The 114,678-nt window shown below is 38.4% G+C and overlaps 1 protein-coding gene across 1 annotated transcript; it reads right to left on the bottom strand.

The window, feature by feature from the left end:
• Positions 1-10,002: 10,002 nt before the first annotated feature.
• Positions 10,003-79,653, bottom strand: CPXM2 (carboxypeptidase X, M14 family member 2). The gene is made up of 13 exons (XM_082764774.1): positions 79,205-79,653; positions 56,015-56,124; positions 51,151-51,290; positions 37,573-37,657; positions 36,879-37,029; positions 29,502-29,590; positions 24,215-24,338; positions 22,655-22,851; positions 21,614-21,793; positions 20,415-20,712; positions 16,839-16,978; positions 15,752-15,851; positions 10,003-10,419 (listed from the first exon to the last, which is right to left on the bottom strand). Exons 1-13 carry the CDS (start codon positions 79,530-79,532, stop codon positions 10,166-10,168), a joined length of 2,196 nt encoding a protein of 731 aa, XP_082620900.1. The 5' UTR covers positions 79,533-79,653; the 3' UTR covers positions 10,003-10,165.
• Positions 79,654-114,678: the final 35,025 nt, after the last annotated feature.

The raw sequence follows: 114,678 nt of genomic DNA, 5'->3' as shown, positions 1-114,678 counted from the left end.
TTTAAATATCTTGCTTACCCAGACACAGTGGGTAGATGTGAAAGTGCTTCTCCTGCCTCAGAGCAAGAGGAAGAAGATGACAGCCTCAGATATCTTCTAGTACTTCTTCAGAATCCGTGACTTAAAAAAAAAATTATAAAAATGCTAGCTACCACATTGACCATGAAGACCTCTCCTGCTCTGTTGTTTGTTTTTAAATTGTTTAGCTGATGGAGGCATTTACAGCTGAATTTTGTGGAGTTTCTAGAAAATCCATAATAAATGTACAGTTTTGGATATGCAATCCACATCACTCCCCACATTTCCTTACAGTGCCACCTACCTCTATTGGGACCCCATGGCTGGTCTCCATTTCTCCCTCTTGCAGCAGTACAGCATCACAAAACCTTATTTCACCAAAACATGGTGATTTTCAGCAGTGACTTGGACTATGGGTCTGTCTCTGGGAGGCTAATGCTTCCTCCTTAAAGTATTGGTCATACAGTTTAGAGAGCACAGAAAAGAAAGAAGGGGCAAAGGAGCAAAGGCACTGTTGGTTAATTAAAGAGCTTATTAAAGTGATTTCCTGGGTACAGAAAATGCACTTATAAGCTCAATGTTAATGGTGATCACAGAACTCTTATAAAAAATGCAACCTTAGGAAGAAACAAATGAAAAAAACAAAATATCTTCACAATAATATCAAGTCATCATCTTCAAATTTTTATTCTGGCTCATGCAAAGTCGTGAGTTCAGCTTAAAAATGAGGAGAAAATATAACTGAGGATGTTGTTATTTGGCTATGGCTTCTCCAGATGCTTGTAAACATCTGATATGGGGCTCTCCTTTACAACTCTGAAGGCTAGAAATTTCTTCTAACAAAAGAAAAGCTGAGCTTCTTCAGTGAGATCTCCAACATAACTACAAGAGTTGGCAGTATTTTATCAGAACTCAAATTACAAGTCATTTTTTAGTAGTGTGTTTACGGCAGCACCCATGATGTGCTGGACCTTTTACAAGCATTCAAGTGGCAATGGGTCACAAATTCTTGTGCAGAAAATCATCGTAGTTTCACAGCAGTAATCAGATAAAAAATAACTCTTGGTGAGCCATGACACTGTTTTAAATGTTTGATAAGGAAGTCTACCAAATGCAGTGACAAAGTGTCTGGGCAATTTTATCTTGATATCAGTAGATTTGGTTTGGCTTCAACAGGTAAACATTTGTTCTTGTTACCTCCCTAAAGCCTCTTTATAACCTGGCTAAAATAAAAACCTGGCAAAGGTATTTCACTTCAATATAGCATTTTCAGATGCAGAATTCACATGAGACATTGGGTTTTTCTTTAGCAGTTTTTTGTTGTTGTTGTTTTGTTTTGTTTTGTTTCTATTTTTTTCTCCTTACTTTTTTTGGAGGGTTGGAGGGATATTGAAACAAGTATATTCCATCTCAAGTTCTTAGGCTACAGCTAGATCACTGAAACAAATTCAACAACATATAATCAGGAAAGCTGATAAATACTATAGACTCCTACACTCTGCTCTGATTGTTACTATAATAAGGCTACATCTGTACAGTTTGGTTTTCCTAATGTCAAACAATTGGCAGCTCTGTAGCCCTGATGCCCCCTGAGGGCTGCCTGTTCTTGTGATTGCTTCTGTCTACTGCAAGTAAGCATGGGAAGTGTACACTATATGCCCACACAGAAGCATATAAACACACACACACTTGTATTGTCATGGGTCATAATAACTCATTTCTACTCTACCAACTTCAGCATCCTTATTTGCTCCTTCGTCCCCCTCCAGAGTATATTTTATCCCTACAATAATAATACACATTTATTTTATTTTAATTTGTGAATGGATCATTTCAGCATCCTCAACAGTTCTATAACATCTTTCTAGAAACTCAGCACCCCTCCCCAGATTCTCTGATGTGGGACTGTGGTAATTCAGAGCTGTGCCTGTGCCAGGTATGGGCCAAAAAATCTGGAAAACAATTGGTGAATGGAGTCCCGTCTTGGCTTATTTCACGTTTGCTCCACTGGCTGTCCATCTTCCTGCCATTATAAGAATATTACACCATTTTCTCTTTCACAACAAATAAGAATTTCATGTCAAATGATTAACTCATTGGTAGAATGCTTCCTTGACCATCTGATTTCCTATCCTGAGCTTTTACCAGCTCTCTTCCAGTTCCCTTGGTGTGAAAAGTACCCCTACTTCTCCTCCTACCAGATCTGAAAATTCAGAGTCATTTTCTGTTATTTGAAAAATTGCAGTTATCAGTGTTCAGGGAGAAATGATTTGTGAGCATCTGCTTCTGAACTCTCTCATTTGGGCCAGAAATCTTGAAATGCCATCACTATGGCTGTTCTTTGTTGGACATCTCACTGAATGCTTCAAAAGAAAAGACTATTTGAAAAGTCAGGAAAAGGCAAGTTCAGGGAAGATTTTTTTCTGGACAAATAGGTGAAAAGAAGCTTTTGACTGTAATCTTCTTTTCCATGTTTTGGCTTTGCCCTGAAAATCTGTTCTCTCTCTCTCGTTTTTCTTTGTGCTGCTCTCATGCTTTTTCTGTTCTCATTACCCAAACATTAGACCTAAGAAGTTAACATGTTCCCTGCAGATTACAAAGATGAGAGTCTGTGAAGTTCTATTGATTTATACTTTGTGCAGATCTTGTCCACAGTATTTCTTTTCAACCAGTATTTTCAGAAATGGGGAAAGGTTGCACTTCTTCATTGTCCCTGGAGTTTGTGCCAGTAAGCCACAAAACAAGTGGCCAGATGAAACTCCATCATTTTCAAGTGCTTATTACGTTTGATTTTCAGTCCAACAGCAAATCATCCAGCAGTCAAAGAATTAATAATACATTTGAAGAGTGTGATAAGCTGAAAAGCACTCTCTGGAGACCCATACTGCTTTAAGAATGATAAATTTCTTCTGAAGCCAAGATGGAAATTCATCGGTTAATTTTACAGACACTTTCATTAGTGAGAAACTGATTTTCTTATGCTGGATTTTCTCCAAATCATGTATGTTTTGCACATCACCTAATGCTGAAGGTGGCATAGTTATTGACAATACAGTGCCATCAGTATTTGAATTTAGAGTGACTCAGACTCATTAAAATGGTCCCTGGTGACCTTTTTAGGGCAACAGTGCTACAAACTGCAATGAAACATAACTGCAAAAATTCAATAAAACCACATGCCAAATATCTCTCAAGAATACCTCAAGTTTTAACATTTAAGCAACATAGTGTAGGATTTTAAAGTGGCATAGAAACAGAGGCAACACGTGAAAGCAGAATATTTAGAATTAAACTAAATAAGTAGATTTAACAGTTTACACATAGTTTCTGGTGTAGCTGTTGACTTGATTGCCTTGGTCCTTCAACGCAAACATAGGGGGGCTGAAATGTTGCCAGAAAGCATTATGTTATCAGAGCAGCTCTAGATGTGATTCATTACCAAAAGTAGAAGAATAAGCTTTTGCATTTGGGAAGATACAGGGTAGATAATAGACACAGAGCCTGTTTTCCCATTCACTTCCCACTCTTTTCCTGGTTTTACTATAAATCTATCAGTTTTGTTTCTGAAGATCTGATCTGAACTTGAGGCCACCAGGAGCTGATCAGTGAGCTGGCATAGAGCTATGTCATGCTTCTGGAAGACAACCAAGGTAATAAGTAATGACTCAATTTGCCTTAAAATTAGACATCTCAGGAAACTGTAATAAACAGGAATGTAGGAATGTGATTTTAAAGCCCTTTACATTAAAAAAAAAAAAAAAAAAAAAAAAGGAAAGAAAATCACAACAAACCACAAACAAAACACCTGAGGCTATGTAATCAGATTCGGGTCCTTGTGGTAAGAAATAGATCTCAAATTTAAATCCCTCTGGTCTATTCAAGTGAGATTATGCTGTCATTGATCCTTATTAACCTAGGTATTGAATTTCTGTCACATCTAAAACATGAAAAGTAATTCCATTTTTCATACCTTACTTGCTGACAATAATGCTGGCTGAATTTTGTTAGATCTTTAAATGATGGTTTACCCTGAATGCTCTTTTCTGTTGCTCTTGGGAGAGTACTGAGTTAATAAGAATGACTGTTGTGTTGACATAAGTGGTGTATTGAATTCTAGACAGCAGCTGCTGCAAATTAAGTGAGAGTTAATGATTAGAATAATTAAAATATCAGGTGGTTGATGTAACTGAATATGATAATAGGTGGAAATTGTTGTTAACATTTTTCTCTAAACAACACCAGTATTTCAGAATACACCACAGAGATTTGGAATGGAAATTAATTTAAAAGAAAAGAGAAAGCTTTCTTTCCACAGCCATGTTTTGGTATTAATATTGATAAATATTATTCAAAAATGCAGAGAAAGACTTTTGCTTGTTTATTTTGCTTGCTGAAAAAAATATATACATTTTTTCTCATCTCATTCTCATGGAACTGCCCATTCTTAATAAGTATTTTTAAACTGATGTTATCACAAGCCTATCTGGGATCCTACTGTCTGGACACTTAGCAAGCTGCCATCCTTGAAACTACATACTGGCTCACTCCATTTATGTATTTCTTTAGGTCTGGATATGCCCTCTTCCATATACCGTTTTCTGGCTTTGGAATTCACTCTGTGAACATTGAAGCTTTATCTTATGAGACACCATCTTTCAGATGCTATCAGGCTCAGTCTACATGAAACATCACAGTTCCTCAGTGCAGAGCAAAGGGCAGGATGGTTTGTTATTTAACCCACTGGAGACAAGTGATCATTTTGGTACAGAACTCAACTTTAAATAAATTATATTTTTTTCAAAAAGTCTTGCAGAAATTATAAAAATCTGAATGAGCCTGGCTGATGAGGAGAGGTAAGTGCCTGAAAGGTCTCTGAAGATCAATTTTGTAGAGAGAGTCAAGCAAAGAGGCCTGAGCAGAAAACTGCAGGGGATATTATTTAACCTAGCCCATACAAACCACCAGACACAAGGGAGGTGAAGGTGGGTGTATAACCTCTTAGAGCCTGGCTCTCTGTATCAGATTATTGAAGGTGTTCATATGAATAAAAAGGCAGATAGCATGGAAAAACAGATATAATGTACCTTTATATTCATTACCTGAGGTTTTTTTTTTTTTTTTTTGTTTTGTTTTGTTTTGTTTTAATTGATAAATGTTTTATTTTCAGCTAGTAATGAGTTAAAATGGTATACCAAAAACCATCCAATAAACTTAGCCCCTCTGAAATTTAAAGGCATAAACCCATCCTTTTGCTGCCTAATGAGCAAAGAGCATACAATGAACGGAAGAACACTGTTTAAAATATTCAATGTAGAGAAATAATCCAAATCTCCATTAAAGAAAAAAAATATATAAATAAAAAGGTAATTTGCCAGGTTAAGAAGACAGAGGAGCTACCTGTCTTTCAAATTGTCCTGCAAACCTGAATGTGGAGTTGGTGGATTTGTAAATCTCACCTAGACTTACTCTGGCAATATACACTGCACAATGATGACTACATCAGTGGAGGTTAGCAGACAATAGTTATTTACTGACTTACTGTTCCAGGCACAAGATTGCATTCACCATGATGGCTTCATTGACCATAAATTTTGCTGCTCAAAAATCTTATTAAAGTGTCACAGTGAAATACAAAAATGTCATCTCAAGCTAAATGACCTTTAAAAAGAAATTAAAGATTAGTAAGCACATCCGACTATGTATAAATGTGATTTAAGCTTGGCAAAATGAGGAAATACCTTAAACATCTACAAGTTAATCTCCTGAAGCTTAAAAACATTCATAGCTTTTTATTAAGGACTGGTTCACCTATTATACATATTAATGGAGAGGACTGAAAAAAGTGCTTGCCATTGTGGTAGCACAGATAAGCACAGGCAAAAGCGGTACTAAAATTACCCATGAAATCAACTGTAAAAAAGCAGTGCCCCTCTCTCTGTGTGTGCAACAGCTACAGTAAGAAAGAAAGAAAGAAAAAAAAAAAGCATTTGAAAGGTATGTGCTCTTATTGATAAGAAATAGAGCTTCTTTGCACTCTTGTTGGATAGTTGGTCGGTGTATACATAGCTGCTTATCCTGCGGTGTTCCCATGCCAGCCTAGCATCATACCACAGCAGGACATGATACTGCTCCAATCCATACCATTGGCATAGGCTTGTATATTTCCTCATGCCAGGCTGGTGGCTGCAACCTGGCTGAATTCACATGGGTACCCTACAAAGTTAAATGAGGCACTTCTGCCTCCAAACTTGGATATTTTACATACCAACTTTAAAGGTTAACTAATGAAAGGTGTTGGTGCGACACCAATTGTACTCTGTTTCAAGTTAACTCATCTTTCTTCAGGCGTTTCTCAGAAAGGTCCAGCACCCACTGTAGAATGATGAGAGGCAAGTAAATCTGGTCGTATAACTGTCACTGACAGTTAAAATCCACGCTTTGTGAAGATATCCCAAATTCATTGAAAATAATGAGCTAAATTTAGAGGGAAAAAGCCTCCACAACTGTACATGGATAAGGGAAGGAAAAGTATTTGGTAAAAGAAGTTGAAAATACACAACAGGCTTAAAACATTCAATGAAACATTGCATTTCCTCTTCAGTGTAGTCAATAACTTAATCTGCATTCATTTTTATCAGTGTATTTTACCCACAATGAGTTCAGCATCACAATACTCAGATAATCCTACTTGTCTTCTGGTGCCAGCAGATTAAATTTGAGTTAGAGATTACCAAGATTCAGTACACTCATACCAACATGTGTAAGTAGATATCGTTTTAGTAGATACAGTATTATTGGCTTCAGAATTCTCAAGCCAATTTGCAGATACTAAGACCTGTCTTCCAGTGGTCAGCATACCTGTAGTAACTAAAAAGGATGACAAACACTGCGAGGTGGTTATAGAAATTATGATAATTAAACAGAGAAAAAATGAATAACTAGATGGCATGACATGGGGACTCAAGGAGAAGCCAGCCAGCTCGTGCTGTATTTTATGACTGTCAGCACTCTGGATGGGAGCAGAAGACTGATGGCTGGTATTATCAAAGAGAGTGGAATACATCCTGTTACAACCTTTTATTTGTTCAGCCTTTACTGCGTGGGTGAGATTGTGGAGCTGAATTTCTTATTACTTGAAATAATTGTATTTTTTTCCTTTATATCAGGAATGATCAAAGCTTGGCAAAATCCTCATATATGTAGCTGTTAAAATGAAACTGTAATTATAAAAGGAGTGTATCTATCTTAAGATTTATTTCCTTTCTTTTCTTTAGGGTTACAAATTTTCCTACAACAATAAAATGAAAGGAGATAAAAAGCACAGAATTTAGAATAAAATACTATTTTAAAGATGGGGAAAAAGTAGATAACTAGAAAATACTGGCATCTGAATTTATTGGTTTGTGGCGTGGATATATGTGGAGATTAAATAGCAGTACCGTGTATTTAAAAAGAAAAAAAAAAGAAAAAAAAAGAAAAAAGGAAAGAACATTTTAACTCCCAAGTGCATTACTATAGTAGCAAATAGGGCACGCTTCATTCTGCTATTATTGTATTCAGGGCAGGCAAAAGCATCTTATCTCAGCATGAGATATTCACGTATCTGAAGTTACTAGTAAAATTCCTTTGAACTTGAGCGTTCAGTTTAAAGGTGCTGAACAAACACAAAATAATTGCAGTGATGACTATACTTGATGTCTATTAGGCCATTTATTTAGTAATGCCTGGACCAAAACAGACTAAGATCACCTACATTAGTCATAGTTCTGCTGCACTCAAGTACATGCAAGCACTAGCCACTGCCAGCAGAGAACACCAGGGCCACTGTCATCAGCATTTATGTTAGTGAGGTCTGCAGCAATCAGAATCCACTTTATTTTTGCTAACAGACATCAAATGCATTCCCATGAGGTCCACTTCTCACTCCTGAACAAAAAATGTCTTGTTTGTTGAGATAACCTGATACCTGGGAACTGAGCATAGGGACAGTTAGCTTTGTAAAGTTAATCTCAGAACAGCCTGAAAAGATATTGCAAGGTAGAAAGAACTGACCTGTCAGGACTGACTGTGCAGCTAGTGATTTCCACCTTCAATCTGAATATTAGTGAATTAAATGTGCCTCCTCATTTCCCTGTTTGCATCTTTGTGCAAACCCTCCAGCAAAATGACTGGGACTTCATAGGATTCAAGAAAGAATCTACCTAAGGAACTTCATCAGTTCATAACAAAAAAAAAAATAATAATCAGGCATGCTGGCAAATTAGCAGGAAAATTTTTATGCTGTCACTGATCAAAAAAAAAAAAAAAAAAAAAAAAAAAGTTTCTCATCATTACCTGAAAAAAAAAAAGATATCATTTGTCCTTTCTCAGATGCTAAAAAAAAAACTTCTTGACAACTTTGCTGTTAAGTTTGTAGCTCAAAATAAAAATATGGAACACAGAATGTTGTAAAGGTGGTAAATAGAGTGAAAAAAGTAAAATATCATTCAAAATGCTAATGTGATGATTGGATTATTTGTTTACATCTATTATTTAATTTAAATGATGCTGACTAGGAGCTGGAGTTCCATAATTTCAGTTATAGAAAATTATGTGTGCACCCTGTTATTTTCTTTGTGCCTTTGCTGTCAAATACATTGCTGTTATTTAATGGAATTTGCAGAACAAGCATAGGCTGGAATTGCCTATGAAATTTAATAATAGGACTATTTATTATGCAAGGGTTCATGATTATATTATTCATTCTGAAATCTTTTGCCTTTTGTGTTTACAAGATTCTTTGCTGACAAGAAAAAAGATTTAGTACAGATGGCAAGCAATATTTTTACAGTAAGTTTTCTATTTAGTTTATTTCTCCTGTTTTGAGTGATAGTTGGGTGAACGTCTTTTCCAAGAATCATATCAAGATAGGCAAGAACTGTAATAGCAATTAAAAAGTTTTAAACAAACTCTATTTGAAAGTGTACATTGCAGCCTCACTACCATGCATATTAAAAATGTTTGTTTATCCACAGACTTTTGACTGGCTAAAAAGGTACAGCTGGCCCTTCTTTTGGTATAACTAAGGTCATGACATTGAAGCTGACAGAGCAAAGTTGATTTTCACCAGCTGATGGTTTGATGAGTGTTTATTTAGTTCATTCTTTCCTAGATCTGATCTGCATCTTTACCAAACCTCAATCCTATTCTGCTGTACAACTTTGTTACTTAATAGGCAATAAAAAAGCAGAAATCCAGCACTAAGAGTAGTGAGGCCAGAAAAGCAGTAGCTGTAGTGGTAAGATGAAGAGACCATGTAGAGGAACATGGAATCTTTTGCATGTTATGAAAGACAGGGACACAAGGTGTGCGTGAGCACAAAAGGCACTTATAGGCAGGCCAGAATCAAGAAAAAAGATGCTGCCAGGGGATTTGTGAACTATATACATGCCCATGACCAAGCCTGCATCTATGATGAAAGCTTCATTTTGAGTCCTTCTCCTGGATTAGAGAGGATGTGCTATGGCACAGTGCTGCAGTGATGTTTATCAAGCAACTTTTTTTTAGAGGTTTAGAAAATACAGCTTTTTAAACCAGAAGAGAAAATGTTCTGGGCATTAAGTTCAGCAATCAGATTATGATGCTTGTCCAAAAGTCTCTTTCAGGGAAAGAGACTGAAATCTGACACATTTTAATAATGTTCAGCAGAAACTGTGCCCTCTCAGCTTTCCTCCCATATGTGGATAAAATGTAAAGAGTGTCATAACTTTTTTGAATTGCAAAAATATATCAATTTTATACTTTAGAAACACCATTTTTCATTTTTTTCTTTCAAAACAACATTTCTCATGTACAAGTATCTCTTTTTTTTTTTTTTCTATATTTAAAGAAAACAGATTTACAAAGGATTAAATAATCCACAGGCAAAAAAAAAAAATCAGTTTAACTCAAAACATCTTTTTACATTCCTTCCGCCTCTCCCCCCACTCACTGGGGCTTATTTCTCTTCAACTCAAACTGAATTTTGTTTCCAATTTTTCTCCAAAATGACAAACCCACATCCAGCTCCCCTAACAGAAAGGCCTCGTGCAGGAAAATGCGTATGAAGAGATGGGCTACATAACTCTCACTACTGCTACAGCTGGGCTGATCGAGGCAGAGCCGAGGCCTATCTCCGCTGCCGCCACTGCCGAGCCCGCTGCCGGAGCCGCCGCAGGGACAGGCTGATCGGCTGCTTCCCAAACTTCCTCATAATTTCCTTGATCCTCGCCATGTTGGTTTTGGAGATGGTGAAGTCGCACTGGGTGGCTCCCATGTCATAGCCCACCTCACAGGTCTTGGTGGCGCCGGTGTAGCCCTCTGCTTTCACGCCGACCACATACTCCCCTGGGTTGAGAAGCCGCCAGTAATCCCCATCAGCTCCTGTTTGGAAAAAGGAAAGTTTTAGGACAGGGCTCCTTTCTTAAGCAGGGACCTACTTGCATCACATGAGGTCCTGGACAGACCACCTGTACACACATAGGTTGGTGGTGGGGCTATGTGAGAGTGTGTACCATATAGACTCTGAGATCTAAGCATCCCCTTCCATAAAATATTATATTGAGTTTTATTATGCTAATTTTCCTACAAACTATAATTCATCAGGACACTTCACCACTTTCTTACCTGTAAATGCATGAACAGAGTCACTGTGATCAACTAAATCACTTGTGCATAAAACATTGTATTTTAACACCTCATTGAATCAGGGCTTTCCTTTCCGTTCATCTTGGTTTACCCATATATACACTAGGATGGTTTTAGACTTCTTTTAAAATAATATTTTAACTAGAAAGTATGCATTGCTGAGGACTAGAAACAACGAAATATCAATACCTGAAATTAATTTTTCAGCCTATCCGGGGAAAACCCACTGTGCATATTCAAATATGCAATTATATATATATAAATAGAAATAAAACATCTTGCATACAAAGTTTTTGTTTGTTTTTAGTACTAACATTTACTGACAGCCCTACTATCACTAGCCTTGGGTTGCTTACAATGTAGTGTTGCAAAAACTAAAGACAATTTGTATGAAAATATTATATTTGGGAAAAAAATCAGTCTAGCTGGCTTCTGTTTAAAAAAATGATTTTAATTTAGGCTTTTGTAAAATAGAAATAATATATAATATTAATTGTATTATATACTTATTTAATATTTATTAATTTATAAGTAAAATAGTGTTTACAAGCAGCAAGCATTAGCAAAACAGCAATATGTACTATACCCTGATATTGCAGCCTTTGACTGCAAGCATGAAATTGTGTGCAAGCACACCTGATACTGTTATCTTTTGCATACCATCTTGCCCAGGTGTTTCTTTCAGCCACTTTAGCCTTACTTGGTGATGGCCAAGGTCTAGATTTGCTCTTTCTTAAGACCTTAGGAATGGCACTCTTAGAAAGGATCCTCTGAGGAACGCTTTATTTAGTTATTTAGTTTATTTAGTTCTCCTTTATTGTTAGGTCCACTGACACCCTAGTGAAGGCTGCATGCCCCCAACTTGTGGCTGTGAATTCATCCCTGCTCAGATGTTGCCTTTAGCCCCTGGGATTCAAGTCTGACCCATAATTTTTTGACAAGTTTAGCAGGCAGTTCATCACAACCCTGCACAAAGCCAGGAAAAAATCTGCAGGTTCACACACCACAAGGAAACCATTACACATTTGGATATTAAGCTGTTAAGCATGATGCATTTTACCTCCTTTTCATTCACAAGTAACTAGACATTAGTGCTTCTGTCAGCTGTCATCACCCAGAATTTAATACCAGACTAAAAGGGTAAGGTTGTTTTCTTTTTTTTTTTTTTTTTTTTTTATTTTAAATTAGGTTAAATGATGCAGAAGGTAAAAAATAAATAAAAAAAAATCAGAGCAGATGGCAAGAGAAACAATTAAAAATACAGACACTTTTATCAAATATTAAGACTACTAAAATAACAGTCTCCAATGGAAGAAGGCTGAAGGAAGGCTATGTCCATATCCAATAGCTGGGTCTAGAAAGAAATTTTCATGTCCACTCAGATAAAATAAAAATGTAGCATATATACACAATATACATATTAGAAATTAAATGTGTCAGACAACTCCAGAAACACTCTAGTTAAGAGGGGTGCTCTTTGAGCCTGATAGGATCAATCAACCTTTTACAACTAAATGACTTTAACTAAATATTATGAATTTAAAGACATTATAAAAATTATCCTAATACGCTGTTATCTACAGAGGTCCCAGGAAATCTAGTCATGGCGATGCATGGCCAGTGCATACAATAACTAAAACTTAACTTTTCTCTGCTGAAGAGGCAGTCAGCAAGGAGAAAAAACCTGGAGAATTATAACATTGGAAATATACTTAGCTGAGACTAATGCTATTAAATATTAACTAAATGGTACTTCAAAATCTTTCAGTTTGGTTACATAATGTATGCTGAAAGCATATCAAGTTTACCAAAATACTCATAAATCTTTCTCTGAACACTGTGTGAAATTAAATTAATTATGCTTAATTGCAAAAATCATACAGATATGTGCATCTGTTTTTGAATTCTGAAGGCTCCAGTACAGAAAAGCTTCACTAGAAGGGAACTGTACATTTCTTGATCAAGACACTAAATACTCCAGGTTTAGCATTGTCTGAATTGTTTACTGCAAGCAGTCAGAGGCTGCCACAGGTTGGGTGCCTTCTGTTTCTGTGGGCACATGCATGTGTGCACACAGGCAGTGATGGGAGGTGTCACAAGAGAGATCTCTAGGCAATGGTGCTTTTGGAAGGTGGTTTCTTCTGTAATGACATTTGGCTTGCTTGTTTACCTCCTGCTAGTATATACAAGCAGTTAAAACACTAGAAATTACACCTTCCAGTTACTTTTTATTGCAGCAATTATTGGAGCTGCCCAGTGGGTGCGGGAGGAGAGGTTCTGTACTATCATGAAAAGGTTGCAGTGGGCTAATTTCTGTATTGAGAGGTCCTTTCCTCAAGTCTGCTTCCTACTCTGGTAACAGGGCACATTCGACCTACCCATCCAAAAAAAATAATGAGCTAAAACAGCGCAAAAACAAGCAGGTGATATAAAAAAAATATAACCTTTTGCCAGATACTTGGGAAGATGCCACTGGCATATGATTTGATATGCCCAGAGGCCATAGTAAGTCACAAACATTTTACAAATTCCTTTCCCTCTTGGTAATGGAAAGTCCACTGACCTCTGCTAGTGGGATCGAGAAGGCACCCCAAATAATTGCCTGCACTTGCAATGTGGGGAAAAAAGGGTGTCTAGTACATTTATCCATCCAATCGATGAACTCTTTTCTGAAGGTTATCTCATAGAGCATAGTCCACATCTAACTGTAACACCATGCAATCAGAGTGAAGCAATAATTACACCTACATCAAAAGAAAATGGAATAATTTTCCATAAAGCTCTTGCTCTCTAAATCAATAATTTCAATTAGCCTGTTAATATTATCAGCTTAGTGCCACCAGTATCCTTTTTCAATAAGATATATTGTACTTTCAAGAGAAAATAAAGGACTTTTTGTGCACTTTTTTTTTTTTTTGTCCACAGAAAAGAGCAGAGAAATGTTCTCAAACAAATAAATATTATTAAAAGGCCTTTTCACACAATTTTATCTGCTGTACAGGGTAGTCAACAACATCAGTGTACCAAAGAAAAAGCAGGTACCTTACAGCCTAGATCACTTTAAACAAAATTTACATGAATAAATATAGCGGCCACAATTTTTCTTCCACTTGAACTATTTTTATATCAAGGCAACTCAGACTTTTAAATTGATTCATTTTTCATTTAAAATGTATAAATGAGGGGCAAATTCTGACAACTTGCCTTCTTTCTCTGAAGCTGTGTGTCGCTTTAGCTTTTTTTTCCCTGCACCATAAATTCTGCTGTTTCAAAACCAACATGTACATTATCTGTGTAATATAAAACAAGATAGAACTCTCATGTTCCCATTTATAAAGTGATTCCCAAACAGTGTCAAATTCAGTATTTCTCATTAGATAAATAAATAAAAATTATGAACCAATTACATTTGCTTGTACCAAGAAGTTCAGATTGACCTTAACCACAGAAGTTCAGCTCAACACCTAATCCAAAGAGCTGTAAGCTTCCCAAGTGCTACAAACTGCATTCTGGAACCTTGCACAGTTATTACCATGCTACCAGGACTTCTTTCCATATGCTTGTCCACTGTTTTTAAACAGTTGATCTTTCTTTCATGTAGAAATCCAGCATACAGAGAGTTGGAGATTAATTTCCTCTTGCATTTGTTTGGTCTCAGGCAGAGTAATATGTTAATTCCATTACCAGAGCGGTGCAACCTACCGTTTATGGCAGTCTTCCAAGACAGGGAAGACCAGCTGATTACTTTCATTCCCACTATCATTTCCCACTGGTCCCATTTTGAAATATTTAAGGAAGAGTCATTATTGCCTAATTAAGTATCTGCCATCCAGTGTTTTCTTTAATAACAGAGACATGGTAGCACTGAAGTAAAATTAATTGTAAACTAAGTTAGATATTTCAAAATTATTATCTGCTCAGATAAAACATTGAAGAGTTGGAAGTCTCTTATCTTAGCTCTGTGATGCTCCATAACCTGGAATCAGCCAACAGATCAGTGTGCCATCCTGTACCTCAGCGGCAAGCAATCAGACAGACTTTTGCTAACGACAGGTCTTGCTTGGCCATCTCCTTCCCCATGCTCCTCTCCCTGCTCCATACTCTCTCTGGTTCCTCTAACAACAGAGCTCACAAGCACAGCGATGACCATTTCATAAAGGACTGTATAGGACCTATAGAAACACAGCAGCCAACGGACACTGTCCAGCCCCCAACCTGCCAACAACAGTTTTTGGGTATTACCATTAATCCTGTCATTGCTGGTATCTATTTAAAGCAGTACTTTATTTAGAACCATGACTCCTTGCCAGGCCATTAAATAGGCCTGGAATTTACTCTGAATATAAACATCTGTGTCTCGGTATAGACCAAGGCTGTACAAACAAGGCATCTGTCCATTTGTCCATTTATTTATTTTTTTAAATACATATAGAACAGTAATTCTCCAGGCTGCAATCCACCCATTCAAGTCCTTGTTTCAGCTGAGCCCCATCAGGCTATCTTTTATGACGCTTTGCAGAAGACTCTGAAGCGTGTGAAACTCCCCTTCCCTGTAGCAGCTGTTCCTCCTCTGGACACAGCTCTGGATCACATCTTCAACACATTCCCATAACCAGAGAAGCACTCTGTGCAACGAGCTACTACTACAGCCTTGTTTAGCTGTGCTGCAGTTACTCTGGGTTAGAGCTGCATTATCTTTTCATGAGAAAAGGAAGAATGACTTCTCTTTTAACACAGCCTTACTCTGGCTATAGATTTTGGGTAGATACAGGGATATTTGCTCAGTACTTCAAAAGAGGTGGGAAGAGGAACAGGGTCCAAAAGGAAACCATAGTTCTATTCTCACCTATGCAGCTATGCCATGGAGAGAAAGAGCCCCCCAAATACCATCCCTTCTGCAATGCACTCCTTGGATTATCTCTCTGCTGGTTTTCCTCAGGAAAAAAAAAAAAAAGACTTCAAAGTTGCAGTGAAGTTATTATTTTTTTCTGTTTGTTTTTTAACCATAAATTTATTAATTTGCGTTGACTTTTTATTTTAAAACTATTTTTAATTTTATTATTATTACCTGTGCGAATATCATGGTTAACACCTTCTACCGAAATAATGGCATTTGGGATTCCCCTTCCATGTACATCTTTCACTATGCCTTTGATGCCCCGATGGACCTATTAGGAGAAATAAATAAATAAACATTACACAGCAATGAGCAGTGCCATCATTAGGAAGATACAGCAATTCATTAAGTCCTCATGTCAATTACGTGCGTCTTATTCCTGTTTTGGGGTTCACGCTTGTGAATCAATTTACAATGTCTATTGGGATCCTAGAAACATCAAATTCAAGAAACAGATTAAAATAGCAGATAAAGCAAACATAAAGGGTTTTTAGGTGCTCTTTTCTGGCAAGCTCTATGGCACATTTACCAAATTTTAACAAGCTTTGTTATTTTGTCCTCTGAAATTAAGACAGTCTGGCAGAAATTATATGCCAGCTTTGCTTACAGTTAAACTTTCTTTAATAAATATCAATAATCATGCAATTTCTATCACTTGAAGCACAAAGTGTTAGTGAAACCTTACTTTGAAATAGCCTATGAAGTTGAAGGGATGATGTTATCCAAGTAAAAATGCAGGGACTGTATGGCACAGACTTCACATTATAGTGAGCATTTCTGTTTTTCACATAAGCACAGTTACAGCTGAAATATTTGCACAATGCAGACAGCTTCTCCTTCATGGTGATACAATGTGAGCATGAAGCCTAAAAACTACATTTGACTTCCTAAAGCTACCTAGCAGCTTGTGTAGAAACTTCTGCCAGAGCAGGACATTAATTACAGCCATGTAAGAAATATATCAGAAACCCCAGACTGCTTTGAAAACCTCAGCGACAGCATTGGTACAGCATGAGGGGCAAGGGCTGAGAGATGCTGAAGGCAGCAGCAGGTGACTCAGCTCCTGCTCATGGCAACATCACTGCTCCACTGGGCCTCAGCCCCAATAAAGCTCAACATAAATGGTCACAGCAACCAGTCATGTCACAATGGTCACAATCAATGGTCACAGTCAGGGAAAGCCAGAGCTGTTTCTTAAACTCTCTTTCAGTCTGAAAGGAGTCATCAAGTTACTCAGGGGTTTTCTTCTGTCAAATACCTGCTCCATAAAAACGATCAGGGATTCCCGGTTGTTCTCCCATTCTTCAGGCAACTCGCTCTCATGGGGATACTTGTCACAGCCCACGTAGATGGACAGCTCAAAGCAGTTTGTGTGCAGGTAGCTGAAGTCATTTATGCCTGTCAGAGAGGAGGGATAAAAAAAAAGAAACAATTTTATTTATTTATTTATTTAAATCTATTATTCAGATCTGGCGATTTTATGTGCAGTAAACAACTTTTTCAAGCAAAAACTGAGATTTTTATCTAGCTGGCTTAGTCTGCAGATCTGGCAAGGAAAATCTTTTTTTCAGGAATGCCTTGTCTCCTGTAACAAAGCACCAGAGTAATGGCAGAGCAAAGACAGCATCTCCTCTATATGCTTAAAACAGAGGGCACGAGACCACAGTGTCATTGGTCAGTGCCAGGGTCATTGGTTCGCCCCAGCACTGCATCCTCAATTCCTTTGATGCATAGAGCTGTGTCCTTTTGCCATCATAAAACTTAAAGGAGTTAGATATTTAGCAGAAAACAGTACAAAATAAAATAAAATAGAAACCTTATCTGGAATAAGTTTACAAGATACTGGTGAAGATTGGAGCACACTAGAAAGATGTTAGGAAAGTAGGTCTTTCTCTACAGCAAGAAGATTACATTTAATAATAAAAATATTTAAATAACTGTTTATTAATGACATTAGGTGTTATCCTTTACAATGCCAAAGATTAGCAGGAAATGCTTTCACCAAGCAGTTTTGAGTGGAAAGAGTTAAAGAAAATAAAAATTCCTGTCCTGTCCAATTACCACATAGCAGTAGCCAAGTATTTAACGAGCCCTCAGTGCCTTCTGGGTGCAGAGCAGGAGGATTATGTAATACAGATGTTACACTTTTTGCATTTGTTGATGGAAAAAGCCTAAATATCAGACAGTGGCATATGCTACTCTGCATAAATGTGCTTCCCTTCCATTTGAGAAACAGTCACAGTTATTTTCCCCTCACATACTATATCGCACCCTGATTAGTCTATTGCGAGATGTTTTGCAACCCACAGTAATTGATCAGTTTTAATACACATATTTTAGAAAATGGCATAATGTTGCCAAGAGCAATTTTCCATGTAATGTCTGAACAGGCAAATCCAGCCTCAAAAACACTGGAAATAAATAAATAAATAAATAAATGTTCATCTGTTTTGTGTCTTTGTGCAGTTCATCCACTGCAGAAATATTATAATGTCAAGCTGCTGAAAAATTTGAATTCATTGCCATCCAGAATACGTGCAGGAAATGGTATGGTTGGCTTTCAAAGGCACTGGGATATGTTTGATATCTGTGGTGTACCAACTGCTCTAGGGACTCTCTAGTGCTGAAAAGGAATCAGAAGAATCCCTTACAAATTTTTCCCATGGTATGAGCAGCAAAAGGTTTATGTGCATGGCCACTGCAAGGCCACGCAACACAGTGGGTGAGGAAGGAGAGGAAGGGCAGCTTCAAGCTCAGCAAACCTATGGGGGCAGCCCACTGCCAGCAATATGCAGGTGTGTCACCTTGACATCAGGCATTAAGCAAGCAGCTCTTTGGAGAAGAAACTGCTATGCATTGAACTAAAGGGTAAATAAACAGAAAGCTGAGTGACCTACATAACTACATATATAGAGTCATGGAAAAACAGAGGAAATGGAATGAAAAACGTCCATGAGAAATTTGTGTACAAACCTGGAATCATATTTGAATAACCTTTTACATTGCAAGGTACTGTTGAATAACTGTTGTAAAACATGTTTATATATATGTGCACATGTATGTATATGTATGTGTGTAAATATTTATATAAGTGCCATACAAATTGTTCTCTTCCATTTCTCTATGTAGAGAAAACATCCAAAACCATCCTGCAGGTTGTAGGGTGAGCTTGCATAGAAATATTATGAGGTTTAGTCTAGAATCCAAGGTGTAAAGAACAAAGGTAAAAGCAATATTCAAGCATTTTTCTCAAAGACAATCTTGGAAGACTTATTATAATGGCATAAAGCAGGATGTACGATATAATGAGAAACATCCTAACTCAATAAAACAGAACAGATGAACCAAATCCAATATGCAATTGTTACTAAGAAATCAAGATACTATTCACCATCTATATTGCACACCATTACTTAATGTTACTTAATGCAATATCTGTCAGTGACATGGCCAGTGCCATCTTTTCTGTATTGATTCATAATTATGTTTCTGTAGCACTTAGGAAAATTAAGCTCATAAATTAGATAATTAAGCAGTCAAGTTGGCATTAAGAGTTTGGAGGGTTTTTTTTGTTTCTTTTTAGAATTTGCAGAAATGCATAGAAATGTATCATTGGACACTGGCCTTATGATCTGAGCAGTTCAATCTTTCTTCCCCCCAACTTCACCCAGCACTTTTTAACCTCCTGAAAAAATATTTGAAAAGTTAATTCTTGGCTCTAGCCATCAATGGCTGGCCAGCATTAACTGTACACAGGCCAATGTAAAAGATACGTCCAAAACCGAGAAATGTTTATGCAGTGAAACTACCTGCAAGTTACAAACAAGAGCCAGCTCCAACAAAAACATGTCCACACAGCTGCTTTCTTGCATCTGTTTGCCATTAGGTCTGCAGTGGCTCCTATTGTTATTCAAGTGGTGGCAGGTACGCTGCTTGCTTCTTAATTTCATAGAAAATGTTGTCACTTAGAAGCAGTTTTTGAGTAGAACTGTGATATTCAGCAGAGTGCCTGTTCAGAGACAGTTTGAGTGTACACCCATAGATAACTGTACCTATTGGGGATAATAATGTGCATTTAATTGGGCTTCCCTGGAAATAGATGCTCTGTCTGCACTACAGGACACAGTTTCCCCTTTGCACTCTTTGACAGGGAGACAGGCTTGGGCACACAGCAAATGATGCAGTCTGTAATTTATTCTGGCAGCAAAAATGCTTGTGGAGCCTGGTCAAAGTTTAATCACAAGTGGTCCAAGTCTTTTACAGATAGGAGGGTCACGGGGAAGCAGTAGCTTTCTGTGGCACGTCATTACAACTCAAATGAACATCACTGGGGGCCAGTCTGCAACTGAATGCAGTGAACAGAGGCTGAAATCATAGTTTTCCTGTCTGAGGATTACCAAGGGGGCCCAGGCCCCTCTGGGAGTCTCTACCTCGGCTGTAACACTGACTACCTCTGCAGTTTGGCAGCAGATTTCTGATGACACCTTCTGAGATGGCAAAATGCTGAGAGGTTTCACCTGCTAAAGGGTTTGGGCTGTGTTGTTATTTCCCCAGTTAAATATATAGAACATATAGAAAACAGAAATTAACATAATAAACAAAATAAATTGCTCATGAACTTTTGGAAACCTGGGTAGTAAATGAAATTGTCACTGGGTATTTAGCGACACAGTCTCTGTCAATTTGCTAATACCTCATGACAGGCTTTCAGATGAGGAAATATTCCTCTTGGAGCACATTCCACCACTTTTACCCCCGCTGTGAATAGCGGGCAGTGATGGCATTATCACGTTCAACAGGGTAACACCACAAGGGAGTTTCCACAGACACCTACTTCCAGCCACGGTATGCCACGATGCCCCGTTAACCGTGCCGTCCTCCTTCTGGAAGTCCTCTGTATGACACGCTCTCCTCCTCGCGTCTGTCATCAGTCGGTGTGTGGAGGCATAGGAGTATGCAAGCCAGCGAAAGACGTGGTCATCTGGGGTGGGTGTGTAGTCCTGGGTTTTCCACAGGGACCGCACCATGTCGTAGGGGTATGCCACCACCAGCTCTCCTCCCTGCAGATTGCCACCCAGCACAAAAGGAATTTTTTCCATCCATGCGATTATTGCTCGTGTCTCAACTGCCACCTGTGAGAAAGAGCTTTGTTTTAACCTGTGCGTTTTGATAATCTTCTTTCAAAGGTAGACAGGGAGTTGCTAAACATGGAGTGAGCAGCCAGCACAAGACATGTGGCCAAGAAGAAAAGCTTCAGTTAATTATGGTGCCTGCCAGATTCATCTTCAATTCCAGTGACAATCTACAAAAACTAACACAACCTTAACATTTGTAATTTGTGCAAAAGAAACAATCTAAAGCACCAACCAAGAAAGATATCAGACTGTGCCCACTGGCATCAGGGGAAACAAGTGCTCAAAATGAGTGATTTTAAGCATGGAAATAATTCTAAGGCCCATGGAACTGTCACAGTTAAGTGCCTTCCCACAAAACAGGAGAAGCTCAGCCACTATAAACAGTTACTTAAAATGCCATGCAAAAGTAAGTTAAATTTAAACATGGCTAACATAAGCCACTGCAGTAGTTTTGCATTATGTTATTTTAAACAACATCAAGAAAAAAAAAAATAGGAGAAACCTTCATGGTGACTAAGCTGGTAAAGAGCTCATCCATGCAGCAAAGATATGGAGAAGCCTGGTTCACAGATCTGGGCCCTGCTGCGTGTTTCCCTTACTTTGCTTCAGCCTCAAATTTGGCTATCACATCCTCCAGGCTCTTCAAATAGCCCAGGGAAAAGATGATGTTCCAGGAAGACCCTCCCTTCCCTTCCCAAGCAGCTTCTGCATGGGACCTAATTATACTTTAAAGTATAATTTTATTTCCATTGACTATCAAGGAAGCCTAAGCAATTAGCTTGGAGTAGGTATGCAACCTCACCTACGAGCTGCTCATGGTCCTGAGAAGCATAAAGTTCAGTCTTTCAACCTGCCCTGGACTTTGCATTCCCCTCTCTCCAAAACCAGCTTTACTTACAGTGGCATTTTCAGACAGGTACCAGTCAGGAATGGGAATGTGATGGTTTGGAACTTTTCTTTTGCTCTTCTTCTGATCTTCAGACTCCCAAAGCAAAGAGTTTAAATCAGGGAAATTATTGTTGATGTCAATGCCATCCTGAGTCCATCGTCCTAAAGACCAGCCCCCTAATTCTGAACCCTTAGAATGAAAAAAAAAAAAAAAAAAAAAAAAAAAAAAAAGGAGAAAAATTCATTGAGAACATGACAACATGTGGTCCCCCAGAAAAGAGTTTGGGGATGTGGCAGAGGTAATTCCATACAGAGAACTAGAAAGACAAATTAATTTTTAACTGATTTTTTTTTTTTTTCCTATTTTACATGAAACCTTGAATAAGATAAAACAAAAGCCAGGAAAAATTACCTGGGGCTAGACAAAACATTCTGTTTTGTTTTCAAGGTTTCTACTGAAGACAGGTTTTCCAGAGTTGCACTAGAGATGATAACATATCCCTTTATGGCTGTGAGTGCAGCTTTTGTATTCTAGTCTGCAGCTATAGACTGTCCTGGAAGATTTTCCAGTACATTTGAATAGAGCCCCTGAATTTTTTCCTTCTGCTGTCTGTCTTCTTCCAGACTGAATTATTACAACGCCTGACACACCGTGCACTTCTTAAAGGTACACTATTAATTTTTAGCTGCAGAGATACACAAATTTTCATAGGCTTAAGTTTGGTGTCCCATGAGAAACAGGCTGCATGAATTTTCTGTTTTCCATAATGGTGTTCCACTGATCTGTACACCTCAGTATGGTTTGTTCTGGCAGTCTTAGTGCCCCTCCTTTCCATGTACTTCCTCATACTAGCCCACATCACATAAAAAAATTGTTTCATGCTTTTTCCCCAGGTAAGTTCCAGTGGTTTATTTTTGCTTGCATGATTTTGGTTTTATCTTTTGAGCTTATTTCTTCTGATTGCTTGTAAAATTTGATCCCTGGAAAAAAAATAAGAATAAATTGCTTGTTTCATTAACTTAACTGAACTAATTAATTCCTCCATATTACCGCTTTATATGCCTTGTCATATCCATCTGGGTTGACTGAGGGAAGAAGGTGAATTCTTGTATCCTCAATGAGGTGGACAATGCGTGGGTTCCCAGCAAGGTATTCCTGACACATGAACTGCATCAGCAAAAGGATTAGCTCACGTCCAAGCACTTCGTTCCCATGAGCTCCTGCAATGTACCGAAATTCTGGTTCACCTGTCAAACACATGGGCCAGAATTGTAGTCAGAACAGCAGATCAAGGATCTACTCAAAACTCATTGATGTCGATCAGCAATTATTCACTTAAGACAGGTTAGAGAAATGCCTTAACTGAACAAATGATAGGTGAAAATATATAAGAAAAAAATAATTACTTTCTGTACACTTTCTACAACAGGCTCATCAGTATCAGTAATGTCTAAAAGCCACTGTGTAAAAATCTCAACATTTTCTACTAAAAAAAAAATTTTAATTACCTGCTGAAAGTTGAAAACGTAGATCTTAGACATTCTGATAGTGTAAAAATAACATGAAAAATACCTTGCTGGTAATTCATTTGGACAGATGTTAAGGCTCTGAAAAGATAATCAGCCAGTAACATTATCTGATTGATCTCTGACTTCACACACTCCTTTTCCTTCACTAATCACAAAATAGGTTCACATATATTTTTCAAGATTATATTGAATTCTACAATACTTGCACTCAACAGCAAAATATGTCAGAAATGATTAGGAAAAGCACTAGCTATTCAAAAAAGCATAATTCAATTGTCCTTTGTAAGAATAACACTTGCAAACATCAAATACAATAGATCCAAAATGCACAATCTATAATTTGTGCCTAGGTTCACCTTCCCAGCAGCCTGACTGAAGATGCAGTCCCTGTCCCTACCCTCAGTAACAGGGCATGAGATATTCAGGGGTTAAGATCAGCCCCAAGTTTAGGGAGAGATGTCATCTGCTCAGCTCCATACACTACAGCAGAGCAGAGAGATGTCTTAGGAGCATGTTGCAGCACTCTTCCTAGCATGGGGTGGGCACCTACTGAGGCATTCACAGGTAAGGTAGAGCACTGTCACCTTTATACCAACAGCTGTCCTAAACAGATCACAGTGAGTTCTTTATTCATCTCCACAGAATGACTGAAGACTGAAGGACTATATTACTGTAGGACATTATACCCCAACACTCACCGGTGAAATAACACTGAAAAATCTCACCTGTCTTTGCTTTGCAATGCAAACACTCCCATATAAAAAAGCAAATTCTCATTCAAAACTAAATAAATTCCTAGCACTAAAATTCACTTTTTTTTTTTTTTTTAATTGTAAAGAATAAAATTCATTATCATTAAAGAATTTGATCCCACATTCAAAATGCTTTCTCTTTGTGCTCTACCTCCTCTTCCAAATTTAGAAATTTAGCACTGAAGTTCCTCCCACATACATTTGAAGTCATTGCTGCCATGAATATAATTCCATCAGGGATAATTACTGCAGATACAGAGAATGAGAAGGGAAAAAAAAAAAAAAAAGCCCGACACCCTTCAACAGATTTAGTTTTACTAAATCCTAACCAACTTCGTGTTCTCCTGGGTTGTCAGAAATCTCAACAGCATACAGCTTTAGTCCTTGGTGGCTTTTTCCAATATTGTAAATTCTTGTGATATTTGGGCACATTTTATTCACTGTTTTCATCAACTGCCAAAAAAAAAAGACATAGAATTAGACAATACATCATCAACAGATTGACTATTAATTATTTTATTCCAAATTGCTTTTTATCAGAAACTCTTCATTTTCTTTTTTATTTCTTAGTTGTAAATGCTTCATATTTAATTTACAAATTATGGCTTTGCTATTACACAACATAATGCTTGTTCAGCTGGAACAAGTTGAATACTGTCTGCTGAAACAGCAGAGTGTAGATGGGGTTCCAGCTTTTTCTTATGCATATCCAATATTATCACAAAATTAACTAAAATGGGTAAGTCTAACAGGAATAACAATAAAGCAAAATAAAAATCATCCTGCATTACTCCTATACTACCAAGAGGTAATAAAACACATGTTCTCAAAACATTACATGCTGGGGGCTGATTAGACACCCCAACACTTCTTCCTACATGCTCTGTGATCAATACAGCTAAATTGACTCAAGATGACCCAAGCGTGTTAATGGCATGACAATGTGCATACATCACAGGTTCCCACAGACACACTGCCCAGTAAAGATTTCTCTCCCCTTCACCCTATGTAGTGATGATTTCATTCAAAATAAAGAATACCGTCCATTTAAACAGCACTGTCCCAGAGAATTCTCATTACAGCTGCCACCACCACTGAGACAGAAATCAAGCTCACCCCTGTATTACAATATGAAATTTCATAGGTGCAAAATTGTTACTGCAGGCAGTGTTGTTGTGGCCAAAATAGCAAGATAGGTGTTATCTGAATATCTCCTATAAACATAGCACAGTATACTCCAGGCAAAACTGGTATATCAGATTTCTCTGAATTGATTTACCAGGTTTCTGAAAAAAATAATGACAATACCAACAACCAGTCTGAAGGCATATCTATAGACAAAATCTTTTCATCATTTCTACAGATATTGCATGACATAATCAAAACATAATCAAATAGCCATACTGCTTAATAAAGTGCATAAGGAAGGTCACGGTAAGGGGTGTAGTTATGTTTAAATCAATGGAGGTACACAGATGTCATCCAGATAACGATAACTGCTGTCTAAATCATCCCACAAATAAACAAAACCAATTTTCACTGTGACATTTCAAGTGAACATTAAAATTCACAAACGAGACTGAAAAGATGTGTTCTTACTAAGAAGTTATTGCAAGTAGCTTTAAATGACAAAATTTATCTGTTTTGATTTTTTTTAATGGAAGGGATTAAAGAAAGAAATAAGGACTTTACCGTAAATTGGAACCCGAGGCACTATTAATTAGACAATGTTTCCGTAAACAAGGGTGAATATATTATTGAAGAAGAATTGCAGGAGGATAAAAAAACCTCTGCTCAAACAATGTTAATATAGAGACAATACTGGATGATAACAAAGCAGATGATTTTAAAAAAATACATTAATTACATGTGTCCAATTCCCATGCCATCATTTAGCAAATCAAAGTGGAAACACAATTCACATTGGAATGAACATCATTAAAATTCCTCTCATAAAAAACTTCACTTCTATTTATAATCATGCAGAGACCAAAGAGATTTTTTTTCAGGTTTGTTCATCTTGTACATTAGTTTTATACACATGAGAAAGAATTTCTTTTGTAAACTTAAGCTCAGCACTCATCTGAAAAATGTACCCAGATATTGTTATCATTAATGTACTGGTATTATGAATACCCAGCTATTTCCACTGGTTATTATTATTATTTGTTAATGATTTTGGTGTATGTAAATGTGTATACCTTCATTTGCTGTTCCAGCTAAAACACACATAAGAATAGGAGAACATTGTTATACATCTTCTAGCACAATGTTTAACAAGTTAAAACCTATTTTTTTTGAGACAGACCACTTTAAATCTCCATGGTCAAGAACTACTGCACCTGAACCTGCTCACAATGAACCAAAAATACTATCAATGGATATGGAGCCATGGAGCTCTTACTAGGGCCTCACAGACCATCATTAATCCAAGTTCTACTGTGTGTGGATTATTAGTAGTCATCCTGACAGTAGGATGAAAAGGATCATTGTTGGACAAGATACCATCTTTTTCTCCACACAGATATTATTTTTTTCCTCACACTTTGCCAGTGAGTACAAATATTGAATTTAAAATAGATCCTCTATTTTAAGATCCTCTTCCTCTAATGTGTAAATTATGTAATTGTCTCAGTTCTGTGCCTAACCATTCCTCTCCTTACTCTTGAGACTGCAGGAAGCTTCCCTCTGGCTGATGCATTCCTGCAACCATGCAGCTCTCTAAGTTTGAAATAGGGAAGTTAAGCTTGTCCTTGCAGAGATCTCTGTGAAATCATTCTACAGTGCAGAAGCTTTTTTTGTGCCTGGCACTACATGGGCATAGGATATCCATGGCATCAATTAAGGAAAGTGGTTAAGAATATGTTAAATTTCATTCCTAGCGAGAAAAGTGCCTAGAACCAAGTTCGAAACACACTATAATCAGTGAAAATATTTGTATTGGCCTCAGTAAACTCCCAACCATCTGTTTAATTTCAAGCGTGACTAATTTCCTAAGTTGAATGAAGAACTTTCCTGAATCAGGGCCTCTGCAGTAAGCTATATGTCAGCCCTTTTTTTTTTTGACAGTGCAGATATGGTAAGGTAGCTACGTGTTAATATACAAATACAAAATGGGAAACAAACATATTTCATGTTTGCTTTTCTCGTGCCTATTTCCTACAAGCAGCACAATAGGTCACCTGAAATGTTAGTGTTTTCTTTTCACATATGCAAACTGTCAAAGACAATTGAAGACTATAGTCCATCAGGGCTTTATTAACAGCCAGCAGGATTGTAAAACATTTCCAGAGTTATGCTCACTGGCAGCTCTTATTTGACAGCTCCTGTTTGTTTGTCATTACCTATTATTTATCCTATTAGCACTTTAGGAAGACTGCAAGCATTCTTTGAAGCAGCCCTGAAAAACTGATGTCTGAAGATCTAATTGTTCAGTTTTGAATAAAAGGCTTATTGAATGTAAGTCTGAGTGCTATCTAAACTTAGAGGAGGCAAAATGGCTCTCCTATCAATGACTTTCTGTTTAGGGCTATTTTTTATCCTGTATAGAGAACTTTTGTCTGAGTCCTGCAACTAAGTACAAAAAACTCTGCATTCTTTGTTCTGCTTAGGGTCAAACCAGAAATTGCCTCCTCTTTGAGCTCAGAGTTAGAGAGTCAATCTGGCCTTGCATGCAACCCAAGATGCTTCCTGGGTTTTGCTCTAGTTATCTAGATTTCATTGTTTCACCCTCTGATAAATATGTTCATAAAGTAACATATACAGCTCAAGATAGAAGAACTTTCTGCATTACCATTGCATCACTTCCATAAACAACTCTTGCCATGAAGACCAACAGGACTTCAGGAGTGCTTGTAGCCTGACTTTTCCCAAAGGTAAGAATCATGTCCAGTTAACTGGATTCAAAAATTAGCACTCATTTCCTAAGGCAGATATGATAGGAATTAGATATTTCATTCTGTTACAAAGACAAAGTTGAAGCTTCGGACAAGATTCAGATTCACCTTCTTCTGTAGTTCAAAGCTATTTTAGAATAGGTACTCCTAATACAGAAAAATATATTTGTTTCAGATACTTTCGCAGGATTCCCTCATACCTTTAATTTAATCAGGTGTTTCATTTTATTAGAAGGGATGGGTTTTCCATTCTTTCATACAACTGATTTGAGTATACACAGGCAAAAGATGTACTCAAATGTCCATTTCAAATTATTTCCAGGGATATCTGTCAGCCATTTTAAAACCTTGCTATACAGTATAAATACATTGTGTATATACTTCTTGGAATACAAAATAATCCCTACTTCTGACTACAGGATACAGTGAGTTTTCCTATTGACTAGAAGGAGATTCCTGAGGGCTCTTTCGAGAGAAAAAATTGGTACTATAAATTTCATCTTCCTAAAGAGAGAGTTGTATTAAAATAACCTGACGCTGAGAAAATTCCTCCCTCCCACAAATACTCAGCACATTGTAATGTAATGCTTCCAAAACATGGCCCAGGGAACACTCTTCTCCTCCTCCTTTCTCAGTGTTTATGATAAATAACTTCAAAGAACTGTGCTTTTCTGAGATGATTGGCAGTGAAGCAGCTCATAAAACTGATAACAACGCTGCGTTACAAAAAAATATAGTAATAATATGGAGTTAACTCTGAAATTGACAGATACTGTTCTATTTTATACTCAGGAAAGAAATTAGTTATCACTAAAGAGCAGTTTAGAGGATATAAGACTTGTTGCAACCCAGCCCACAATCTTCTACCTACAAGCAGCAGAACTCAATTAGAATCCAATCGGTTCTAAATACACTGTTTTGACCCACAGAAATACAAACCATGGGAGAACACAATGATAGGTCACAACTGACCAGCTCTTGACCACAGCTGAAAATTTTCTAATTGCATGAAAACTGGAAAAACATCCTGTTTTAAAGCTGCTTTTTTTTTTTTTTTTTTTAAATATCTTTCTAACCTGACCAACCTGTCTTTCTGCAAAGAGAATCTAAAATACCCTTTACTTTATTGTTCTTGACAGTAATTATGCCAATTGAGTTTCTACTTGTCTAATCTTTGTGCTAAGAAATATAGGCCATGAAATCTCTACTGAAATAAGTGTGTGACTCAGTACACAATTGCTCAATAAAAATGAACGGTGATTCACGCAGCATAAATATAGTGAAAATTCAGCATACAGCAAATGATTCACACACTTCAAGTCCAAACATATTATCTTTATATTTGGAGAGAAAGCAGGCAGAAACATTTCCTTAGTGCAACCCACACCTATTTCTGTGGTGATATGAACCAAGATTAAAAAAAACCAACACCACCACAACAAAAACAAGAACAAAGATTGCTTATTTGAAGTTAAAGAAACAAGATTAACAGTGCTGGTAGATTTAAAATCATACCAACAGGATTTTATTATTTTTTTTCTCCTTAAGATTTCTGGTCAACAAAAGATTTCCAATGGAGAATTTCCAATTCCAGAAAAGAAAAATTTCCAATTTCCATTGGAGATTTTCACTATTCTGAACACAGAATTTTACTTTTACACATTGAAGCAAAATGATGGAACATATTTTGGAAGTTATCAAGTAGGTAGACTCTGCCTACCTGCCTCATTTCCTTGTAGTTGTGATGCTTGAAGTCAAGATTATCTGTGGTTGTCATTTCATTTCTTCTGTGGTAATAATTATTTGGGTCTAAGAAGAAAAATAAAAGAATTTTCATGTACTTTTTAGCTATTTCAGATATAAAGATTCTTAACCATAACATATGCATGGAACATGGAAATCTGAGTTCCACAGTTGTATACAGGATTTCAAAAACAAAGCTCAAAGAAACAACACACTTGAAATAATTCTTGTTTCAGCACAAATCAATTCATATTGATTCAAACAGAAGCAAGGAGGCAACAGGCATCAGCTTGCTAGACAGCTACTCTGCTAAACTTCAACAGAAAAGCAAAAGGGCATCCTCAGGCTACAGAGAAGGGCAAAAGACAGGCAAATCATGAGTCAGATGCAAGATAAGAGTGGGGGAAAAAAAATCACATCAGAGGAGAAAGCACCAGTAAATGTTTTGTGTCCACTTGATTAATTTTCTATTATGGAGAATGGAATTGCTTGATGAGTAGTTTCTGTCTATGCATCTCTTAGAGAGAGAAACCGCTGCACAAATTACATATTTCTAATTGTTTTCCTAAAAAATTTTTATGGTAGTTTAAGTTCTTTTTTACTTTAAAATGAGCACAATTGTTTCTGTTTTGATATAATTTATAATTCATATGTTTTGTAACATCGAAGGTGTATACATGGCTTGAACAAAACCAATTTTTTGTCCTTGACTTTTCAGGTGAGTGCTTTGGCCATTCACCTGGAAAAAACAAAAACAAAATACAGGCTAAGACTGTCGAGGCTTAGCTTTATATTTCCTGATATATGTTCCAGGTAAATTTATTATGATTTTAGAGATAAACTAAGCTTTTTGGAAAACAAAATCATTCCTTATTTTGTTCTATTCAGAATGTCTGGAAACGTGTAATTTTTTTTATCAAATCAGTGGTTGTCAGACTGATATGATAAATCATTTTCCTTCCCACAGTCATCTCGATTTCATTTAAAATTATTGGAAAAGCCAAATATTAAAAGCTAAATATCATTCTATCTTGTTTCAAGACAGCCAAAAGACACCACCTCTAGAGAAAAGTATTTTTTTTCCTTTTTTCTTTTAAAAAATCAGTACCTAGAGTTGTGATTTTGGGGGAGGGGAAAGGGAGAACATAAGTATTAGTAGGAGGAATAATAGTGTTTATTTTCTGCAACAACTAATGCTTCATGAAATTATGGAAAACTACCTATAATACATTACAGTTTAACATATTTAAGTTTCATGTTTCTGATGTTAAAATGCCTAAATTCTCAAAACTCTTCTCTCCATATAATTCTAAGTGGATTTATTCTGCATTTTTCTTATGTGTAAAGAAAGCAAAATTTGAAATATTTTAGTTATTTATGGAATAAATATTAAGTTTTAACCTTGCCAATGTTTCCTACCACATATTTATTTTCCATTTCCTTGACTCTTTCCTTCTATTCCCAGTCTACAGCAGAGACACTAGAGGATCAATTGAATGCTGATCTACAAATAGGACTGAAAAAAGGCAAAAAAATTAACCTTTTTTTTCCATATGCTCTGTTATTTTCAGTGAGAAAGTACTATATAGCAAAACCAACAGGAAAATAATTTAAATTAGAGCCTAACCAGATGAGTAAACAAGATTCCTTTGCATGTGAAGACAAAGTTTTGAAGAATCAAGAGGGTGAAGTTTCAGGTAACGCACCTGCAACTTTAAGTCTTCTTTCCAACCTAACTGCATGCCAAATTCATGCAAGTCCACCCACAACAGCAATGCTGCTGTAACCCTGCAGATAACTCTTAAAGGTTAGCCCATGGTAATTCACAGAAATTACTTATTAATGTATCAATGACCAAATAATAGAGTATTAAAACACCTCTTCTAGAAAAATACAATGTACTGAATGCTGCATGGAATATCTTCATTATTGTAAAAGTCACTGTTGTAAAAATATAGTAAGAAACATCAAAAAATTGCCAGGACATTGAAAGCTTTCTCTATCACCACAAGCCAAAGTATACAGCAGCTGATTTTTTCCTAATACTTTAATCCCATTCCTTCAAAGTCTGGCACTTTTTCCATACATCAAAAATTAATATCATGGGAATGACTGTGAATAGAGAACAGTTGGTGAAAAGTCAAGAAATTGAAAAAAATATACATTGAAAATGATTGCATCTCTAGACCTTCCTCAAAAAACTTGCACAATTTGACAGCTCCCTAGAGAGTTAACACTCATATTTTGCCAGGTTCTACTCTGAGTTGGCTTGGATTACTGGATTTCTGCTGCAGCAGGAATACAGATCAGAAAATTAGAGGCTAAAATGTAGAAATGCATAAAATCTCATGCACAGTTTCCTAGGCCCAACTTGGCAAAATTATATTTTGTAAAACAAAAGACCAAGAACCTCAAACCACAGAAGAATTTGAATTGAAATATGCTCATTTATTCATGACACCACCTCAGACAGCCTCTCTTTCTTCCAAGGAAGAAAGATTTTGCAAAACGGAAGCACCCCTGTTTATACAGAGGAATATATTAGTATTTTCTTCCACTAGTCTATCTTTATATTACCAAGAGAATTAATAAAGTTTGCAGGTAAAGGTAGCTTGATTCTTTTACACCTTAATTCTTTGTAAATATGGACAATTAACTCAGAAGATTTTTCAATCTGCATTTACATGAAAGCAAGAGGTCAGCTCAGAAATTCCAGCATGTCAGCTCTGGGCCTTGCCCATGAATTTAACCCAGTACCAGAGCGGACTGATTCCTCAGAAGCTTGACATACAGATGGGATTTTCTGTTGTATTTTAGTTCTCCACAGAACCTCACAATTTTATATTACATATAGTGTGAGGTATAGTCAAATACCTCAAAACTAATTCCAGTTAAACATATTGCATGATGACAATATGAAAGGTAAAAACCAAATCCTTAACCTGTTGTAGATGTTTGTTAAAAGCTTTCTAGCATCATTTAATCTTTCTAATAAGTTCCTACGGTTTTATTCTAATAATAAGGGAAATTGAGCATTGACAATACTTTTCTAAAATAGTAAATATTTTAGAAATTAAATACAAAATATCCTTTTAAAGATGACCACTACCGACTGGGAGGTATTACATACCTGTCACGATGAGTATGGAGAAACATAATACATCAGCCTTCCCCAGTAACATTATTTAATTTGGTCTCATTTTTATTCATTCTTTGCTGAGGAAAACTTCAAAAAAAGTTTTAAATTGTACAGTATTAAGTGTTATCTTTATAACTATAAAAGCAGAACACAAGGACAGACTGGCATTCTAAGCAAAACTTTACTCTCAAAAGTAATGCACTGAGTTTAGCAGTGCTGAATGAACAATCACTTATAACCGAAGAAAACTGAAGAGTTTTACATGGTGGGCTCATGCCTAGACTTAACCAGGTAGCTTGGCAGAAAGAGGCAAGCAATGAAAATAGGACTGAATGATGCATCCACTGCAAAACACAGTACTCCATTACAGAGTTAAAGCTGGTCTTTTATCTTGGGTTGAAAGTGATGGCATAATCATATCAATGACAGTTTTCCATATAAGAATTATTAAAAATTAAATTTTATCACAAATTTATTCCATTAAAAGAATTGCCTATTGCCTTGAATACTCTACAGTATAAATAAATGCATGAAGAGTTCAGCTAATTTTCTTTCTCCTATCTTCTGGGTACTTTTGATCATATGCATTTTCTTTTTGATTCTTAGGTTTGAAAAAGAGCAGGCAAGGAAAGTACATCCATCCCTCTGAGGCAATTGCAGAACATTTTGTGTGTCAGTCTACATCTGTGTAAACACTACCATCTTTGGAAACTGGAGAGAGAATTTAATGTGGGTGCTTTTGTCCACCTTTTTTCCCCAACAAGTAACGGCAGCACTGATCCTTTACCACAGGTAGGATTTGCTGGCATCTTTCCTCTGAAGCTAAATGCTTTTCCATTGGTGAAACAGCAAATCACTTCTGTTGCCTGAAAGATGGTACTGACAGATTTCAATAACATAGCTTTTGTTTTTGTACAGCTACTGTATTAGTCCAGAAAAGGCTGTTTGTCAAAACCAGCCTACAGTTCAGCAAAAATGTATTATGAATAATATATAAGCTTTTCACTAATAAAAATGACTATCTTAGAAATACAGATTATCCAATCAGTAGTATCTCTGTACAGATTGTATAAAGGTTTCTCACTTTTTTTCCAATGTTTGGGTTATCTAGCACATACTGTCCTACTACAGCAACAGGTCCTAGCTGGCTCTAACCACTTTCATGGCCTTCTGCCAATGCTAACAAGCTTTCCTAGAATATTAATATCTTATTCAGGTTTCTTTTTTGTCTGTTATTCCTTTCTTCCTTTCCCCCTTGAGCATGCATGATGGAAAGCTGATACACAGTACAGGCTGAATGCAAACCACTTAATGTATTCAGGAATTAATAAAGACATAAAGCCTTACACTACAAGTTAAAAAGACCTGAAATGAGATTCAATCATGAAAGATTTCCAGAACACTCTTCTTTCTTTACAACCCACTTTTTTTTCCTTGATGCATTCCCCTATGCCCTTTCTGTCCTCGCTGCCATTGCCTCAGGAGGGCACAGTGCAGAGCAGCGCTAAAATCTGACCAAGCTGCTCTTCTTGACAACTTGTTTTCTTGCATGGCCACATTCAGGTACAGATCTGGTCACAAATATACCAGGTATTCAAGAAAACTAAGTATAGCATAACTTCTTTCATGGATCATTGGGCTTTTGAAAGAATAGGGTTGTGAGAACTCACTGTTTTTAATTAATTTAATTTTGCTCAATTTTGTGTGGGAAGCCTCTGTCAGAAAAAAAACATTTCTTTTGAAAACTGACTTGTAGTTGTACAATCAGTGTATGATCAAAGAAGGTGGACCCATGGCCAAACCATCTGGTGATCTAACTGGAAACAAGTAAAGTGACTCCTATAAAGAGTGAGGAAGTTCAGTTATAGGGAACTGCAAAAAAAAATGTCCCACAGGAGGAAAGTATACATGGAAAGGCCTCTGCAACCTGGGTAATTTTGTTTTGAGAGCTTTTTGTGTGACGAATAAAATAAGCTAGAAGAAAATATCCATCCTTTCTTAACTTAAAGGATGGCTCAGCAGCTTATCAAAGCATATTAGTTCTTTCAGTCCAATTACATTTTGAATAAACACACCTCCAATCCCATTGTGTTTCTCAATGAATGATTATGGTATTTTCTTTCAAGAATAAACGGAATCAGTCACTGCAGACAATTAACTCAATAAATGACTACCAGGAGGAAACACTGATGCTGTTTCCATGCTAATCCGAGGTCTGCAACAAGCTGTAACACTACTCATTTCAACAGTGGAGTAAGTGCAGATATATTCGAATCTCAGTAACACCTTCACCACCACTGGTAGCTGAAGGGTGACAAATGTTAATGTTGGAAAGCAGAATTTGACCCTGATAAGATGTATAAGCAATAATAGAGGGTAAAACTACTGCATTTACAAAGCAAACAACAACAACAACAAAACTTAAAATATCTACATATTTTCTATTTCTTTAAGTACTGTTCTATGGAACTGAAAAGGATTATGAGTAATTCTCTATAAATTGCTCTTTAAAATAGTTTGAGTGTCATGTCCATTATTCTCTGGAGACCTCAGTGCGTGTCCTGTAGTAGAGTTATGGTGACAATGAAACCTCTTTTCCTTCAGTCTCACACCATTTTATACAGAATGGAGCTGATTCAGAATGGAGCTCTGCAACCACATATGGGAATCTGGGGCAATTTCAGCTGTCCTACCAAAAGCTGAGAGGAAATGCTGGCTCTGGAATTGCTCCTCCATGGTAAGAGGTATAGTGGGAAACAAACAACATGTGGAGGTGGAGTTCTGAACCCATGGTTGAAATAAGTCAGAATCCTACCAAAAAAGTGAACAGTCCCTTACACGAGATTCCTCTGATCATTGCTATTCAGGTCCAGGATGGATTTGTTACCAACAGAAAAGCAGTTGCCTAAGTGCTGCTAACTCACACTGCTTCATTTTAAGATACCAATTTAGTTTTATGACAAGAGTTGTTACATACTTTTCTTTAGAGAATTACCCCTTCCATGACCCACACTGGTTTTATTCTCCCATGAGTATTTAAACATCTAAAGGACAAAAATCAGGCTACCTCTGCTTGGTATGTGAAGACCCTACATCAACAGTGGAATTGGATGCAGCAAGTCTCTGAACAGCAGCAGTCACAGTTAAAGTAGCAATGATAGGCACTGGAAAGGCAGTTTTCTTTCTGGTTCTAGTATTTCTGAAAATATTATTCATAGCCCCCTGCAAAAAAAAGAGAGAGCTATCCCCAAGGTGCCAGAATTTAAGAGCAAAGAAAAAAAGCAGACGAAAGATCTGGAATGAGTAGCGAACAACTTAAAAAAAGGTTTGAATGAACAGTTCTACAAATATCTATGTAGATACAGATAAGTCAATGTGAATCGACCACGAGACTATTTATGATATGCTTAGCAGAAACGTGGGTTCACCATAATTTGCTATACTGAATGCCTCTTTTTAAAGTGACTTTGTATAAGTTTGTAATCTGTATACACTAACAAAGTCGTAATTGTATTTTGAGCTTATATAGTAAAAGAAACACGTAATGCTTAACATTTCTGCTAAACATCTTGTTGTGTTGTTTCAGTCTCTATCAAGAACAAAACCATTTACCGTCATCTGAAACTTACCAGGAGTCACGTTGGATTCAACAACACTTTAAATATGCTAGATGTTTTTTTGTTTTTTTAAATGTATCCCCAATACCTCCCTCCTCTTTCCCCAAAATAAGCACTAGTTCAGTCACAGTTTCTGACTTCAAATTAATTCAAGGAAGTCCTATAGCTTTTGAAACAAAATTAAAATAAATAAATAAAAAAGAAATCAGATGACATAATTATAATGGTTCTTTCTTGCCTTAAAAGCTTAAGACATCTGCAAGTGACTGCCTTGATATATAATTCTATTGCCTCTCTAGTACACATGTACTCAGTAAGATTAATTGCACTGCACTTCAGCCCAAACAACAGAGAAAATCTTGTTAGATCATCCATGCCAACTTATTCTTATTAATATATCCACTTATATATCCTATGCAGTTGCATTTGAAATGACCTATCTTAATATTGCCCATGTGTCTGGACAGATATTTTTCATTTCTTTTTGCATAGAGCTGTCCATTAAAGAGAGGTATTATATCAAGATATCCAATGGAAATAAAATTTCTGTGTCTTGGCACAGCCAGCCATGTCAACACCAACCAAGCAAGACTCTTACCTGGCAAAGGACACCCTAAGATTTCTAATCTCATACAGATGCTACCTTCTTCGTACCAGGACCGAGGGTTTATGCGGATGTAGCGTGCAACCAGTGGCACTGGCAGCATATTGAGAACTGGGATCTCCTTCTCACTATTTCCTTCAAAAATCTGCGTAGGCAACAAACATATGAAAATAGTAAGATCATTTCTTCAAAAAGGCTTTCTACACCTTTGGTAACAGAATCGGATAAAGTCATCTGGTACAGGCCCAGGTCAATGGTGGCTCAGGCCAGAACTGCTCTTCAAAGAGCACAGTCCCTCCGTGCTCCCCAGAGCAGGGGCAGAAGAGCCAAAGCTCCACACCCTCCCTCTAGTAATGGGCACCTCATGTACATGAGATGTCCCCAGGTATCAATGGAGAGATGCTAACCCTTGTGCAGGACATGTAATTAGAGACATTTCTCATCTCAGGTAAGACTACTACCAGGGTGCTATCCACATCCATAGGCAGACTCATGCAGATTTGCCATACAGAATATTCTGAGTCCCTCTCCATATTATATGATGTGCTCTTAAAGTAACATCAGGCTAGTGGGACTACAGAGATATTGCCTTTTACCCTTATACTTATTAATCTGGCAAGTCAAAATCCCACATAGGCAGCCCCCCCCCCCCTCTCTTTTCACAGAACAATTGTTTTGTGATACTCACCACATCTCCAGATTCATTTTTGACAGCTGTCCATGCATGACTGTCATTGCTCACCAGTACTCTGTAAGAAGTCACCCAGTTACTCCTTGAAAAAGACAAAGCAGCAAGTTATTTTTTCCATAGATAACAGCGACTGCAAATTGCATTGTAATAAAGCTTCTAAGGTTGGAAACCCCACTTGGCACAGTCATGCCAACACTTGGATTAAAAGAGTTACATGTGGATCTAGATTTAACAGATAATTAAGAAATGCTAGTGCACAGACAAAAAAAAATAAAAAAATATTCTAGGATTCCAGGGTGCGAGGGAATACTGCTCTCCTTTCCTTTTCAGGTTAAATGGCTTGTCTAGAACAGATGTATTCACTCCAGCATTCAGAACTCTTATCTGTTCAGGCACAGAACACATTATTTCTACGATTGTTATCAGAGAAGATAGAAAAAAATAAAACCTCCCCAATAAGAAGTCTGTGAATTTTAAGCATCAGTTTTTTCATTCACTTGTTTTCTATTTACAAGCTGGTTCCATTCCTCTGTACAAGCATTAGTCTTTCACCTGGCACCAATATTGAATAGCCCATAGCTTGTGAACCAGAGCCTGCCGTCATTCCCAGTTTTATTAGCAGTAGGTTGGAATGCAGACATAATTCTGCCTCTTCACAGCAGTCTAATTGATCACAGTACTTGTGCATTACTGCAATATAACAAGATCAGTCTTTGATAGTTTGATCTTTCTAGTAGTCTATTTCCTTGATTTACAGGAAAATCCCCTTTAATCTCAAAAGTAAAATCTTCATTCATACAAAGGTAATACCTTGTCTGTATTAATCCAAAGATGAGTTAGAAGAGAAATAAGTTCCTACTTCCCCTATTCTGAGAGGAGATTCATCAATGTAGGTCATACACTGTCTAGGCATTTCCCATGGTAATGCGTATACATCTATGGGGAAGGTAACACCCTGACTCTTCCATCATGAGGTGTTTTTTTTTTTTTTTTTCCCCCTGCATAAAAGCTGGTTTCAATAGGCAGTAGCTTGGAGGAGAGTCATGCCTCAGAGATATCTTTGTACTGTAATGATAGGCCAGGATGTTTAAATCCAGTTTTCATGTATGAAAACAAATCACATGCAACTACCTGTCCTCTAGAGCAGTCATTCTTGAAACCAGGCTCTTAACTAAGCTACATATTAAAGTTACTGAGAGTGAAACCAGAGTAAGGAAAGCTCTTCGGATTAGAAAGAACAGGGGCAATAGGAGTTGTGGGAGAAACAACAGATCATATGGATCAGAGATACAGGAAGACCTGGAGGGACAGACACACCTAAGAAGAACTTCTTGTGCTACCATACACATGCAACTATATGTATATGTATATTTCTTTTAAAGAAGAAAAACATTAACAAGCTACTTATGAATGTTCACATATTGACTTAACTGTCAATATGTGAACATTCAAAGGGGCAAATTAGCCTTCATGTGTTCTATAGAAAGTATTCAGGTTTCCAGTGGATATATAAGGGCAAATTCAGCAGCCCCAGGATCAACACAATTTCACCCAGCTTTGTAAGAAAATACATTGATCCCTTAACCTCCTTTTTCAAAAAAAGAATGACCTCCAAATAACATTCAAGTCAAGGTATGGAAGCAAGAAATTTATAGCTTTAGATGTCCAACTCTTTCATTTTCTATCCCATTTGTATGAATGATTCAAACTGAGGTCTAGACTTGAAATGACAGAAAACCAAAGTGCTTAGTAGGATGTACTTCTGCATGCAACCTATAAGTACCCCGAAAAAGTAAGAGGGTAAATATGTGCTTTTGAAAGAACTGACTGAAATAATCCAACTGTTATACACTGGTATCTGTAGTTTGCAAACCTTTGACCATCCTTTTTAGATGAAAAGGTTTTGCACTTCATGTTATTTTAAATGGAAAAATGTTGGCTACTGCCGTGCAGATTGAACTTTTTTTTATTGTACATAGCTTGTAATGAACACATTACTTCAACATTTGTTGAAAGACTTTAACAAGTTATCAGCCCTTGAAAATACTTATTTTCTGCCTGTCAACAGAAGATCTCCTGGGGTAGAGGCTCCTCCTGAGGTAGCAGATCTGTGAAGTGCCATGCTGGCATCTCAAGTCTTTGTGGCTGTGAAAGAATATACAATAAGGTAGACAGTGACTCCAGTGCCCTACACAAGTTCCCAGCAACTCTTGAAAAGAACTCTTCCCTCAACTTTGGCAATAACGTGGTAGTTGCATCAAAATATTTCACTTTCACTCATACATGTAAGCTGAAGGAAGGCAGATTTACATCTATCAAAGATAAAAAGGAAGAATTTCAGAAATGGGCAACATCAAACCTCCATGAAGAAAAAACAACTTTTTCAAATGAAAAATAAAGCAAGCTTAAGAGCAAGACTTACAAGTTTAAATGGGTGAGGAGGAAGGGGCACACATATTCAGTGCACAACTGAATTATAGCCGTTTTTTAAAATCAGGATTAACCAAAGAGTCTACGTTAAAGACCGGAAGATACCATTTACTGCTGAATGCAGAACAACAAAAAAACAACCACACAACTAGCTGCATAATTAAAATCAGGACAAACAATGCATCCATATTCATTACCCTACCGCTGGGAAAAAAAAATTCCAAGAGAATACTGAGACCACACAAAAACAAGATAAAAACAGGCATTCTTTATAATTGAGAACGTTGTAAGAAAGTCACAGCACTTATACAATTTTTTATTTTTATTTTTAAAGAACCAGGTCAATTTACTGGCACAAGAAAATATGTTGTTGTTATACTAATGTTTCCCAGCTAGGACTTATTTACCATATTTTAATTTTCTCATTCCATATACTCACAAAAGTTCAAACTTCTCCTGAAGGAAAATGTATACTAATCAGTAGTACACATAATCCATCTTGAGTGATAACAAGTAACATGCTTTTCAGAGGCAGTCTGCCAATTAAAACACAAATGGGACTTCATCCAATCTTGTATGGTTGCAGTATCGAAGGACTACAGAGGGTCGTGGGAGGAGATAAATCAGTGTGATGTATTAGGTCACACACCACAGACTTAACTGGGCTTGCCTGTAAGGAATAAACATCCCTTTTGCATCTGTTGAGCTGCAGAATAAACAAATCACAGGTGACCAGCTCTTTCTCCCACTAACACTAAATAGCCAAAGAGCCTCTACGGGTCTAAGTTCCTCCTCCTTTTTTCCCCCCTACATGTCATAAGAAGGAAATAAAAAGCTTCTGCCACTATTAAGGAGGTTGCTGTAAATTCAATCTCCCCTCAAAAAAAAAAAAAAAAGCTGTCTTCTGCCTTGAAATCACATTCCCAACTGAGTGTCTTTAAACCCCAGGCACTTCTACAGATCCAGATCAGCAAGCAACATTTACATGTTAAATCTTCCTGAAAGCTGCAGGCTTTCCATATTAATTCCATATAAATTCCCATCCATGTGCAGCAAGGGAGGTCTGATACTTCCAGGGAGCGGATCAATGCATTGCACATGCTCGAATCAACAGCCAGCCTGTTTACAGCAAGCACAGTGCTTCCTGGAATCGAAGAGTTTAATTCTTACAGGCTGTCTGGTTTGTTCATGTGTACACGGAAATGTAAAGCTTTCAGGGAAACCCATCACAAAGAAAAGCCTTGTGCCAGAAGTAGTACTGGGGAATGTCATCTGCTTTCTTTTGTTAGTGACAAAAAGATTCATCTCATTGGGTTTTGGAGTTGCAGACAATTTCTGCAGCACATCACATGAAATCCTTTTTGGGCCCCATCAGCACTGAACAATAAAGCCATCTAAGGAAACTTGAAAGAAAAGTATAAAGTTTTACAGTACTTAGGATGTCCCTACACTTACTATAGAGAAGCTCTTCTGAATTCAGTCTATAAAACTTCCCTGGACATTACTATTATATCTCTGAGACAAAATACACAGGCATTTGTTACACAGTCAAGGAGACAGAACTCAGGGAAGAGTTGTACATAAGCATTCAAAAAGGAACAAATTAATTATTGAGGTTTTCTTGGTAGGAAGCTAGGCAATACAGAAGGTATAGGTTAACAGTATCTTTTCAAGTACTAAGAGTTCATCGCACTCTAGCACAAAGATGAGCCTAAGTGCTACCTACATGATTTCCTCAGAATTTCGTCTATGCTATAAAAAGATCACAAGATGTAGATTTGACAGGAATAGTTTGGATCCAGGTGTTTCCCATTAACAATCCTTTTTAAAAATTACACCAGCTTCATCTCTTCAAGAAATCTATTTGAAAAATCTCTTTATCTTTTGCCAAGATTAATCAACTTGTTTCAAAGAAAGTAAATATAAAAATCAAAACACAATTCTAATTCACTTACTGTAATGAAATTCTTAAAGTTATTTTCTATAATTAGTTTATTTTCATCTGTGATGAATTGTCTTTAGATTATGCTTATTTAAACATTTTCAATTCAGTTTCCCGTGATGTATGGAAGTGTCCAACTTATCCATTTCCATCCAAAAAAGGCAAGCTGAGGGAAGCTTAAGCAACTTGCCTATGGACAGAGGTAAAACCTGAATTGAAGCAGAAGCTTGAGAGCAGATCTCCTACAGCTTTGGCAGATATTGAGCTTAGATAAGGACATCAAGACAGACAACAACAGAACATCTTTCTGCCTTACCTTCCTCAACATAATTCTCTTACTTCTTTATGTAAGAAACACTGATATCATAATGCAGCATAGCACACAGACACTGCTGAATGAGAAGCAGTAAAGAGATGCCAGGCAGTTTGGCTGCCTGACCTCCGGCAGGTGAGTACATTAATTGAGACTTCTGACTATTTGGATATGGTTTTATTTCATTTGAGCAGGATCTGCTACATGACCTATTTTAAGGCCAGGCTCCTCAAATATGGGAAGCTGAATAAGGAACAAGTAAAATTATCTCAGTCTCCAAGTGTGCTTGTACACATCACCAAATTGCCCCATGACTTAAGACAAATGAGGAAGGTTGGCAGGTGCCTGTCAGTAGAAACTGGACACCACAGCAGCTGAGATGCTGGAGATGAGACTAGCAAGCACTGGCAGAGTTCAGGCTAGCACTGTCTACAGTGGACCTGGCTCCAGCTGACCATATTATTTTTGCTACTGTCAGGATAACCTAATTTACCTGCATTATAAAACCTCAGAAATAATAGAAAATAGAAACAGGCAAGCAAACAGATTTGTATCCTCCAATAATGTATAAACTGACATTCCAAAGTGGTTGAAACAGAAATATCTCTAGAAAAAAAAAGTTAGGCAAATTTTAGATTAATCTCTAACGATGCAACAGAATCAGCATGCTGGCAATTAAATGACTTTCTGCTTGAAAAAGCAATCTGTAGTCTCTTGCAAATAAATATAAAACCATTAATATAATCTAATAACATTTATGCAGATAACATTTTAAATCACCTACTGCCCAACAGTTTCCAGAACAAACCAAGTCAGAAAATGCTCTGGCTAACCACAGGTAGCCCATCAAGTTTTACAAACTAATTAAAATAAATATGATTTAAGAGATGGAGCTTGAATAGCAAGCAAGGGTGTTTTTTTTTTTTTAATAATTGAAATCTTTTAATATTTAATTTTTTAAATTGCTTCTAGCTGACTTAAATGAATATACTGCTGTGAAATCTGCTCTTCAGAGGCCTTGTGAAAAAAAGCTCAGGGCCAGAATTTCACTTGCTATGGATGAATTAAGCAGGATTTTTTTCAAAGCTCCCTTCTCAAGTGAGTAGGAACTGGGAACATTTCACACTCAATGTTTGCTACTTACTGCTGTGTTTTTATGATTATTTTTTTTTCTCTGATTTTCTAACCTTCCTTGAAAATCCAGTTTCCTGTTGTTGTTTCACATTCAGACTGTAACAAAACCTGAGGGTCCCAGGCCTCTTGTGTAGAGTCAAAAACATCCTCTGCCTCTAAGATGTTAATCTTAACACCTACCATTCACAAGGCAACCTTGCAAAGGGTCTGAAATTCTTGCATGCATTTGAAATCCTTCCTACATCAGACCTTCCCCTTTCATATCTTTTATACCTGCTGAACACAATCAAGGTGTTTTTCTTTTTATTTTAAACCTTCCTTTGTGATATTTCACATTGTCCCTTTCTTTTCTGTGCCCACCACACCTTTTCATATTGGTTACATACTACAGATAAATCCAAACTATACAGCCACTGCCACATCATGCATTGTCTCCTGCTCGTGAATATTAAATTAATGGAAAATAAAAAGCTCCAACAGTAACCAGCAAATATTGCCATTTGTGTGCACAGCTGTGAGCATATTTAAAGCAATGCTGATAGGGCTCATGCCTACCAAGTTCACACAATACCACAACCAAGTGCAGTTGTGTGTGTGCAAAAGGGACACTAGCTTGGGAAGGATGCTCAGGTAGAGGGAAAAGCAGCAGCTGCCAGACAGCCTTTCAGTAACCCCCCTGTGGTCACTCTCATTGCAACGAGTCATAATTCACATTCAAAGATATAAAAATCAAAGCTGTGAATGATAAACAGGTTTAAGCAGTTGCCTGCGTCCTATCTGATGTATCCTTTTCCTAACAGTTTCAGCTCATTTGATTTAAAGTTTCCCAGTCTGGTTCCTTACATGGGAGTTAACAAGCTTTCCTTCACCTTCTGAACACCCCTAACAGCCTCACTGCAGAGCAGGTTCTCTCCACACAATGTTGCCCTTTCCAAGAGCTGAGTTGTGGCTAACCAGCCAGGAGCACTCCTCGTGGGGATGGCAGTGACCCAGCCTCTGCACCATGAGTCACTAAGTACCCAGCAAAACAGTCCTAACTGGAGCGCGAACACCGTGACAAATCCTACCCACAGCAAAATGTCAGCGGTCCTGACATTCTTGTCAAGCAGAGTAGCAAAAGCACAAGCACATTTCTGGGTGCACTGCTGCAAAACTCCACCCACGCAGGATCACTAGAGGTGGTCACAGAGTAGCTCCCGAACCTCAGGAGCAGGCAGCAAGCATCCATAAGAAGCGCTGGGCTGCATGCCACACCATGCACAGGGCACAAAGACCAAGGTGAACCTAGCAAAGGGAGTGAAGATAAGTAGATAAATAGAGAGCACTTGAGGCTGAAGATGCTAAAAGCTGCCCGGGTACCACAACACAAAACCCAAGATACAGTTCCACCAAGCCAGAATTACTGAAAAATATAGCTTACTAACAAAGCCAGTGATAAACACCAGTATAGTAGGTAACTAGTGACATCGATGTATTGAGAGAGCTTTTTCCACACTGAATCCAGATTGTTGCATAACTCCCATCGTATATTTGATATGATTTCAGTGGATTTGGAGCAATTCACTGAGTGAGAGTGACTTCAGCGAGGCTGTAACAATCTCTGCAGTCCTCACCCAGTCAGGGCAAATAACAGCTCACACTGATTTAATGCACTGTAACGGTTCGTGTCAGTACACAGCAGCTGCTTGTTTTATTACAGGACTTGGATAAAACATTGAGATATTTTCATTGAATTTGCTGAAGTCTTTAATGAGGGTCTGTTTTAGCAACCTCTGCATGGTGACAACATATTGCTTTGAAAGACAATGCCAGCCATGGCAGTTGTTCTTGTGAACTGGGCTGTATTTACAATTATCCCATGATGCTTTCAAAAGCAGCATTGTGCCTTTTTGTGCATGTTTTGTCCCTTCTTTCCATATACGGTGCAAAATTGTTTTCTTAGACATCTGTAGCAACAAGTCAAATACCAGTGACTATCCACTATGCTGACCCAAATGCCCCTGTGGCTCCACTGGGATATCACTGCTTAATTCCTGATTAAGGGAGTACCAAAGACATGGATGTTACTTTCTCCTCATGAAGATAAAGTTGCTATTTCTAAGACCATGATACGCTGCTAAACTGGGAACAAAGCAAGAAATTCCACCTTCCTGTAAGCAAGGAAGTTTATTAACTTGAAACCCTCTCATAATGACTGCCTATAAAAGTAAACCTCAGTTCATGAGGAAATGTCAGTGAATACAGAAGTTAGAAAGTGGGACAGCACATTTCGCTTGTTAGCAAAGAAAAAGCAGAATGGTGAACCACCCAAATTAGAAGTAAACTGTACTGACCTGAGTTTATCCTCAAGTACATATCTAGAAAATACTGTTTGCTACAGACCTACCTACTCTTCCCTAGGGACAATTTGTCAGAAGAGATACTGGGGATCACAGTGGATTGCATTCCATGCAGAGCAGCCTGAGAACATGCTATAGGAAACTGCAAAATTGTTCTCTTATCAAAAGATAAAGTATTTGTAGTTAGCAAGAAAGTGATCTGATACAAAAAGATCAAAATAAAAATCAGTTCTGCTGGATATTTGCTATCCTTATACTGTATCACAAGGATAACAAATGGCTCAGTAGGGTCAGTGTAATGGTGTCTACACTACCTTCTAGTTAAAGCATAGCTCCAACAGCAGTGAACAAATAGTGGGCAGTCTAGAGGTGGGTCAGAGCTATGATCAGACCAGGTCTCCCAGGATACATCAGCCAAAAGACAGCTCTAAAAATCTAGCCAGGGTGGTTAAACAGAAGTTATGATATTGTCAAGTGTGGTCATAAATAAATTCAGGAAGTGTTGGAAAGAAATTTGTCCATTTAAGTGACTTTCTTATTCTACTGAAAAATTGTATGCAAAGATATCAAACTAATAAGGACTATGTTTTGCCCTGAAGAAATTATATAATGGATGAGGTCCACAGTCTGAGGTTTAAATCTATTTATAAGATTCATGTCTGTGAGACTATCATGTTTTACAGGAGCAATTGGATGGCATGCCAGGTCTTCAGGAGAGATATCAGATAAAGTATGTAAACTAGGAATCATCCCAGTCTCACACCCCCATTTGTTTCCTTAAATTTAAAAGGAAAGGATTTTGTTATTGTTGCTTTTCAAAACATTTTCAATATTTTCATAAGGCTCAAGTTCTTAAGCTTTTTTGGAAAAAAAGTGTTTTGAATTTCACCTGCAAAATACCAGAAATTTGCTTTAGAACTTGAGCATTTTACAGATTATTTCACCCATAATCTTTCAAAATCTCATTGTATTTCATGACATGTAGTGCTTAGTGCTTAACATAACGTGTTTGAAAGATTAATTTTAATAAAATGCACCATCACAGATACAACTTGATAACTGAAATATTGCATCAACTTCTCTAATATCAAAACATCCTCTGCATTGAAAGCCTGAAGCATTCTATTAAAAGTACACATTGAGTCTATTTAGACATATGTTTTTTTTTCTTGATACAAGAGATGGTGTTGAGTTATCAAGATTGTTTGGGTTGTGGGAAACATGTTTCCTATGTTTTTTAGATTCTTGCCAAACTGCTAAGAGTGATTAATATTTTCTTTCCCTCTGTCAAAAGAGTACATATTTTAAACTATCACATCATTGTTTTAAACATGGCACAATTCCACAATGATGGTTCCAGTGTCCCACTCAGCCTTGAACAGTTGTTTAAAGATACATAGTTCATTAAAGTCAAAGATGTATTGGCAGAACTGGAGAATTATACACTATATTTATCCCCAAAATATTCAGCCGTAAATCCTCTGGTAGCCCAGGTCAATCTTTTCTGCTGGCATTGTCAGTCTCTAAGAGGAGGACATCCCAGGCATTTAATCACTCACACAACTTCTCTGAAGGCAAACAAAACTGTTCTGCATAGAGATATCAATAACATCCTTTTATTAACTACGGGATAGTCATAGTGAAACAGCATGGTAATGGCCAAGAGACTGAATTCCAAATATACTCAGTTCATAGGAAGGAATTGATGTTCTGCTCAGTTTCAAGGTGTTAGATCTTATTTATACTGGACCACATTAGTTAGTTTCAGATGTCATCAGGATGAAGTCAGAAAGGAGCCCTGTTTCTTGTAGCTGTTCCCCATTACCTCAGAAATACAACATCTGCAGATCTGGACAGTCTAGCCAGTGTTTGCTATTTACAACATTAAAATTGTGCTTCACCATTTTGGGTCTCTCAAGAATGACTGAGGTGCCTGAATAGCTCTAGCTATCGAGTCCACATGGTTGCTTTGACTGGTAAAAGGAAAGACTCCTCAAATTCAGTTTTCATTCAAAGGCTGTTTCTGCTCATTACAGGAGGGAAAGAGAAAAGCAGAAAGATTTGTTTCCAAGTTACTGTCACGGAATTTGCAGCCACACAGTTCAAGTACAACATTTGACTTCAAGAAGTGTTTTTCTCTGTAAAGGAAGTGATTAAACAATTCAAATATTCATTACTAACCAAGCATGGTTTCCTTCTTTCTCTAGTCAGGTCACATGTGCTTTCAAGAGCTGTTTCCACACCTTGGCCTCTTTCTCCTCAAGGCTCTCATGTCTCAAGCCCAGGCCCAGGAGCCCTGGGAAAGTAAGCAGAGCCACAGCCCACAGGGGAATGTGGACAATAAAAAACAACTGTCCAAGTGAGACTGAGAGAGAAACAACTCACAGAATCACAGAACTGAGGTGAAGCAGTTCCTGCCTGCATAGAAATAGTGACAACCCCATGCATTTGTGTTCTTTGCATTGTATCAGGTATAACCTTTATTTCATCAATACCCTCTGCAGTTTTAAAACCAAGAAGCAAGGCTGATGCAAAGAAACCATCATTCTTCTGGTGGAGTGGGCAAGAAGTAAAGCCCGACAGCAGTTGCCAGAGCTTATATAAAAGTAGAGGGTTGTTCCCACCACCAGTACACTAACTTTGGCTACAGCATCAGAAACAGCAGCAGAATCAAAGGCCATACTCCTAGTAACTACAATGGTACTGCCTGTACAGCCTTACGATGAAAAGCAGTCACTTGCTGCAGCATTCAGCTGGGTGTCCTCAGCTGTCTTTCCTTGTCATTTTACATGTCCTCATTAAGTCAGCAGCAGGAAGCTAAAGGGACCAGGAAAGGTATGAATCTGATCTAGGTGGAAGCTCAGAGAGAATTTTAAGTAAAATTTTCCATTTTGTTAAAGTTTCCTTGTTCAATATGAAGAGAGAAAAATTGCTTTTCTGATTCTTTATCACATAATAGCATTGGTGAACCTAAGACGTACCCCAGTGCCTTGACTTTTATATAATGCTGGGAAAGTCTCCAAGGCTTAAATAAAATCTTACCTTGGCTCCCAAGCTTGGCAGGCTTTTGTTTGTAATACAACACAGAAGAGAGGGCTTTTTTCTAGCTCTTCTACCTGAAATAAGCTTATTTTCCAATATATGTTTCTATTAGCTACAAATGCACTATATTCCTTTCATGTAACTTCATGAAGTTGGGAAGGTGCCTCAGGCAACATAATGGAATCTTTTTGTACTCTATCATAAATACTCTTTTTTGATACCATCACAGCCAGTAGCTAAATGTAAGAGAAAGACAATAATGAATCTCCTTCATATCTAGTGCCCACTGTAGCAGAACAGCCACAAAAGATCTTGCCTACATCAGTAGAAGCCCCACCAGCCTGCTTCTACTCAATTGGCTTACAAAAGAAATTCACAGTGTACACCCCAATAGCCACAGGTACCAAAGCTATCAGCAATGCCCCTGAACTCCTCTCTAAGATGAGCTCTGCTCTATGCTCTCTAGGGTCTCTACTGACATCCAGTTTCTTTGTTCAACTTCTGCCCAAACCAGGAAGGACTTCATGTTTTTTTCTTTCTACTCAGTTCCTTGACTGCTGGAGGAGTTGAGGAAGGAAGTTATACTGTTATGCCTTGTTATACAAGTTATTTTTAAAATCTAAGGTCTTATACACATAAAGAACATACATACATAAACTAAACTGGTTTCATATGTTTTATCTAGCAAAAGGAAAGAGAACATGAGTTGGACTCCAGGGAGGCCACTCCCACAGCCAAGGCTACACCAACAGAAACCAAGTTAGATGGAGGCCATCAGATCCTGACAAGAGAAGCCCTGTTTTCCAGGAAGCCTTGCTCCTACAAGGTAGAAGTGCACTTTTTTCACTGTGACCTGAGTAACAACCCAGGAGGAGCCTGGACCTGGTACCCCAGCACCAACACCTCTCCTCCTGCCCTCCAAATCTTCACGAAGGAGAGGATGAAAGCAAGAAGGAAAAAAAAAAAAAAAAAAAAAAAAAAAAACACCACTTCCCTCCCAAACAAAAACAGATAGGCAGTGAATAACAACTATAAATAGAGCATCAAGTCCAGCTGTAAACTGACAATACAGCTGAACTGAAAATAGCAATACAATACGATGAAGCAGTGCAACAGTGGCGTTGATGGGAACAGCAATGTCAAGAGTATGAATATCGAAAAGAATAAGACTCTTCTACAGTAATTATTTAACACAGAACAATGTGGAATAAATATAGAAACCCTATTGCCAAAAAGGCTCCCACACCAATGCTAAAAGAAATAAAACCAGAAGATTAAACTGCAGAAGAAAAAAAATGCATATTTCTTAACTAAAGTGATTTTTGTTTTTTTTGCCTTTCATTATATAGCACACCAATTTTCTTAATGTGAGAGTTGACCAGAACCGGACTAATGCAATGCATCTCTTGCATACTTAGTCAAAAAGATCTTGCAGCATGAGCAGGGTTATTTACTCACATAATGTTGTTAAACCAAACAAGAAGTTAATTGAAACTGAATTGAAGAAAATAAGCCTTCACCTTCAGTTCCTGTGTATGCAAGCTGATTGCTATATTCCAATGCCAAGAATAATTTTCACCTCATTCACATTAGTTATAGAGTGACCTGGGTGCCTATACTCAGAAGCAGACCACAAAGGACTGCACACAGCTCTGAGCTAAACAGTTTTTTCCTTGTGCAATATATTCAGTACATAACAGGAGAAATAGCCAGAAAGCTCATAAATGTTTTCAGCATTGGAAATGGACAACATTATGGGACCAAATGTGTAAGACCAGGCTACAGGTAACTGCATTCCTCCTTGCAACAAGGGAACAAGACAGCTGACATACACATGGCAAGCACTCTTTCCTAAAACCTTCTTAGCAAGCAGGCTCAAATTGCATGGAGTCATCTGACCATCCATAAACTCAGCCCTGCATGATTGCTACAAAAATACTGCAGTCCTCATCACCACATTGTGCGGGTTTTGGTTATATTATAATTCCTCCTTAGAGCAAAAATGTAGGATATAGATTATTGTTTTAACTGTTCATTTAAGAGTCATGTTTTAGAGTTGCACCAATTATTCCTTAGTATGATAAGCTGATCAAGCTAAATACTGGTGAAGAACTAGAAAGGTAAACACAAGCAAATTCAACAAGGTGAGTATAAAGGCATATAACTGGAGGGAATCATGTTGCTTCCTTGGCCAGATATGAATAATGACTATAGACCTTTAAATTTGTTTTATGCCATACATAAACACTTTGCCTTTCCTCTATTCAGTACTTGACTTCATACATCATCTTCACTCATTCTTTTTATTAAGAAAACACCTCAACTCCTTGGTTTGGAAGCTCAGATCTCAGTGAGGAAAAGCAGAATGTACTTACGACCAGAGAGAATTTCTTCCTTGTGTGATGACTCCAGTGAATTTTGTTAACCTTCGAGCATCTACTTCAATCCACTGAAACGGGTCATTTCTTCCTGCACACCAAGCACCATCATAAAAATCATTTTCGTTAACACCTGCCTGAAAAGAAGGCAAAACTGTCTTCATAAATCAGAACCAAGAAACAAAAGGTCTTTCACATGAAAGAGAAAAGAAAACATGAAGTCATCATTCATTTCATTTTCTCCTTTGGCTCCATTTTAAGACCCCTGAGACTGTCGTTCTCCACAGCTACATGGAGAGACCAAAATATTTTCTTACTCAAAGGCAGGGAGAAAGAATTTTGCAAGTCCCTTCAAAAACTAAGAACCATTAAATATAAATTTAACTTATAAAGCACAAACAGAACTTCAGTCCACCTGTCTGTGCCTGTGACATAATAGATCCTTTATCCAGAAGGAATTATCCACATGGTCTTCAGAGTTATGAAATTCTGAAAAACAACAACAACAACAACAAAAAACTCCAGTCCATTTCAATAGTGGTGAGTGAAGGAGCAACCTCTTTGTTCCACAGAAGCAGCAATGGAGTGTGCAGGGCATATGAAAACTGTAATACTGTTTTCCACCAGTTATCATTCCAAGAATTATTTCATTTTTCATCAAAGATTTTTCAGGCCTTACAGCAAATTAATGTTAAAGGTTAAGGATTCAGGAATACCCACTTCCCTGCTGTACTCCAACTTGCATACCAATTTCTACTGGCAATAAACACCTCAAACACACCCCTTCTCAACATTTTCATAGAAGAAATAGCTGAAAGATATTTTGTGTATTCTAAACACACAAGAAATAAAACTCAAAGAAACATGTCATCTGAGGTTTTCAGATATTTATCTTGTTGCTAAAGGCCAGGAAATGTTCTGCACTAAGCTGGTTACTGTCAGAGAAAGCACAGAAGCTTCTCCATATGGTTCTCAGAGACTACACTTATTTTTGTTATATCATCTGTGTTTAACATGGATTTATCATTGCCATCCATGTAACTCCAAGAAAGGATATACTTAAATATTTCCCAAAGAGAAATGAAGAAAATGGAAAACTTTGTAAATTTTTATAGACACTTTTAAGCTCTGTTGTACAGCTATTTTATATGGCTAATTCAATTACATTCAAAGCTGGTTTACAGTGGCAGAAGCTGACAAGTCTATTTCCATTTTTACATACAGTTTCTACCTAAATGGGTGTTGGAGTAGTCTAATTTGCAAAAAGGGGATGCAGATGTCAACCCTTCTTTCCCTAGTCTGAGCCTGGTAGCATCTGAAGGAAGTAATGCAAAACAGGTAATTTAAGAACTGAATCTTTCTCACTTTCTCAGCATTCAAACCTGAGATAGGGCAGCTTCAAATTTATTAGTTTTCCTGCGTTTTCCAAATTTGCACGAAGCAACCTGATTTTATACTCAAATTTCAATATTTTAAATGTGAAGCTCACATACAGTGAGCACACACTTCCACACACAGTAAATGTGCAAGTTACAGGGAGGAACACTATTAACAGTGGAATACAAACTCTTCAAGGAGACATGAATAATGGGAAATGGGAATAAATATGGTAACAGCCTTAGTTCTAACCTTTATCAAGAAAATATTTCAAGGCATTTTAAAGTAAGATGGAATTTGATGTAGCCTTAGGGTTTAAGACCAACACTTGCCAGGAAGCATTAAAATCCTGCAGAGCACCTTGAACCAGCATCATGCTAATCCCTGATGAAGTTCCACTAATTTCTGCAGAACAAAAGCCCATATCTCCCAGTGCTTCAGCTGGGAATCTCAGTCCTCATTCAGATTGAGGTTGCTGTCCATTAATTAGCATGATGCTCATCAGGGCATAAACCTCTCCACTGCATTACAGAGAGAAGGAAAGAGAGGAGAAAGAACAGCTTATTTACAAAGAAAACAAGCCAAAATAAACAAAAACAAAAAACAAAACAAAAAAACAAGAACATCACAGCAACAAGAAACACTAAATTGAAACACTAAATTACATATTCATGTCTTTACTCTTTCAACTGGACTTAATCAAAAGCTACTCACATACTTAAGTTGTAAACATAACCTTTAGACTCTCCAGATTTGATTTACAATTATGCACATCTTAAGAAGCCCTACCTTAAATTGGGGGCAAATATTAAGAATTAAAAAAAAATAATAATAAAATAAATGAATAAACACTGTTGCTTTTCCTTCCTGCACTTGTTTCCTAATGCTAGCTTCTCCAAAGCTAAAAAAATAAATATTTTTACTAGGTTAAAAAGAAGCAGGTGTCTTTGCATATCTATCACTAAGTAATACTTGAAATAGGATTTAATCAATAATAAGTATATTTCCAAATATATTTCCAAAGGGAAATAATCCTAAGGAATTTGTGTTAAGGTTTCTTTTAGAATTGTATTTCTTTTTTTCTTCCCCTCAAGGGGAAGGAAAATTTGAATTTGTCCTATAAACACTTCAAAATATTTTTGAGGTTATAAGGTTTTCATAGCAATCAAATATTTAGTTTAAATTGCTGTTAAATTTAATTGGAAACCTTTCATTCCTGAAAGATAAGAACAATTATCATCAAATATTAATCAAAGCATATAGATCAAGCTACCTTGTCTCAGTGAGATGTTTACTTGAATTTATAAATCATGCATTAAATTAACAAAGTGAATGAATTCAACTTATGACAACTTAAAAAAAAAAAAAAAAAAAAAAGCTATGCATTTTTAATGCTTCGTCATAAACAGGAGAGTGAAGAAGCTAATGGAAACAAACAAACACCACACACAAAGAAACAAAACACAAAAATACCCCCACGATCTTTCTAAATAAAAATCTCAGACCAAAAAACAAATAGTAAAAACCATATTTAAACTGGCACTGGACTGAAGGTCCTTTAACCCAAGGCTCTGCAGGGAGGACACAGAGCTGTAGCAGTACAGAGGTGGAGGCCTTTTTCTGCACAATAAAGGAAAAAGAAACCTCTGTCACAGAACAGGCAGAAGCATTGTTCTAAGCAGCAGGTGAATGTAGGAGGAGACAAGTACAGCCACAAGATCCTGGAAGACAGGACACCAAAAGAATGAAACCAAGCCTGAGCCAAGCATCTCATATTTTTGGGAAAGAAGAACCGACTGTTCCTTCAGCTCCCACTGGAGGCTCTGGGCAGTAGGAAGAGCATTACTCAAAGGTCAAATGCTCTCCTCTGTTTTCTTTTAGGTGGTGTTATTGATGACAACAGGACACTGGGCTCCCAGTCTGAGCTAGTATAGCTGTTCTTGTATTTAAATAAACTGGACTTTAGTGTCAGCATGGAAAATGAGAAACCACACCCAACAAAGAATTAACAATGCAAATTTGGATCACAGTCCTTGATATATATTACCGATTTTATATCACCATGTGGACACTATAATAAAGTAATTAAGCATTCCTATAGGATCAATCCGAATATCATATTAAGTATATATATATTTTTGGATTCATTAGTGTCTTTCTTCCTTTTTTTTTCCCCCTATTTACATTAAATATGAAGTGAAGAAACAAAATACCCCACTCATCTCTCAACAGGAATTCAACCCAAAGCCTGCAAGTGAGACTTTGCACATACCCAACCTGCCATACCTGCACGCTGGCTTGGAAAGGAAGAGCTCCTTCTCAGCTCCACACTGCCCGCAGGCCCATACCTCTCACCTTGAGCTGCCTTTACTGCTTCTGTGGTTGCAAACTGCTTTACTAAGCATGCTGACAAAAATTAACCCATTAAAACACACAAGGGAAGGGAAGGAAACATTCTTCCCCTAGAGAAATTCACAGAGAGATTTCTGCAGAAGCACTACAAGGAGCTGAAGGAAAGGAAGGCTGTTGCAGAGGGGAATTTTATCCAAGAGTGGTGCCACCTCCCAGCAGCTGCCCACCGTTACCCTGCAGTGGGCAGCAGGTGAAATTACACCGCTGATTAGAGCCCATCCTTCCCAGTCTTAGTCTTACTTCATTAGCAGACAGCTCCCTTTAGCTAGAGAAAAAAATCTACTGAGGGGTCTAGTAATAAAAAATAACTAATAAGTGAAATAATCTTTAGGCATTTTTATTGCTGACTTGGTGATAGTATCCTCTTTATGAGTTTGAGCTTTAAACGTTGTGCTTTCTCATGCAAAAGCACACTTTTTACATTGGAAAGTATTGTAATTCAGAAAGTAGCACTCCTGAAGTTGAAAACATAAACACAAGAAGTAGGAAAACAGAATTTGGTCCTACAAAGCACTTAAGCACATCTCTAATGTTAAATAAAAGCAGCTAAACAATTCTGAAGCTAGTAGCTTATGAATTGCAGAATTTTTTGCAGCATAATCATTGCTTTAGAAAAGCTGCCTCAGGGCAAGTGCTTCACTTAGAACTACACACTTTCAATTAACTGCTGTCATTAACTACAGGCAAATGACAAAAAAAGAAAAAAAATAATAAAATGTAGCTTGCTCTGGGAGCTTCCTTATAGGTGTATTGCTGAGAACCTGCGGTGATTTTCTACAGCTGGGAAGGGAGCAACTCTGGGGTGCTGCCACCTCTGCTTACACATTGAGGTCTGTGTGGATTTGTACCCTCACCACACAAAGTTTGGAGCATTTTGTAACCCAGGAAACAAGCCCCACAACTTTAAGGGTTATCCATCAACCTTATTCACTGCTCTAATTCTAGCATTTCCCCTTCATTTGAATTACATGAGCTGACAAAGAAGTCAGAACCAATAACCATCCATTGGCTCGCTTTATACAGCCGTACAACCTGAAGCCGTTCTCCCACTTAGGAGCAAAATTGATGTTACCTGAATATTAAGCCTTCCTCTGTGGGCCCCAAGGCCATATCGCTTTGCTGTAGAGGCATGGAGCTGGAAGTCAGTAATTTTTAATGTCTCTAAACCAAGTGGAGGACAATCTACAAAACAAAAGATTTATAAAAATTAATTTTATTTTTTTTTAATAAAAAAAAAGCAAACCATAAAAGTATTCCAAGTTTCTTGATTTCACTTGTGCCAAACTGGCCAGGGCTCTCAGCTGGTGTAAACAAGCACAGCACCAGTGAAGTTGATGAGAAATAGCAGCTCTTAAGAAATCAACGAAGCAATGCTGATTTACACCAGTTGAGGATCTGGCTTTTTTTGGTTCTTAAAAAGTTATTATTGCTTGCTATATGCTTTTGTTTTTCACAGATATGCAGCGTATTTCCTGTCAAGTGCCTCTCAGTATAAAATGCCAGTAAAATGGCCTTTTATTTTTCTGTCTTTTGGCATTTTCTTTTTCATCTCTTGTTTTGATTTTCCCCCTGTACTCATTCCAAGCTACTGTATGAAGTTCTGGTTCTAATTAAAATCTATTCTGGAAACTTCAGTCACAGTCACTCACATTGCACAATAGCATCTGTTACAGAGGGCTGGGAGGCTGGATTGCTGAACTCTGCAGAGGTAATAACTGAGTACTGTCCAGGTTTCAGCTGGGATAGAGTTAATCTTCCTCCTAGTAGCTGGCATGGTGCTGTGTTTCGGATTTAGGATGAGAGTAATGCTGATAATACACCAGTGTTGTAGTTGCAGATCAGTGCTTGCACAATGCCAAGGACTTCTCTGCTTCTGCTGCCTTGCCAGTGAGGGGACTGGGGGTCCACCAGGAACTGGGAGGGGACACAGCGAGGACAGCTGGCCCAGGCTGACATCTGATAACACGTGGTGACATGCTGAACAATAAATATGGGAAAATTGATTGGGTTGGGGGCTGCTGCTTGGGAATGGGATGGACATCAGTCCATGGGTGGTGAGCTGTTGCCCTGTGCATCACTTGTTTTGTATACTTCTTTATCATAATTACTATTATTATTTCCCCTTTCCTTTCTGCTCTATTAAACTGTCTATATCTCAACCCACAAGTTTTACCTATTTTTTTTTTTCCCAAATCTCTCCCCCATCCCACTGGGTGGGCTGAGGCAGTGAATGAGCATCTGTGTGGGTCTTAGTTGCCTGCCAGGTTAAAGCACAAAAAGCACAAAGAGGGCAAATCTGAAACAAGGGGACATCTCTCGAAGCTCCAAATTTCACAGTCTTAAAGAACGAAAAGCAGATATTACTTCAACCGTGAGCAAGTTACAGCCTGGAGCTCTAGCTTTGGCAGAGAAGACATTGGAAAAAGTCACAGAATCACAGAATTTTCTAGGTTGGAAGAGACCTCAAGGTCATCGAGTCCAACCTCTGACCTAACGCTAACAGTCCCCACTAAACCATTTCCCTAAGCTCTACATCTAAACGTCTTTTAAAGACCTCCAGGGATGGTGACTCTACTTCATTATTATCATAAAAAACTTTGTGGTCTAAGATGAGTCCAGCCACCAGTTTTTGAGTCCCTCACATTCCTCAGTCCTAGAAATACAATGGCCATTTTTGAAAGAAAATCTATTAGTGTTTCACAGAAGGTGAACAAACCACAGAGTATCACTTGGGGAGCATATAAATTGTACAAGAGAGCACAATTTAGAGACCCCCAAAGTCAGCACCAACTGGGATTGGAAAGCCTATGTAGGGCAGAAGCAGCAAACTGTGCCACACTTAGTATTTCACTGTGTCTGACTCTCACGTGTAGTTTTGTATTGCTGCGCACAAACTGACAAAACATATATGAGATACCCTATGCTCCTCGTCAGCTCATAACAACCTAAAATCCCTCAGGAAAAATATTACATGCTGTTTATTTGTGCTAGCTCTTCTTTGCTTATCCTTAGAAAAGTTCTCACAGAAATCCAAGGCCTAAGTTTTATGTCTTTATCAGAGGCAGTAAAGACAAATGTTAAGTACTAATGTATTTTCTGAACTACCAACTGTGATCTTAGTATTACACAAGAGACAAGATGTAGACAGCTCCTCATTCTGAAGAGCTTTCAATCTAATTATCCAAAACAGAGAAGAGACAGGATTTATAAGGAAATCCAGAGGACAAAGCAGCTCAGAGGATTTTTGTTTCATTGGCAGATTGTTTTAATTGCATTTCCTTACAGAGTGCTTCATCTTTCATTGTGCTCTGACTGGAAGAAGTCTCAAACTCTGACAGATCTCCACCAGCAGTAGAGTACTTAGCTGGGAACTGCTTACCCCCTTTAACAAGTTCAGTCTTCAAGACAGGTTTGGAAATCAATCTCATAGGGTAATCCAACATACTCTTTTCCATTTCAGTGTCTTTTTGTCTGCAAACACTCTCTAAAGGCACTGAACCACTATGAAGAAGTATCAAAAGCAAGACACTTTGTCATACTCAGTTCATAAAAGATCATTTAACTCTATGTTTATAGAGTTAAACCTAACTCAAGGCTAGGAGGACAATATGTAGGTACAGCTAGAAGTTAATAGTCAAAAATTTCCCACAAAGCAAATAGTCAGTTCCATCAGCAGAGGATCCAATGAAGCTTGGCCTCTTCCAGATTGTGTTTCACAGCCCAGTTCTGTTATCAAATATCTCCCTATCACTCATAACCACACAATCTGCAGCCTCGTTTTCCTCAGCAGGGCTATTAGCACAATTGCTGTCTTCCATACAAAGACCTATTTTCATTAAAACCATAGGAAACTTGTTATTTTTGAGCCTGGCAGCTGCCTGCCAGAGCTGGATGAAGTTACCCAGCCCACTGAGACGTTGCTGGAGTGACGTGCACTTGCCAGTGTACGTACAAAGAACCGGATTTGGTTTTATTCAGCAGACTGAAATGTTCCTAATTTATTACGAAACTGCAATATTCTGGCATTGCCTATGGATTTCAAGCAATGTTTCTTAAAACTCCAGGATGGGCTAGTTACAGGCTGCAAAAAACCTGCCTGCATATATTTGTGTGTATTATCTCCATTTCTAGAGAAACGGAAGCCCAATAATAGTTTGTATGGATCAAGAATGTTCATATGGATCTCAGTTAAACGTCTGACTGCTCTATATTTTTAAAGTATGTGTTATTTGTATTGTCTGTGAATGCCTCAGATTAACTGGCCAATATTATGAAATGCTCAATTTAACAGGAGTTATCAATGGAAAAAAGACTGGCTCTAAGAGCTGGCAGGAGCTATCTATGGTATGCAGTGTAGATAATTTTGATGAAAACGAATTATTACAAAATACAGAAAATTTATCTGTGGCTATGGAAGACACTTAAATCCACATATTATTTACATAAAAACTTAGTAATAAACTCCAGCAACACATTTATGTTCTACAGTGACATAAAAGCAAGCCTTAATACTGCAGGTTTGGGGAAGAATCCGAGGTATGGGCATTTCTCTTTTTCTGGCCTGTATCCAACCGTGATTTCATTTGTAATTTTCAACCATGAGTAGGTATTCACTTTAGAAAAAATTCATTAACAAGATGTCTGGATCAAATTAATTAATTCCAAGACCTAAAAAGAGACAGGGCATGGGTACAGATTTAATAACATTTGCATCTTGAAAAAGGGCTATATCTACATGTCTATGGTTTTCAATTTTGCTTGGGCTAGCCAGGTGGAAGTTTGTATCCCAGCTAAGGGCAGAAAGACTTTTCTCATAGTTTGACAGTTAGCCATCACCTGTCCCTTGAAATCAGGAGGGGGAAACCCTTTACAAATACCTCAGACTCCACCTCACCTCTTGGAATCTGAACCTTACAGTTATAATTTAGGGCTTACCTATAACAAGAGGACTACCCGAAGGAGCTACTGAGCTCCCTTCTCCAGCCAGCACCAACTCAGGTTGCAGTCTCAGTTTTTACAGAGAGTACAGAGATATTAGCCCAGGTTCAAAAGTAGTTTTAGCCTCATGATTGCATGCCCTAATGATGCAACATCTTCCACCAAAACTCTTATCAAAAACAAAACAAACAAAAAGACAAACAACTCTGCAGAGTCAGCTTGTTTGTCTTTATATGTGCAGTATAATTATAGTTGTTCTGCTGCAACATTAGCTGTTCTTTATGGTAAAACTTTTTGCAGACATTCTTAAAAACACAAATTAATGTCATGAGCAGAAGATATATATATGAACAGGGCAAGAAAAACACTCCTGTTTATCTTTATTGCCTAAATTGTTCATTTATTTTATTTACTTTTTATTTTTATTTTTTGTATCTAAATAAAGATTGTCAGGTAAGCACAGATTATCTTTATAGCTCTTGTATCTAATAAGGATGCATTTAGTAAATCATTCTGTATTGTCCTTTTGGAGACAAAGTGGAGAAATGATTGTTTTATTTAAAGAACATTTTCCATCAATTTAAGTATTTGTTCAGTTTTTCAAATGGCAAGAAAACAGAAGCAGCAGTTTTCTTTTTACTTATTTTTTAGGAGCCATACCTATAATCCTTTTCAATCCCCACAAGTCTGTGCTTGTCTAACTCATCACACTCAGATCTGGAAATGGAGAAATATCATCATCGTGCAGTGTGACAGTCTCCCTAACATTTGGAGACAGAGTGTATTCAATTTATTTTTTATGATTCCAAATGTGTTTTAGCTCTAAGATTTTTCTCATTTTAAAATATGTAAGAGCCCCTTTGCACTTGCAAACATTTGTCTGGGGAGAAAGGATGTTACACTATCCAGACACAGCAGTTCAGAGAAGACAGGAGGAAGTCAAGGCAGCACTGCTGATGAGTTTACACAGAGTTTTCTCTATACAAATAATTTTTTAGAGCCAGGATATTTTTTCGTTACTGTTAATATTTCTGTCTTTGCACTTGAGGCAAAGTCAATGGAAGAACTCCTTTTGACTCAAGTGGAAGTTGGATCAGGTTTTCACCTCATCAACCTCCCAGCATATCTTTAAGCTTTTCATTTTCCATCAGATCACACTACCACTGTGATCTCCAGTAACGCAGCACAGTCCAAGTTCTCTCTGTCATCAACAGCAACAATGGACAAATGAACTATCTTTTAAAATGATTCTGCTCAGTTTAGAAGGTCAAAAGCCCATATTGCATATCTTGGCCCTCACGTGGCCAGAGTTTGCTCATGTAGGGGGATAACAGAGACCAGCAGGCACCCACCAAACAGAGAAGGTCTATCATTGCTTGGAAGGAAAGCAGTATGGTGCCAGTGTGATGTGCTTTAGGATGCTATTTCTATTTCTAATTAGCAACCTATTGCTATAATCAAAACCGGTTTCTTATTTCTGCACACGTTTGCCTATTAGATTCAACTACAGTCTTGTCTCTTCTCTAGAGATCTTGTTCTCTGGGGACCCAAAACATACCCTTGCTAACACAGCATGCTCAGGCATCTCATGGCAAAGTCACATCTCATAAGGTAGATGTACTTTTAATTTCTGATTCCCTATTTCTTTTTCTGGGCCATCCCAAAGTAGATGCAGAATTTAGGCTTCATTTAAGCAAAACACTTAAACATAATTAAAGAAGAAACTGCTAATCTATGAAGCTACTGATATTGGTACAATAAGCACACAAACATATATCTGGGGAGGATGAAAACTTTAACACTTACATTATTCACACTATTTTGACCTAAATCTTAGATCTTTGTAGTCTTAGACAAAAGTTCTTAATGAAGTCGATACAATAAATTTAAACCTATCATCAAACTTTAGAGCTTTTCCTATGAAACATGTGGTTGATAATTCATTCCAATAGTGGAAACTTAATGGAAATTCTGGCAGTCTAACACCTGTGTCTCAGATACTTAGGTCACGGATATGCCAAGTATTTTAAAAATGTAATGCACCTGAAAGGTGAAATAACAGTAAAAGCACATTTCTGCTGGCCTGCTACTTGCTGAAAATATCTTTTGATTGCTTTACTGTGACAGACAGCCTTTGTGGGGGCTGAATTAAACAGAACAATGTTCTTCATTTTCTAAAAAATTTGTTATATTTACAGTCTTAAGCCATTTGTAGGGGGAACATGGTTTAGCTAAATTTTGCTGTTTTGAAGATGTGATTGTGGAAGTGTGAAATTTTCACAGATGTTCATGAGTCACACTCTATACTTGGTATGTCCCAGCTTTTCCCTGGAAGCAGCTCCATGGATTTCAGTCTGAGCAGTTTTCTGACTTCTTTCACATACAAAATATTGCTAGCAATGCATGCTAGTTTGTTTACTGGCCTGAATTCTGACCACTAGCCCCCATGTGCCCCAGATTAATTGAAGCAGTATAGGCAGATGAAAGTTCTTCAAGAAACACATTTCGCTTTTATTTGCTTTTTGTTATAAACCCATTCCCAGGGCACTAAAAGAATAAAATGAGCAATGTACACTTACAACAAATCCCCTATATATAAGCTAAAATACTGAATTATAGTCCCAGATCAAAGATCAGTTAAAGGATTAAATAGATGCCAAATTTTATGTCCTAAGATGACATTACTTATGTTAAACGTGTTCTAATATTGCATCAAAGCTGTATAATTTTTCTAGCACAATCAGAAAACACTGCACAGAAGTTTAAGATGTCAGTGACTTATATGAGAAGGAGAGAGCAGTATTTATCACAGCACTGCAACATACACTTCCCTTTGTGGTTGCTGTTGAAGATTAAAACAAAACAAAAAAAAACAGAACAAAACAAAACAAAACAGTTTTGGATAAAAGCCACAAAACCCAGGTCAGAGCCAAAGCCTCATTAATAAATGCTCATTAAAAAGGAGCATTTTGAAGGGCTCTAGGTGAAGGCAAAGCCTCTGTGAGGTTCCCACAAATATGACCCATCTGATATCTTTAAGCTACTTTTGATGATCAAATATTCTGCTCCTTTGTAACCATCTTCTCCAGGGGCTTCAAGGCCATCAAAGTTATGTCCGCACTGTACCTGATACCTGATACCTGATACACACAGAGCCTTTCCATGACACCAAGACACTACTTCTTCCATGTTTCTTTTGTGCCACCTAAGTGCTGAACTGATGGCAGGATTGGACAGAGCAGACATCTGAAAGGCTGCAGGGTGCCAGCTCTATGCAAAAGTAAAAGTGTTTCTTATGTTTTTGAGGTTCAGGGAAAATTCAGCAGTTAAAGTCAAATAGAGAATAAATTGGGGATTATCCTGATTATTTATGTCAGATCTGACATAAAATCAAACATTTTTGGTATTCAGAAAGTACACTTTTTTATCACTCTTCACAGTTTTGCTCCCTCATACATTCAGGTTGTGGCTGATTCTAGATGCAACAAAAGAGGACATTTAAGACGGAAGAGTTTCTGTTATTCTTGGCACAGCTGGAGGCAGGAATTTCCAGAAAGCCTGTTCTCTGGGAGTTTTCTGGCCAAGCTTTCAGACTCAGGAGGCTCAGCTAAACTCCAGACACTATATAACCTTCTTGGAGCTGCCTGTTGCTGCCATCATACAGTCTACCTAGGAGGTAACATGATTTATGACAAGGTCAGTACAGGAGCTGTATCCTCCATGCACAAAGCCAGTGTGACTGAGCAAAAGAAGCTTGTCCCAGTTTTCCTCCTGGAACTGGATCTTGCTGCCTGTGATTCTTCTACTAGCAGCGAAGAAGCAACCATGCCTGTAAGTGCCTGGAAGCATCCTCCTCCTCCAGGTGGTATGGAAATACTGCCCATAGCTCTTGCATATCTGAAACTGGGCTTGTCTCCCTTTCCCCTCTCTTTTCTCCCCTCTAGTAGAAGAAAAAGGTGGAGGAAAGAGGGGTTTTTAGGTAGGCACCCTGGAGTTTCCACTGTGCTGGCCCATGGGAACATCACCTACACTGACCTGACTTGGGTGGGAATCAAACAGCTTCATGTTCCAAACCCTGTCATAGCAACAATGCCCTAATGAAAGAAATGATGTGATAACAAGCTGTATTCAGTGTGGACCATCGCTGTATTTAGGTGTTAAGTCTCACTGTAGACATAGCTCCAGGAAAGATTTTCAGTTGTTCATAATACAAGGTACCCTCTTGTTTGTATCCAAAGCTGACGAGTCCTCCATTTTCCCTACAAACGAATATGTGTGCTTAGTCACCCTGAAAAAGAAATATTTTTCCCTTTAATAGCTGAAAAAAAATACAGTTTGAAAAATAACATATCAGTTCTTCACATTTTATTATAAGTTTTGAGTAATACTGACTTATGTGCTATTTATTTTAAAATGTCTCCTCTGATGTTTTTCTGAAGCATGGGATGAAGACTTTCTGTAATTCCAGCTAAAGCCACAAAACTGAGTACAGACATCAAAAATGAGAACCACTCTTTTCTTTCCAGATCCAAACAAATAGACTTAGCCAAACAATGGAGAAAGAAAAAAAAAAAAAAAAAAAAAAAAAAAAGTCAGACTGCTTGCAGACTGGCTGGGTATAGGACTAAAATTACCATTAAAATGCATATCTATCCAATATGCTCATGCCAGAAATAGCTTAAAATATCAAATCACTGAGGTATAGTTCAAGACTAAATATTTTACAATAAGAACTTAATTGCAGCTATTAAAAATAAACATTGAAACTTGGAATACCATTAACTACAATAAAATTAAGACAGAAAGTAGCTACTATCTTAAGATGGCCCAAAAAATGAGACACCTTTAAAGTGCTAAAATTTAACCACCTTAACAACTCAATTTCAATACATTTTACCAAAAATAGTATAACTGCATACAAACAGTTGTATAAGTATAAAAATATCTTATGATACAATCAATTTCCTCTCCCTCCTATGAAAGCTGCAGTAGTAACTCTATACAGAATCTAATACACCCATAGCTCAGTATAGCACATTCACTATGCAGATGTACAGTGTAACAGCTTAGTCAGGAAACTCTTTAAACATACATAAACTAGAAAATTGCCTAAACTCCGGGTCCCAGAAATATGGATATACCAAGGATTCTGTCAGCTTTAATGATCTGGGGGCAGAGCCACTAGTTCTGCATCAAAGCGAGGATCCAAGGCTCCCCATCACAAGGATCAGAATTACACACCTTAGGCTACTGTAGACCTACTGGTGAAGAAGATACAAACAGCTTCAGTCATTCTCTCCAAACTCATAATTTCACTGAAATAAATGGCACCACTATATTATCAACCAGTTTTCACTTTCTGTCTTCCTAGCACACACATGAAGCACACATACACAGAGGAAAACAAATCAACAACAACAACAATAAAAAAGATTGTAAAAGAGTTCTCATTTGTACTGCTGAACTGTTAAATTTTATTGCCACTGCTATTGTTGCCTCCATTCCCAAGTACCAAATTTACAGCTGAGAAACTGAAATCAGCTACTTACCAGGCAGCACTACATAATGCCATTATACTTTTAATCAATTTCAAGTCCTAGTATAGACCAGATTGTATTCGTTTTACTTTCCTAAAAGGTGGGAAATGTTCTGAATGTGATATTGAAACAGATACATAAGCTTCCTTTGATGAAGCAGTCCAAAGCTTAAGACAAGCAAATGAGAGATGAAGATAGAATCACTTTGCTGTCCCCTGTTGGGTTCCACAGTAGGCTGTTTTCTACCAGTTTAGCTTTCAGACTTAGCTCTTGGTGGTAGCCAGCAAACTTCAGAGCCAGCACAAGTCTGAGATATGCCTTTAGGCAGCAGATAGTCATTAGTCATCTTAGCTGTAAGTTTAAATGTCATCTTTCATATTTTTTACAATTAAAACTAAAAATATGCATTTACCAACAGAATGTAGAATAGAAATAATCTGTGTCTGCAGTGATACCTAGGTGAACAGTGTAGGATCATCTTTCTTAGAGTCATTCCCTCCCTCTGCTGATCTGTGAAAAATTAGTCCTTGACATTTCTAAATCTTCCCAAAGGGTATGTGGCTAATCAGAAGTGGCATTAAAATCTGCCTCCCAGTGTGTAGACAAGCACACAGTTGCAAACACACCTCCATGAACAAAGCAAGAAGACCCTAGAAGGTGGGCTGGCCACTTCAGCAGAGCAAACCATCACACCCCTGCACCAAACTGTGCTTATAGCATCCCCTGGCACTCGTCTCTCTTCCTATAGCAGCAGTAGCAGAGCTGCCCACCACAAGGAAGCATCAGCGAGTGGTGGGAATGCTGCTTGGGGCACAGGGCTTGTTTGTGAGTTGTCACCCTGTGCAGGCTGGTCTCAGCTGCAGCCTATGCCTCCTCCAGGTTGCACATCTGGGCTAAATACTTGACCTATATAGAGAGCCTGTGACAGGAAATACCTAAAATCTATCCAACTTGGTTTTAAAACCTTTTATACGGTGTAAGTCTCGGTTTTATGGAGACCTGGTGTGTCTGCTCTAGCAGTGAGTTTAGATATTTAAGTGTTTTTTTTTCTAAAATCACATCTGTTGTTACTATTTTATATGAAATAATAAGATGAATGAATAAAAACAAACACTCCTCATAAAGCACAGAAGTCTCCGTAGCGCCTGGAGCTGTTGCTCAGACAATGATTTCAGAAGGAAGTTGTGTGGTTACAATTAACCTGATTTCAAACTGTGTGCTCCTTCCCAACCCTTAAAACAAAATGTTTGTATTTCCTTGAGCACAGTAAAAGAAAAAAATAAGTTTAGTTGGTTTGTTTGCTCTTTATTTAATTATTATTTTTGATGGGCTCTTTTTTTTTTTTTTTTTTTCACAGTTGATCCAAGCTCACCTCTAATATTGTACTAAAAAGTCAGAAGTAGCTGATACATTTAAAATCCTGAGCAGTGGAAACTGTTTTAGTAAGAGGATGAAAAATTGGCCAAGGGCACACAGAAAATAACTAGAGGCTCTTTGGATATACCCAGAAGTCCTAAAAAGCAAAAAAGATTTAGGAACTCATATAACAAAGCTTTCTTCCTTCCTTTAGAGCACTTCAAGTCCTAGCTGTTGCACCCTTGAGAAGCACCCTGAAAGCAGACTGCTTAAAGGTTCAAAACTGCAGGAAGTAAAACTTCAAAAAACAATTAGATCTCAAAGATTTGAAGAAATCAACCCCAGGCCTCGATTGAAACGTGACTACTCACATTAAAAAGTGAAGGAAGGAAGGAAGGAAGGAAGGAAGGAAGGAAGGAAGGAAGGAAGGAGGGAAGGAGGGAAGGAGGGAAGGAGGGAAGGAGGGAAGGAGGGAAGGAAGGAAGGAAGGAAGGAAGGAAGGAAGGAAGGAAGGAAGGAAGGAAGGAAGGAAGGAAGGAAGGAAGGAAGGAAGGAAGGAAGGAAGGAAGGAAGGAAGGAAGGGAGGAAGGGAGGGAGGAAGGAAGGAAGGAAGGAAGGAAGGAAGGAAGGAAGGAAGGAAGGAAGGAAGGAAGGAAGGAAGGAAGGAAGGAAGGAAGGAAGGAAGGAAGGAAGGAAGGAGGGAAGGAAGGAAGGAAGGAGAGTATTGCTTGGGTGCAGGAGGGATGCAGGAGGGGTGCAGAAGAGAACAGGTCCAAGGATGGTGTTTGGGCTCACTGTGGGACACAAACTCCAGGGCAGCACAAGAATACCTCTTGAAAATGTGCCACCAGTGCAGAGATCTAAGCACAGAGCCCAGCTCCCACACGCAATTAATTATTCCCTAAAGCAATTTCAGAAAAAAAAAGCAAGATTTTTATGGAGCTCAGAAAACACACAAGCACCCTGCAGTCAGGCCTCCCTTTCCCACGTTTCACCAGCTCTGTTTCTCATGAGCTTTTGCTTATGTTCCCAAAAGGATTTTAGTTTTCAGATGGCTTTTTAGCTTTCAGATGTCCACTGTGAAGATGGCACCGTAAACATATGATGGCCCACACATTTTACCTCCCCATCTCTACCTGCCCTTGAACTAGTCATGGGAGAGCCAGTTTAGGGAACTTACAACACTTAAATAAATAAATGCCTCAAGCCCAATCCAGCACCAGAATTCTGTGGTTTTAGAAGTTCCATTAATATCTGTTACATTTTGAGTGCTCAGCATTTTCATTAGCTTCCTGCCTGCAGAAAGAGAAATGCTAAAAATACCATGAGAAAGACATGGCACTCAATATTTCTCAACTGATCAGAGGGAAGAACTGGAGGTTCAGCAGGGAAGCTCTTGCAAAACTCGAGCTCCATGCTAGAGAGCAAAGGATCTGAAACAGTTCAAGCAAGGTTCAGACAAACATCTTGAAGGGTGGGCACCTCTCCAACTCAAATGACTGTGTGTCCAGAGGTCCTTCCTCCTCATTCCAGCTTCCTATGAAGCCTCCTTGAAACGTTGCACAGCCCCCCAAAAGATTCCCAAAATTCATTCTTTCTAAACAACTTCTGTGCTTTGTTTAATGACTCAGCCTTGGTCCAGCAAAGGCTCATAATCACAAGCTAAACATTTGGCACGTAGGACTCAACCGATGTGAAGCTAAGTGTGTCAGAAGTTTCAAATGCCATCAAATGTGAGCTTGTAGTGAGTTTAAAATTGAATGCATGTATGAATGTATGATTCTTCAAGGCCCAGAGATCCACACCAAAGGATTACCAGCCTGTGGATCCAATGAGGACTCCTCAGGAATGCATTCAAATAAACCCAAATATATGCTACCTGCCCAGTGGGGTTTGACATCCTTTACCTGAACAGTCTTGTACTAGCAATAAATAGCTGGTGGTATTGCCAACAGAGTCCTTGCCTCTGCTGTAAAGCTTGAATGTGCTAACGTGAACAGTTCAGTCCATGATCCAGGATTTATCACTTACTCAGCCACTGCCGTACAGAGCCTGTCTTCCCAGCCACCCAGAAGAGCTGGAAGTATTCAGAGGGTATAGGTATTCTGCACTTGGAAAGAAGTAGAATAGAGAAAGTTTCAAGGCAAGCTTCCCTGAGCATAACAAAATGTTTTTCAACTTGTTAATTGGGAGGAAAAATCTGGTTCAGGATTAATGACTAGAAATATGGAACAGTTTTGCAGAGGAATAGTTCTGTGCTATTTTCTCTCCATGCTTTCAAAGACCTCAGTGGCATTTTAGCTGCATAACTCCCATACTAGCATTTTTTAATTGTATTTTGAAAAGTTTCCCATTCTAGTTCTCTTGTAAGAGTGTATGGTCTCTCTCTCGGTCATTGCCATTTGACTAGCATTTCAAGTATTAAAAATCCAAAGTACATATTTGCTCTTTGCATATTATTAGCAACATCAAACAATTCAGATGTGTCTGCAATATTTTGTATTCCATATATTACTAGCATTCATCATGATTTGGATTATTTAGAAAGTAGATCCACAAGAATTTTTTTCCCTCTTTTCATTTAATAGTTTAAAATAACATTGAATGCCGTCAGTTGCTGGATGAGAGCTTTGTTCTTTGTTCACTGTGTACTTGAACTTGTCTGCTTGCAAACAGACATCATCGTTTTTTCTTTATAGAGGTGTTTTCAGACCCTAAGCAACAAACATTTAATCTTGCAGGAAAATAAATAAATAAATAAATAAATAAATAAATAGAATATGTTAGCCCTTTTTATTTATTTATTTATTTTCATTTTCAATAAACAATTCAGTCATTCAAGCAGAGAACAGATGCTAAACCTTTTGATTACAGTGACCAGATACCTCATTCCTCCTGTGCAGCATGTTTGGCAGCTGAGGAATTTATCTCAGCCTAATTTTCTACTCTGAGACTTGAGCATCCCACCCATCTCTGGATCTCTTCAGTGCCTGGGCTCACTATGGAAGCATTCACAAAGGTCTTTGTGAGTCGTCACTCACAGCTTTCTGCTTTTTGTGTATTATCCCTCAGTTATCTGTTCCTCTATAAGATGGAAAAAATATTTTTGGTGCCCATTATTGTCACTTACACATATCTAATGCAATATCCAATGCAAAGGAACTGGACCAGATGTGAGGCAGTCTTCAGAGGAGTCTGGAAAAGAATTGGACTGCCCTGTCTCACCATGGGAGAAACCTTCTTTTCTGGGCTGTGCAAAATGCACTGAGAACTGGGGCTTGTCCCATGCTGTTGGGTCACCTGCATCCAGGAGTATATCTAAGTCCAGATTTACTCTGAGAAATTCCATATGTATCACCTGTATATAACCTGTATATAACTATAATTCCATGTGTATCACCTGTATATAACCTGTATGATCAGTAAAAATCTTTGGGAGGTCTGAAATCTGGTCCTATGTTCAGATGTCCTGTCAAGTGCATCGGGCAAACTCACTACACTATGGAAAACTATTTTGGGGAAAAAGGACTGTATATTAAAACCAGTTAGGGCATTATGGTCAGTAGTAATGGTGGTGGCAGGGACTGCTTACATCCAGATTTGAAATCAACTCTTCTAAGAAACTTTGAACTTTTCCCTTCCTTTGACACATGTTATATGAGCACACTGACAGTAGAGCAGAGCCATAAACCTGTCACCATCAGATACAGTCTCTCTGAAGAGAACATAAAAATACTCTAATTTCTGGGAAAGAATGATAGAGAGAGTTTTTAGTTACTTCCACTGCAAACACCATGTTTCCCAGCACATCGTGATGACTAATGCACTCAGGCAGTTTACAGTAAACCTCACATGTGTTAGAAGCAGGAGACACTTGGCATCACTCTATACTCTATTGTCAAACAAAACTCCCATCGAAATGGGATCATGAAGACTGATTTACTCTCCAAAGATCTTATAAGGAAATAGGGAAAAGGCAAATCTGGGGACAAGAGAGATCAGACCTCTTGGGCCCCTCTATAGGCCAAAGAAAACTCTGTAAGTCAAATTGGGACTTTTGGGCTTCCCCTTCAGATTCCCTCTAGGTCCCAGACAGAAGGATCAGTCTTGTAGAGGCAACAAGAAAGGAAATGCCAAGAAAGGTACTGCATTTGTGACACTTGGGAGTGTGAAGAAGACTCAAAACCCCGTAACCCAAGAAAACAATTCAGATTTAGGAAACTATTAGTCATTGTCTGGATGAGGTATTGAGGACCAAAAGAAAAAAAGACAAGCTGAATAGAGGACTCTGGTGTTTAAGTTGCAGTTCAGTTCCCTTTTAGATGCATAAATCTCCAATTAAGTACTATTTTGCCTTTAAGACAACTAGAAAAATTGTACACACTGCATAGTTTTTTTTAGGTACCTGCAGTTCACCTTTGAGACATATACAGTGTCTCCTTCTGAATAGTCAAGATCTGTCCACTGTATCCGCTATTAAATAAATAAATAAAAATATTCAGATACCTTATCCACTTTGAATATTAAATTTTCCATGCCGGTAACTAGAAACTTCACAGTAGGTAAGTTCTGTAGTAGAAAGAAATAAAAAGTGTATGCTGCCAGTACCCGAACTATGTTTAACTTATGTATAGAATAACAGTTATTACATTCCTTGTTTGGACTGTTTGATTCAGTAGCACATTTGCAAATTCAACATCCTGCTAATGTTTGTGTGAAAGCAGAGCAGCAGAGCTATATTATTTACTGGATAACAGAACTGTATACTTCAAGTATTTTCATACTGTAAATAACTGCAATTAAACAGAAGATTAAGCCTTTGGTTGCTTTCACTACTAAATCAGATATTCAACTTCATGAGTGATTAACAGTTACAGGAACTCACTATGGTCTGCTGAAGCTTTTCAGCTTTTGTCTGATCTTCTTCAATATGGAATCCCAGTTGACACTCTGAGACTCAGCCCCACACAGACCATACAGTGCAGGTTTGAAGCTCATTTATGTGTCAGAACAGGGAATCATTTCGTTTTTCTGATATATTAGTAGTATTTCATATAATTTTTACAAGACATTCTTGTAGAATATATTTTACAGTGCATTGAGCCAGATTCCCATTTATAAGACAGCTCCTTGAAACAGCACTCAAGAATCAGAAAGTTACACTAAAGCCTCATTTGATTAAGAAACAGTGACGTAGTTCACTATGGAAATAAAGAATAAACCCCTCATCTTTACTCGTCTCCATTTAACCTCTAATAACATGGTACAAATCCTTGCTTGCCAATATCAGTATGTTACCCAGCAGAAAGGAACTGTTTGATATCCATAAGAGGACTCAGATATCTATCAACAGACTCTCCAGAATCTCCTATTTAATTTAATTCAAACAGGGCTAGAGAGATTGTTAACTAAGCCCAAGTATTCCAAAGATGCTTTAAATGATCCTCACATGCTTCTCTGATGTCTTCATAGGCACTCTGACTCTCAGAGTCACCATCTGGCATCTTTTCATTCCCCCTCTTGTTTTTCTCACCTTTTTTTTTTGTTGTTGCCATTTTTAGCTATGGGTAAAAAAGAGAAACAGTTTCTCTTTTACACCTGTCAAGTTGATTTAGCACTGCCTGTTGACTGCATGGAGAACAAAATGCCTTGCTCATCTCTGGTTGGGCTCCAGCCCTTCCTGCACACAGCAGACACCCAGAGCATCCTATTATTCCCCAAAATGTGTCTATAAAACCACAAGGTGACAGAATCATAAATGTTCCTTTTGCTGTACTACAAGGAAATTAGAAATGTATTTAATTCCAAAGTAATGAGTCAGCATTCCAGTGTATTTCACTGAGAGTAATATGTAAAATAAATAAATAAATAAATAAAAAGCATCTAACACCTCTTGAAGTAAAGAGAAAGCCAGAGAAAGACTTCCAGGGAGGCTGGGTAAACCCCTGAAAGAGAGAGCTGAGGTGTTCCTCATCCTCCATGGCTCAGGAAATGATGCTCCCATCAACAAAGTAATCAGAGAGCAGCAGTGTTAGATGGCCATGGTCATGGTGGCATCTAAAGACCCTTAACCCACTGTCAATGTGCTTTATTCTTGTCAGGACATGGACAGTGTGTTCAAGCTGGTTACAGAGAAGTAGCTTCTGCATCAGAGACATAACTGCACAGATATGATGGCGGTGATCAGCCTCAAATGAAATCCCTTGCAAAGAGACTCTAATGCCCTCTTTGATCCACGGCTTATTAAATTAAGAAGGACCAAGCCATCCATTAAGGTAGTTCCCAGGGACAGAAAGCTTAAAGGTGATTGCCTGCTCCTAGCATGACTGATTGTTACTATCACCTCTGTTTTCTCTTGGGGAATGTTTGTTTGAGCTGAGAAAATGCTGTGGGAGTGTTTTGCATGTGTAATCACTTGTTTTTACATTTCAGCTGCATCACAGTTTTGCTTGTTTCCTTTTTCCACAGGTAACCAGCAATGAGTGTTGAGGGCACATAGCTGTATGTTTGTTTCAAAAAGCCCTACTTTCTAAGACAGGCGGTACCACAAGACATAACCTCACCAGAGGCCTGACAAGAAGGCCAGATTTATTCAGATTTATTGCATACTTTGCATAATAATGTGGCAGTGCAGCCCTCTCTTCCCCCGCCTTTTGATAATACAATCACAAGCAGCTATTTTGTGTGAATATGACAATCAAATTTCATCTCTGTATCCAGACAATAATTTTTTCAGAAGTCTGCTTTTTACATAGACAATGAATTGGACAAGGCTCAAAAAATCCCTGGAGGAAAAGGCTCATATTTAAAAAATTCAAGAAATTGCTTCTTCTGCACCATATCTTCAACTTCCAATACTTCATCTTTTTGATAGACTCTAAGTTCACATAGCTGATAGAAGTCTTCCTGCCAAACCCAAAAGAAATAATTGAAATTTGATTGTGAACCATCGGAATGACCTCTCTAATCAGCTCACTGAACAGAGAATAACATTAAAAAACAAGAATGAGTTCAAATAATGAGTGACTCAGAATATGCTGGCATTTCAGGGACGGGTCTAGGCTCAGATTCATATTATTAAAATCTATTCAGTGAAATCATTCCCTTTTTTAAAAAGATATTTTTCTCACCTTAAAAATTAGTTTGAATTCAGAGAAGCTTGCTAGGAGAATTGTCGTAGAAAATGGTGTTCTCTAGCATAATCAAATGTGTTTATTCTAAATTTTTTCTCATGTTATATTACTCATTGAAGACATAGCTGATCAAAAAGGGTTGGATGATTTTGAAAGCATTGCCCATTATTTATTCTTAGTCATCTCTTTCCTCTTTTGTTGTGACATTCTTTAAAGGATGGGCTCTTAAACAGAATGGTTGTGTTATGGCTTATTATTCTACATATTTGTAGAAATGCTGAGGAGAAAATAGAAGCTGGTAGATGAAAGAAAGCTCATTAAAAGCCAGATGTTTTCATCTTTGCTTGTCACATCTGGCAATTAGGACATGATACAGGTCGTATTAAAATTCATGGGAGATGTTCCAAAGAGCATGTAGGGCCAATGAGTTCATTCACAGAAGGTGCCAGTATAAGAAGTTTAAGCAAAAGTTTTAAAATTACAATCTACATCCTAGGTCACAGGAGTGCTCCATTTTCTCTGGACTTCTCAGGAATGGGAGCCAGGCTGAAGACAAGATATCAGTGGATTAGATAACAGCAACACCGATAATATTCTTGGTTGCTATATTGGTCATTTACAACTGAATAGTCTTCACTTAGATATCAGTTTCTCTATGCAGTTATGCCCAAATTTCACTTTACCTTCTGATTCAGTTCTTTAACACCAAAACCTGTTTCTTGGCTCCTCTGAATTGCTGTATTACTAGCCACTGCCCCATCTCCCTTCACACCATCCCCTCTAAGCTCCCTGATGCATTGCCTAAAGCTGCTGCTGGCACAGTTCTCTGCCAGACCCTCACCAGCCTCCCGCCCCATCTGGCTTTCAGCCCTTGCATTCCACAAAAACACTTCTTGCCAATCTTTCTAATGACTTCTTCCTAGCTGGAGCTCTGAGACATTACCCCATCTTCAACGTGCCAGCAAAGTTCAACATGCTGGATTTCAAATGCCTTCAGAAAACTGACTTTGATGACTCCCTTTGCTCCCAGCCTTCCTCCCAGCTCTCTAGGTATGCATCCAGCATGTCTGCCTATTGTCAATCTCTTCCCTGTCTGCTCCCTTTCCATCTTTTCTCTAGATAATCCCACCCAATTTTGGCAAGTAATGCTAATTCACAGGCTACCACTTTCTTCTGCCTTTCCTTCTGTTCTAGCTGGAAACCTAGTGTAAAAATTAGACTAAAACCCAAACACAGCTCCTTTATTTTCCAGTGGCAGTCAGAATTGTGGTGACAGAACAAGAACCACTATAACACATGCAATTTTGTAAGTCAGATTTGTTTCCTAGTAAAAATTTTTGCTAATGTTTAGTAAGTTCCACCTAATGTTTGGTAAGTTCCACCTTTCTCTACTTTCCATGAACCTGATAGCCTCAGATTAAAAAAAGCTGTGTAGATGGCACTTTGGAAAGAATGATGTCATGTTAGACATGAAAGGCAATATGGAATAGAGTATCTTTTGCACTGCCTTTCTGAAGATATTTCATAGCTATGCTGAAAAACAGCAAAAGTAAAAAAGAATATATAATTACAAATATAATTATGGCATATTCAGGCACAATAGGAATGAAGGTTTAACCGTGACCCTGAGCAATAGGCAATATTAAGCAGCGTTCATGGGCACCTCAGCCCATAAACCTCTCTGAGGTGAGTTTTGGTCTCTAGGCAGACAAAGCCCCAAACCATCTGTGGGGGTCTGCCACACAGGTGGTAGCTGAGGCAGCATTTATTAAACTCCATTAAAGAACTCATAAAAGAAAAACACTGATGTTAATGAGACTCTTTCCACTGATTTGAATGGGCTTTGGATCAAGGCCTAGATAAGCAAGGATGGAATTAGAAAAGGGAAATTTGTATATACAGAAACCCGTCAATCTGACCGTTTACCTTTCAACGATGACTTAGTACCATTTCATTTAGAAGTCATTCTGCCTTCTTGCCCTTCATTTAAAGGCAAGAAGGCAGGCTGGTATTTTTTGCTGCTACCTGAATATTTACAAATACTGATTCCAACAACACTTTTTCAAATATATACATATATTGCAACCCCACTGACATCAATAGGATTTCTTCCTACAATTATATTTCACAGATTGAAAACATTTATATTCTCACCACCTTTAGTAATTAGCTTAAATAAATTGAGCCCGTGTCATCTGTTATGTGCTGCATCCTTCAGACTGCTAAGTTTGATTTCAGCTTTGATTCAAAGCTAGAAGTGATCAGTACCAGCTGCTCAGCCAAAGGGCAGATCACATTTTCCCGGTCCTCCGCCTTCTTCATCCCAGCTCCGAGCCAGCCTATTGTTTGTTACAACTAATTAATCCCACATGCCCCAGCTTCCAATGAGCCTCACAAAAAGCAGATTTTAGTATTTACTGCATGTCCAGTAAATTATTTCCAGTTCTGGATACATGTATAAGCACATGGATGTATACACATATGTACAACACACACATGTATTTACAATCAGACATAGTTATTGTTCTTGGCTATTTGGTAACCACCATTATTATTTCTAGTTGTCCTCCCAATTGGCCAAATGTGAGAAATTATAATTATGGATTATTATTTAGGCACCTCTGTGTGGGGCCAGATGTTCAGCTATTCATTTCAAACCCAATGACATGGCACTAGGCTTTGGTGTCACTGCACTGCACTGCATTGCTGGGACCTAGACATCTACTCCATGCCGTTGTTAGACTGCTGCTGCCTGTTGTCACTGGCTGCCTTTGGGAGAGGGAAAAGGAGAGATTTCAGATGTTAGAGCCAGAATTTTTATCACTGTCTCTAGTTAAAATTGCCTGACACTTCCTTTTAAATGACTCCTGTTTTCAGTTATTTGCATCTTCAACAAATGGTAACCATTCCATTTTCTGTGTGTCTGCCCTAGGGTTTGTTATGGCTATTTCCATTAATATAGTTCAACTTCTCCTGAGGAAACGCATTGCATTTCACCATATTAAAGTAGATCTAACAACCACCTTACTGAGTAGGTGTCAAGCCTCCACATGCTGGAGCAAGGAGCAAAGGTTTGGTGGAGGAAATCAGTTTGGGTTACCTCTGGCTAACCTCACAAAGCTCATAGACTTTAAAAGTCTGTAAGAGTCATAGACTCTTACTGCAGGTGGCTGGTGGAAGCTTGGAAGCTGGTAGCTGTGTCAAAAGAGTACATGCCTGCTGTGAAAGCTGCAACAGAGCTATTTCCAGCTGCTTTTGGTTGTGTGTCATAAGTTTTACCCATGCTTCCCTTGGCCTTGTGCTTGGCCATACTGAGGAAGAGGAGGAGACTGAGGAGGAGCTCGCCAGGCTGAACACAGAAATAAAAGAGTCAGGTAGGGTGGAAATCAAGAAGCAGTAAATTAGAAATGAAGATGAATCTTGTACTAGTATACTGTTTGGCACAAAATGGAGTATGTTTGGGGGAGAGTTTAAGGAAGAGTTTTGCTTGTTTGTTTTTCTTATCTAATTCCATAATTTCCTATGTAGAAAAGGAATGCGATTCTACTTGCAAAATCAAACATTTTTAGGAAATGCCTGTAAGACCTCAGTTTGCTCTCCCAGCATAGCTGGAATTTTGTGCTGCACATGCACAGTGCATAAAACAAACCAGGCTGGGAAGGGAAGAGTGCTGTGCAACGAAGGAGGTTGACATCAATACAGCTGCTGCTTCCTCTGCACCTGCAAGGTGCTCGGCACACCAGGTGGGGAACAAGAATGATGCTTGTCTGCCAAAGTAAATGAACATTGCCCTTCAAGACTAGAAGTCATTCCTCTTCCTGTGCTTCTGTGCTTTCTGGAGCATGTGTGAAATCATGGTGCCAGGGAAACTGGGAAAAAAGCCAACCAAAAAGGTGAAAGCAGAGCTGAACTGCACAACACCCCACTACAAGTGGGAATCCTGTGCTGCATCTACCACTTTGAATAAGGAAAACCTGGGACCTAATGAGGCAACTTAAAAGCCCATGGTTAGATAACAAAAGGGGCAGTACTTGAGACCTGGAAACTGTTGCCTACTTCTGGCCCCTGATGGATCTTGTTCTCATCTGTGGTTTCTGCCTTGATTTACACTGGCAGTCCAAACTGGCTGACCCACAAAGGATTTTCAAGATTTCAGAAATGGTATTTCCTTACCACTGTTTATTATTATAACAGCTAAGAACTTTTATAATCAAAGACTAATTGATTTCTATCAGTCTTAACCTTAAATTGAAAAGTCTATGTTTGCTACTGGCTAGATGTAAATGGAGAAAAATAATGTCTCTATACAACCTTTGATGCTGTTTTGATACATTGCACATAGTAATGTCTCTGGATTGCACACTTTGTGCCCTGTACTCTGGTTTTTATCATTAAAAGTTTCCTTCTGAAGTAAAGAGGAGTTCATTTTTAAGTGAGTAGGATTTGGTCCCTAACTGTATAACTCTGAAGTTCATCTCATGGGCTAAATTCAGTTCTGAGTGTGTCCCAAACCTAACAAAAGTAACTACTATACATGCAGAAAACACAAGAATAAACTTTTACTTCTGGCTGGTGCAACTCGCTCTCAATGGGAACAACTGGATGATAATTGCTAACTGAGATTCTGCAAATTTTAATGTTTGCATATTTTCATTAAATCACATGCAGAAAACAGAAAATAAAATAACAAGTGACATTTTTTTTTATAAAGATTTTTTGTTGTCACTTAATTTCCTTATTTTACAGGCCAATGATTACACTGAGTTTGCTATGGCTGCCTCTTACAGTGAAGATCTTTGTCTACATATCTTCCTCTGGAGGGCTTTAAAGTGAAATCTCAAGTGATATTCATATTTGTAAGTACAATCAATTCAGGAGTCTCTCTTCCGCTAAAATTACCAGGGACAAAGTAAGGTGTTAGCATTTACAACCCGCTTGTACTTCAGAATCTGTCTCCCTTCATTTGTTATTAGAACTGCAACTTTAACAACAATCCAGCTGTCAAGTGTAATTAAGAAGGAAAAGTCCATGCACTAACTACAGTGCAGCATAATTAGTACATTAGCACTCCTAAAGCTCTTTACTTGATGAGGAAGGGGTTAAAAAGCCTGTAAAAGTTCTGAAGACTTGTTCTGCAGGATATTAAAAATTAATGTGTTGTCATCATCATCACCGCGAGCATGGTTATTGTTATTATTACCAAGACTCCCATTAACTGGATATTCATTAATGTTAAAAGTCACAGTCAGCATGAGATTCAGCAGACTCCAAGCTCTGGAGGAGGAGGTGGAAAGTTACCTGGTGGAGTTTCAAGAATGGATTTTCCTTTTTTGCTGCTTTTCTTCGGTTTTAACTCTTTCCTGCTCGGTTTGAACCCTGGGTGCTCCTCTGGCTGTGCAGCACGGATAGTTCCCTCCTCTCCAGGTTGCTCCGTGAAAGGAAAATACTCTTCACCGGGGTATGGAAAGGAGTAATAATGATCCCTGTTGCTAATCTCCTGCAGATAATAATCCTGATCGTCCATGGGTACAGCCCGGGACAGATCCCCCAGAAATAGGAGCCCAAAGGCACAGAGAGCGAGGCAGAGCTGAGACGAACATGAGCTTTCCTTGCCAAGGGCAATCATTAGTGTTTGCTTCCTCCTCTGCAAGCCCCTGAACTTTATTTGGGAAGAAGGGGAAGCAGAAAGCCCTGGCAGGGGGATAAGGGAGCCCGTCTGCGGAAAGTGCCTCTGCTCTGGGCTAGTTTGCAGAAGTTGCGAGGCGTGCAGCGGGACAGAGGGCTGCGGAGGGAGGGGGCAGGAGCGGGATGCATGTGATCGCTGGGCTTACCAGCCAGACAGACGGACAAGCGCACGCGAGGAAGGCAGTGTGCTCGCTCTGCCGGCGCCTGGCAGGTGTGATCTCCAGCACAACTCTCTTGCAGCTTTTCCTTCCGTTGTTGTCACTTTCTTCCAAAAACACAGCTAGGAGGCAGCTCTGGCTAAATCCCCTAAGAGTTTCTTTAGTCTTCCCACATACAGCCGATCCAAGTGAGCGTTTAGTTGGAGAAAAGTAAAATTGGCAGCAAGCCTTCGCCTCCCAGCTTGCGTGTAAAAGTGTTTCCCTCCCCTGGGAGATGCTGTGCGGGATGGGGGTGGGCACACACAGCCCTGGGCGAACCTGCCTGCTCTGACACTCGGCGTGCACACGTGTGTGTGATCAGTCAGTGTCAAAGAGTCCTCATGCCATGTATGATGTATTATAAAGCTTTTTATTTTTTCTTTTCTAGCTTTTACAACAGTAGCATCCCTCTCCAGCATCGATCTCAGCTTCCCTGGTTGCCCCAAACAATATAACTAAATACATAACTTGCACCAATTTTTTACAGGCTTCTCCTAAGACTTAGGGGTGCTCACTGGACATGGCCCAATTAAATATCAGGAAGCTCTTTTTCTCACTCTTTTTGGAAAGATCCTGACTTTTGTTCTCTCTGAAACATCTTCCAAGCAGATTAGGTTGCACTGTGCTAGCAGCAGCACACGTGCAACCCAGTGTCGTTAATGGAATCAATTTGTCTGGGGATAAAATCTTGCCTTTCATCTTCTTCTTACCTCCAAAATAATCTTCAGTGCTGAAGGAAATGTGCAGCCATTGGCCCACATGAAATATGAATCCTCACTCCTGTGTTGAAAGTACCAGCTTATATTTTCATCATGTATATTGAATTTCTTGCCATTGTCCAGTCACCTAGGAAAAAGTACTACATCTGTTACTCCGCTCTTCATTCTGCCTTTGCAATCACATTTTGTGTGTGTTTCTCATAACTTTAATAACATAATAAACACAATTTCACATCTCAGTACCTATATCTTTTGGAATATTTGGTTTCCAGACGCTGGGTGATCCAGTCCCCTGTATTTAATTATTGTCATTGCTTTCTTAATCACTATTCCAATAGCAATTTAGTGAATACATTGTGTTTATGGTCCTCCCTTTTACTGACACACAAACAAATGAAAACAAGTTTTCACCATTGATTTTATTTTCAGTCCGATTTTTATATTTTACATGTTTTTAAAACTCAAAACTGCAAATGTTTTTCTTTTGAAGATAGTTTCATTTTCTGAAACTAGAATTAAAGATGTTCTGCTTTTCCACTGCTTTACTAAATTATAATTAAAAAAAAAAAGTGTTTAATGTTAAAAATTAAGATTTTCATATAGTTTTATCTGCAATATGAGGTTTTGTGACGTTTGGCACAGTTCGTGCAGTGATGGGGGAAATGTGGGAGCTCAGACACACCAAGCACAGCGTGCAAAACAGGCTGCTTGTCCTCTGTATTCAGTGGCAGGCTGAATATCCTGGATATCCCAATTTAGTGATTTCACAGATGTTCATACTTTGTTTTCCCTTTCCAAACTATTCAGTCCTCTTCTCCCTTCATCCTAACTTCCAAGGACAGAGCACGAGGTACAGAAGATTTGCATACTTTTGTTACTATTTGCAGCACAGACAATTTTTGTGAATATTGTGGACATTTTCATGTCTACAGAAGTCATTGTAGAGTTGACTTTTCCATGTCATCATTAATGACCTACATTTTTGGTAACTAAGGGAGCCCTAGCTGCAAATTCTTAAAGTCATTGCAGTGGTCAAAAATGTTCCATAGAAACAGAAGAGGATTTACATTTCCAAGCAAAACAAAGTATTTTAATGCAATGTAGAGTCATGTGTACATTCATTAAAGTCTGAGGAATGTGATTCAGGGGAATTTTGAATTATTTGCTTTTGTCAACTTTATAAATGCACATTTCAATAATGTATGCATGTAAACACCATGCATATCCTTTTGTACACAACAGCTGCTCTATAAAATAGTACCTTCTTGTAAAGAGTCAACTTTTTTATTTTAATTCATCCTACTTTATATTATATTAATTATATTATATTTGTATATGTTATATTATACTATATATTATGTATATTATATATTATGTGTTATATGTTATATAGCATATATTTATTATATATTACAGCAATGTGTCACATATGATTTGGACCTCTTTAATAGATAATCATGCATTGTCTATATATAAGTAGATGCATGACTATAGCTACTTCTAGTAGAGCAGGAAAAATCTTCTCCAATAAGTGTCTGTGTGTTTTCTTCTTGCCCCTAATAATTTCTGAATTCTCTGGCAAATTACAAGTAAGTTCATCAAAGCAGTGAAGGTCTGAACAAAGTTTCTATGCATTGCGGCTATCTGAGAGTCCCTGCAAGGGCCTCGTCACAAATGATCTGTGGTGAGAGGCCACAACACGAGCTTGCACATTGCAGGAAACAGGAGAAGCCATGCCCAAGCATGCCTCTGGGGACATTCAAGCCCAAAGAGAGTCTTGGTTAGGAATTCATGGTCAGCCATGAGGATACATCCAGCAGGATACATTAAGAGATTCAAGGAGCTGCAGGTTTGCTTGCACACCTCCATTTCTGCAAGTAACAGTCTTGCAGAACTTCAGGATGGGCCCCAATCATTCCTCACCTCTCAGAGCCAGCACAGATAACTCTATCCCTTTTCTCCATGTATCCATACCTTCCTTCTCTCGACAGCAATCACTGACTCCTAGCCGCCCAGAGAGACTCACTCGCAAACATGTTTATACCCAGCAACATCTATTCCTACGTCCCTGCCCATGTCTGCACCTAGCTTGCCTACATTTCTTTCTATTGAACTTTAATACTTTCTGCTAGTTTGTATTTCCTACAGCTTGGTCAGAATGCACAGAGGGAGCACCCCTAAGAAATGGCTGTTCCTCCTGTGGGTTTCCATCTGCAAGCATTGCTGTTCCTAGTGGACCCACCTCTGCTTTCAGGGTATGCATGCGTCCAGCCAGCTCCAGCCATGGCAAAGCCTGTCTGTGGGTAGAATTTAGGTCTCCCTAAGTATAAGAAGTCTTCACCCTTTTTTCTCTAAGTCAGCATCCTAGCAATATACAACTTACAGGAAGGGAGATGTTTTTTTCTTCTTAGACTACCATGGGAGTATTAACCTCACTGAAGTCTCATTAGTTGAACTGAGAGATGTTTTTGGCATAAGAAGGGCTGTTCCTTATTTTTGCCTGTAAAGTATCACAAAAGCTTTTAAAAACTTGCAGTTGATGTGAAAGGAGATTAAGCAAACTAATATTTCTGTAGAACGACTGTAGCTAGCCATATCCTCCCTCCTGGAACAAAGCCCATGACAATGTAGAAGTCATTCTACATAAATTTCTGTTCTGCTGAAGTGAAACACTGTATGCTGTTATCAGCAAATGAGCAGGGGTTTCCTCCTCTGTTCCTGAGAATTATTTATTTGCAAGATTATGGCTTACCCTCCAAGTCGAGTTAACATTTTTCAAGCCATGTTCTTTGAGCCAGCTTCATCAACACCTGTGGAAAAAGAAACACTTCCAGCTCCTCCTCACCCCAGCTGCAGTCAAATAGCATTGCCCTTTCCCACCTTTCCTGTCCCTTGAGATGTTTTTTGTTTGTTTGTTTGTTTTTCCAGCTCTTATTTCAGTTTGGAATTATATAGCTTTGTTGGAACTACTGGTTAAAGTCTCGAAGAACTGGGCTCCATCACATTCTCCAGCACCTGCAACCTTGTTTGTCCCTACCTGGATGTCAACAACCCTACCTTCTAGGAGTTCTGATTCAGGAAGGCGTTTTTACTGAAGACAGGTAGGGTTGTATGTGTAAGTATGTCCTGCTTCAAAATCTTCCTTTATATTTACACAATGCATGATCACAAATTTCTTACTTAATTCTACTTCAAAATGGTCAGTGACTCCTGCAATTTCTCTTTTTGAACATGTGCAATTTTTAATTGGAGAAAAGCTAAGTGGTGGGAAGGAAAAGATCAAGAAATAGGCATCCCTCTTGTTCCCATTCCTCGGTAACTTTCTGAGGTAGCACATAAGGTTTCTATATGTCTTGGCAACAAAACAACACTAAAAATAACTTTTCTTCTGAACACCAGAAAAGTTTTTTCTCCCTTTGTACTTTAGATCTGTAGTAAATCACAGAGCAGAGAGCGGAGCAAGAAAATAGAATTAGTTTTTAAGCAGTCTTCTTTTTTTCTTCATAAATCATTTTACTCCTGCTGTCAACAAGGTCAAAACATATCAGAGGAAATGGAAACCTAAAACTAACACTGGGAAACACAAAGTAAACTGCATTTAACATTTATATGTCACTTAAGTGCTGGTTCTTATGTATGTAACTGAGGAGAATAACAGCTAGCTGCTTTTCCATGGCATACCTGTGTTTACTGCGTGCACCCCTGTGGTACCCAGGCTCTTAAAAACCTATTTGCACTTGCTTACAAGTGTCACTCTTCCTCCAAGATCTGACTGGATGCAAACTCAAGCTCTGATAGGGAGACGTTTAATTCATTGTTAAGAGATGTTTGACCTAAAGGGGAATAAGATTATATTACCAGGTGTGGGATGTCAAAAATGTGCAGGATCTCAACTTTTGTCTTCTGAGGACATCAAATAATGACAAAAAATATGCGTGAGTCTGAAGAACAGTCACTTATGCTCCCCTCCCTCATGAGCAGGCTGGTATTCTTTTTTGAAAATAGATTTGAAAATAAACACATGACATCAATGATAGCAGTTATTTCCTTTAGAAATTGTTTATTTTAACTGGTTAGAAATACAGCATGCATTCTGCCTGGGGAAATTAGCCCAGTGTATTGTCTTTAACTTTTCTGGTAAGAACAACATGACCTTCAGATAATCATTCAGCATATTGCCTTTGTGTTTCTCTCTGAAGAAGGAGCTCAGATTGCCATGGAAACAAAAGTTCCTTGTTCTCTTATACTTCCCTGCGCTATGATATCATTTTTGCTGTATGAACCCTTTTCTTAGCAAGAAATAGAACTGTGGGATTTTCATGTTTTGAGCATCCCAAAGTCATCTTAGGTGATGGCTCAGTTCATGGCAGAAATGCTTTGAATGTGGATCAGAGGCTTCACACATCATCCTTATTATTTAGAGATACTTAGCTCAGAGAAATTTGTTTCACTCCATTTGTGCTGGAGAAGTGAAAAATCTCTGCATCCTCTTTTCCAGAGTTTTCTTTTCCCTACCATGCTGAACAGATGAGAAGAAGCAGAATTTTGAGAAAGACAACATTAACCCATGCCATAAACAAAGCCAAAAAGAATTTCAGGCATTTTTGCAAAGAATGTAATAGTTCTACTTTTTTATGATGGGAACTACATTTCTTCATGCCCCAGAATGCTTGTAGATTTGATGTTGACAACACATTGCCCTGACATTTGGCAGTCATTGCTGGATCAGCGCCAGCAGGATTATCACCAGAAAGGGGACGGAAGAAGCTGCCATGTGATTCAAAAGGCTGTAATGCTAGCACTACAGAAAGAAGATCCAATATTTTTTTTCCTAATATTATTTTCCTTTGGCTGATTAATCAGCATTTGAAAGACTGGGGGTCTGCATTAGTCAATAGTTGAAAGTAGAGTTTTTTGCATTGATCAAGGTAGAGCAAATTTTATGTGCCTTTCATTTTATCTGTAAGGCCAAGCTAGCATTAGGGCTACAGAGATGACTGGGTGATGGTGGTTTTATGGAATAGTTGGAGAAAATGGGAAGAAATGCCCCAGCTTTGCAGGCAGACAGGCTATGGGTGATGTGCGGCAGGAGCAGCCTTTTCGCTTTACTTGTACAAAAACAGCCACTTCCAGCAAATTCCCATGGACATCACCTACCTGCCAACATTTGAATTTCAAAAAGTAATGACTCTCACATTTCTGTCTGGTATTTCCTGGACCAAAATTGCTATACATGTGCCATGTGGAGTGTGAGCAGTATGTTTAACACATCCCAGGCAGCAGCAGGGAAATGCAATGCAGAGATTGATGAAACTCAAAAGCCTTCTTTTTTCTTTATACGATTTCTTCAATATCCACAGCCTAAGTGTAGCGTGAGAAGTCACAGACAGAAATCTGGTGGGACTGAAGACGACACATAAATGTAGCAGTCTTTGCCATGCCAAATGCAGTAGAGTGGGTAAATGTGACACCATAAAGCAGTCATCAAAATTATTATATTTAAGAGCTTTTTAAAGACAATAGCAAGGAGTGATTCCTTTCAGACTAAAGTAGTATTCATGGTTGTGGTTCATAAATAATGTGATACTTCCATAATAACTACGTCCCTACATAGTTTATATCCAAATCTGAACAGACTCAACATTAATTTAGAGACATTTCATTAATTACAGCTAATGTATTTGTTTAAAGTTTGGAAGAACTGATTTTGTTAATTTTAATAATCACATGTTTTTGACAAAATGCTGGAGATACCTTCCATAATGCATTCACTTATTAAAACAGTGAAAATGAAAGAATTTATGGTAAAGATAAGTTCCAAAATGAGTCTTCACTTGTCATGCAGTAGGCATCAAAGATTCATGTCAGACTTACATTACTGGATATGACAGTAGAGTTTCACAGCTGTGTGTCGTGGTTCCGCTCGAGTGGGCAGCCGAGCTCCACCACAGCCGCTCTCTCACTCCCCCTCCTCAAAGAGGAATGGGGAGAAAATATGTGAAAAGGGCTCAAGGATTGAGATAAGGACGAGAAAATCACGCAATAATTATTGTAACGGGCAAAACAGACTCGGCATAAGGAGATAGTAAGATTTATTGCCTACAACTAACAAGCGAGAGAAGTGAGAAAACAAAGGAAAAAAAAAACCAAAAGCACCTTCCCCCCCCCATCCACCCTTTTCCACCTCCTCCCCCCGAGCGGCGCAGGGGAACGGGGAATGGGGGTTATGGTCAGTCTACAGCACTTCTTCTCTGCCGCTCCTTCTCGGTCACTCTCGTCCCCTGTGCTGTGGGGTCCCACCCACGGGATGCAGTCCTTGATGAACTGATCCGGCGTGGGCTTCCCACAGGCAGCAGCTCTTCCAGAACTGCTCCAGATATGGGTCCGTACCACGGGGTCCATCCCTCAGGAGAAAACTGCTCCAACCTGGCTCCCCTACGGGCAGCAGCTCCTGCCAGATCACCTGCTCCTGCGTGGTCTCCTCTCCACGGGCTACAGGTCCGGCCCGGAATCTGCTCCGGCAGGGGTCTTCCACAGGCGGCAGCCTCCGTCGGTGCAGGGCCACCTGCTCCACCGTGGTACTCCATGGGCTGCAGGGGGACATCCTGCTTCACCATGGTCCTCACCACAGGCCGCAGGGGACTTCTGCTCCGGCGCCTGGAGCACCTCTCCCCCTCCTTCTACACTGACCTTGGTGCAAGGCTGTTCTCCCACTCCCTTGACTCTCCCGGCTGCTGTGTGGCGCAGCGTTTTTTCCCTGTCTTAAATATGCTCTCACAGAGGCGCAAAACAACATCGCTTATTGGCTCGGATCTGGAAAACAATGGGGCCCTTCCCAAACATGGGGCAGCTTCTAGATCTTTCTCACAGAAACCACCCCTATGGCTCCCTGCTACCAAAACCTTGCCACGTAAACCCACTACACTGTGTAATAAACTCGTTTGAACCTGACTTATAGCTGTTAAAAAAGTACTTGTGCCAGCCTGTTGGATAAAGCTAGTCAAAAGGTGGCCAGAGGGGCTCTAAAAATACAGTGAAGCTTTAAGGCTGTGCAGATGTTTACTAATATATGGCATAATGTAAATTACCTCAAATCACAAATGCCTGACTATGAGAAATTCATTAATGCATTTCTCCACAGCAGTTCTGGGCACTGCCAAGGAAACAGGGTGGTTAAAAGGTCAGGGGTCTGATATAGCAATCATTGATGCCTTCATTTTTTTTAATCTACCTTGAGTATTTTGGTTCCTAAAGTCACAGAACAATTTAGGTTGAAAGGGATCTTTGAGAGATCAGCTTCCCCCTTTTTTGTGCCCTCTGAATATTTAGACTAAGATTTCTAAGAAGTGGGTTATTTCTCACAGTATGCTTATACAGTCACACTTATTAATCGAATCATCACTATTAGAGATGTTCTTGACTTCAGTTAAGTTATATCATTCAGACAGTCTTTAACATTTGGGTTACTGAATTTGAATTTCAGAAATATTGAAACGTAGCCAAATACACCCCACAGTGCGGTTCAGATTAGTTTTTCTTCCTTCATACTGGGTATGGCAAACACACTCAAGTAAAATACCTCAGCTTCACTTGAGGCCAGATAAGCTTGTCAGCTGAACAGATAATCATTTCCAGAAGCATCCATCAGGATATAACATCTTATGTCATTAAAAAATGATAATAAAAACAATAATAATATTTTAAAGGAAATTATTGGTGAATAAAGTCAAGAACTACCGCGTCCTTTGCAACAGTATCCAGACAAGTGAGTTTCATATTTCTTGGTTACTGCTATATCTAGATTGATAACCAAACTGGCACAAAGCAATTTCTGCATTCTCCTGGGGTTTTTAGAGATGCAGCTATTGCCTATGACCTTCTCTTCCTCTCCCATCCATATTTTCTGCACATCTGCCTTGAGATGAGTCTCCTTTTCCTCAGACGTAAAATTTTCAAATATTCCAAATTTGAACACAAACTTTGCTACCAAGACTTGAGTTTGTGTTCTGCTTCATTGGTCTTGTCTGCTTCTTGGGGATCCATTTCAGAAGAAAGCTGAGAGGATTTGCAGAAATTTTAAAATGAGATATTAGACCTCTGGACCAAACCAGCATCAAGGCTGGAAGCCCTGGGAATGGGACCTGTACATTTTCTGAGCCTTCAGGCTGTCTTCTTATTTAAATAGGTGTAACACTACACCATGATTATCTTTCCTGCTTAGTTTCACAGGTGGTTTGAAGTGATATTAAATGTGATGCTTTTTCTGAATATAAACAAGCATTTTCAAACCCACTCATCATCCAGGTTTCATTCACTTCGGACAAAATCCCAGCAGAAATTCACCAGAGACTTCCGATCATTTACAGAGAACATTGCTGAAGGCTTCTTTGCCAGCAAATGAGGAAAAATGAAAACTTAGCTTCTCTCTCTCCAGAGAACTCTGTCATGCACTCAGATATTTTGATTATTTAATGCTGAGTGACAGCTTTATGTTTCAAGGGTACTTTGTATTTTAACTGAGGTTACAGTCATGTAAGGTCATGATTTTTCACAAATGGTAGAAGTCACTTGCAAACACTCATCTGAAAACTGTGATTTTACCAATAATGTCACACCCTTCCCATGCATTATTTTATCTCTGATAAATTCAAGCTGCCTAAGGTGTTACAGAAGCATCACTAGTCCTTCTTTACACCCCGAAGCCCCACAGAAGGTAATTTTTGTAGTAGGGTATCTGGAAATGCCTGTCCCATTGTGTTGCACTGTCACCAAGCTGTCTGTCCACTGGTCTTCCCAAAATCCATCCATCTGCAGTGTCTTCATCTCTTGTGATGTTTGAGTCCCCGATGGATTTCATTTCAACTCAACATTAAAGTCAAGATGACAAAAAAAAATCCACTCACATAGCATGAAAATTGGCTGAATAGTGAAAAGACAGCTAAACTAGTAACTCGAGAAGAAAATTGCTCTGCGAATTTAATGATTTTCTGTTATGTTTAGCTAGCTGTTATACCAACATACAGACAGCTTCAGACCAACCCAAGCACATGAATCCTCTTGCCAAGATGGCAATTAGGGGGTATGGAAGAGAGCCAAGGGTATTCACTCTGGATGAGGGAGCAGGAGACATGAAGAAAAGCTGGACTGGCTGTGATGAGCAATCAGACGCATCAAGTCATTACAGAGAGACACAGGATAGAGGTCCAGAGGAAATCACGCTCGGTTTCCTTACTGCCTGCACGCAATGCTGGTACCTCCAGTCCCTCCAGGACACTTGCTGCAAGCTCAGCATTTCTTCTTGCTTCTCCACCAGCCCTCCTTGTCCCAAAGGCTGCAATGACCTTCCAGTCCTGCTGCCCCCTGCCCAAATTACCAAATGGCAGGGGGCAACACATCACCAAATCGCGGGGAGTTTTATAGCACATTTGTTTTAAAACACACATATTCATCTTAAACACAGAGGAAGAAAGAAACTTAACTCACAATGTTTGTCCTGCCAATGAAGTTGCCATATGTGGAACTCAGGTTGCAGCTAAGAATTTCTGGGCTTTCTCGCAGCTATGAGTATGCACAGTGATTAGTTTCATCAACTAATATGAATACAGTCTTTGGCAGCAGATCGTATTCTCTGAATTTTTATGATGAGCTGAGCTGTCAGCCACTTCTTTCTTTAATCCCAGAATTACAGCAATTCTGCCTCGTGATTCAGCAGGTGCTTTGAGCCCTTGGTGAGTCCAGTTTGCATGAGAATGTTTTGCCTCATCTTGAGCCACGTGGCAGGGCCCTGAGCCATGGGAATTAGGAGAAGGCTCTGGTAGACATGAGCGGTCTGCACAGCCATGGTCGTCTCCCCTGCATGTCTGTACACCTCCTCGCACGTTCAGCAATTTACTGCAGGGCAGCATTAGTGAGTCAAGTCACTCAGGAATCCACTCAGACAAACTAAACGTTCCCCAGTATCATATTTTCCAGTGTGAAATGCCTCATGTCATTAACCTTCCCGTATCCACACGTATCTGTTGCGTCCAGGGCTGCACAGTGAAGTGCTGCTGAACAAGCCGAGGGCCAGCATGGCCAGAAAGATGGATGCAACGTGCCTAGAAAGTTTTGTTGTGCTGCAGCAGATATATCTTCACCTTGGTAGTGGAAAATCAGCTTCAAAAGTCAGGGTCAGCTGGAGGATCACTTATAGCTACTCTGTAAATGGTTCCCATCTAGTTGTGATCCATCATACATACCAGACTAATGGATTACAGTGCAGCAACTTTAGCTTCATCCTCTTTTATCTTGGAAAATCTGGGTAACAGTATTAAGCACACTTTTCCATAAATAATTTATGTGAGGAGGCCAACCTTGTAATTGCAATGGAAAATATTTGTTTCGTGTTATTTCACCCAATCATGTGTAAATTCCTCCTGCCTACTTGTCTAGGGCTGTCATGAAAGAAAAAAAATACTTATAAGGCAATGTTGAAAATGCCCTGGAAAACACCAGAAGTTTAAAACAAAAACAGTAGGATGGAGAAAGGCAAAGCAAGACACACTGCATTCCAGACAGACAGCCCAATTCCATGGACATTCATTAATCTGGGAAAAAATCCCTTGCAATTTCTAGGATTATTGGAAGTGTAGTGGAGGTGGTGGATTTTGATATCAGTCTTTCTAGCATTAAATACTTCACCCTTGCTCCTCTACTGCAGTCACCCAGGCGTGAGCCCCATGCAAAGGCTGGGATGCAGCCCTCAGCCCCATCCCGCCCGTGACCTGCCTCGTGCAGGCTTCGCTCCCAGACCCAGCTCATAACAATTCCCTTTCTGAAAGCCCTAATGAGATGGTGTTTACAGAGCCCTGCTTGTGCGTGTCAGCAGCGGTGGGAGCCCCACGGCTGGCCGTGCCGTGCAGCCAGCTCAGGCCAAAAAGCCTTTATCCAGGCCAGGCAATTAATGGTCCCCTGCATTCTGCCTCAGCTCCCCATCAGGCAACCCGGTTATTTTGTTGCTTGGTCCTTAATGACATCATTTCATATAACTCCTTACTCTTTACAGAGTTGGTGTTTTCACCACCTTGATTTTTCAAATAGCCGGTTTTGCTGAGAAAACAACCAGAGGGTGCAAGCAGGTTTTATTACCAGCCCAACAGCAATCTGTTGAGGTAACACTGTCTTTACAGGCGGATCTTTCTGCTTGGCCTGTCAGTCTCTTTCATTTCTGTGTCAGAAAGTAGATGTCTGTGCTATAAAGAAAGGTTCACAATGGGATAGTTGTGATTCTGGACCCTTCGGAGTGGACTGTAATTGTGTTTCTACAAATAAAAAATCAAAAGCTATTCATCCCAGAGAATCAGCAGTGCATATTCATGTTTAAACATATAAACAACAGTACCACGCTCTTTCAAGATTAGATTTAGGAGCTCAGAGAGAGAAAAACTTTTTCTTTACATTTCTCCCTTTCCCCCAAGCACGGAGGCCCTTCTCGCATATTTTCTCTCTGTCCAGTTTCTTTGTACAGGCAGCCACACATGTTCCAGCCATGAGCACAGAAAGCTGAGGAGTAGCAGAGCCAAGATTTACCTTCAGTTCTTCAATATTCTGTCAATCTGACCATGCTGCTCCAGCTTTCTGTGACTCACTTTCTCCATTTAGTCTTCTCTGGAAAAAGCCTTGTGCAGCTGATAAGAGCTGCAAGTTTAATTTGCTTGTACTTACATGTGCTTGTGTGTATTGAACACACATGTTTAGTATGACCGCATAACTTTGTTTGGAAATTCATGCAGACAGGATTCATTAATAGGCTGACTATGAAGGGTGCTCCACCATCCTAGCAAGGAGGAGGCAGGATGATGGAAAAACCTTGGCGTCTGTTTAAAAAGGGTTACTTGGTTGCAGTCAGTTCTCCAAACTATTTCTTAAAGAACCTACAGCTTGTAAGCTACCAGTTTTACAAACAAGCCATTTATAAAAGGGATTGTAAGAGTCTCCCTCCTGTGAGTAAGACTTTTAAGGTCTCATCTCAAATAAGATGTCCTGGCTAAAAAGGTGATAAAGCATAATCATGTGTTTTCTTTGCCACAAAAGGAAAAAGCAAGAGGTAAGATATAAACTATATTAACAGCTGATTCCTACAAATGACACTTTTCAAAGCAAATCAGGCAAAGCTGTTTTTTCAATAGTTTTCACTGAAATTAAAATATTTTCCTAATAGGTAACTACAAGCATTCAAATTTTGGAGTAACACTCAACATAATATGGTCTGTGTATAGCAATTATGCTATGTATACATATATAATTTATAGAAATGTATAGAATTAGTTGGTACCTTTATAAGGATGTTATAAAGTTGTTAAAATGTAGTGTTCTTAATTATTTAATTGTGTAATGGTGGTTTTATTTCATATACGTGTAAATTTAGTATTGTAATTCATGCTGTATGCAACTATACACAATTAGGTAATACAGGCTATTAGGAAAGACTTCTGTGCTAAATAGCATGGGTGAAGCTTGGAGCACACAGAGACTGTACTTGCCAGCACAGCATGTTAGAGCTGCCGTAAGACAGGTTGTTTGACCTCAAAATTGGGATGGGATGGGTACAAGAAAGGGACTGGAAAGGAAAGCTTAGGAGTTTTCAGAGTGCTTCATAGTTTCAGAATTTAAGATTAATATCTGAAGAGGGCCACATTTGTATAAATTGCAATTTCAGAAGCAGTTGGCTCTCTCGGTATTGATTTCTTAGAGGTACCTGTCATAAATCACTGTCACATTAGACTTGAGATGGATGGATGGTGCTCTGCCCAGCATCAGCAAGAGGTGCTGCACCGAGAGCCTGATGGATGTCACGGTGTGCCCTTGGTGTGCTGGGCCAGCTCTGTGGCTGGGCATCGAGCAGGTTGACCTGCTTTACAGGTACTTCTAATGAGGGCTTCAAAATGGTGTCAGTGATTTTTATTTATTTATTTACTTATTTTTGACCAGAAAAAATGTGGAGCTGATAATGATACAAAACTTCTCCTTTTTCCAGACTTACCATGAATTTCATCTAATTCTGAAGAACAAGCTCATGATCTGGAAAGTAAAAATTGTTATAATTCTTGTTTCTGGATCATGTTGATTCCTGTCCTAAAAATAACCCCTCCTGCCCAGACCTGCCTGAGTCCCCGGCTGCCCCCAGCCTGAATGCTGTGACAAGTCCAGGACTGACTGATTCATTTAAACAGCAAATGGGATTCTGGGGGTAGATTGTGCTATGAACAGTCACTGCCAGGGGTCTCAGACCACATCACTATTCCTGACTATATCCAGAGCAATTAACATAACAGTTTAAGGTCTGTATTGGTAAACACACTTGGTTTCCATCATTTCCCTCATATTGCTGGAATGGTGACTTCTGATACTTTTTTTTTACTTTTTTTTTTTTTTTTTTTTTTTTCCCTTCTCTTCTATCGGTATGTTATTGTGTAAAACTCTCTGGTCTCTGGGGATTCACCATGTGACTCTCAGTGGCGTGGAGCTCTCCAGGTGTCTGAGCTTTTCTGATTTCCCTCAGGTTCCATGGGCCACAATGGATAGAGCTGCATAAAAAAAGGAAGTAGCAGCAGTGCAAGGCCAAAAATCTGTTTCAAAACTAGAACAGAAGCTATGGCAGTTCACACTACATAATAAGCCATTGCAATAAAAAATAAATAAATATTTACTTATATTTACTTAATAAAATTTAAATAAATATTTACTATTTAATATTAAATAAATATTTACTAGGAGGGAAGGGAGCGAGCTACTTATCACGTGCCTTCCCAGATAACTTCTGTTGTTTGTTAACGAGTCAGTTCAGGTTATGGCTTGTTCCTCACCCAGAGCATCAGCAATCTGTATTTCATAAAAATAAGAATGTGGGAAAGGAAGTCAGTAGTAACTTTAAATATCTGCAAACTCCAAGTTCCCTGTCAAAATCAAAGGAGTGTGTCCAAAAAGAACAAAAAGTATTGGAGGCAACATTCTCACAGTGTGGCTATAAAAGCCTAATTAATTAACAAAGCAGGCTAATTAGAGAATCAAACTGGGATTTGGTAACAATATCCAGAGCACTAATAAAATTAATCATGTGTATACAATTAATATGCTGTGAAGATTTGGGCCAATAATTTCTAACTTTGGGGTATCCTTTGACTGTCAAGCAAAGGTGAGGAAGATCTTGTGACCATGCCATTGATCAGATCGGTTCTTGGGCATTAATTAATGCAGGAGGCCCTGTAAGGTAAAATCCACAGAGACATCTGTAGTGCCAGTGACTGAGCCAGGGTCAGCTCATCTGGCTCGAGAGACCCTATTTATTTTCAGCCTCTTGAGCATTTCCTTGAAATTATCTCATATGTGATGGATGTATTTAAATGAGATCGTACATAAATGCCCGCTATAATTAATAATGAAAGCAGCTGTGAGAACTGTACAGGTTCATTTACCCAGCCTCCAGCACAGCTCATGCTGGGTCCCATCAGCACTGCCACAGCTCCGCACACCGGGCACGCTGGCTTAAACTGCTCATACAAGCGATTAACTGAAAATCTGAAAATCTGGTGCAGAGAAAATTAGTTTTTCTTCCTGTCAGCCTAGGGTTTTCTGGAGTAGATGACCCAGTCCTGGCTTCCATGGAGTGATTTTACTCTATGCTGTCACAAGGAAGAAAACCTGTCCATAACGATGTGTCTGCAGCCACCACAGTGGCAGCCTGCATGCCCTGTCCTCTCTTCCTCTTTTCTTTGATATCCCCTTATGCTTGTGGACGGTAGAAGGGCATAGCTGTGACCTATCTTCTGCTGGTCAGAAAGGGTCCTCACAAGCAAGCTGCAGCAGGTCTGTTCATCCTGCAGATGCAAGGGAGAGCCCGGAGGGGACCCAGCTCTGGGTCAGGGTGAGGGGAGAAGAAGCCAAATAAAAATAACTCTCACGACTAACATTCAGAGGACAAAAACCTGGCATTTCAACAAGCCAACTGCTTTCACTTTGCAGAGAGAGAGGTATTTTTAAAAGTCTACTTCCATACCTCTAATGAGAGCCATATTTTTAGGAGAGCCATGAAAGTAAATTGCATTTGTAGAAAACTTCAGTCTTTGGACCATTGCTAGCCTTGACTGTGTTTGCAGGCACTATTATCTTGCCTTATAAAAATGTTTCTTCCGTGCTGCATGAAGTGGTTGTGCCACAAGACATAGTCCAAAACAGACTGCAGACAGGCGCCTTCCCTATAAGACTGACTAGTGTCACACGTCCCTCTTTACTTGTGGTTGCCTAGCTCACACCAAAGACAATGTCTAATTTGAGCCGTATTTCTTTATGTTGTTTTGAAAAATAACTACCTGAAGGTGAAATCTGAGACTTAAAAACTTGAGAGGGGAAGAAAGTATTTTTTAATTTCACCACAATCGAGATGCCAGTGTTTGCGATGCCAACCCACAAAAAATGTTGGCAATTTTAGAAACATTTCAGAACAGAACTGCAAGAAGGATGCCAGCATAAGAAATACTGCCTTCCAAAAACTAAAAAACTCTGTTTTTCTACACTATGCGATAGAACACTTGACTGTGGGCTAAAAGTCCCCTGGGTGTAAGTAGGTTTCCAACAGCAGAGGGCTCTTTTGGCTCAGCAAATTCCGGAATTATCAACTCTGGTAGCTGAAACCAACTAATAAATAAAAATCAGAACATGAACGAGCTGCAGATTTTTAATGGCAAGGCTAAACTTTATTGGAACTTAACTGGTGACAGATGTAATAGAGACTTTAGAATGTCTTCAAAAGATATGAATTTGGGTGCAGAAATAATCTAAAAAATCTCTCTTTCTAGTCTGTACCATGTGGTAGGTCAAACTGAGTAACCATAAAAATCCCTCCCAAATTTACATCTTCTCATTCCTCTATGGAAAATGTCGTGACCTGAGGATGTGAGACTAACATGATTCTAATTTTTAGGCTTTATATGTTGGTATTCTAGAAATTTGTTTTGATTGAATTGTTGTCTGCAGATTTTTCACATTTGGTTGGGTTTTAGCTATGCAAGTTTACTGGTTTGATAAGTTGACAAAGTATTTTGAAATCCCATCTGAGGCTTGGATATATGATTTGGAAATAAATCAGTGTGTAAAGTAGTTGAAATTGCTAGCTTACTGTTCTTGGTCACTGGAAAATGATACTTTTTTCCCATAGGGACATGAAGTTGACATTACAGATCTGTAATATAGTAATCTAGTCATGCATCTTTTAGTCCTGAGGCCACTTTGTGCACTCAGGATCTTGGAAGATTAGAGCAGAAATGAGCGGATGTGCATGTAGACACAGAGAGTTTATACGCTTGTCATGGCTGAGTTCATCATGATCTGAACCAAATGACTGGCACAGATATGACTTCTATATTTTTAAGCATACTTTTTCCACTCTAAGCAAGAAAAGCATTGAAATGTTCTGCTATATGTTCCATCTAAACATTAAAAAGTATCCCTACTTAACAGGAGACTCCACAACACTTCAGGATCAAAATTTGGCATTAATGGCTGATGCTCAATGTCATTACAGGAAGTTTCTTGCAATAAATCAGATGACACATATTTAATGCCTAATCCTTATCAATGAATTGTGATTTTTTTTTCTCAGTTCTGAATTTCTCACTAATATTTATCATAGAAAACTGCCATATCTCTCAGTAGAAACTGTGATTAATCTCTGCTTCACCTGAGCCTGCCAATTGGAGGTTCCCTTAACTCAGCATCATGCCTAAATACACCAAAATGATCTGATCATGTATACAACCCAGGTGGGGTCTCTTCATGGGATATATGGAATATGCGAATGGAAACTAAATAGAGGCAACTCTTTGAAACTCATAAATAAATACCATATGTCAAACCTTCTCACATGCCCTTGTGTAAATTGTTGTTTTGTTTGCACTATGTAACCAGATGTTGTTATATAAAATATCTCCCATGCTGAGAGCTGTTACTAGAGGCTGCAAAGAGCACATGCCATTAGCAAAAGAAACAGTGTTCTTAGTGTTTTTTTCTTTTTTTTCCTTCTATGTGCAACAGTTTATAATGCATTATCTCTTACTCAGATTGATTTACACACGCCTGAAAGAAGAACCAGGCTCTCTTTATGCAACACCCAGTGCCAGCATTTCCATTAGCCTTGAAGACTGCTCATTCTCCTCTTCCTTAGAGGTAATGTGACCTTTTAGCTCCCAGCCATTGGGCTGAGGCCCATGCAAAAAGCTGTTCACTTGCAAGAGCAACATCAAGTGAACTGCTGTCCCTCTCTCCCAAAATACCCTGCCCAGGCAACAGGGTGCAAATGCATGTCTCCCCAGATGAACAAGTTATTGGCCTTAAGTTGGGACCCAAGCTTTGCCTTTGCTACTGATCCACTTAATATATACTCTTGAGTTCATTTTTTCTGTTTTCACACAAAGAAATAACATCATTAAAACTGAAAGATCTTCCATTTCAAGGCATTTCACCATAGATGACCTGACTCCACAGTTTGCACATTCTCGATGTACTGCAGAGCTGCTGCCTTTGTGCCATGTCCTGCTGAGGCAGGAGGTGGCTGGAGGTCTTCAGCCTTCCCAGGACAAAGCAGCAGCTTTCAGGAACAGAGCTGGGCACTTTGCAGTTGACTTGAACGGTGATTTTTCCCCTTCTATTTTTGAGGGTCTTCTTCATAAACAATAAGAAGCTGAGGGAAAAAAAAAAATATATATATATATATATACACATATATGTATATTTCTGCCATTTCAATACACAGTTTTTCATAGAATCATAGAATCATAGAATATCCTGAGTTGGAAGGGACCCTTAAGGATCATCAAGTCCAACTCTCGACACCGCACGGGTCTACCCAAAAGTTCAGACCATGTGCCTAAGTTCACAGTCCAATCTCTTCTTAAATTCAGACAGGCTCGGTGCAGTGACCACTTCCCTGGGGAGCCTGTTCCAGTGTGCAACCACCCTCTCTGTGAAGAACCCCCTCCTGACGTCCAGCCTAAATTTCCCCTGCCTCAGCTTAACCCCGTTCCCGCGGGTCCTGTCACTAGTTCACACGGATCCTTTTTCACACGGAAAAGGATCTGAGACAGGACCTGTGCATATGATCTCTTTCAAATCATTAATTTTTCAGAGCTTGTACTCCACAGAAAAGGAATTTATGGATTAAAGGCAAAGAGCTCACTGACTTTGGTGAGTGCTTGGAGGGTGAGAACCAAAGGTACCAATTGTCCCCCTGAGAGCAAAAGGCAGGTCAAGCCATGTTTCTGAGTCTGTGTAAAAAAGGAAAGACTTTCCTCACAAAATGAATAGAGTATCTCACAACAATCTTCTGCTTTGATTTGAGCAGCCACCTTGATCACTGCTCGCTGCAAAGCCTTTGTGCTGCCTTTCACACGTGGAGATGTTTTAAGCAATTAGAAGAAAGCGAGATGAGAGCTGTTCTGCCACGTTCCTTTGGAGTTCATTGAAATGGCCCTTTAACAATGCAGCTGACCACCTACTGCTAGGAAATTCGATCAGAATACAAGATTACAGTGAAAAATTAACCTCCTAAGGAGCAAGCTTAGTTCTGTTAGGCTGAACAATGTGTTAAGAATATCTCTGAGCATATGGCTTCCCTATGATCCCCATTTAAAAGCAATCTGAACTGATTGATGAGAGAAATTAAAGGGTACATCTAAGCATTTCCTACAGCTGTTGAAAGAGAAAATTATTTATTTAAATTTTCCCTATAGGAATATAAGCCTCAAATCTCTATAAGGCTTCCAGCTATACCAACATGTTTTTCAACAAGATAGGGGCATAAGGCCTCGGTAATGCTTATCTTACAAATGTTGCTTTTAACCCCCCACCAGCTACACTCATGTCTTTTGCCATCAGAGAGCAGATTCTGTCTCCAGAAAGGAAATCAGAATGTATTTCAAATTAGCAGTGTGTTACTATTTTTATTACTACTATAGATATCCCTAAGCCCATAACAAGTATTTCTGGATACAGAAGCAGATCAAATCATAGTCACTCGTTCAGTAAGGGGAAGTTTTCATCTCTTTGGATTTGAATAGTTTTGAAATTCTACACCAATGAAATGTTTAAATTTGTTTTTACTGGTGGCATTTATGCAAGTACCTGGGACCAGCAGATTCCAAGAGACTTCCAGCCTATGGACTCTGCATGAACCAAGATGTTCTGGGTCCACAACCAATAAAAAAAGCACCATCATCATAGCAGAGCTGGCAAAAACCTTGTTACATGCTATAGAATTGTCTTAGAGAAAAGGTGTTGCTGGGCAGCCAGTTATCGAAATGATCTTTTAGTTCAACTTCGTGTGAATTTCCAGAGACCATCTGTAGGTATTTGTATTTCTTAATGTATGTACTTTCTCATCATCTTCTCAGCAGAAAACCAGAAAACAGTAGAGACATTCAGAGGTAGAGGCTCGTTGGTTCTGTGTCAGTTTATTTTACCTACAGAATGATAAAATATCTTCACATGGGAGTTATAATTAAAGGAAATGTTTCTGCTCAGTTTGAGATCCAAGAATTAAAATTAAGTCTTGAATGATTCTATGATTCTAATGATGGTAGTGTCTCCAAAATGCTTTCTTGTTGTTTCTTCAGGACAAACTAAAAAAAAAAAAAAAAAAAAAAGGCCTTCTTGCATCTGGTAATACACGTTGTGTAAGTAATATTTTACTAAAAGCTCAAGGGTGACTTATTCATTTGATTCTTGACCCATGGTGCAAGCAGAATAATACATTCTCTCTGGTTATTCCAAATTAACCCTGGAAGAAAAGGCATCAAATGAGCTCAGGTCTAAGAATCTGTTGTGTCTGGAAGGTGAGATAATTGCTGCTGATGAGCTGACCTCAATTTCGGTACTTCAATATGCAGTCTGCTCAGGCTAGAGATACAGCCCTGCCCATCTTGTGCTTCTTAAAATCTGTATTCATCCGTACAGCAATACCAATGCAATAGGTTCTATGCCTGAAGTCCCCCATGCCAAAGATTTTATCTGTCCTTTTGTGTTGTTTTCTTACATCTGATAGTCAGTATTGAGTCAGTGTTTGCTTCTCTGATAATGAACATCACACTGAGGTCTTTTCATCTTTACAAATATGGGGAAGTTAATCTTTCGTGGAAAATTACAGAAGTGCTCCAGAACACAAGAATGCATCAAATTTATATTTCTGATGGTGAAAAAGGCTCTTTGCCCAGTAGAGATCACCACTTTTGGTGTTTTTAGCAAGAAACAAAACCCCTGATAAGAGCAGAAAACCCATAATAGCCTATCATCAAGCAGTGGCTATAATGGTATCTGTTACAGCTTTCCATAAGGTAAACAGTGACTGTTCAGTGAATCTCAGAGCACCTGGCTGAGGTATCCAGATGTTACAAAGGAGGTATCAGAAGAGAAAGATTAATCAGAAAGAACACACAGGTCACTGGTAAAACATGTAAGCTTTTAAATCAGGATCTTCAAATTGGTTTGATGCTCTAATTGTAATGGGAATTGGGAATCAACTGCTTCACAGAAAAAGGAGAGGAAGAAGAAAATAAGGAAGAAGGAAAAAAGAAGGAAAACTTCTTAAAAAGAATAGCAAATATCTAAAGGTGATGAATAAGAGGAGATGATTTATAATGATAAACTTCATGTTTGTTCAGCTAAACACAACACTGAAAGTCACTTGTTTGTAGTGAAAACATCTTTGCAAGTTACAGAGGTAAAGTTATCTGTAATCTATTCTACCATTGGAAAGGAGATAGGTGATCTTGTCCTCTTGAGCTGGCAAGCCTATGAAAAGACATAAAGCTTTTTTTTCTGAATCTGGTGATTATAAATAACTATGAGAAATGTACAGCTGCATGTAAAATCTCCATAGAGTTAAGACAGAAGTGTTCAGTAACAAACGCACCCACTAAGATTTTTGTCTTCATCTTCCTTTTCTATTTCTATCCCAACTGTAATTTCTCCATTCAATGCCTCTCTTCTTAACATCTCATTTCTTTCTCTACCTTTCTCATCTTACTACATTTCTCTGTCCAAAAGAGACCAAAAGTGCTTCTGTGTAATATAGAGCCTGGAAGATGCCTAGAACTTTTGTAGCTGACAGATGACCTTAAAACACCTATTCTAGCTCCTTCTGAGCAAAACTCGAGGAGTACATTTGCCTCACTTGTAAGGTGTGCTACCATTGCTGGCTCCTCTGGGCAATTTTGGCTTTTATGGCCTGATTTTACAGATGATTTCACTAGAGCTGCTGAAGATGTTTATGGCACTGAACTGCAGCATAACAGATCACAACTTGTCCCACATAACATAACATAAACGAATGAATATAAAAAATTGAAGTTCGTGTTCTTAAAGTGGAAAATACATTGCATCAGTCACATCTTGTCCTAGCAATGTCCCTGCTGCTATAAATTCATCAGAGTTGGTATCCTGATTTCCTGATTAATATCAGGAAAATATGAAATCATAACATGCATTCTAGCATGCAATGTAAGCAGCACTATTTCTATCAAGGTGCCTTTTTTGATGGCTTGTTCTGATGATAAATCTGCTTACATGTAATTGATTGTAAGTAGAGCTGACTTGAATCGTTCATGCTGTCTGAGTGATTAAAATTCTCCAGAAGGATCCTCAAATTACAAAGGTCATATAATTAGTCTCCCCTTAAGTGAGAAATTCTTTCTTCAGGGTCCATATGTAAAATATAGTGTAGCATGCAATACACACACCTCTGCATAGGTCAGTTTGGATCGTCCTTACCCCATAGCACTTCTCAGGTTCAGAGAATGGCCCCAGCTTAATGACAGACACTTTGCACTTACCACTGCACAGAGCTGTTGTATTTTCCCATCATGAGCGCCATATGAGTAGCCAAGACTTTTATTATGAAATTGTTAAATAAGAAGATTAATGTTTTATGCAAAGTTTTTAATCTCAATTTGTCAATTCCTCTAAATCTCCGCTAGACTGCCATGAGGAATCTTTGTTTGGTTTAATTTGTTTTGGTTTGTATTAACTACAGATGCATCTGCGACAACAACAACAAAAAAGTCTTTAAAAAAAATGACAGATCTTTTTTCCTAATTTTAAGTCATGGAAACAAATACTTCTAAAACTTTTAAAATCATCTAGAACAACCTAAAGAAGTCAATAGTTTTTTTTTTTTTTTTTTTTTTTTTTTTTTTTTTTTTCCTTCCAAAAAGCTTTCATTTAGATTATAGTACCAGATGTTGAATTGTTGAATGTAAGTTCAGACCCAAATCACGAGTCTTCTCCTGTGTTTTCTTGCAATAATTGCCTCTGATGTAAATAAAGATGGTTGGAATTTTTTTCACACATAGGACAGGTACAAGTCTTCACAATAAAATGTAAAAGCAACTTCTCCAGCAAATCTTGAGTCTTTTAAGTAGCAATGTATTTCCATTCAAATCAGGAGTCCAATTTTATTCAGTGTTTTTTGAGTTGCAAAAGAGCTCATAAATATTTAATCTACAAAACTTTAGGCAGAACTTTGTAGCAATATGTTCTGTGATGTACATACAGATGAATTGATTGCAAAATAACAGCTTCACCATTTGAGGTCTCACAGAAGACATGGAGCGAGGAACTCTCCACTTAGTTCTGTACAAACTCAGTGTCGTCCACCTCATTTTAATTTGTAGAGAAGTATTACTTCTCACTTCTGTTTCTTTCTTGACCTTGCTACCTGGCATGTTACTCTTGCACACCAAATCACTGTGCCTTCAAGTCTCTCCCTAAATGTTTTTTTTTTTGTTGTTGTTTGTTTGTTTATTTGTTTTAATTCTAACTCTATGGCTTTTTATTATTATTATTCTGATTTTAATTCAACTCTAAATATAGTTACTTTACTACAATTTGAGTTGGATGCTTTTTTTTTTGGATATTGAAGAATATCAATGGCAGACCTACAGAAGTGGTTATGCTTTGGCTTTGGACTCCTTCAGGCAATTTTGGCTGCATGGATCAGGGCTCCGACCATAGCAAAACTGGGATTTGTTTCTCCAGGAAGTTTCCATTAGGAACTGAATTCCTTTAAATAATTATCTCTTTTTACAGATCTCCAGTTTTATAGCATGACTAATTCAATCTCACTTAAATGCTGCCAACCCTGCTTGAGCAGTGGGGTTGGACTAGATGATCTCTGGAGGTCGCTTCCAAACTCAATTACTCTGTGATTCTGTGATTCTGTAATATTATGTTCTTTAAAACCATTATATGGTTTTAAAAGTTCATACATTTTTTCCAAGGTTGTTCTGTTAATAATTTGTTTATATGGAGTTTCTGTCCCTTTTTTTTTTTTTTCTTTTTCCCCCGAGATATATTTGTTGTCTCCTGTAACTTCCATCTTTTGTTTCTTCTTTTCCCTTAGTGTTATCTTGGTGAAGGAGGAAGACTTGTGAGTCTTTATTTAAGACTTTATGACTAAACTGCATCTAGATTTGTCTGTCATGGATACGCTCACACATCAAGGTCACCTTTCTAAATGTTGTTCAGAGTGTATTATATAGATAGACAAACTACAGAGTTAACGACATCTGAACTTTTAGTCATTGTATTTAACAAAATGCAGATTTTTTTATATCTTAAAACCATTTATAATGCTGCTGATGCTTAAAAAGTACCCTAAGGTTATATAAATTCATTAAAATGCAAATCAAAGAAAGAAAATTCTGTCAGATTAATCCTTGAGAACTCATCTCCAGTATTTTATCACAGATAAACCTACATATCATCTAGTGGAGGTACATCTAGATAAGCTGCACATCAAATAAGGAACATCTAGAAAGATGAAGAGCTTGGGGAAAGCAATAACTGGAGAGCTTGAAATGTGAAAGGGAAAGTTCTAATTCTTAAAGAAAATCTAATAATTCTCTTAAGCTTTAAAAATGTATATAACTATGTGCAAGCTTCCAATAATTGATATTCCTTCCTAAAAAATACATAAATCTTGTCTTAAAATAGAAATAAGAAGCCTGTGATGGCCAGTGAACAGTAAAATATAAGTTTTTGTTTTTTTTTTTAAGTTAAATGTTTTGTCTTAGCTTAATTTCTTGCCACATTGAGCTGTGAGATGGTTTATATGCAGCTAAAGTAAACAGAATCGGCCAGATGAAGAGGATATCATAAAACAATCCATGATGGAAATTTATAGAAGAATACATCTTCAGTAAGAGGTTCACAGTTGGCCAACCCACAGGAAAACTAGGACATTTACAGTAAATCTCCAGTCCTGACTAGTCATTCTCATAAACCGCCTCTTCTGCAAGAATGCAAGGGAAGAGATGGGGTCCTCCTCAGCCTTCATTAATAAGCAAAAAGCTCATCTAGGGGTCAGTGAGGATCAGCTGTCTTCTCTCCTTCCAGATGTAAAACTGAAATAGTCCAGATACTAGTTGTCACCTCAGACAATTCCCCAACGCTTCAGGTGGACTCCAAGTGAAGCTCCTGTGCCAGATCTGATCCTTCAAGGATGAGGGGTGATCTGTCTGCTGTCTCACTTGGGTGGGCAGATTTGGATTTCCCCCTTGTACAGCATGGAAGACATGCAGTTTTGCACAAACACCAGGGGAAGCTGGAAACCTGAAGCTGGTACCTCTGCTGGCCCTGAGAAGCAAGGTAAATATTGTTTTCAGCCAGTTGCCTGCACTAAATAAACCCTGCGCTGCCTTTGAAATATGCTCATAAATTTAAATCAATACTGAGCCTGGAGTCTCCACTCCTTGATAAGAGCACATTTTTCATGTTGCAAGCATATTGCTGAAACTCTAGAGGCTGAATCCTTGTCTGCCAGCCAACATCTGGGATATCATTTTTTAAGGCAAACATTCTGGGTCATTATAAACTGCACTAATCTCCCTTGTTGAAATTTGCATTTCTAAACCAAAGAGGGATCATGATGCATTTGTCCTGTCACATACTATGGCATTTAACCAGGAGGTTAATTCATTGATTGACTTACCGCTTCTCTTCAGCTTGCTTTGTTACTAATCTTCCATACAAATGGGGTTAGGAATGTAATTTAGGTTTACCAGCGCAAACAAAGCGTGCAGCCACCTCTCTAGGATGCAAAGCACTGGAAATTCAAGGGATAAGAAGAAAACAGCATGGCTGAAGAATTAATAAGATGAACAGTAATTTCCACATCTCAAATATGGTGGAAATTAAGAGGAATACATAGAAGAAACAAAGTTTTTGCTTCCAGCGTCCAGGACTGAGCACAAAGGCAGTGAAGAAGGGGAAAAGAGCAGAGTCCCCCCTGTTAATCTGCATCCGTGAGCAGCAGTGGCTGCAAAGCAGAGGCTTCCCCTTCTTGCAGTGTCTGAAATGGTACCCAGCAGGTAGATAGGGTTGATAGCTGTCCTGCCACCCTAGAAGAAGCTCATGGTAGTTTGAAGACCCCCAAAGGACACTGGCAGCACCCACAGGGTGGCTGTCACTGCTGAGCTGTCTCCTGACAGTGGCACTGTGATAGCTGTAATGGGGAGAGATCTGGAAAAGGTGACTTAAAACACAAAATACATGGACTAACAGAAACAAAACTCTAATCTAAGAGGGGTTGCAGGGAAAATAAAATTAAAATAAAATAAAATAGAATAATAATAAATAAAAAAAAAAGAAGAATAAAAAATAGAATAAAATAAAATAAATAAAATGAACAGAAAAGGCAAGTTTATTTCTAGCTCAGTTTCTCTGCCCACTGATCCTCCTGCACTAGCACAGAGCAATCCTACCCACAGGGAGTTGTGAAAACCCAGCACCTCACCCCATCAATCCCTCAATGCTGCTGTTATGGTTTCAGAGCAATTTCTTCCCTGCAGGTAGATCCTGTCAGTCTGTCTATTAGTGCAGCCATGTAGGAATACCTTCTGATTATTGAAAGTATCATGAGCTCACCAACTTGGAGACCTAGCGGGCCCCAGGGACCATCTAGCATCAGCCAGTGTGAAATAAAATAGCAACCTCTGTCAAAGTGGTGTAGGTTTTGCAATGTGCAGGAAATCTTCCTTTACAGCCACTGCCAGCCTCGTGCTGCTGTGGTTATTGTCAGCAGCCACCTTAGTTTTTGCCCAATGTCTTTATTCCCCAGATTTCCAAGGTGTGATTTTCATTCCTGCTCAGCTGATGAGCAATGGGGAGCAGTCCCAAGTCTGTTGGCAGCTGGAGGAAATGTGGGACTGCAGCAGCATCCCACTATGCCACACCACGTCTCACCTCTCCCACGCTGCAGGACAGGACAGGGATTCAGCTAAGACCGGATGGTTTTACCACTCACAGCAGTTCTCAGACTCGTGGCATGTTCACTTGTGACCCCAAAGTGTAATGAAGCAGGGTCTCCCATCACCCATCCAAGTGCATGATCTCCACGCAGATGGCAATGATGGAGAGGGAGACCATGTGTGCTGGCATCATTTATGTTCTTTGATGTTTGATGTGGATGGGGAGAAAGGCTGTGATCTTGCCAAGCCATGTGGCATGAAAGTGTGCTCATATGAGGCAATAAGCATTTCTGTTGGTGAATAAGGATTAGATGAAGGATTTTTGCCCTTCTATTCTCCATTACCTTCTCTTACTGTTAAAATGCTTTAACTATGGAATTCGCCAAATTTTTCCAACGGGGATGAATTTTCCAAAATAAGGGGATAATGAGTAAAAATAAAATGTTTTCAATTACGTCATTGTCTCCTGATCTGGGTTACCTGTCCCAATTGCTGTGGGCTTTTTTTTTTTTTTTAACATCAAAATAAAGTTCTTTTTGCCTGACTGTATCTTATACTCTAATAAAAGTGCTTCAGTGGTATGATAAACTGGAAGAATGCTGTCCCTGGTTATATACCATGCAGCCCATGGCACACAGTTTTCTTTTTGGATGTTGAGCCAATTTTAAAGAAAGAGAGAAAGCTGCTGAAATATTTTGACAGAAGCATCCACTTAGCAAAAATCATATCTTAACTGCAGAAAAAAAATAATATTCAAACAACTCTATTTTCAGCTGAACGGAGAGTATTTAAGACTCCTTTAGCAATTATGGAATTTTGATAGAGTTGTAAAAAAGCAATTTTTTACAATGAAATCTAAAAGTCACTGACTCTTTAATGATTTTTTTATATATTAATACCAGAAAAGTATTGTGAAACAAAAAGTATTCCCCTTAGTGTAGAAGGAGAGTTACACAGGGAGTTATCATGGATGACCTATCATGGTCACCTTCCCTGAGAAATATTTATTCAATATTTGGCTGCTTTTCATTCTTTGTCTGACTTCAGTCTCATGCAAGCAAAACACAGGGCTGTTTGGGACTTAGACAAGAAAAATAAATGCAAGAATATTTCCTGATCTGCTCTAGCTAGAAATGAAATATATTGTTCTCAACTTTTTATTAGCATGTCTGGACAATTTTGACTTTTTGGAAAAATACCAAACCAGAAGTATTCAAACTGTTGCCAAGATAGAACAGGGTAATTGAAGCTAAGTTGTCCTATTTACTGTTCTTTTTGAGGAGCTGGACATCTCTGGCTGATTAACCTTCTTTATCATCACCACTAAGTGGTAAACAGCAGGTCTGAAATGTATATGGCATATCTCACAGAGCAGGTGAATTTAAATATTAAGGGTAGGGAGACAAAAATATCTCAAATCCCAAGAAAAAATCACCAGTATATTTGTGACATCTTTAGAGTTCTCAGAAATGTTAGGTACATTTTGTGTGAAAATATCAGTGAATTCAAACACTGTTGGTGTGGATCCAGCAACAGAAAGAATAAATAACACCCCCAGGAGACACCCAAAAGAACCAAAATTAATAGAAACCTTTCTTTCCTTAAGGAACTCTGTTTTTATTTCAGAAACTAAAACCATTGTGGCTTCCTCACACAATATATCCAAGGAACCCAGAAACTTCATACATCGGAAAATGTATTTTTTTTTTTACCCTCATATTCTCAGGGTAAGGATTACCCTAGATCTGTTTGTAGTACGTTCTGCTGTACAGACTGGTCTCTTGTGGTTTCCTGGTGAATATGTTTTCTGAAACAAAAAGCTTTTTCTTTAAACAAACTGCAATATGACTTTCAACAACTGACAAAACAAAACAGTGAACATATTCAGTAGTATGTAGGAGTGGGTTTGGGGGCTTCTGTTTACATGAAATAATTGCTTGAGGCAATGAATCAAGTCTCTGGCATCTACTTTCGTCAGGACCTTACAGATTCCTTTTTCTTTGTATAATAATGTTTATTCTCAAAGCACCCCCAACTACAGCCTTAAAATGTCAGTGTGATAAATACATTTCCCTTAAAAGTTGCAACAATACTTCCTTTTTTTCGTATACCATAAAACTGTGGTTTCTGCTTCAGATTCCTTTCCTTAATTTTCCTCCTACACTCATTTTTCTCCAGTGCAACTTGCATGAGGTTATTCTTCATATCTATCAACATGAACAAATGCATTTCAGACAAATCTTCTCAGAGAGAGAAATATTATTCAACAATTTTTGCAATTCTCAAGCCTGTGTTGTTTATTATATTTAAATAAGAACAGATTTTTCCAAATTTCCAACCAAGTCTTGGTAATCACCCATGGTATATCAATAAAGTATGTTTTACTGCTTGCAGTCATCATATGCTTTCCAGAAGTTGTTCCAGTAACAAGAGCACATCCAAATACATTATTTAAATTAAATAAAGAAAAACAAGCAAGATCAGCCCAGCAGAGACTTCAGCAGCACTCATCAATCTGTACAGCTTTGACTATCTTGCTGAGGAAATGCATACTTGGCCTTTGTGAAGGTTTCTTGGGAAGAGTTCATGGTGGTGCCCACAGAGTTCAAGTTTTGTGGAGCAGAGGTGATGACCTACCCCAAAGCCTTCCTTCATTTGGAACCCATTACCATCGTCATGTGGTCCCCAGCAGAAGAAGCTGTCTGCCGAAGAATAAGTCCATGATTTCACTCAACACCAAGCTCACGTGTCACCAAAGATGCAAGACCTATGACAGTTTGGTGTCTGACATCTCAGTTACCACTTCCCCATGCTGTATCTGCTGTGTAGCACACGGTACACATCAAGCACATTGGACATGGTGTGCATATGGCAGTGCTGCAGTAAGTAGAACATCTCGTTGACTTAACCTGGATAGGGCTTTCATTTGAAAAGAAGAAAAATGAATCAATTTTTCAGATTAACGGGGGGAAGAACAAAAAAAAAAAAAAAGCAAAAAAAAAAGCTCTTTGCTCATACAAATACTAGAAGAATAGATGCCTCGTTGACTCCAGGCAATCTAAGCAAAGTCATTATATTACAATCAAGAAAATATATTCAGGTTTATAAATGGCTAACCTTACGTTATTATTATTATTATTATTATTACTGAAGGAAAGAGAAAATTAAAAAGAAGGAAAGATCCCATTATATTTCTTAATGTTCTAATGAGTCTTGAGTCAAAGTTTTTTCTTCTCAGGTTAGAACATTAACAAAAGGGTAATTTTCTAGTTGGTTGTGTGTCAGGAATATAGTCTTTATCCTATTTTTTAAAACAATTAACAGTTACAAGACTGTGGTAATGTCATGTGCAGTAACTATCACAGGAATTTCCAGAGGCAATATCTTGAAAAGTCCATAGTTCTTTTTAACTAGCTTAGATTGAGAAGGGCAAGAACTTGTGTATTCAAAACTCAGGAGCTTGTGGGTATACTCCTTGTCCTGAACAACAAAAAATCTCAAATGTGAAGACATTTGTGATTTTGTGGTGACTTAAATGAACTATTTCTCAGTAATAATGACTATATAGCACTGTCAGGTATCAAGGAGAATAACATTAGACATTAAAAGTATTTTTCATTGGAAAATAGACTTCAGATTGTAGAATTGAAATTTTCCTTTTCTTTCTTTCTTTCTTTCTTTCTTTCTTTCTTTCTTTCTTTCTTTCTTTCTTTCTTTCTTTCTTTCTTTCTTTCTTTCTTTCTTTCTTTCTTTTTCTTTCTCTCTCTCTTTCTTTCTCTCTCTCTTTCTCTCTCTCTTTCTTTTTTTTTTTTTTCTTTCTTTTATACGAAGTAGTAGCTTATTGCTCAAGTAATACCATTGAAATCAGTGAAATTGGTCCTACATTCAACAGGAACACAAACTTTAATACTTGCTCTTGTTTTCAGATTGATCTGCATAGAGGTGAGATCCACAGAAGACCATTTTGAATAAGGTCTTGGCAAAAGGTTCAACCATGATGCATGGCAAATAGACGAGAGATTTCAGAATGATGTGTTGAAATGCAATTTCTTACACTCCTGTTGTTTTTATTTTTTTGTTTGTTTGTTTACTTTTTGATCTCCTCCTGTAATTTTTATATCAAATTTTGAAAGTTTTAACCAAACTTACAACTTTGTGCTTTTGTGTTCTAAAGCCAGGGTTTAGAGATGCATGTGGTATGTCATCTAGAAGCATATATGGAAATCCGTGTGGTGAGATTATAAGTAGCAGTACAAAACAAACAAAAAATAGAATTTGTATAGAAAATAGTGTCAAAAGGAGGGGAAGGTGGAACAAAACATTGGGATAAATAAAGAAGAGTATGAGGAAAGAGGAAGAGAAGGGAAAGAGCACAATAAGCTATGTATTGTGTTTTTTTTTAAGACATGGAAACATTTCCAGACCTTGATCTCCAGATGACATAAAACTGTGCATGTACATTGATATCACTTCAGCAATGCCAATTTAGATAACTAAATATTCTGCTCTCAGACTCTCAGCAAGTCACTCCTCAGCTCCTGCATCCTTCAGGAAACTGCCTCAGGGCACTAGCAAAGGAGCTGTGACAGCAACATGAGGTGATTAAAGGGAAGGTTTAGATTTTAATGGTTTGAAGCTCCCTGGATGGTGCTTCATTTAGATCGTCTGAGGGTCTGGGAAGTTACTGTAAGAGTCTGAGGAAAACCTAACCTATCATTGCAGGACAATGCACTACAGTCACCTTTGCAGCCTGGAGAAAATTGCCTCATTGCAAGATCCAACCACAACAAAGGGAATTTTTCTTCAATGAAATCAGCTAGTGTTGGAAAATATCCATCCTTCACTGAAATCCACTCTTGCTGAGAGGTGAAGAGCATGTTCCACATGGAGTGAGACAAAGTGTGAAGAGAAAACAGCTGCAGGACCCCTCCTGGGCTCCATGGCAGACCCTGAGCAGCAGGAAAGTTGTTTGATTTGTCTATGTGTTCCATTTCTTCTTTTAGTGGTGTCCAAGCCAATGTGATGGCAACTGGAAATGTGCCTATGTCTTCCCCATACACTTCACTTCACCTGGACAGCTAGTACACGAGTACTGTTATACAAATTTTTTACCCCTTTCTTTCTAGACTGTCAGGACCAGCTTCATTCTGCTTCCTTAAACTTAGCAGAAATTAAGTGAAAAATTTGTTCTTGGAATCATGAGCCAAAATAATATCATATTTTATAAAGAGCGTTACACTCTATCAAAATGATAGCATTATGTAACTAGGCAAGCAATGGCTCTTTAATAGAAACCATAATAAATATATTAAATGAAATCATGCTGTGCTAATTGGTTCAAGGCCCGCTTTGTTTTCTTATGTAGGCAGTCCCTCCTTGTTTAAGTCACCATAGATTTGGTATTTCCTAACAGTCTCAGGTGTTAGAAAAAAAATGCATTTTTATTTGTATAGTGTTTGTCATGGCAAAAGCATAGAAAGGCATTGTTTTAAGGTCAAAAGCATAAGCAGATGAATACAAATTCTTGACTTTTGAAAAACACGAGTTCCCAAAGCTGTGGGAACACTACTCGTAGAGCAACCAACTCACCTGCAGCACTAACAGGGTCCACGCACTCACTTGCAATCCCCGTGCAGGCTTTCAGTGTTTGCCTTGACCCTGGCAGAGGGCTGGAGATCAGCCAGCTGCCCGAGAGCAACGTGCACCCAGCACTTGAGCCAGCACATGGAGAACACCGCACACGCCGTGCAGCTGCTGAAAGATGTTATTACGAGTCAGCTGGTAATGAATATTTTCTTTAGAGGCCCACCAGCTAAACTTATTTAGTGTGCTAGAGTCTCAACTTTCCCTTAAAAAGTTAGTTTCTAGCCCACATGGCCAGGAAGGCAAACATGAAGATGAAATAGGAAACCTGTGGATCAAAACGCAAGCCTCAGAAAAAGCCCAAATGTTTTATTTTAATTAATCTCACATTTCATGGGATTGGATTCGCATTTTTCAATACATGGGATTACCAGCAGTGCACATGCAATATACAGTATTTATTCTTTTAATTAAACCTGAATTAACCAAAAGTACAGGATTTCTTGTGTGACTGAATGTTTTTTTGAAATCTTCTCTTTTCTTGCATGGGTATGAGACACACTATGGCCCAAGAGCAGAGATCTCCACAGTGATCAGTAAAACTGATATTTATCAGAGGTATGAAGCAGTATTTTTGCCAAATAAGATGTCCTGCTGAAACATGTCTCTTGTGGAAATTAAAATACCTTCCTGGATTTTCACATACAAACCTGGATGTGGTGCATGACAGTAAAGACTGCTAGGAGCAGAGGATCAGTAAGAGACAACAGCCTTCTACTTGATAGCATTAATAAAATCCAGTAGTTTGAATGGATAGATGGAATCAATCTAGAATCAACAGTCCCCCAAAAATCTTTCAAAGTCATTTTTTTAATTTGGACCTGTGTGCAGTGCACTTAGAAACAAAGAAATAATTCACATTTGCTTCATCTATTTAAAATTCTAGATGGATTCTCTTTCACAAGCAGTGGATTAAACTGGATTTCCTAGCAACCACTTAGCATGTAGATACAGTACAATAAATTGTCTTTGTAAATAAAAGTGCAAGTCTCTTATTAATGGTAACATACAAAAAAAAAAAAAAAAAAAAAAAAAACAACTGATGCAGAACATGTCTTTTTCTTGCTGAAAAGGCACAACACAATGGATGAAAAAAAAAAAAAGATTCTTAACAGCAAAAGTTGAATCTTAAAATCTGATAATACAGAGTTGAACACAAATAAGCCCAAATCTAAATGGGACAATATTAACCTGAAATAGTTGCTTCCTTATGAAAACTAAACCTGTCTGTAATTTTTACAAAGACAAAAACAGTGACAAATTTATCCAATGGTGAAATTTGAGTAGAAACACATCCCTTTGCTTGAAAGTTCTCCCAATTCTGAGGTCAGTTACATAAACATTATTAGTTCATTTTTAGTTTTAGCACAATAGTTTATATAGCAGTTAGCTGTAGTAGTTAGGTAATATAACAGTTTGAAGCCAAAAAAAAAAAAAAAAAAAAAAAAAGAGTATCTTACAAACAAACAGAGGAATGAAGTTTAAATTTAGTAGACAAAATGTGACTTTCCAGTGTGACTCCGGCAAACATTATCTTCAAGTTGAGCAATTCAGCAAAACAGTTTGAAAATGTTTGGACACTTATTCTCTCAAGCAGACATTTTTAGTACTTTGAGAAAGGAAAGGATTATTTTAGAGGCTGAAAACATAGATCAGTATTTAGGATTGTGGTATGAGATTTAGTAGAGAAGAGTACTCTTATAATAAATTTGCCATTAAAATTATGCTGTGCACTGTCCATTAAAGGGAAGTGATATTGGGCATATTGGTATAACACCTTCTGTCATCCAGAAGTTTACAATAGGAATTGCTTTTATAAGAGAAGAGCTCTCCCTCCCCAATCACCCACTCCACCCCTCCCCTCCCCCCCCCCCCCCCAAAAAAAATAATAATCAGTTCAATTCATTCATTTTTAATCTTTTTTTTTTTTTTAAAAAAAAAAAAAGGGGGGGGATGCAGGGATGCAGGGTTGAAAGGCTTTACTTAACGCCATCTTTCAGCCCCAAGGTGCTGAGTCCTTCAGCCTTTTATTGCCTGTTTCTGTCTCCTTATCCTCCAGCCAATCTTCTACCAGGTAGACCTTCTTCTCCAGGTCCAACTCTCAGCCCGGAGAAAGGCTGAAATTCTCCACACTTTCCACATTAATTTTTTTTTTAACTCTCTGTCAGATCTGTTTGCTGCTTAGGTCTCCACACATTGGAAACTCATTTCTTTATCCTGCCTGGTACATCTTGGAAATCCCAAGTATCCTCCTT

This window comes from Aythya marila, assembly GCF_965140915.1.
Source record: "Aythya marila genome assembly, chromosome: 7".
NCBI classification, from domain to species: Eukaryota; Metazoa; Chordata; class Aves; order Anseriformes; family Anatidae; genus Aythya; species Aythya marila.
The sequence above is the reverse complement of the archived record's forward strand: the minus strand, read 5'-3'. Positions and strand labels throughout refer to the sequence as shown.

Excerpts from the sequence above, each read along its gene's own strand:
- CPXM2 (XM_082764774.1), bottom strand. The coding sequence starts at position 79,532 with ATGATTGCCCTTGGCAAGGAAAGCTCATGTTCGTCTCAGCTCTGCCTC. Across the intron at positions 56,125-79,204 it reads CATTCTTGAAACTCCACCAG|ATTGTCCTCCACTTGGTTTA; the intron begins GTAACTTTCCAC and ends TTTGTTTTGTAG. Across the intron at positions 20,713-21,613 it reads ACCTGTCTGAAAATGCCACT|GTGGCAGTTGAGACACGAGC; the intron begins GTAAGTAAAGCT and ends TCTTTCTCACAG.